The 144,179-nt window shown below is 42.9% G+C and overlaps 3 protein-coding genes across 4 annotated transcripts; 2 read left to right on the top strand and 1 right to left on the bottom strand.

Moving 5' to 3' along the window:
• Positions 1–35,977: 35,977 nt before the first annotated feature.
• Positions 35,978–38,264, bottom strand: tpbg (trophoblast glycoprotein). Its single transcript, XM_014168503.2, has one exon. It carries the CDS (start codon positions 37,744–37,746, stop codon positions 36,610–36,612), a length of 1,137 nt encoding a protein of 378 aa, XP_014023978.2. The 5' UTR covers positions 37,747–38,264; the 3' UTR covers positions 35,978–36,609.
• A 4,631-nt stretch (positions 38,265–42,895) lies between these two features.
• On the top strand, positions 42,896–86,570 carry LOC106583864 (inhibitor of Bruton tyrosine kinase). 2 transcript variants are annotated; one of them, XM_014168485.2, is made up of 26 exons: positions 42,896–43,183; positions 44,356–45,304; positions 46,927–47,023; positions 49,234–49,358; positions 53,340–53,450; positions 54,206–54,376; positions 54,670–54,787; positions 54,928–55,108; positions 59,143–59,266; positions 59,590–59,767; positions 60,084–60,237; positions 60,456–61,091; positions 62,783–62,869; positions 63,070–63,152; positions 63,438–63,475; positions 63,718–63,814; positions 64,130–64,231; positions 64,413–64,530; positions 71,806–71,866; positions 72,162–72,283; positions 72,497–72,609; positions 72,713–72,986; positions 73,064–73,318; positions 73,576–73,770; positions 85,083–85,215; positions 85,510–86,570. In XM_014168485.2, exons 2-26 carry the CDS (start codon positions 44,975–44,977, stop codon positions 85,633–85,635), a joined length of 4,029 nt encoding a protein of 1,342 aa, XP_014023960.1. In that variant the 5' UTR covers positions 42,896–43,183; positions 44,356–44,974; the 3' UTR covers positions 85,636–86,570. The 2 variants fall into 2 exon arrangements, with proteins under 2 accessions (XP_014023960.1, XP_014023967.1); XM_014168492.2 differs by having other exon boundaries at positions 43,034–43,055.
• A 13,500-nt stretch (positions 86,571–100,070) lies between these two features.
• Positions 100,071–106,830, top strand: LOC106583857 (terminal nucleotidyltransferase 5A). The gene is made up of 2 exons (XM_045704727.1): positions 100,071–102,165; positions 102,722–106,830. The coding sequence occupies exons 1-2, from the start codon at positions 101,737–101,739 to the stop codon at positions 103,499–103,501; spliced, it is 1,209 nt and encodes a 402-aa protein (XP_045560683.1). The 5' UTR covers positions 100,071–101,736; the 3' UTR covers positions 103,502–106,830.
• Positions 106,831–144,179: the final 37,349 nt, after the last annotated feature.

Raw genomic sequence — 144,179 nt, 5'->3', positions numbered from 1 at the left:
TGGGGTTGACTGGGTTCCATATTATCGGAATGGAGTTTCCTGCTGCAAACCGCAGTGAGGAGTGGAGTCTAAACTCACTGTCTCACATCAGAACACTATAGGCCATTAGTTTGTGCATGTGTGTGCGCCACCGACGTATGTTCATACGCATATAAGTAAAACGAATCGAATAAAGATGCGTGTATGCATACACATTCTGTATAAGCATATTTGATTGTTTGAGTGCCATTATGATGTAGGTAGAGAGAGCTTAATACTTACGCCAGGGCCAGAACTACTCCTCCTTTGTGACATAATATCTCCAAAATGTCGGTGCCCGCGGTCATGTCCCTGACACATCCCCCTCTCAGCCCTCACTCTGAGTTCATTTGGTGGCTCAGCGTTGATGAGACATTGCCTAAATGTTTGCTTAATGAGAACCACATGGAGGAAACAGTCGTTTAACACAGCAGATGCCAGCTTGACTCCGTCCTCACAACCCCCCCAATCCTCCTTTTTATTCCATCCTCCTGATTTCCCCCCTTTCTCTCCCTCTCACAGCAGACATTTTCTCTCTTCTATCTGTCTTTCGTAATCGATCCCTCTAATTATTGCCGGAGCCAAACCTGCTGTCTTGCCGGGCTGAATGAGCTTGTAGTATAGCACTTTATTTTCAGTCTTCAACGCACTTGAATATTCTCACTGCATGGTCAAACTGAGCTAAACAAGGGGGACTCGAGCTGAATACAAAATGCAGAATGAAAGAGATTTGAATTGAGTGGTCTGCCTGTGGTTGCTCTGATCATCATACATCCTCTCTAATCACAGAGATGTTTACAGAATAGCTCCCAGCATGCAGTGGGGTGTGTCGTGTTCCTCCTTCATGCACTTGGAAGGAACAGTGCCCTGCAGCCATTGTTTTGGAAGATTTCCTCCCCAGATCTTGGCATATTTGTTTTTTGTGATGTGATTAAAATGATTCATCTGAATTCAGCATTGTTCAAGTTGCTCTGGGGAAAGAGAGAAGAAAGAGAGAGACAGAAAGCATAAGAGGGAAGAAAGTACGTTTTAGACCAGTCTAAATTCATTTTCAGTGGCAGAGAGCATGCGCAGCAGATTATTGGTGTAACGTATTCCTGATTCTTAGAGCTATACAGTATCCACAATATACAGTACAAGTCAAAAGTTAGGACACACCTACTCATTCAAGGGTTTTTCTTTATTTTTACTATTTTCTACATTGTAGAACAATAGTGAAGATATCAAAACTATGAAATAACACATATGGAATCATGTAGTAACCAAAAAAGTGTTAAACAAATCAAAATATATTTTAGATTTTAGATTCTTCAAAGTAGCCATGCCTTAATGACAGCTTTGCACACTCTTGGCATTCTATCAACCAGCTTCACCTGGAATGCTTTTCCAACAGTCTTGAAGAAGTTCCCACATATGCTGAGCATTTGTTGGCTGCTTTTCCTTCTCTCTGCGGTCCAATTCATCCCAAACCAAGGCTACTTTGAAGAATCTCAAATATAAAATATTTTTTTATTTGTTTAACACATTTTTGGTTACTACATGATTCCATATGTGTTATTTCATAGTTGTGATGTCTTCACTATTATTCTACAATGTAGAAAATGGTTCTAAAAAACCCTGGAATGAGTAGGTGTGTCAAATTTTAACTGGTACTGTACTTATTATTGTTTAAGCTACAGATGCCAGTTAAGTTGGTGAATGACAGCAGAACAAAGATTAAAACCTATAGGCACAGATACCTAAATACCCGCTCAAGTACCATTAAAACCTCTTAGATGTCTAGTCTCCTATTTGGGGGACTTTGACCGGTTCTGGACTGGTTCCGACTGACATTTTGGTGTACAAAGTGCTCTGTGAACATCGTATGGTCCTGTGTCCTATATTGCAAGATAGCCCCCCCCAAAAAAATATATATTTGTTTGGGGGGAAATAAATGATTTAATGAAAAGGGAGAATCTGGCAGATGCAACAATACTAGTTTCATCTTGCTGTGGATTTAGAGCTCTCAACATGAAAGAAATAGTAAATCATTTCATAGAATGAAATTAAGACCACTTTCTCTTGGTCACAGATAGATGAAACCCTTCATGCTTGACGCTGAAGTTGTAACGAGTCTGGCCACATTTGAATGGTGTCTCTGTGCAGTTCAGTGGACGTTTAGGAGAACATTATCTTCCTGCGGTTATATGAAATACTGCCAATATTGTACTGCCACTAATTTTACAGTTATAAGAAATGTGAAATCTTATAGTTAGTCGTATAAGTTGTATTGTTACCATATTTAGAAAGCATTTCAGTCATTGCAAGCCCTATTTCCCTACTTTTGAACCTTTCTAGGATAGGTGGCACCAAATCGTCCCACCTACATAACAGCCAGTGTAATCCCGTGGCGCGTTATTCAAAAACCTTAGAAATGCAAAAACTTAAATTTTTCAAACATATGACTATTTTACACCATTTTAAAGACAAGACTCTCGTTAATCTAACCACACTGTCCGATTTCAAAAAGGCTTTACAACGAAAGCAAAACATTAGATTATGTCAGCAGAGTACCCAGCAAGAAATAATCAGACACCCATTTTTCAAGCTAGCATATAATGTCACATAAACCCAAACCACAGCTAAATGCAGCACTAACCTTTGATGATCTTCATCAGATGACAACCCTAGGACATTATGTTATACAATACATGCATGTTTTGTTCAATCAAGTTCATATTTATATCAAAAACCAGCTTTTTACATTAGCATGTGACTAGCATGTGACTAGCATTCCCACCGAACACTGCCGGTGAATTTACTAAATTACTCACGATAAACGTTCACAAAAAGCATAACAATTATTTTAAGAATTATAGATACAGAACTCCTCTATGCACTCGATATGTCCGATTTTAAAATAGCTTTTCGGTGAAAGCACATTTTGCAATATTCTCAGTAGATAGCCCGGCATCACAGGGCTAGCTATTTAGACACCCAGCAAGTTTAGCACTCAGAAAAGTCACATTTACTATAAGAAAAATGTTATTACCTTTGCTGTCTTCGTCAGAATGCACTCCCAGGACTTCTACTTCAATAACAAATGTTGGTTTGGTTCAAAATAATCCATAGTTATATCCAAACAGCGGCGTTTTGTTCGTGCGTTCAAGACACTATCCGAAAGGGTAAATAAGGGTGACGAGCATGGCGCAATTCGTGACCAAAAAAATCTAAATATTCCATTACCGTACTTCGAAGCATGTCAACCGCTGTTTAAAATCCATTTTTATGCCATTTTTCTCGTAAAAAAGCGATAATATTCCGACCGGGAATCTGCATTTAGGTAAACAGAGGAAAGAAAATAAAGCATTCGGTCGACTCGGGCACACGCCTAAGCCCACAGTACTCTGAGCGGCCACTTGCCAAACGCGATAATGTGTTTCAGCCAGAGCTTGCCTCGATATCCATCAGCTTTTTCCCGGGCTCTGAGAGCCTATGGGAGCCGTAGGAAGTGTCACGTTATTGCAAAGATCCTAAATCTTCAATAAAAAGAGCCCAGATGAAACACAACTTGTCAGACAGGCCACTTCCTGCATGGAATCTTCTCAGGTTTTGGCCTGCCATATGAGTTCTGTTATACTCACAGACACCATTCAAACAGTTTTAGAAACTTTAGGGTATTTTCTATCCAAAGCCAATAATTATATGCATATTCTAGTTACTGGGCAGGAGTAGTAACCAGATTAAATCGGGTACGTTTTTTATCCAGCCGTGTCAATACTGCCCCCTAGCCCTAACAGGTTAAATAAGAAAATTCATATTTTCATAATATTTGTACTATGTACTTGAGCTTGTGTCCTCGAAAGTGAGTACACCTCAGCAATTTACTATTTTACCAGAAAGGTGAGTTTCAGAAAGATTGATTGTTTATGACCAACTCTTGAAAACAATATACTTTAGGTAGAAATAAAAATGTTGCCCTATCATTCAACTTTTACTTTATTGAGTTTATTTTTACAGGTACAGTGCACATTAATCAACGTTTCAGTAAAAGTGCCTGGTTTTAGCCAGCCGGTTTTAGCCAGCCGGCTAATATTCAACTGCAGTCCCTGGGCAGGTTATTGAATGAGGTTGGCTCATTCATCCCCCTCTTCTCCCCTGTAACTGTTCCCCAAGTCATTGCTGTCTAGGGAGTTTTTCCTAGCCACCGTGCTTCTACATCTGCATTGCTTGCTGTTTGGGGTTTTAGGCTGGGTTTCTGTACAGCACTTTGTGACATCAGCTGATGTAAGAAGGGCTTTATAAATACATTTGATTGATTGATTGATTGATTGACTGTAAATGAGAATGTGTTCTCAGTCAACTTACCTGGTAAATAAGGGTTAAATAAAACATATAAAAAACTCAAGGCTAAGTTGACGTATCGGGTTTAAAAAGAAACCGTTTAACCATCTATTGGTCTATTCACCGTTTATTTTCACATAGTTAAGGGGATTTGTTGGAGAGCACAAGAGATTAATCCTCTCTACAGCTCTGCTCTACTCCAGCGGATTTCAGGAATTTGCTTTTATCAGGACAATTTGGATTTCCATTTTGAAATCACGAGTCGTGAGTACAACAGTCAAACCTTGCAACTGGAGAGCACTTATGTCAGTGTTTGAAACAACAAAATACCTGGGTGTGGTCTGTGGTTAGACATGGGCTGGCATGAGGGAGATAGGCAAGTCCCTACAAACCTAAATTAGCTTTAATCCTTGTCATCTCCTCTGAGCTCATAGACTTTTATTTTGTATTTATTTACTTAACCCTTATTTTACCAGGTAAGTTGACTGACAACACATTCTCATTTACAGCAACGACCTGGGGAATAGTTACAGGGGAGAGGAGGGGGGATGAATGAGCCAATTGGAAGGGGTTAGTAAGTGGAGAGGGGCATAATTGCACAACACGTTGGATTGTAGACGATAGCGGGAGGTCTAGTCAAGTGCCACATAATTGATCTGATATCTACATGTAATACTCAGATTACACAGCACTTTTAAGAATATTGCGTTACATCTGTCGCGACTCGGGAGGCGGTCTGTGGCTGTGTCTCACTGTCTCAGGCCTATTTCATTATTCCCCGTGTCGACTGCCAGTAAGCTTCCCTGGTGAGGCGACTCGTCTCATTTCATAAAGAGAATGGAAAATGACAAGATGGAGATCAGGCAAGCGGAACGACGATGCACTTGACAACAGGGAGCTGCTATTGTAACCAGAGAAATGTAGTATGGGAGTGTTTCCACTAGCACTCAGGTTCCATGGATGGACTCAGGGGTTGTCATGAATGTGCAAGTGTATAATGCATACACACATGCATACACCACACACATAAAGATACACACACACACACACACACACACACGTAAGTGGTGAATGGCATGTTATGTTCCTGTTGTTTCAGACATAGAACACTCCACACCTCTCAGACCCAGGTGGGAACTTGTTGGCACCTAAATAGGGAATAAGATCAGTGTTAATATATTCAACCAGGCTTACAATTATGAGCCATAACACCTTTGAGATAAGTGCATTTGAGTTGAATCAATTCGCACACCATCTGTGTAGGACCAGTGTGTAACACTGTAAAACATCCTAGTGTATCTAAAATAGAATATCACAGAGCCAGATTTCAGTAAGTAGCTTTAACCGGTGTCCAACATCCAGATCAATGGCAGGGACACAGCTTTTGTATTCAGGAGGGACTGCCGCATTGCCTCTTCAAGGTCTGTTGAGTATTTTAATTTGGAAGAAATACATTTTTTTAATATGATTGCCTCCATATGGCCTTGGTAGTGGCTCCGCTGTGCTGTGCTGTGCCGTGCGGTGTGGTAGACCTTCCTCCCTCTGACACTCTAGCCTCCACCGCCATGCCTCTGTGGTGGTGATGTCATTATTCACTGTGACATGCACTGATTTGCATCATATTACCAGAAGTTTAATAAGTTTAATAACCTTTACTGGTTGAATAAACATTGTTTCAACGTAATTTGTCAATGTATTGTGATGTGGAACCAACGTGGAAAACACATTGGATTTGAAAAAAGTAATCAACCAGTACTGTTTTCATCTAATTTCATCCAGTGTTGTAAACATTGAAATTAGGGTAAGCTTCAACTTAAATACATTCACTTAACCTGACTAACAAATTGTTAGATCAATCTAATTTCAACACAATCATTAACTATGTGTATGTTGAAATTGCGTTGACCTAAAATCATTCTATATTGGGTGGTTGAAATTATGTCGAATTTCATATTTGATTAGACATATTTTATTTGACCTTGTTTCAATGTTGATAGTAAAATTGTATGTTTGAATCAATGTCATTGTTTCAACGTCATGCTACTGTCACAACCTGGCTCTTAGATGGTGACAAGCAAGGGAGTCCACACGTTGGCAATTAAGGAGTAACAAAAATAACTAACAAAGTATAAAACTACAAAGGAAAACTAACCTGTGACGTGTGAAAGTAGGCATGTGAGGGGTGTAATGGAGATGCGTGGATGAAGGTAAAATGTGTGTAAGTGTTGAAGGGTGCACCTAATCAAAAAACATAATCACCCAGATCACAAAACAAAAAGTTGCTTGTGGAGAGAGAGAGAGAGCCAGGACTGGGCACCAGGAACTTTTATCTCCTGGTTGATCTCAAACCCAGGTACAAATTGTTACCTTAACAACCCCCTATATTGAAATCATATGAAGCCACAGTCCCGAGATTTCTGACTGAACAGTGACTCCTACTGGTATAAGAGGGGCAATGCACTTCAGTGAGAACAAGTCTATCATCCAGATACCTACCTCGACGTACTCTGCTTAGCTTTATAAACAAATAAATATAAACTGCTATTTCCATGACGGATTGACCAGGTAAATCCAGATGAAAGCCATGATCCCTTATTGATGTCACCTGTTAAATCCACTTCAATCAGTGTAGATGATGGGGAGGAGACAGGTTAAAGAAGGATTTTTAAGCGTTGAAACATGCATTGTGTATGTGTGCCATGCAGAGGGTGAATGGGCAAGACAAAAGATTTAAGTGCCTTTAAACGGTGTATGGTAGCAGGTGCAGTCCAGTTTGCATCCGAACATGCAACATAGAGAAAACCAGCAAGGGGGCCATCATCAGCATTATGCAGACATGCCCTTCGCTGTGAGTATTCCAATGAATGGAACAGTCAGCCACATGTTGGCAAGTATCCGGCCAGTAAACTTCACCTGTCAGTGGCAACAGCTTTCACAGACTCATAATTTGTACAAATACGAAAGGTAACCCACTTCATTACTTTCATACATTTAATAACCCAATTATGAAACATAACTTATGTAATCTGACATTTGCTGCTTATTTTAGTTGCAAAATGGCGCCGATATACATTTTTGTGTGTTATTTCTTATATTATTAGTCCAGAAAGTTTTTTGCGTTATTACATACAGCCGGAAATAACTTTTGGATATCAGAGCGGCATCACTAGCATTCCAACCAGAAATACGACTTTCACTAATTGGATTCTTTGTTCGTAACCCCCAAGGCAATTTAACTTATCCCTAAGGCTGCTCCAAGACGCCACCGGCGAAGAAGAGGTATTCGGAGTAAACTTCTAGTTTGACTCAGGAGGCGTGCACACCATCCACAGCTTTCGAGTATATTACTCACTAATGTTCAGTCCCTGGACAATAAAGTAGATGAGCTCAGGGCGAGAATCTCCTTCCAGAGAGACATCAGGGACTGTAACATAATCTGTTTCAAGGAATCATGGCCTTCTCCGGATATATTGTCCCTGTCCATACAGCCATTGGGTTCTCAGTACATGCAGATAGGAATAAAGAACTCTCTGCGAAAAAGAAAGGTGGAGGTATATGTTTCATGATTAACTACTCATGGTGTATTTGTATTTATTATGGATCCCCATTAGCTGCTGCCAAGGCAGGTACTCTTCCCAGGGTCCAGCAAAAGTACGTCAGTTAGAACATTTTAAAAACATTATAATATATTCACAACAGATTTCACAACACATTAAGTGTGGGCCCTCAGGCCCCTACTCTACTACAACACAAAATCCAAAGGTACGTGTGTGTATAGTGCGAATGTTAATTATACCCAATTGGTAGTTACAGTCCTATCCCATCGCTGCAACTCCCATAATACTCAGGAGAGGCGAAGGTCGAGAGCCGTGCGTCCCCCAAAACATAACCCAGCCAAGCCGCACTGCTTCTTGACAAAACACCCATTTAACCCAGAAGCACCAATGTTTCGGAGGAAACACCGTACATCTGGCAACCGTGTCAGCTTGCATTGCGCCCATCCCATCACAGGAGTTGCTAGTGCACAATGGGACAGGAACATCCTAACCAGCCAAAGCCTCCCATAACCCAGACGATGCTGGGCCAATTGTGCGCCGCCCCATGGGTCTCCTGATCATGGCCAGCTGCAACAGAGCCTGGACTCGAACCAGAATCTCTAGTGGCACAGCTAGCACTTAGACCACTGCACCACTCAGGAGGAACTTGTCTGTGTAAATGTTTGTGTTGCTTCACAGTCCCCGCTGTTCCATAAGGTGTATTTTTATCTGTTTTTTAAATCTAATTTTACTCCTTGCATGTGTTACTTGATGTGGAATAGAGTTTCATGTAGTCACTGCTCTATGTAGTACTGTGCGCCTCCCATAGTCTGTTCTGGACTTGGGGACTGTGAAGAGACCTCTGGTGGCGTGTCTCCACTTTTATGCATGGCTGTCTGAGCTGTGTGCCAGGAGTTCAAACAGACAGCTCGGTGCACTCAACATGTCAATACCTCTCACAAATACAAGTAGTGATGAAGTCAGTCTCTCTTCCACTTTGAGCCAGGAGAGATTGACATGCATATTATTAATGTTAGCTCTGTGTGTACATCTAAGGGCCAGCCAAGCTACCATGTTCTGAGCCAATAGAAATTTTCCTAAGTCCCTCTTTGTCGCACCTGACAACATGACTGAACAGTAGTCCAGGTGCGACAAAACTAGGGCCTGTAGGACCTGTCACGCCCTGACCATAGAGAGCCCTTGGTTCTCTATGGTGTAGTAGGTCAGGGTGTGACTAGGGGGTGTTCTAGTTCAATATTTCTATGTTGGTGTTTTGTATGGCTCCCAATTAGAGGCAGCTGGTAATCGTTGCCTCTAATTGGGGATCATATTTAGGTAGCCATTTTTCCCACCTGTGTTTGTGGGATATTGTTTGTGTTGGTGCTTGTGTCACCACGTAGTGTTGCTTGGTTACTGTTTTGGTTAAAGAAGTTTAACTTTAAATAAATATGTGGAACTCAACAAACGCTGCGCCCTGGTCCGTCTCTTACAACAAACGTGACAGGACCTGCCTTGTTGATAGTGCTGTGAAGAAGGCAGAACAGTGCTTTATTATGGACAGACTTCTCCCCTATCAATATGTTTTGACCATAACAGTTTACAATCTAGGGTTGGTTACTCCAAGCAGTTTAGTCTCCTCAACTTGCTCAATTTCCACATTATTAATTACAAGATTTAGTTGAGGTTTAGTGAATTATTTGTCCTATATCGACATAACCTGAAAGGCCGCTCAGGAACAAGCCACTGCTCCAAAACCGCCATAAAAAAGCCAGACTACCGTTTGCAATTGCACATGGGGACAAAGATAATACTTTTTGGAGAAATGTCCTCTGGTCTGATGAAACCAAAATAGAACTGTTTGGCCATAATGACCATCGTTATGTTTGGAGGAAAAAGGGGAGGGCTTGCAAGCCGAAGAACACCATCCCAACCGTGAAGGACGGGGGTGGCAGCATCATGTTGTGATGTCAGGTGCTTTGCTGCAGGAGGGACTGGTGCACTTCACAAAATAGATGGCATCATGAGGATGGAAAATTATGTAGATATATTGAAGCAACATCTCAAGACATCATTCAGGAAGTTAAAGCTTGGTCGCAAATGGGTCTTCCAAATGGACAATGACCCCAAGCATACTTCCAAAGTTGTGGCAAAATGGCATAAGGACAAAAAAGTCAAGATATTAGAGTGGCCATCACAAAGCCCTGACCTCAATCCTAAAGAAAATTTGTGGGCAGACCTGAAAAAGCGTGTGCGAGCAAGGAAGCCTACAAACCTGACTCAGTTACACCAGCTCTGTCAGGAGGAATTCACCCAATTTATTGTGGGAAGTTTGTGGAAGGCTACCCGAAACGTCTGACCCAAGTTAAACAATTTAAAGGCAATGCTACCAAATACTAATTGAGTGTATGTAAACTTCTGACCCACTGGGAATGTGATGAAAGACATAAAAGCTGAAATAAATTATTCTCTCTACTATTATTCTGACATTTCACATTCTTAAAATAAAGTGGTGATCCTAACTGACCTAAGACAGGGAATGTTTACTAGGATTAAATGTCAGGAATTGTGAAAAACTGAGTTTAAATGTATTTGGCTAAGGTGTATGTAAACTTCTGACTTCAACTATAGACGCTTTGCTCAAAGCCAGTGACATGTCATTAGTAAAGATTGAAAAAAGTAAGGTGTCTAAACAGCTGCCCAGGGGAATTCCTGATTCTACCTGGATTATGTTGGATAGTCTTCCATTAAACAACACCCCCTGTGTTCTGTTAAACAGGTAACTCTTTATCCACAATATAGCAGGGGGTGTAAAGCCATAACACTTTCATTTTTCCAGCAGCAGACTATGATCGATAATGTCAAAAGCCGCACTGAAGTCTAACAAAACAGCCCCCACAATCTTTTTTATCATCAATATCTCTCAGCCAATCATCAGTCATTTGTGTAAGTGCTGTGCTTGTTGAAGGTCCTTCCCTATAAGCGTGCTGAAAGTCTTCTATAATTTTTTTACTGTAAAATAGCATTGTATCTGGTCAAACACATTAACCTCTTGACGTTACCCTAGGATAGGGGGCGCCACTGCGCATTTTGGAAAAAATGTGTGCCCATTTTCAACGGCCTACTAATCAGACTCAGAAGCTAGGATATGCATATAATTAATACTTGTGGATAGAAAACACCCTAAAGTTTCTAAAACTGTTTTAATGGTGTCTGTGAGTATAACAGAACTCATATGGCAGTCAAAATCCCGAGACCGATTGAACCAGGAAGTGGAATTCTGAATTGTGGACTCAAATTCACGTCGTCGCCTATAATTCACACCGTGAGATATCGTTTATTGAGCACTTCCTATTGCTTCCACAAGATGTCGCCAGTCTTTACAAAGTGTTTTGAGCCTTCTACTGTCGAAACTCAGTGAATGACACGCGTTGGAAATTGGTCACAGCGGGAGGGCCATCACCATTATGACGCCGGCGGCCCTGTCTACCCCCACCTTTGGAAACGTTTTGAAACACATTGAAATCGTCCCCCTCGAATCTTATTGGCTCTCTTGTTGAAACAGGCTCTGAAGATTTATGTTATACAACGTTTGACATGTTTGAACGAACCTAAATAAGAAAAAAATGCATTTTGTTGACAGAGTAGCCCCGCGCACGTCGGAACTTTTGGTGCAACAACAAGCTAATGGAACATAAAGGATGAACTTTTTCGACCGAAAATACATCTGTTGTGGACCTGGGATCCCTGGAAGTGCTTTCTGATGAAGACAACTAAAGGTAAGGGATTATTGACAATATTATACAACATTAGATGTGATATGCGATTGTTCCAAGATGGCGCCGAGCTGTATTTACTAGCTCATTTTCTGAGTATCGCATCCCCTTTTATCGCTAAGTGTGATTACCCAGTAAAGTTATTTTTAAATCTGGTATGACAGGTGCTTTCAAGAGATATTCATCTATAAATCTTAGAATGACAATATTACATTTTAAACATGTTTTCGAATAGTAATTCAATAAATTGTAGCACTGTTTCATCGGATGCTTTTGACGGGAAAATAGTTAGTCAACGTCAGACGCCGATGTAAAATGCTGTTTTCATATTTAAATATGAACTTTATTGAACAAAAGAATGCATGCATTGTGTAACATGATGTCCTAGGTGTGTCATCTGATGAAGTTTGTAAAAGGTTAGTGCTGCATTTAGCTGTTTTTTGGTTATTTGTGATGCATGTGGTTGGTCGGAAAATGGCTTTGTTGCTGCTTTTTACGATGGACTCCTCTAACATAATCTAATGATTTGCTTTTCCTGTAAAACCTTTTTGAAATCGGACGACGTGGGTCGATTCAGGAGAGGTGTATCTATAAAACGAAAAATTATTATTATTTTTTTTTCAAATTATGAAATTTTGTTATGTTAATGGCGATATGATTTTTCGCTGGATTTTGATCCCGCTGACGGGATGAGACGCTGTTGGTAACAGGCTGATTGGTCAGCTATTTTATTTAACTAGGCAAGTCAGTTAAGAACAAATTCTTATTTTCAATGATGGCCTAGGAACAGTCGGTTAACTGCCTTGTTCAGGGGCAGAATGATAGATTTTTACCTCGTCAGCTCGGGGATTTGATCTTGCAACCTTTCAGTTATGAGTCCAATGCTCTAAGCACTAGGCTACCTGCCACCAGTAAAGTGGCTAGACTATTCTTAGGTAGGGGAATTACTTTTGCTTCCCTCCAAGCCTGAGGGCACACACTTTCTAGTAAGCTTAAATTGAAGATATGGCATATAGGAGTGGCAATATCATCCATTTTTATCATCAGTCATTTTCCATCCAAGTTGTCAGACCCCGGTGGCTTGTCATTGTTGATAGACAACAATAATTTTTTCACCTCTTCCACACTCACTTTACGGAATTCAAATTACAATGCTTGTCTTTCATAATTTGGTCAGATATACTTGGATTTGTAGTGTCAGCGTTTGTTGCTGGCGTGACATGCCAAAGTTTGCTAATCTTGCAAATGAAAAAATCATTCATGCAGTTGGCAATATCAGTGGGTTTTGTGATGAATGAGCCATCTGATTCAATGAATGATGGAGCAGAGTTTGCCTTTATGCCCAAAATTTCATTTAAGGTGCTCCAAAGCTTTTTACTATCATTCTTTGTCATTTATCTTTGTTTTATAGTGCAGTTTCTTCTTCTTTTTATTCAGTTTAGTCACATGATTTCTCAATATGCAGTACGTTTGCCAATCGGTTGGGCAGTCAGACTTATTTGCCATCGCATCATCCCTCTCAACCATACAATTTTTCAATTCCTCATCAATCCACAGGGATTTAACAGTTTTTACAGTCATTTTTTAATGGGTGCATGCTTATTAGTAACTGGGATAAGCAATTTCTTAAATGTGTCAAGTGCAGCAGCTGGTTGTTTCTCATAACACACCACTGACTAGCAAATATTCTTTACATCAACAACCTAGGAATCACTACAAAACGTATTGTATGACCTCTTATACACTATATTAGGGCCAGCCTTTGAACCTTGGTTTTCCAAGATATGGCTACTATATTGTGATCACTACATTCGATGGATTTGGATAGTGCTTCAAGCTAATTTCTGCAGCATTAGTAAAGATGTGATCAATACATGTGCTGTTTGTAACTACCCTGGTAGGTTGACTGATAACCTGATCCATGTTGCAGGCACTAGTTACAGTTTGAAGCTTTCTCTTGAGTGGGCAGCCTGATGAAAGCCAGTCAATATTTAAATCACCCAGAAAATATACCCCTCTGTTGATATCACATACATTATCAAGCATTTGATTGTGGTAACATACAGGAACTCGAGTCCTTTTGTTCGCCCGACCTAGAATACCTCACAATCAAATGCCGACCGCATTACCTCCCAAGAGAATTCTCATCAGTTATCGTCACAGCTGTGTATATTCCCCCTCAAGCCGATACCACGACGACCCTCAAGAAACTACACTGAACTTTGGGCAAACTGGAAACCGCATATCCTGAGGCCACATTTATTGTACCAGGGGATTTTAACAAAGCAATTCTGAGGAAAACGCTACCAAAGTTCTATCAACACGTTGCCTGTAGTACTCACGCTTCAAAAACTCTCTACCATAGTTACTCTCCCTTCCGGGATGGCTACAAGGCCCTCCCCCGCCCTCCCTTCAGCAAATCAGATCATAACTCCATTCTGCTCTTCCCTTCCTATATTCAGAAACTCAGACAGGAAGTACCCATGCTAAGGCCTATTCAACGCTGGTCTGACCAATTGGAATCCATGCTTCACGATTGTTTTGATCACACAGACTGGGATATGTTCCAGGTTGCCTCTGAGAATAACATTGACGTATACACTGACACGGTGACCGAGTTCATAGGGAAGTGTATCGGGGATGTTGTTAGCACTGTGACGACTACCCAAACCGTGGATAGATGGCAGCATTCACACAAAACTGAAAGCTCGAACCACCGCATTTAACCACGGCAAGGTGACTGGGAATATGGTTGAATACAAACAGTCTAGTTATGCCCTCCATAAGGCAATCAAACAGGCAAAACATCAGTACAGAGTCAAAGTGGAGTCGCGATTTAGCGGCTCAGACAAGACGTATGAGGCTGGGACTCCAGACAATTACGGATTACAAAGGGAAAACCAGCCACATCACGGACACCGAAGTCTTGCTCCCGAAGAAGCTAAACACCTTCTTCGCCCACTTTGAGGATAACACAGTGCCATCGATGCGGGCCGCTCCCAACGACTATGGGCCCTCGTTCTCCATAGCCGACGTAAGGTGTTAACCCTCGCAAAGTTGCAGGCCCAGACGGCCTCCCAAGCCACGTCCTCAGAGCATGCACAGACTAGCTGACTGGAGTGTTTACGGACATATTCAATCTCTCCATATCTCAGTCTGCTGTCCCCACTTGCTTCAAGATGTCCACCATTGTTCCTACAGTGCCTTGCAAAAGTGTTCATCCCCTTTTGGTGTTTTTCCTATTTTGTTGCATTACAACCTGTAATTTAAATTTATTTTTATTTGGATTTCGTGTAATGGACATACACAAAATAGTCCAAATTTGTGAAGTGAAAAAAATAACTTGTTTCAAAAAATAAAAAATTTAATGGGAAAGGGGTGCATGCATGTGTATTCACCCCCTTTGCTATGAGGCCCCTAAATAAGATCTGGTGCAACCAATTACCTTCAGACGTCACATAATTAGTTATGTTGCACACAGGTGGACTTTATTTAAGTGTCACATGATCTCAGTATATATACACCTGTTCTGAAAGGCCCCAGAGTCTGCAACACCACTAAGCAAGGGGCACCACCAAGGAAGCGGCACCATGAAGACCAAGGAGCTCTCCAAACAGGTCAGGGACAAAGTTGTGGAGAAGTACTGATCAGAGTTGGGTTATAAAAAAAGATCAGAAACTTTGAACATCCCACGGAGCACCATTAAATCTGTTATTAGAAAATGGAAATGGCACCACAGCAAACCTGCAAAGAGAGGGCCACCCACCAAAACTCACAGACAAGGCAAAGAGCATTAATCAGAGAGGCAACAAAGAGACCAAGGTTAACCCTGAAGGAAAGTAAAGCTCCACAGAGGAGGTTGGAGTATCTGTCCATAGGACCACTTTAAGCCATACTCTCTGCAGAGCTGGGCTTTACGGAAGAGTGGCCAGAAAAAAAGCCATTGCTTAAGGAAAAAAAGAAGCAAACATGTTTGGTGTTCGTCAAAATGCATGTGGGAGACTCCCCAAACATATGGAAGAAGGTACTCTGGTTAAATGAGACAAAAATGTAGCTTTTTGGCCATCAAGGAAAATGCTATGTCTGGAGAAAACCCAACACCTCTCATCACCCCTACCATCCCATCCCCACAGTGAAGCATGGTGGTGGCAGCATCATGCTGTGGGGATGTTTTTCATCAGCAGGGACTGGGAAACTGGTCAGAATTGAAGGAATGATGGATGTTGCTAAATACAGGGAAATTCTTGAGGGAAACCTGTTTCAGTCTTCCAAAGATTTGAGACTAGGACGGAGATTCACCTTCCAGCAGGACAATGACCCTAAGCATACGGCTAAAGCAACACTCGAGTGGTTAAGGGGAAACATTTAAATGTCTTTGAATGGCCTAGTCAAATCCCAGAATCTATGGTATGACTTAAAGATTGCTGTACACCAGCAGAACCCTTCCAACTTGAAGGAGCTGGAGTAGATTTGCCTTGAAGAATGGGCAAAAATCCCATTGGCTTGATGTGCCAAGCTTATAGAGACATACCCCAAGAGACTTGCAGCTGTAATTGCTGCAAAAGGTGGCTCTACAAAGTATTGACTTTGGGGGAGGTGAATAGTTATGCACGCTCAAATTTTCAATTTTTTTGTGTTATTTCTTGTTTGTTTCACAATAAAACAAAATGGATCTTCAAAGTGGTAGGCATGTTGTGTAAATCAAATGATACAAACCCCCCAAAAATACATTTTAATTCCAGGTTGTAAAGCAACAAAATAGGGAAAATGCCAAGGGAAGTGAATACTTTCGCAAGCCACTGTATACCGAAGAAAGCAAAGGTCACTGAATAAAATTACTATTGCCCCATAGCACTCACTTCTGTCATCATGAAGTGCTTTGAGAGGCTAGTTAAGGATCATATCACCTCCACCTTACCTGACACCCTTGACCCACTGCAATTTGCATACCGCCCCAATAGATCCACGGACAATGCAATCGCCATCACACTGCACTCTGACCTATCCCATCTGGACAAGAGGAATACCTATGTAAGAATGCTGTTCATTGACTACAGCTCAGCCTTCAACCCCATAGATCTCTCCAAGCTCATCGTTAAGCTCGGGGCCAGCACATGGAGACTTGCACGATGATGTGATGAAGTCCAAAGTGACAGATAGGCTTGATACTGATGTCTCTGAATGGAGAGAGACCTGGCACTCAGCATCAAAATTTTACTAGACACAACTTTTAATTGTATTGGTCTAATTGTATTATTGAATTGAATGGTATCAGTTAATATGGGGAGGGAGAAATCCTGTGTATTCTGCGCCAGGATCAGGGAACTCCTGTTGTATACGGGACACCACACAAGAAGGTATGACCACTCTGACATGTTTGCCAAGGTAGCCCCATTACCACAAGACAAAATGCCAATATGCACAGTATCTGATGAAAGGTGCACATTGTTATATTAGCAGAACACTGATTCTACGGTATTATGTAAAGGGTTGTTTATTCTACATGGAACTGTTACTACATTTGAAAGTTATCAAAACACTTAGTTTAGAATATCTACATAAATTCAGCAATTGCATTCTTCTCATATTACTCTGTAGGCTACTGACCTATTCAAAACTTCCTCCAGCATCTTAGCATACATCTGCCTGTAGTTATTCAACTCAACCTGCAGGAGTTTTTTGTTGTTGGGACTGAGTTGGTGGAAACAGCCTCAAGGTTCTGACAGATGGGTGTGTCTTGGTAGTGGCAAGGACACACCCAAGAAACATCCACATCAAACTGCACACCCAAGCCAACTCACATTTGGTTTCTGTCATGAACCCCAGCATTTCTTGAGGAGCACACCAAAAAACGAGGCTAAATCAGCAGGTGCAGTTCTCCTTTAACCCATTTGACCTCTTTTCCACTCCTGTTGTAAATAACCCCTAGCAACCCGTAGCTGATTTTTCCCAGGCTTCAAAGACATTAAATCTGTCACTGCTTATTTGGACATGAAATAAAAAAATTACAGTCGAGGTTCACTTAATCAGTCTTTCTCCCATCTCCTTCTCTCTCTCTCTCTTCCCCTCTCTGTCTTTCTTTCGCTTGCTGCTGTGGCCCTGTATTGAAAGGACACTGGGGAAGGAAGGTGTGTGTGTGTGTGGGAGTGAAATCCCTGAGCGGTTTCCTTCCTCTCCGGCAACTGAGTTAGGAAGGACGCCTGCATGTAGTGACTGGGTGTATTGATACACCATCCAAAGTGTAATTAATAACTTCACCATGCTCAAAGGGATATTCAATGTCTGCTTTTTTTTTTACCCATCTAACAATAGGTGCCCTTCCTTGAGCGTCATTGGAAAAGCTCCCTGGTCTTTGTGGTTGAATTTGTAAGGGACCTTACAGATAATTGTATGCGTGTGGGGTACAGAGATTAGGTAGTCATTCAAAAATCATGTTAAACACTATTATTGCACACAGAGTGAGTCCATGCAACTTATTATGTCACTCAGCTCCCGAGTGGCGCAGTCTAAGGCACTGCATCTCAGTGCTAAAGGCGTCACTAAAGACACCCTGGTTCAAATCCAGGCTGATTTAAAAAAAAGATATATATGTTTTACTTTAGATGATTTAGTAAATATTTTCTTAAACTGTATTGTTTGTTAAGGGCTTGTAAGTAAGCTTTTCACGGTAAGGTCTACACCTGTTGTATTCAGCACGTGACAAACACAATTTGATTCGATTTTTATTGAACGGTATTGAAAACAAGGGTGTCACTAGTTTTGACCCCTACTTTTTGAGAAAATAAATTATTACTTGTTAAACCAAATCTCTTTCTCTGAGCAATTGCATTAGTATAATATAATTTCCCAATTTTGGGGGGGCATACAATACCCACTGGGAAAAAACTGGTTGGAATCAATGTTTTTCGATGTCATTTCTACAACAACAAAAATGTGATGACGTTGAATCAACGTGGAAAACTGATTGGATTTGCAAAAAGTCATTGACGTAAGGGAATTTTGTATTTTCACCCATCTTTGAACCTAAATTCAATGACAGGGTGAGTTTCTTTGGTTGATTTCACGTTAAATTCACGTTATTTGATAAATAAAAACTAGACGTTGAACTGACGTCTGTCCCCAGGGGGTATAGCTAATTATTTGAGTTATTTCTTTTATACAGTCATTTTTGCTCATCTTTATAAAGGGTTGCAATAATTTTGGACCCCACACTTACAGTATGTCTGACAGGAATCACAACAAGTATTTATGAGCTATTACATGGTAGGCCTACGCTAATAAATTGGGCTACACTACCAAGATTTAAAATGTAATGACAGTGGTCAAATTGTTTAGCCTGGCTGGCATGCTCTAAATGACGTTTAAATCAACTCAAGGTAACTTGTCTACTTTTAAAAGTGGTACATGCATGTAACAATAATGTAGCTGATGCTGTTTCTACACAATGTAATAAGGTTTTGTGAGTTGAAAATGTCTTCCCCCTCAGCACTAGCACTAATTCCTGTTCTCTCCCCGCTCAGCTCTCTTCTCTCCTGGCTGGCAGGTGCTCAGTGGTGGCCTGGCAGGCCTGGGTCAGCGAGGCAGGGCTGTCAGATCAAATCTGTCTTCATTTGGGAGGATGCATCTTTAATAAAGCCCAGCATGGCCCAACAGGAGGCTGCTGGCGCAGCCCGCTAATGTGTGACACCATAAATCCCCTTTAGAATGGAAAGAAGCATCCCATGTGGAGGGAAAGGCATATTACAGAGAAGGGCTGGCTGGGGGTGACACCCATCATGGACTAGACCAGACACAACAACACCCAGCTAGAGAGAAGGCCAAAGTCAGAGGAGCTGCTATTGTCAGGGGCATCATGACCATTGAAAATGAGGGGGGAACAAGGCCCCCCTCAGTTTGATCAGAGCCCCTTCAAAGAAATTAGGTGTGTGACACCTCTGGCTGTAGCGACTGAACATAATCAAATCTGTTGTTCAAAGACTGTTGTGTTTTGTTATCGTGTCACACGGCAATATTAATCCTGATTCCACCTAACTCAGTGTGTGTGCCTGCAATTCATGAACATAATTTCCATCTCAGTGGCTGGGGGTGCTTGCCAGGTGCTTGCGAAACAAAAAGAACAGAGCGGTGAATGTACACAGAACAAAAACACAACATGCAACAATTTCAAAGATTTTACTGAGTTACAGTTCATATAAGGAAATCAGTCAATTTAAATAAATTCATTAGGCCCTATTCTATGGATTTCACATGAGTGGGAATACAGATATGCATCTGCTGGTAACATAAACGTTAAAAAGAGGTAGGGGCATGGATCAGAAAACCAGTCAGTTTCTGGTGTGACCACTATTTGCCTCATGCAGCGCGATGCATCTCCTTCGCATAGAGTTGATCAGGCTTTTTGTGGCCTTCAATGGCTATGCAAAGTTGCTGGATATTGGTGGGAACTGGAATACGCTGCTGTACACGTCAATCCAGAGCATCCCAAACATGCTCATGTTTGGTGAGTATGCAGGCCATGGAAAAACTGGGACATTTTCAGTTTCCAGGATTGCGTGCAGATCCTTGTGACATGGGGCCGTGCATTATCATGCTGAAACATGAGGTGATGTTGTCACACTATCTCTGTGCATTCAAATTGCCATCAATAAAATGAAATTGTGTTAGTTGTCCGTAATTTATGCCTGCCCATACCATAACCCCACCGCACGGCATGGTAGAGAAATTAACATTGAATTATCTGGCAACAGCTCTGGTGGACATTTTTGCAGTCAGCATGCCAATTGCACGCTCCCTCAACTTGTGACATCTGTGGCATTATGCTGTGTGACAAAACTGCACATTTTAGAGTGGCCTTTTGTTGTCCCCTGCACAAGGTGCACCTGTGTAATGATCATGCTGTTTAATCAGCTTCGTGATATGCCGCACCTGTCAGGTGGATGGATTATCTTGGCAAAGAAAAAATGCTCACTAACAGGGATGTACCAAATTTGTGGACAAAATGTAAGAAAAAATAAGCTTTTTGTGCATATGGGAAATTTCAGGGATCTTTTATTTCAGCTCATGAAACATGGGACCAACACTTTACATGTTGCGTTTATATTTTTGTTCAGTATAATTAGGGACTCTGACCACCTGATAACCTTCTAGTCATGACTTAAATTTTTTGACACGGAGAGAGCACTGGCATGTGAAATGTGGCTTGACAAACATGAGTGTGAGCAGGGCTGTGTATGTATATATATAAAAAAAATATATATATATAAAAAAAATATATATATAATAAAAAAAAAATATATATATATATAATAAAAATATATATAAAAAAATATATATATAAAATATATATATAAATATATATATATATATAAATAAAACTTACTGGAAGTACAGTATATGTTCTGTTCTGTTGAGGAGGGAGTAGACAAGGGGGATTGTATTAGTAGAAAGTGGAGATGAAGAGAGATGGAAATCAGTAGGGTACATATTGGGAAGGAGGATGGCAACAGGAGAGGCAAAAGAAGAATGTCTCACTGTCACTCTCCCTTCACCTAGTGTATCTGTAACAAGGCTTCTAGTCTGTGACAGGAACAACACCAGTCCTGCTTTGTCTGAACGTGAATTGGATTCTGTCAACAGGCTGGTGTATGGTAATAAAAAACCAGAGACAGCTTTCTCTTTGTGTGATAGACTCCTGCCATTCTGGCCTGGCCTCAACATAAATCAAGCAGGTGTGATGAGGGACTTGTTGGAGCTGTTTGGAGACCTGTTTTAACAAGCACAAAAGGGGCACTGTCTGTGTGATTGAGTCAGAACACTCCCTCTCCTCATCAGTCTCACTTCTCTCCACCCACTGCCCCCGCTCAACTCCTCACATTGTCTCCCACGTAATTACACCTGCTCCTCCAAGTATGCCCAGAGGCGCGTAGCATACCCTTATTATTAAAAATATGCAGAGTGCTGTTCCTCGCAGAAAGTCATTGAGTGGAGTGAGTGAGGGCTGAGATGTCGCCGTGGAAACGTGAGATAATGTAGCGTGGGGTGTGTATTGTGCAGCATGCACCTGTATCTCCTCCCGGGAGAGAAGGACAGAACACTCCCCAGTTGGGAGGAGAAGGTGGGGCTACTGTACGTCCGCTGGCATTCATCCACTGGTGCCTGCGCTAGGCTACTCGCCAGTCTCCACATGCGTGCACGCATGCACACACAGAGCTCTCTGCTATTAAAAAGACCCCATCCCAGCTGATTTTGGCAGGGGTTGGTTTAACAGACCCAAAACCAACAATGGAACAAGTGAAATCCTCATCAAATGAGCTCAGACTACAATATTTTGGGTAACATAACTGAAATGTGTTGACGTAATATTATACCAATTCTGAGACAGTCCAATTCTAAGACAGACCAGTCCAGCCACATTAACAAAATACAGTGCCTTCAGAAAGTATTCACACCCCTTGACTTTTTCCACATTTTGTTGTGACACAAGGTAGGATTAAAATGGATTTAATTGTAATTTTGTCGTCAACGATCTACACAAAATATCCTGTAACATCAATTTGGAAGAAAAATTCAAACATTTGTAAAAAAAAATATGAAAAGTAAAACACATTATATCTTGAAGAGTTGAAGTCGGAAGTTTACATACACCTTAGCCAAATACATTTAAACTCAGTTTTACAATTCCTGACATTTAATCCTAGTAAAAATTCCCAGTTTTAGGTCAGTTAGGATCACCACTTTATTTTAAGAATGTGAAATGTCAGAATAATAGTAGAGAGAATGATTTATTTCAGCTTTTTTTCTTTCATCACATTCCCAGTGGGTCAGAAGTTTACATACCCTCAATTAGTATTTGGTAGCATTGTCTTTAAATTGTTGAACTTCGGTCTAACGTTTCAGGTAGCCTTCCACAAGCTTCCCACAATACGTTGGGTGAATTTTGGCCCATTCCTCCTGACAGAGCTGGTGTAACTGAGTCAGGTTTGTAAGCCTCCTTACTCGCACACGCTTTTTCAGTTCTGCCCACACATTTTCTATAGGACTGAGGTCACGGCTTTGTGATGGCCACTCTAATATCTTGACTTTGTTGTCATTAAGCCATTTTGCCACAATTCATTGTCCATTTGGAAGACCAATTTGTGACCAAGCTTTAACTTCCTGATTGAAGTCTTGAGATGTTGCTTCAATATATCCACATCATTTTCCATCCTCATGAGGTCATCTATTTTTTTAAAGTGCACTAGTCCCTCCTGCAGCAAAGCACACCCACAACATGATGCTGCCACCCCCGTGCTTCACGGTTGGGATGGTGTTCTTCGGCTTGCAAGCCGGTCCCTTTTTCCTCCAAACATGACGTTAAGTCATCATGGCCAGACTGTTCTATTTTTGTTTCATCAGACCAGAGGACATTTCTCCAAAAAGTACAATCTTTGTCCCCCTGTGCAGTTGCAAACCGTAGTCTGGCTTTTTTATGGTGGTTTTGGAGCAGTGGCTTCTTCTTTGCTGAGCGGCCTTTCAGGATATGTCGATATAGGACTGGTTTTACTGTGGATATAGATACTTTTGTACCCGTTTCCTCCAGCATCTTCACAAGGTCCTTTGCTGTTGTTCTGGGATTCATTTGCACTTTTCGCACCAAAGTACGTTCATCTCTAGGAGACAGAATGCGTCTCCTTCCTGAGTGGTATGACGGTTGCGTGGTCCCATGGTGTTTACACTTGCATACTATTGTTTGTACAAATGAACGTGGTGCCTTCACACATTTGGAAATTGCTCCCATGGATGAACCAGACTTGTGGAGGTCTACAATAAATTTTTCTGAGGTCTTGGCTGATTTCTTCTGATTTTCCCATGATGTCAAGCAAAGAGGCACTGCGTTTGAAGGTAGGCCTTGACATACATCCACAGGTACACCTCCAGTTGACTCAAATGATGTAAATTCGTGATGTCAATTAGCCTATCAGAAGCTTCTAAAGCCATGACATCATTTTCTGGAATTTTCCAAGCTGTTTAAAGGCATACTCACCTTAGTGTATGTAAACTTCTGACCCACTGGAATTGTGATAGATTATTTCACTTAGAATTCACTATGTCTGTCAACAATTGTTGGAAAAATTACTTGTGTCATGCAGAAAGTAGAGGTCCTAACCAACTTGCCAAAACTATAGTTTGTTAACAAGAAATTTGTGGAGTGGTTGAAAAACGAGTTTTAATGACTCCAACCTAAGTACGACTAGAATTTATATATAAATGCCTGGATTATTTTAATTTTGGTGAATCTCTTATACAATGGTATAGCAACACCGGGTGTAAATTTCTGAGAATTTCTCAGAAAGTATTGAGCTGTCAAGAGGAGTGAAGCAAGGCTGTCCGTTGTCTCCATATCTATTTATTATGGCCATCAAAATGCTAGCTATTAAAACTGGATCCAACAAGAACATCAAGGGGTTAGAAATCCAGGGATTAAAAACGAAAGTGTCAATATATGCTGATGACTCAAGTTGATCATTGAGATCTAGATCCCTTTTCTAGCAACTCTGGACTAAAACCAAATTATGGTAAGTGTACCATATTACGTGTTGGATCGTTAAAAGACAACGTTTACACTACCTTGAAGTTTACCAATAAAATGGTCTAATGGTGAAGTAGACATACCTGGTATTCATATCTCTAAAAATATAAATCAACTTACCACAACCAATTTCAATAGAAAGTTAGCGAAAATACACAAGATTTTGCCACCACGGAGAGGTAAATACCTGTCTATTTATGGAAAATTACATTGATTAAATCTTTGGTCCTATAACAGTTTACTTAATTCCACTGAAAGCACCAGCTGCTCCGGACGACTGTGTGATCACGCTCTCCGTTGCCGATGTGAGTAAGACCTTTAAACAGGTCAACATTCACAAGGCCGCAGGGCCAGACGGATTAGCAGGACGTGTACTTTGAGTATGAGCTGACCAACTGGCAAGTGTCTTCACTGACATTTTCAACCTGTCCCTGACCGAGTGTCATACCTACATGTTTCAAGCAGACCACCATAGTCCCTGTGCCCAAGAACACCAAGGTAACCTGCCTAAATGACTACCGACCCGTAGCACTCACGTCTGTAGCCATGAAGTGCTTTGAAAGACTGGTCATGGCTGACATCAACACCATTATCCCAGAAACCTTAGACCCGCTCCAATTTGCAGACCGACCCAACAGATCCACAGATGAAGCAAATCGCTATTGCACTCCACAATGCCCTTTCCCACCTGGACAAAAGGAACACTTACGTGAGAATGCCATTCATTGACTACAGCTCAGCATTTTTTTAAAAATCTTTATTTAACTAGGCAAGTCAGTTAAGAACAAATTCTTATTTTCAATGACAGCCTTGAAACAGTGGGTTAACTGCCTGTTCAGGGGCAGAATGACAGATTTGTACCTTGTCAGCTCGGTGATTTGAACTTGCAACCTTTCCGTTACTAGCCCAAAGCTCTAACCACTAGACTACCCTCAAAGCTCATCACTAAGTTAAGGACCATGGGACTAAACCCCTCCCTCTATAACTGGATCCTGGACTTCCTGATGGGCCGCTCCCAGGTGGTAAGGGTAGGTAACAACACATCTGCCATGCTGATCCTCAACACAGGGGCACCTAAGGGGTGTGTGCTCAGTCCCCTCCTGTACTCCCTGTTCACCCATGACTGCATGGCCAAGCATGACTCCAACACCATCATTGTTTTCCGACAACAAAACAGTGGTAGTAGGGCTGATCACCGACAACCACGAGACAGCCTATAGGGAGGAGGTCAGAGACCTGGCAGTGTGGTGCCAGGACAACAACTTCTCCCTCAACGTGATCAAGACAAAGGAGATGATCGTGGACTACAGGAAAAGGAGGGCCACGCACGCTCCCATTCTCATCGACGGGGCTGTAGTGGAGCAGGTTGAGAGCTTCAAGTTCCTTGGTGTCCACATCACCAACCAACTATCATGGTCCAAACACACCAATACTGTCATAAAGAAGGCACAACAATGCATATTCCCCCTCAGGAGACTGAAAAGATTTGGCATGGGTCCTCAGATCCTCAAAAAGTTCTACAGCTGCACCATCGACAGCATCCTGACTGGTTGCGTCACTGCCTGGTATGGAAACTGCTCGGTCTCTGACCTCAAGGCGCTACAGAGGGTAGTGCCTATGGACCAGTACATCCCTGGGGCCAAGCTTCCTGCCATCCTGGACCCCTATACCAGGCGTCAGAGGAAGGCCCTAAAAATTGCCAAAGACAACAGCCACCCTAGTCATAAACTGTTCTCTCTGCTACCACATTTCAAGTGGTACCAGAGCGCCAAGTCTAGGTCCAAAAGGCTTCTTAACAGCTTCTATCCCCAAGCCATAATACTCCTGAAGAGCTATTCAAATGGCTACCCGGACTATTTGTATTGACCCGCTGTATATAGCCTCATTACTTAATAACCTGAAATAAAAAAAATTATATATATATATATATATATATATAAAAATAACAGTAAATACTTTCATAAAACTGCATTGTTGGTTATGGGCTTGTAAGTAAGCATTTCACTGTTGTATTCCGCGCATGTGACAAATATGCGCGGAATATTCGACGACTCGTTTTTTTAAATCATATGAGCAAAAAATATTTCACTTTATTTGGAACACTAAGCCATACAAAATTAAACGTGCCTATTTATGTAATGAATATGAGTTTGGGTGGCTCAAATTATTAAATATTAAAGCATAAAACCTCATTAAAAGCTTCCCTCATATTATATTTAAACACAAACTGGTTCTCTAGTAGATTATTAAGAAAGGCTCATTTGTTCAAAAATTGCCTTTATACAGACTGCAACTTCTCATTTCCGATTAATTGAAAATGGAACTTTGTTCAAAGTATCGCCCTTTCTTAAACAAACCTGGTTACAATTTCAATTTTATCCACCAGAAAATATATTACAACAAATATAATATTTAGGTGAAACGCAAATATACTGATTGATAAAAACATACCCCTTATGGATAATTAATTTTATTATGAATAGGAATGGTGGCGTTATAGGCAGCTATCGAAAATATATGGTAAAGTTTGCTCAATCCAAAGTTACAACCAACCAGGGGCGAAAATCTGATATCAACTTTGGAGGGGACAATTACATGAAATTTTCTCAAGAGCAATTCCTGAGGGGGACACCAAAAGTAGTGCTGTAACACATAGCCTACATTGTAATATGGTAAATGTATATTGAGGAACCAAAGAAATAAGGTGTTTGCCGTACTCCTAACTACCGGTACCCAAAACTACACAACAGCAATACCATTGCCTTTAACAAATCTTAGTTCAGTCACCAGTTTAAGTTGAGAGTGGGGGTAACCATGGCATTTTCCAATTATGTTCCTATTTTACAAGTCAAAAAAATTGAGAACCTTTCATAATGTTGCCAAACAAAGACTCAACAAACTTACCTGAGACTCCGTCTCTGCCAGTCTGTCCCTGCATATCTGTCCCCAACTCTGCTGTCTGTGTGCCATCTGTTGCCTGCTCTGCCTAATGACATCATTGTGAAACATTTCCATTAGAATTTCATTTCTTTCTTATGAACATTTTATCAACTAGTCTGAGATTAGGCTACTAGGGTTCTTACTTTGCGTTTTGGTGAACTGAAAAATACTCTGATGTCCGTCTTTTATTTTTCTGCCATTTTTCTACCTGGCTGGCTGGCTGGCTGGCCACACACACACAGTGTGTAGGTTATTTACAGTAGGAGATGGGCTTCTATCATCTTATATCATTCTATTTGGGCTTCGATCTAAAAGGTAGCTAACAAATGTGAAACGGATTAAAATGACAAGAGTTGACAGCTGTATGAGTTCACCATTTACACAACATATGCTGCAACCTTTTGTAATTTTAATAGTTTGTTTCATATTGGCTGGCTTCCAACAATAGCTGAATTTGCAAAGCAAGCGAGCACCAATTCCGTTTCAGTGGTGTTTGCTATAATCTTTGCTACCCGGGTTAAATAAAATAAATAAAAGTTCCCTTGCGACAATTTAGCTTTTGCAACGAGACCATTAAATATATTTAAGACAATGGTAGAAGAGAGTGTAATTCTGTTCAGTTTGGACTTCAGTTTATCGCTAACCTTATCACAGGGACTTTGAAGCACTAACTTACATCATCTGCATGCTGATCTTGGAATAAATTGACGATAGCAAAGATTCCATCTTTGACGAGGCCACATAAATGGAATAGGTACTAGCTAGCTTAATAGTTAATATTTGCGCGCTAGCTCTGCATATTCAGCTAGTGTGTGTGCGCGATTGACTGGATTAACCTCACGTCAGTTACGTTCATTGAGTGCCTTTCAGACAGTAAACACGACCCCTCTGTTACCTTGCCAACTAAGGAACTGGCAGTGGATCAAACCATTGTGAGGCAAAGGGTGGGGGAGTTGCACTCTTTTGAAACTTAAAAACACGCTATTAAGTGTCTATAATCAGCACAATTGCTTTCATTGCGTATTATTAATATTATTTAAATTACATAGTTATGTTTCAGTGATATATTGGGGGGGACAAATCATATTTTTCCCAGGATGGGGGGGTCGTGTTCCCCCCGTCCCCCCCGGGATTTCCTCCCCTGCAACCAACTGATTGCAGCATTACCGCAGAAATGGAGGCAAGTGGAAGAGGGACAAGGTAGGGAACTTTTTAATCTGCCATATATTAAAAGATAAAAATTGGCTGATAAGGGTCGCCATAAATAGAAAAATATACCAGTTTTATTTGAGGACAAAAATGTTGACAGCTGCGCCAAATAGCTGGGAAGAGATTTTCGATGTACCGATTTCATGGCACTTGGTATATGAACTGATACAAAAAACAATACTTGATTCAACAGTATGAGTTTAAAATTATTATACAAAATTCTTGCCACCAACAGAATGATATATATATATATATATGGCATACAAATCTCAGCTCTGCATATTTTGCTGAGAAGGGACATGTAGCTTCTGGTCACAGGTTCAGGAATGTCAAAAACAATCACAACATTCATTTAAAATTAACCTTACAAATAGCATTGTTGGGTGATTTGGAAAGCCATAGTCAATCAATCATTAATATAATAATAGTTGTCAAGGTTGTCATCTTCAGCTCAAAATTGGTGGATACCATGCGATTACAAAGATTCAAAATTCATGTAAAACATCACAGCATAGTTGAAAAATATATGGCACAAGAGTGGTCTACCGTGATAGGTGGAATGCAGGGCCTGTCCTTGCCGTTCTGCCTCCCTTGGCGAAACCAAAAAAGTAAGCAAAATTATGAAAAGATGTAAAAAAAAAAAATACATATTTTCCAGACGTTGAAGTTCGGTTGAATTTAAGTTCTGAATACAATGTGAAAGGTATTTTCCATCTGTTTTATAATATATTTTACAGGATGTTGAAAAGGCGTCTTTTCCGGACGTTGAAAAATACATATTTTCCAGACATTGAAATCAGGTTCCTTTTCAGTTCTGAATTAAAGTTGAAAATAGGCTACTTATTTTCCATATGTTGAAAATATGATTTTGTAGATGTTGATCTTATCTATTTTATGGATGCTGAAATCAGGCAAATTTGGGGTTCTGAATAAAAGTTGAAAATAACTCATTTATAGAGGTCTATGTTTGGGCCAAAATCACGGCTGATCCAGAAGGACCAAAAACCAATGTCTGTGGATGTGGAAATTAAGTCTGGACTGCACCAAAACAAGCTGTTGGTCCATACTTACTGAGGTGTAACCGACAGATTTCCCTGAAATTCAATTTTATGAATGCCCATCTATGTGGTAAGCCTACAGGATAAAAAAAATAGATTAAAAAAAAAGACAGGACCAAAAAAAGACGTCCAAAAGACGACTGCTCTTGCTTACTGGGGTAGCCTACCATGTTCGCCAGCAATGGAATTTTATGAATGCCCATCCATGTTGTAGGCCCACCGTTTGTAAAACGGGCTGTTGCATTGGCTTTATTAGTCCTGATTCATGTGACTAATCAATTTGTCTATTTATGCTCTGGATATCAGCTACCCAACTTTCAAGCAGTTGTCGTGAGCCTATTTGCAAGGTCTTTACACAGCGGGAAATGCAGGAGTATTTTCTTTTTCGCGATGATCAGCTTGTCAAACATTGATGGATACAAACTCGAAACCACTCCTGGACAACAGTTGTGATTGTCTGTTCCATATTGTCCAGTTTACTTTGACCCGTCCTGTTTTTAAGAAATGTTGTTTAACGTTACAGCACATTTGTTTATTTGATTGAGCGCCATTTAGGTAAGGCTATTTGATCAGAGAAACTTGCATAATGTAAAAAGTGTCCGTCTCATTGCATTGTCATACATTTTATCTCCAGCCTGTAGGCTACAGAAAAGGCCACATAATCTTTCTGCCATATCCTATATCTGCTACATGATTTATGTTAGATTCTTTTTTTACACAATGTTGGTGGAACGCCGCAGCGATGCGTCTCTACAACAGCACCCTGGAGAAGCGCGCTGGGAATGGACAAGCAAAATACTGTAATGACCCGGCTGGGTCATAAAGGAAAAAGAGACGGACTCTAGGTGTGCAGGTCAGAACACAGGTTTATTCCTAAACTGGGCTATTGTTCAGGCCACAGCCCACGCCGCTAAATGCCGAATGTACACAACTATACCAAGTCTAATTAATGTTTACTCCCATAAGAACAGATCAAGGCCCCGAACAGAAAGAGAGAGAAGATGAGACAGTAATCCCTATTTATCATTTCCAAATCCCGCGGGATTACCCATCATACCCCCCCAACCTTTCCCTCTGTCCTGACATATTTAACCCCTGCTAGTAGCCATGAGAACCATAACACACCCACAAACACAGAACACAATACCGGGTCGTTACAATACTTTGCGCCTCTGCCTTTGATAAAGTGAGCACTGCTTGTCAGAGCGGCATCACCTACAAATCCCATATGCAACTGGTTAAGAGAAATTGTTTGGGGCAGGTTTTGTGTGTTTTTGGAGATGCATCTTGGTCAATTTACCTCAGAATATTCCGCCTTTGTCAATCTACCGCCATAGACGGCGTTCTAATCCTTCCTAATGAGCGGGCCGGCCATGGTGGGATGGTCTGAGTAGTTGAGGGGTGGGATTAAGGAGCTCATTATCGGTAATGGTATTACTGAACACGACATACATTGCATACCAGAGTAACATCTAATGTATGCAGTGGCGACAGGTGGGCCCCACATTTGTTTTGAGCCCCACTTTTTATTTGGGGGGGCTTCCTGTTTCGCATGTTATTTTGGCATTAATATGGGTCACATCATTTTGCAAACAATGTAACAAAAAAAATATATACTGCTCCAAAAAATAAAGGGAACACTTAAAAAACACATCCTAGATCTGAATGAAATAAATAATCTTATTAAATACTTTTTTCTTTACATAGTTGAATGTGCTGACAACAAAATCACACAAATAATCAATGGAAATCCAATTTATCAACCCATGGAGGTCTGGATTTGGAGTCACACTCAAAATTAAAGTGGAAAACCACACTACAGGCTGATCCAACTTTGATGTAATGTCCTTAAAACAAGTCAAAATGAGGCTCAGTAGTGTGTGTGGCCTCCACGTGCCTGTATGACCTCCCTACAACGCCTGGGCATGCTCCTGATGAGGTGGCGGATGGTCGCTTGAGGGATCTCCTCCCAGACCTGGACTAAAGCATCCGCCAACTCCTGGACAGTCTGTGGTGCAACGTGGTGTTGGTGGATGGAGCGAGACATGATGTCCCAGACGTGCTCAATTGGATTCAGGTCTGGGGAACGGGCGGGCCAGTCCATAACATCAATGCCTTCCTCTTGCAGGAACTGCTGACACACTCCAGCCACATGAGGTCTAGCATTGTCTTGCATTAGGAGGAACCCAGGGCCAACCGCACCAGCATATGGTCTCACAAGGGGTCTGAGGATCTCATCTCGGTACCTAATGGCAGTCAGGCTACCGCTGGCGAGGACATGGAGGGCTGTGCGGGCCCCCCAAAGAAATGCCACCCCACACCATGACTGACCCACTGCCAAACCGGTCATGCTGGAGGATGTTGCAGGCAGCAGAACGTTCTCCACGGCGTCTCCAGACTGTCACATGTGCTCAGTGTGAACCTGCTTTCATCTGTGAAGAGCACAGGGCGCCAGTGGCAACTTTGCCAATCTTGGTGTTCTCTGGCAAATGCCAAAACGTCCTGCACGGTGTTGGGCTGTAAGCACAACCCCCACCTGTGGACGTCGGGCCCTCATACCACCCTCATGGTGTCTGTTTCTGACCGTTTTGAGCAGACACATGCACATTTGTGGCCTGCTGGAGGTCATTTTGCAGGGCTCTGGCAGTGCTTCTCCTCCTCCTCCTTGCACAAAGGCGGAGGTAGCGGTCCTGCTGCTGGGTTGTTGCCCTCCTACGGCCTCCTCCACGTCTCCTGATGTACTGGCCTGTCTCCTGGTAGCGCCTCCATGCTCTGGACACTACGCTGACAGACACAGCAAACCTTCTTGCCACAGCTCGCATTGATGTGCCATCCTGGATGAGCTGCACTACCTGAGCCACTTGTGTGGGTTGTAGACTCCGTCTCATGCTACCACTAGAGTGAAAGCACCGCCAGCATTCAAAAGTGACCAAAACATCAGCCAGGAAGCATAGGAACTGAGAAGTGGTCTGTGGTTACCACCTGCAGAACCACTCCTTTATTGGGGGTGTCTTGCTAATTGCCTATATTTTCCACCTGTTGTCTATTCCATTTGCACAACAGTATGTGAAATTTGTCAATCAGTGTTGCTTCCTAAGTAGACAGTTTGATTTCACAGAAGTGTGATTGACTTGGAGTTACATTGTGTTGTTTAAGTGTTCCCTTTATTTTTTTGAGCAGTATATATATATCTCCAGCCATTCAAAAGCTTGGGGTAAATTCGAAATGTCCTTGTTTTTGAAAGAAAACAATTTGTCCATTAAAATAACATAAAATTGAATAGAAATACAGTGTAGACATTGTTAATGTTGTAAATGACTATTGTAGCTGGAAACAGCTGATTTAATGGAATATCTACATAATGGGCCTCTGTACACCTATCAGCAACCATCACTCCTGTGTTCCAATGCCACGTTGTGTTAGCTAATCCAAGTTTATCATTTTAAAAGGCTACTTGATCATTAGAAAACACTTTTGCAATTATGTTAGCACAGCTAAAAACTGTTGTTCTGATTAAAGAAGCAATAAAACTGGCCTTCTTAAGCCTCTTAAGGATCCGCTCCTTTTAAAAAAAAATTAGCCTAAAAAGACATACCCAAATCTAACTGCCTGTAGCTCAGGCCCTGAAGCAAGGATAAGCATTTTCTTGGTACCATTTGAAAGGAAACACGTAAATTTGTGGACATGTGAAAGGAAGGTTGAAGAATATAAAACAAATCTGGTAAAAGAAAAAAAAGTTGATTCGTATCTTTTTTTGAACTATCATCTTTGAAATGCAAGAGAAAGGCCATAATGCATTTTCCACCACAGGAGCAATTTTGATTTGGGCCACTAGATGGCAGCAGTGTATGCGCAAAGTTTTAGACTGATCCAATGAACCATTGCATTTCTGTTCAAAATGATGCATCAAGACTGCCCAAATGTGTCTAATTTGTTTATTAATAACTTTTCATGTTCAAAACTGTGCACTCTCCTCAAACACTAGCATGGAATTATTTCACTGTAATAGCTACTGTAAATTGGACAGTGCAGTTATTTTAACAAGAATTTAAGCTTTCTGCCAATATCAGATATGTTGATGTCCTGGGAAATTCTCTTGTTACTAACAACCTCATGCTAATTGCATTAGCTTAACTGTCCCGAAGAAGTTAGACCAGCTGAGTATCTGGAGCATCAGCATGTGGGTTCGATTACAGGCTCAAAATGGCCAGAAACAAAGACCTTTCTTCTGAAACTCATCAGTCTATTCTTGTTCTGAGAAATGATGGCTATTCCATGCGAGAAATTGCCAAGAAACTGAAGATCTCGTACAACACCGTGTACTACTCCCTTCACAGAACAGCGCAAACTGGCTCTAACCAGAATAGAAAGAGCGGGACGCCCCGGTGCACAACTGAGCAAGAGAACAAGTACATTAGAGTGTCTAGTTTGAGAAACAGACACCTCACAAGTCCTCAACTGGCAGCTTCATTAAATAATACCAGCAAAACACCAGTCTCAATGTCGACAGTGAAGAGGCGACTCTGGGATACTGGCCTTCTAGGCAGAGTTGCAAAGAAAAAGCAATATCTCAGACTGGCCAATAAAAAGGCCAGCATCCCGGAGTCGCCTCTTTACTGTTGACGTTGAGTGGCGTTTTGCGGGTACTATTTAATGAAGCTGCTAGTTTTCAGCTGTGCTAATAATTGCAAAAGGATTTTCTAACAATCAATTAGCCTTTTAAAGTGATAAACTTGGATTAGCTAACATAACGTGCCATTGGAACACAGGAGTGATGGTTTTGCTGATAATGGGCCTCTGTACACCTATGTAGATATTCCATTTTTTTTTTATTATCTGCCGTTTCCAGCTACAATAGTCATTTACAACATTAACAATGTCTACACTGTATTTCTGAACAATTTGATGTTATTTTAATGGACACAAAAAAAAAAGTGTTTTTCTTTCAAAACAATAATTTCTAAGTGACGCCAAACTTTTGAACAGTAGTGTGTGTCTCTCTCTCTCTCAATGGTGGTTGGCTGGAAACTAATTAAGATGACAAAACAATGAATTCCTGAAATGGATAGCCTAGCCTCTACTCCTGATGGCATTGTTTGCTTTTAAATAAGCCAATAAGGTTTGGGAAGATTGATTGCAGACATAAGAAATACGTGATAGGCCTACATATTTTAAATTTACCTCCATAAGTCAATCCGGGGTTAAAATGAATCTACTGTGTAATGGTTATAATGTATTATCCTTGTTGGACCCTGCAAACAGACTGTCTTTGTATTGAGAGTGAGGGACAAAGAAACATGGTTAAACACTGCATTCATTTGGACCATCTCTATGATCACAAACCCAGGAAATAAAATAAAAACTGCTTACACAAGAGCCACTTTAACATTCAAACACATTGCCCGAAAAGCACACATCACCAGTGACTGAATGAGGGAGGTCTGGGCATTGTTATGGTACGAGGATATGTATAGTTGCTCGGGGCTATGCAAAGGTACTATTTAGTTGTGCACAGAGACTTAGTGTGTTTCTGTTTGTTAGCTCACACTACCTCCCGGGTGGTCTTCAATGTGCATGGTGAGGTAATGGCCAGGTGTTTTACTCACACGTTCACCAACTCTGCAGTTACTTTATAATCCAAATTATGAACAGTTTTCCTGTAAAATAATGTTCCACATTTGATATTTACTCATACATACTTGACACAAGATAGAAACAGAGCACAGCATTTAGTTAGCAGGAAAGTAAACAGTGCTTGAAAAACAAGATACTTTAACACCACACACCTAAAACACTGCAGATTAAAGCAGAATATGAACTAATTTCCATACCATACTGCCTGTAGAGTGCCCTCCTGGTAAGAACCGTGGGTACTGTGTACCTTCATTAGCATTTGTCAAGAAAGACAACCCTTAACTTTTCCCCTTTGGGCTCACAACGTTGGAATGCTTTGAATGACTGCCATTCCTGTAAATGGTGTAGTTGAACCAAAGAGGATTCGGATAGAAATCCACTGACCATTGGCTATACCTCAAAATAATATTTTTTGGATGGTTCTGGGCTATGCAATCACTTGACTATCGAGCCAGTGATTTCTATCTGAATCCTAGTAGGGATTTAATTGGACAGGAACATTCCGTCACGTCTAGCTTCCCAAATAGAATGGAAGTTACTTAACTTTAATTGGAAAGTATTTCAAATCAATTCATCTTCAAGGTAATTCTGCCACCTTTAAAAGATCCAGTTAGCCTTTTCTCACCTCTTAAGAGTAAAATTTGGACAGTCAACAACGGCTGCTGCCTGTAATGTCTCATCTGCACAAGCTGACAGAGAACTTCTTAATGTATAAAAGGTGACATGTAAAGTCTTGCCTGTGTGGTATGGTTGGTGCTGGCTGTGGCAGGATAACCTCTGTCTGCATGCATGTGTTTGAACCTGCAATGAGTGAATGTGCGCGTCTCCATTTCGTGACCGTGACTCTCTCTGGTGCCCAAATACCTCCACATTCCTCAGTCTCTGGAGTTTAAAGGACCTCAGTCGAGAAAGGAAAACAGCAATGCAAGACATTTTATTCAGCTGTACATCATGAAAAATGTTGATCATGTCCACCTAACAAGTGCAATACTAGTGAGAGAAATAGCAAGTGCTTTAATAATTATATTAAAAAGGAATAAATACAACTAAACAAGCATAGCAACACTGTGCAGTGGGAGGAAAGTAGAAACACAAGTGTTTAAAATATAACCAGCAAAAAGGATATAGATATGTATATATAGCCTAGTTACTATCAGTCAAAATAAGTCTGTTTAGTTGGAGTTCTACATACCATCCTATTTTGAAGGGAAAATGTTATATTACATATTACAGAGAGCCCTCTCACAAAGCCCATCTGAGTCATGATTCTCAGTCCATGGAACGTTGATCTACATGAAAAGGTGTAAAAACAAATAATCAGACACTGCATTGCAGGGGCCATGGGCATGCGTGGTGGCAGAGTGTGGGTTGTCATGACTGAGGCTAGTAAGAGTCATGACTGGTGTAGAAGTCTGGACAGTACTATGGGGGGGGGGGGGTTGCAGGCAGGCTGGAGCCCCCGGAACTACAGAGATGCTCATGCATATCTTGCTCTTGACAAGTCACAATGCCTCAGTCACTGTGGGGCCCTGGATCACATAGCGGTCCTCTTAAATGTCTGAGTTGAGACTGAGGTTGGCCAACCTGGGGTCCGAGCTGATCTCATACCTGTAATGGTAGCCCTCCATGTGGTCCCTGCACGCGTCCCGAATATTGTATATCCACCGCTTTATCCCCTTCCTGTTGAGGTAGAGGACCAGCAGAAATATCACTCCGATCAAGGCCAGCACCATGCCCAGGAAGACATACGAGGTCTCCAGCACACTTTTCATTTCACCTGAAAAGGTACACTCCAACTCCAAGTCTTCTATCTGGAGCAACGGTAACTGCCGCAGTACCTCAGGGTCAGAACAGGTCATATTCTGCTTGTCTGTGACCTGCTCGGAGCTCTTCAGCCAGCGAACAAGGTCCTCGATATTGCAGTCACAGAGCCAAGGGTTCCCTGCCAGATGCACCTGAAGCCCAGGCTTGAGGCTTAAGTCCATCAGTGTAGCGTTGGGTAGTTCCCTCAGGGCATTGTCCCTCAAGTCTAGCTCACGGAGCGGAGGAACACTCAGCGTTCCGTTCCGGATGAAAATGAGAGAGTTGTTTTGTAGGTTGAGGATGGTGAGGTTGGAGAGGTGGGAGAACATGCCCTCAGGGAGGACAACCAGGTCATTGTTAGACAGGTCTAAGCGGGTAAGTTGAAGGGCTCCGCCACTCCGTAGCAGGCTGAAGAACTCATCCATGGAAGTATGGTTGTAAAAAGCTCTGCTGAGGTTAAGATCCAGCAGTTTGTTGTAATCAGGGAAGGCTTGAGCACTAAAATTCAGAATCCTGTTGTTACTCAAGTCTAGCAGCCTGAGATTTGGCAAGTTGTTGAATACATTGTGCCCCAGCAGCTCCACCTGGTTTCCCGTGAAATACAAGTCTGTTAACTGCTCAAGAGGCACAGGGAAAGACCCAGCTGTGAGATGGGAAATGTTGTTCCCAGTAATAAACAGGGTTTTAGTGTTTGCTGGCAATGATTGCGGAACCATGAATAAGCCCTGGTTCACACATTTTACCGTGGGCGTGAAACAGACGCATTTGTCAGGACAGGCTGAATTTGAAACAAGGACAGCAAAGAAAAACCACAAACGAAGCAGAGTCTTATTTTCCAGGGATTCTTCAAGTTTACAACATAACAATGAGCTCACAAAACGCATTTTTTCACCCGTGGTTCCAATGAATCTGACTGATGAAACAAACCACAGCGCTTATTACGTGCACAAATGTTTTTCCCCCTGAGTCAATCCACGTTCTAGTTCCTGTCCTCCACGTGGAAAAGGCTACTTTTCAACCTTTTTCCCCGAAGGAAATAGCTCCACTTCCGATTTAAACTGGGAGGCAACGACTACATTCATTAGCTAAACAGCATCCTCGCAATACATTTTACGCAGAGAAAAGTTTTTGTTGCCAATCAGTCTCTCACCATGATCCTCGTGTTTAGTGGGGCTTTCAAATCCGGTTGCAGTTCGTTTTGATCGCACCGTTCTCACTAAAATATATTCGCACACGCTCGAGTCAGCCTTTGAAGTGAAGTGCGTAAACAGCCATTAGATTTCGAGGAGTCCCAATAATGCCCAGAACACACGATACAACAAAAGTATCTGGAGCACACTTGGTCCAACGATGCTTCCCTCGAACCAACTGAATACACTCTTCTCCAAGTGGAGTATGCGAAAATTAGTCGGCGGCGGCACAAACCACTGCAAGGGCTATACCATGTTCAATTACAACGGGTGAGCAAGGAAACTTCTGTAAATGAATGTTGTCGTTCAACAAATGAAATATTTGTTATATATCCTTGTTATTGCTCACATTTATTATTTCCTTTATTTATGTAAATGTGTATACAATCACAATATGTGCAGTCTCTATTGGGCATTTCACTGTGGTCAAGAAAATGATATGGGTGTGAGCCAAATCAACTGCCGCTTCATAGCTGAAGTAGTTTAGTCTAATCTAATGAAAGGTTTTCGATCCAAAATCAAATACATCATCAACTATACTCAATTATTAGGAGAACTGTAAACAAGTATTGCATATTATTTAACATTGTAGATATCAGGGCCACTCAGCATTAGCGGTTCTGGGGTGGGGGCAGTGCCCCTGTGACAACAATTTGGACCCCCTTGTGGCCCCCCAAAATGTGGAGTATGAAATAATTTTTACATAACAAATTTTTGCTATCGTTCTTTTTTTTACATCCGTTATTAGACAGTGGCAACGATGATGATTATGAACATGGTATTTTGCCTGCTAATGCCTGCAATGCAGTGAAGAAAACGATATGACAACAATCACTTCTAATGTAACTGGCACCTCTAACAGTACAACTGGCCCCAGCTTGCCCCCCCCAGTAGAAATGGTTTAGAACCGCCACTGCCACTCAGCCAATGTGCTGGAGAGCTAAGGGAATGCAATTTTAAACCTCAGAAAACAAGAACCCATTAGTCTCAGATTTTATGATTCAATTGAAAGATTATTATCAAATGAAAATCCATCACTTTTGTTGTGTAATGCACTTCCTCACTTAATGTACGCTATTATGTGCTTTTAGAGGGTAATGACAATCAAAAGATAATGTGGGTGGTTTAATGTACTATAGCCTACTGGGCTGCAATGTTTTGAATAGCCAGCAGTAACATGTAAGCATAGCCATGGGAAGTAGGGGTGCTGATGGTGCTGCAGATAAAAATATATATATATATAATAATTAATAAAATATGACAATATTTTTTGTCCCACAAAACGAGTGTACTAGATCCCCCTCACTCGACAGCACCCCCAACCCAAAACATCTTCCCGCGGCCGTTCAGTACATGTGTTAATTTAGACAGTTATCATTAATTTAGATGAGTTAACAGCCGATATATAATCCTAATTGATTGATGAGGAGCACATTGTCCCCTGGGTCCAGGGCATAACACTGATGAAGTTGGGTTGGACAGAAACCAAGCACTGCTGTTAGTGTGAAGAAGGCTGTGTGTGTGTGTGTTTGAGAGAGACAGTACATAGGTATACACAGTAAATGTCATGCTCTTATACATGTAGTTACATTTACGTCATTTAGCAGATACTAAATCCAGAGCGACTTACTGGAGCAATTAGGGTTTAGTGCCTTGATCAATCATGGGCACATCAACAGTTTTTCCACCTAGTCAGCTAAGGGATTCAAACCAGTGACCTCTTGGTTACTGGCCCAACGCTCTTAAACGTTAGGCTACCTGCACTGTAATTACTCTTGTAATAACATTCTATTAAAATGTTAATTGATAATAACCTATTAACATAATTTTTAGTAATCCATTGTAATGGTTTTGTAATTACATAAGAGAAACTTATCCCCTTTTAAAATAGCGAAACTGCTGGTCACCAGATCTTCCGGTTCCAAGTCAGAACTTAATCTGGTCCAAATAAAGGAGAGCAGCATAAAAATAGTTTATTTCCAAAACGGTTAGATATCCACCAATTTTTCACATTTGTGTTTTTTTCATCAGAAATAAATGCTTATGGGTACCTTTATGTGTGTGTCAAATTTTACTGTTATCAGATTTTTACTTCATAGATTTTAGATGTTTATTAAAATGTTTTTTTTTTTTTTTGCAAAATGCTCTATATATCCCATTGTTTAGCTGGAATAGAATGTTTGTATGCTGTATATTTAACATATAAATTCTATCCATAATAAATGTAGCCTCATGCTATAGCGTTTAGTTGGTCTCGTCCCAAATAGCACCCTATTCGCTGTATTGTACACTACATGTGACCAGAGCCCAGATCTCATATGACTGTTAAATATAGGCCATTTTTTTCATATTTAAGTCACAAATACATGTGTGCAGGTCTTTATTAAAAACGTAATTATGTGTCACATTTAACTATGTAAAACTTTGCGGTGCAACTTTTTTTCTGAGAGTGAGGCAGATCGACACTACATGTATGTGGACACCTGCTCGTCGAACATCTCATTCCAAAATCATCTGCATTAATATGGAGTTGGTGCTCCGTTTGCTGTTATAACAGCCTCCACTCTTCTGGGAAGGATTTCCACTAGATGTTGGAACATTGCTGCGGGTACTTCCTTCCATTCAGCCACAAGAGCATTAGTGAGGTCGGGCACTGAAGTTAGGCGATTAGGCCTGGCTCGCAGTCGGCATTCCAATTCATCCCAAAGGTGTTTGATGGGGTTCAGGTCAGGGCTCTGTGCAGGCCAGTCAAGTTATTCCACACCAATCTCGACTGACCATTTCTGTATGGACCTCGCTTTGTGCACGGGGGCATTGTCATGCTAAAACAGGAAAGGGCCTTTCGCAAACTGTTGCCACAAAGATAGAAGCACAGAATCGTCTAGAATATCATTGTATGCTGTAGCATTTAGATTTCCCTTCACTGGAATTAAGGGGCATAGCCCGAACCTTGAAAAACACCCCCAGACGATTATTCCTCCTCCACCAAACATTCGGGCAGGTAGCGTTTTCTTAGCATCATCCAAACCCAGATTCGTCCGTTGGACTGCCAGGTGGTGAAGCGTGATTTATCACCCCAGAGAACACATTTCCACTGCTCCAGAGTCCAATTGCGGCAAGCTTTACAACACTCCAGCGGACGTGGGGCATTGCACATGGTGATGTTAGGCTTGTGTGCGGATGCTCGGCCATGTAAACCCATTTCATGAATCTCTTGATGAACAGTTCTTGTGCTGACGTTGCTTTCAGAGGCAGTTTGGAACTTGGTAGTGAGTGTCGCGACCGACATGCTACATGCTTCAGTACTTGTCGGTCCCGTGCTGTGAGCTTGTGTGTCCTACCACTTCGCGGCTGAACCGTTGTTGCTCCTAGAAGTTTCCACTTCACAATAACAGCACTTACAGTTGACCGGGGCAGCTCTAGCAGGGCAGAAACTTGAGGAACTGACTTGTTGGAAAGCTGGCATCCTATGACGGTGCCACATTCAAAGTCACTGATCTCTTCAGTAAGGCCATTCCACTGCCAATGTTTGTCTATAGAGATTGCATGGCTGTGTGCTCGATTTTATACACCTGTCAGCAACGGGTATGGCTGAAATAGCCAAATCCACTAATTTGAAGAGTTGTCCACATACTTTTGGGCATGTATTGTATCTCGTTTTGCAACAAAATGTGATTGTTTGTCTCTATGAAATAAAACCATCTAGTGATAGATTCCAAACAAATACATGTCTGTCCTTTAAAAAAAAAAAGTTTATTTATTTAACCAGGCAAGTCAGTTAAGAACAAATTATTATTTACAATGACTGCCTACCGGGGAACAGTGGGTTAACTGCCTTGTTCAGGGACAGAAGGACAGATTTTTTATCACGTCAGCTCAGGGATTCAAACCAGCAACCTTTTGGTTATTGGCCCAACACTCTAACCACTAGGCTACCTGTCACCCCTTTTAGCAACCCACCCCATGCCATGATTAGATTCTGAAAAAACACACCAATCTCCTTCCTACGTTCTTTAAACTTAAAAAGCCTATTTACCAACAATTCTGAAAATTCATATATAGCGTTTTGCATTGAAACTCTTCTTAACTACACAGGCATAGGTACTGAAGAATAACCTTTCTGGCTGCACTCTTTCCTCATTAGTGGTGGTTTCTAATGACTGGCCTCCTGATCTTAGTCAGTAGCAGAACTGTTTTCCTGGGATTATGCAGGATAATGCTGCTATTGTAGCAAAAAAAGTAAATGTGTGACTAGAGAAGGAAAGATTCATCAATATGTAATCATGTGTCAAGCCCTGGTGTGAACCCAACGTATAACCCTAGCTCTACCCTTGACCCCTTACCTATTCTTATCTGGAGCCCACGTGACCAACATTTGAAACTAAGAGATGTGGAGGAGAAATAATTTTTCCTTTTCAGGAACCTTCATGCATTTATTAATTAAAGTCATTATTTATTATTTTCAAGTTGTAAACCCCCCAGGACCAGATATACCAGTGATGAGGAAAAAAACATATTGTGTTGATTAAACAATAAATACATTAATGTAATTAGTCTACCCCCATCTCATAACTCAGAATAGATGTCACTTTTCGTTTATTAAAGGACAGCCTATTTCTCCAAGCAGTGACGTCAATCATCGAGAGGAATTATTTTGACAGTGTGCCAATCATCTGTGACAGGGGGCGCTATCAAGGACCTACATATGTGTCTAGAAGATATGCGTTCTCCCGTGACTGCTGCACATATCGTTGTTCATATTTTTAATGCAGACATTCAGTACATGTGCGAGTTTACAATTGAAAGTGCTCAATCAACTCCACATTGACAAATGCAACCAGACCTCTGAGGTTTTGATCAGACTTTCGTATGGTAATTTCAATGCCGATTACGATGACACGGTCCAATTGAAAACGTGATTGCAAGATCTCTCAACCAATCAGAAGTCTCCGTGTTACCCAGCCTCACTCCTTTTTTGGATCCTTACATAACTGCGGAATAAGGTTTGTTTTTCCCAAATATCCAGGTTTAATTAGAGCTTTCAGCCATGTATATTTTTGAAACGATGACACGGTGGGTGTGTACCATTGGAGCAAGCTTCATCACCACTCTCGTCTTCATCTAGCGGCAGGTGAGAAAACGAAATGTGATCGTGGTAATCTATTTTCACTGCAACTCGCTAGCATTGCTAATTTAACTGAGTTTAGCGATGATGTGTCAGTAACATCATTCAGATCTCGATGGTCACATCAGGGTAACAAGCCAACAATACGTATATAACAAGTTTAATTTAGATTCAAGTATTTGAGATTGTCCAATGTGTTAATGGTTTGTAGCTAATTTACAGTTGGCCAAGTTCAAATGCTTGCTAGCTGTCAATGTAGTAGGTAACTAGCCAGGATTTAGAGAAGGAACGCTTCATTCGCTCGTAGGAAACTGTTAAATCATGGTGTAAAACTTTGGTGTACATGCAAATAACTAGTTGCAATACCACTGGATTACATTGTAGCTAGCAGCCCAGTGAGTAAAAAAAATGTAGGCCAAATGTCTGGTGCTAGTCTCCTAAGAGACTTAACGTTAATAACTAGCTAACATAGTTGTCCTAAGTAGCAAGTATGCTAGATGGAAGCAGCAACGACTGTATCCGCTACTGACTTAGCTACGTAGTTAATCAACATATGTTAGCTATGTTAACTACACCGTGGACATTTGATGCACACCATACATCTGACAGGTATTTTGCAGACCAATGCATCTTTATTTAAATACCTTTTTATTATATCTAAAAACATGTTTTTCAATTTCACAACTCCAAGCTGTGCATGTTGTGAAAACAGTCAGTTTCAAACTGTTTCATGTTCCTATTTTGATACCCTTATTTGTTTATTTTCGTGTTACTAAAACTTGTGTGCAGTGTTTTTGGCCTGGAGTCAATATGGTTAGCAGGGCTACTATTATAGGCATAGTAGGGTCAAGTCAATCGATCCTTGCTGGCTGTCCCTGGCTATCTGGGGTGCTGAACTGCACTCTGACCTCTGATGACCTTTCAACATAGATTAAACGGTTAAAACCTAGCAAGCCATGTAGCATAGTACAGTTAAAGAGCAAAATTGGTACGTTGGATTTTCCAGAGCATGCATTTGTTCTTGGCACTTTGAATAGGCCTGTTCTGTGGAGTTGTGGACAGACATTTAGTGCATGCCAGGTTTATGTTGTGTAGCTATGAATCCAGTTGTTTTCTCTGCCTTGCATGTACTTCCAGTGTTTTACAACTAATGACTAAGTCCACCCTTTATTCCCCAGGTTCCCAATACAATTATGGCGTTTTGAGAAGGGTTTTGTGTTTTTTTGGGGGAAAGGGGGTCTTTCCCCTCAATTTGGATGGACTATTTGAAGGGACTTTCTGGAGGGTTGTTGAACCTGCCTTTTGTAAAATATTGTATATATATTTTTTGAAGTTGGAAAAGGAGAGATTATTTTTTGTAATATATTTGTATCTTGTTTTATATAAGTGTAGAATTTATATAATCGTTTATTTATTGAATTCCTGATGCCATTGTTTGTTTCAAACACATTTGGTTGTGTTGAGCTTTGGGTCTACATGGTGGACTAAGATGACCTAAAACAAGGCCATGGGGTTGCTAGGGTGCGGTGGAATCTCAACACAAGCACAATTCTAGCACCCCAAAACAATCTCCCACCTTTTTCTATTTTCTTCAGCGAGCAGCTACTTACAAAACATTATAATTTCAAAGTCACATTGACTTGACCTAAAGCATTATTTTAGGGTTTGTTGTACAGAAGGGTTGCTGTTTCAGTGTTTGTTTTAGAGTTGGGAGTGGGGGGAGCAGGGTCTCCGTGACTGGGTAAGTTTGCTGCTTTAGAGCGGGGAGTTTACTGCAAGGTTTAGAAGTCTCTCAGGATGAGCGTGGTGATGGCAACCCCGGACTGCACGCCAAAATGCCGCTCCATGCGGCATGCAGATGAAGTGGTGGCGGCTCTGACGCGGGGTTCAGAGGGGCGACTGCGGGCCTTCCTCAACGCCCACTGCCACAATGCGGCCACACTGAGGGACGCCTTCGGTCGCACGGCCCTGCACCTGGCCGCCTCACTGGGCAAGAGGGCCCTGCTGGAGTGGCTGCTGGAGAGCAAGAGCGCTGACCTCATGGTGAAGGACAAGGAGTCTGGCTGGACCGCCCTGCACCGCAGCATCTTCTACGGACACATCCACTGCCTCATGTCACTCATTAAGGTGAGTCTCCCTCTGTTTCAGGGATTCAGAACTAATGTTTAGATGACTGGGCCTCCTTTGGCCGCTACATACAGTGGCAAGAAAAAGTATGTGAACCCTTGGATTTTATAACTGGTTGACCCACCTTTGCCAGCAATAACCTCAACCAAATGTTTTCTGTAGTTGCGGATCAGACCTGCACAATGGTCAGGAGGATTTTTGGACAATTCCTCTTCACAAAACTGTTTCAGTTCAGAAATCTTCTTGGGATGTCTGGTGTGAACCGCTCTCTTGAGGTCATGTCACAGCATCTCAATCAGGTTGAGGTCAGTATTTTGTAGTTGATTTTGTTAGTTTTGTGTCGTTGTCCTGTTGCATCACCCAATTCTATTGAGCTGCAATTGGCAGATAGATGGCCTTGCATTCATTCTCCTGCAAAATGTCTTGATCAACTTGGGAATACATTTTTCCGTTAACGATAGCAAGCTGTCCAGGCCCTGAGGCAGCAAAGCAGCTCCAAATCATGATGCTCCCTCCACTATACTTTACAGTTGGGAAATTGTTCTGATATTGGTGTGCTGTGCTTTTTTTCTTCTCCACACCGTGTTGTGTTCCTTCCAAACAACTCAACTTTTTAGTTTCATTTGGCCATAGAATATTTTGCCAGTAGTGCTGTGGAACATCCAGGTGCTTTTTTGCAAACGTCAGATGTGCAGCAATTATTTTTTTTTTGGACAACAGTGGCTTCTTCCGTGGTGTCCTCCCATGAACACCATTCTTGTTTAGTGTTTTATGTATCGTGGACTCATCAACAGAGATGTTATTATGTTCCAGAGATTTATGTAAGTCTTTAGCTTACACTCTAGGATTCTTCTTAACCTCATTGGGCCTTCTGCGCTGTGCTCTTGAAGTCATCTTTGCAGGATGGCCACTCCTAGTGAGAGTAGCAACAGTGCTGAACTTTCTCCATTTATAGACAATTTGTCTAACCGTGGACGGATGAACATCAAGCCTTTGAGATACTTTTGTAACCCTTTCCAGCTTTATGCAAGTCAATTATTCTTAATCTTAGGTCTTCTGAGATCTCTTTTGTTCGAGGCATGGTTCACATCAGGCAATGCCTCTTGTAAATCGCAAACTCAAATTTTGTCTGTTTTTTTACAGGGCAGGGCAGCTCTAACCAACAGCTCTAATCTCGTCTCATTGATTGTGCTCCAGGTTAGCAGACTCCTGGCTCCAATTAGCTTTTGGAGAAGTCATTAGCCTAGGATTTCACATACTCTTTCCAACCTACCCTGTGAATGTTTAAATTATGTATTCAATATAGACAAGACGTACAATAATGTGTGTTATTAGTTTTAGCACATTGTGTTTGCATATTGTTGTGACTTCGATGAAGATCATATCAAAGTTTAGGACCCATTTATGCAGAAATCCAGGTAATTCCAAAGGGCTCACATACTTTTTCTTGCCACTTTAAATGATTGCTATGTGGAGGAAGACATTTCTATGGCTTCCATTGGCAGTACTTTTGTTCTTTAGCTACTCTATTCTTAACCGCTACATCACTTGCCTACAGCTAAATGTAGTTATAGGGATATAATATACTGGCTCTAGTCTAGAATGGTGCTTCTGTGTTGCAGCATGGTGGCATTCTCTCCACCCAGGATAAGGAAGGCCTCTCTGTCTTGGACTTAAGCATGAAGGACAGACCAGCACACGTGGTGTTTACAAAGACGGGTGAGGATCGCTTACAGTTTCATATCCATCTCTCATTTAGACAATGCATGATTAAAAAGTGAAAAGGCGGATGTTTCTTTAAAGCACATGGTCAAGACGGCTGTCAATCGTTGTTGTCTACCTGTAGAAAATAGTTTGAAGTCTTGGCTAGGGATGCACGATATATCGGTGAACATATCGGAATCGGATGATATTAGCTAAAAATGCCAACATCGGTATCGGCCGATGTCTAGTTTAACGGCGGTGTTAAAAACTGATGTCAAAGGTACCGTGCATACCTATATAACGTAGGTACATGACATAATATTGGCAAGTAAAATTTTGCGCTACACGTGCAACACAGAGTTCCTAACCTAGCCCACACAATGTCTGTTTGGATCGAGCAGTCATTTTGAAAGAGCAAGAACATTTCAGCTAGACAACTCAAAGGCGAAATTTATTAAAGCCAAGATAATGGAATTCATTACCCTTGACAATCCACCGTTCTATGTCGTGGGTGATGTGGCTTTCGCTGACTGGTCGAGCATCCGTACACACTACCAAGTTCGCTATTTTTCAGATGTTGCCCTACCGGAGTTACACAGTAATAGCGTCACTGCTATTAGCTTCATGACATACATACTATGGAACGCCGTTTGGGTCATTGCGTGTCAGAAAAGATACAGTAGCACTGTCAAAGCTGTACAAACAAGCAAACACAGGCCACGAACGATGTGTTTACAATACCGTGTTGGTAATAAAGCACCATTTGTTCGACCGCAACTTCTGGGGTATCTAGCTTTAGCTTGGTACCAAGCTAGCACCAATACATCCAGCCTGAAAACAATGACCAGTAGAACCTGCAGTCATTTTCATTATTCTTAGCAATGATTTAGGAGTCCTTGTGAGTAATATTAGCTAGCCAGCTACTTAACCCTGTTGCCCAAAGCTAACGTTATAAGCAGCCAGCTAGCTTCATCTGGATAGTGAGGTTCGACCGGACCGGGTTATGTGTTGTGAAGCTAGCCACAATAAAGATTAGACACAATAGTGGAATTTGCAGTCTGCCTTCAAAATAAGTGTCATTGACAGTGATGCGAATTTAATACAAATAGAATTATGCCATACTTTTATTTTGAAGGCTAACCGCAAAGTCCACTATTGTGGCGATTCCTTATTGTGGCTAGCTTCACATAGATGGGTCAGACGACCATTAATTAAATAAGTCTTATAAATTAGGGTTATTTTAGATGACACCTAGCTATATAGTTAGCTAGCTAACTATAGCTACTGAAACAGATGTCGTTATATGACGTATCTTTTTTGACACGCAAAGAACCAAATGGCATTCTATAGAAATCCTGGTGGAGAATGAAACGACTGAACAAATGAACAATGAAATGGCACAGCAAGTAAGTGAAAGAAATAGGTTTTGATTATATTTTACTGGTAATGGGGACATGCGTAAATGCCAACAAATTAACTTTTTGGTCAGTGTGGTGTGTGTAACCTTTATTTAACTAGGCAAGTCAGTTAAGAACAAATTCTTATTTACGATGAGGGCCCGGACGACGCTGGGCCAATTGTACTCAACCCTATGGGACTCCCAATCACGGCCAGATGTGATACAGCCTGGATTTGAACCAGGGACTGTAGTGAAGCCTCTTGCACTGAGATGCAGTGCCTTAGACTGCTGCTTCCGTATGTGTGTTAAACATTCTAGTACAGTTAAATAATTAAAAGGCCGCTTAAATTTTAAATATCGGGTTTTGTTGGCAAGGAAAATATCGATATCGGCCAAAAATGTCATATCGGTGCATCACTACTTGTTATCCCCCAAAGTGGATAGTACCTTTGACTGCATGCACAGTGCATTCAGAGCCATTCAGTGACTAGCCACACTACAAACATAATTCTATCAGTTTCCCGTACGGCTGGGCGATATGGCCAAAATATCATATTACGGTATTTGAAAATAATTTGGATGGGATGACTGTATTTGACGGTATTTTTTTTTATTCGTTTTTATAATAGAAGTTCTACATTTGCTATATGACTGCAAGACCGTCAAATCTAAGTGATTAAAAAAAATAAAATAAAAAATGTATGGGTCTTTCTCCTTTCTGATTTTGTTTTATACTGTTCAATTCAACAAAAAATGTAATATTGGTGCATCACTAGACTTGGCTGTGACAGACATTGTTTTGTAACTTTTGTTTTCTCGCTCTCAGACCCCACTGAGGTTTATACCTGGGGGAACAACACCAATTTCAGTCTGGGGCACGGGAACCAAGAGAGCAGGCATCACCCGGAGATTGTGGATCTGTTTGCCCGTACCAGGGTTTACGTCAAACAGGTAAACAAACTGACTACTATAGAGATCCAATAACTACTCTTTAATTAGAGACTTGGCCTCAATATATGGCTCACCAGGGGGATCCATCACAACGATGCTTATGTAAACACGGTTGTCCTGTCTGAGTCTCCTGGATAACAGGCATGTCACCCGAGTCTCCCCCCCCGGGATATTCCCTCACAACAGGCTGCTCTCCCGGGAACAATGGGCATGGGTAGAAACTAGAAAACAAAGGTGTTCGTATAAGTTGGAATTGTTCTTATTGGGTGGTTGTGTATGGTATAAGGGGTAAAATCACAGCAATGGTAACTGGCTATTATGTAGCTCTCTCTTAACGATGCTAAAATCACATCAGGAGATGACTTTTGAAGTCTGTTTCCCAAGCTTTTTTGTGTAGTTACCTTTAATTCAAGTGCACATGCACCTAGCACTGTTTTAGTTTGCAGTGTGTTTCTGTAGCATGGAGTTGGAGTTAGCAAAACAAATGCCCACTGGATTGATGCAAATAATCATGAAATCATTCTACCAGGTGGGCATGGGCTACTTTTAAGTTAACATTTTAATTGAGTATGTTTTTGCGAAAGCTTTTACATCTACCACGAGACCGTTATCAGTAGCATCTATATATATATATATATATATACACATACTGCTCAAAAAAATAAAGGGAACACTTAAACAACACAATGTAATCCCAAGTCAATCACACTTCTGTGAAATCAAACTGTCCACTTAGGAAGCAACACTGATTGACAATAAATTTCACATGCTGTTGTGCAAATGGAATAGACAACAGGTGGAAATTATAGGCAATTAGCAAGACACCCCCAATAAAGGAGTGGTTCTGCAGGTGGGGACCACAGACCACTTCTCAGTTCCTATGCTTCCTGGCTGATGTTTTGGTCACTTTTGAATGCTGGCGGTGCTTTCACTCTAGTGGTAGCATGAGACGGAGTCTACAACCCACACAAGTGGCTCAGGTAGTGCAGCTCATCCAGGATGGCACATCAATGCGAGCTGTGGCAAGAAGGTTTGCTGTGTCTGTCAGCGTAGTGTCCAGAGCATGGAGGCGCTACCAGGAGACAGGCCAGTACATCAGGAGACGTGGAGGAGGCCGTAGGAGGGCAACAACCCAGCAGCAGGACCGCTACCTCCGCCTTTGTGCAAGGAGGAGCAGGAGGAGCACTGCCAGAGCCCTGCAAAATGACCTCCAGCAGGCCACAAATGTGCATGTGTCTGCTCAAAACGGTCAGAAACAGACTCCATGAGGGTGGTAAGAGGGCCCGACGTCCACAGGTGGGGGTTGTGCTTACAGCCCAACACCGTGCAGGACGTTTGGCATTTGCCAGAGAACACCAAGATTGGCAAATTCGCCACTGGCGCCCTGTGCTCTTCACAGATGAAAGCAGGTTCACACTGAGCACATGTGACAGACGTGACAGTCTGGAGACGCCGTGGAGAACGTTCTGCTGCCTGCAACATCCTCCAGCATGACCGGTTTGGCGGTGGGTCAGTCATGGTGTGGGGTGGCATTTCTTTGGGGGGCCGCACAGCCCTCCATGTGCTCGCCAGAGGTGGCCTGACTGCCATTAGGTACCGAGATGAGATCCTCAGACCCCTTGTGAGACCATATGCTGGTGCGGTTGGCCCTGGGTTCCTACTAATGCAAGACAATGCTAGACCTCATGTGGCTGGAGTGTGTCAGCAGTTCCTGCAAGTTCCTGCAGTTCCTGCACATTCAACTATGTAAAGAAAAAAGTATTTAATAAGATTATTTCATTCATTCAGATCTAGGATGTGTTATTTTAGTGTTCCCTTTCTTTTTTTGAGCAGTGTATTTATTTTTTCCTATTCCTTATTTATTTTTTTATTTTTTTGGTGTGGTGGCAACAATGGAGGCAATGCGCCGCTGCTAAATAAATACTGGGGAAACACTGACTGACATCATTGTCCTCCTATCACTATGGATTTGGGGGTTTTAGAAATTGAAATATCAATGGTCATCTCCTTTTGAGTGAGAGGGTGAATGAATGAGAGGAGTAGGACAGGTGCACTGGGCTTGGGTTCTGTGTCTGTCTTTGTCTAGCCCAGCCCTGCATGGTTAAACCCACGTTGGCCTTATGTGTGGTCCCCTCTACAGTGTCCCTGATGGCCATGTGGAGGCTCACCTGTGTTACTGTCAGTCTCTTTCTTTAGTACAGAGCACGGTTCCCCAACTTGTGGCCCGTTGTTTTATTTGACCCCCAAGTTTTTGGAGGAAAAAAAATACATGTATTTTCATTGTTGGACATAAGACTGTTAAAAAAATAAAGCAGGAAATTGGCTCCAAGTGATTTTCATTTAAGAAATCTGTTCCAAGTATTCCCATGCATAATAGAGAGATGTGATCGTATACAAATTTAAGCAAGGTTTGTAATGATTATGTTTTAGTCAAATATTATCTCTGTTTGGGCTTCTTGCGGTCAATTTGCAGTCCACAAATGATTTGTAATTAGGTTCCGGCCCCTGAACATCCGCTCAAAAACAAATCGGGCTGCCGCATAATCTAGTTGACGATCCCTGGTGTTAAGTTCTAATTATCAGCGTAAGAACTCGACGGACACTATGAAAGCTGAATCCAAGTTTATTCTTCCCAAAGGATTGAACAGCTGAACATACAAAAACATGTTTATGATAGTGGTGGTATATGTACCCCAATTTGGGGTGGAGTCTCCTCCTCCTCTCCAAACACTACATCTCTGTTGCTAGACAGGAAATTAAGTGCAATAAACTGTTCCTTCTCCCTTAACGTGACCTCGACCTCCTTCATCACTAATCCATGGCTCTCTCCCCATATCAGTGCTGCCACGTGATCGTTTCCCCTGCACTCGGCACATTCCAAGCTTAACTGCACCCATCATATATCTTCCTCCTACAGATAACCATTAACTTCTGGTGTAGACCCTCTAAACCTAAACACTCAATATTTCAATATCATACCTGATAATTAACCTTATCCCAAGTTTAGGAGTTAGAACCCAGAATCCATCACTGGTATAGAGGATGCTGAGAGGTATGAGGAAGAAACCTTGTGAGATAACTTTGTTTTTTAGGTGATGTTGTAGAGATCTGAGGTTATGTTGTGAAGATGTAGACCCTAACTATGGTTAGAACTGTTTTCCAGCGGTTATTTAGACTCTGACAGGAAGGACCTTTTCACAGGGAGCTATGCCAGGGATTGCAATCCTATGACATCATCAGCTCTAGTGCTCTGCTACAGCTCATGATGTCATAGGGTGGCATGCATTCCTAGTTAAGTACAGATTTTGACTAAAGTCTTTGGGTTAGATGCATTATAGATATATCAGATGTAATGTTGAAAGGTAATGACCCAACTTTTGAGTTTCTCTTTTAAATTTCATTGTCTTATGGCAGGTTGCTGTTTAGTGTCTACATTTTATACACATTTACATGACCTGTGCATTTTGATGACCTTTGCTCATTGGGGAGCAGATCCCATTTCAAGACCTCTCAGCGACCTACTGGTACCCCCCACATGGAGGCAGAGCCTTTGTCCTCAGTGCAACCTGCCCACAGTCCAACAGGTGCTAGGGGTTAAATATTTATCCCAGTATGACATGCTTTAATTAAATGAGCCACGGCTGTGGGTATGTGTGTGGGGCTGTCTCGTTATCAATGTGATACATCGGGGAAACATCCCTTTCGCCCTATTGAGTGCTGGAGGGGAGCAATGCATTAGTAATGATGTTTACTTTTCCACTTGTGCCCTGGCCTATAGTACCACCACTATTTGACTATTACTACGAGAGGGCTTAGTTTGGCCACGGAAATGGAAAGACACACACAATCAACAATCAATCAAACGTGCTGCTGTCTTTTTCTTTGAGTTCTTGTGAAGAGAATTTGACAACGGAGTAAAATTGTCTCACTGAATAGACCTACGTTATTGATTACCAAGAAATGTGTTTCCTTTCCTCTCAGGTGGTGCTGTGTAAGTTCCACTCGGTGTTCCTGTCTCAGAAGGGGCAGGTGTATACATGTGGACACGGGCAGGGAGGTCGGCTGGGACACGGGGACGAACAGACATATCTGGTGAGAATACTATACTGTATCTGACCTATCAAATTTTTTTGGTCACATACACGTGTGTAGCTGATGTTATTGCGGGTGTAGCGTAATGCTTGACCTATGACCTACTCCGACTGTTTGTGGCCTGTATTATAATAATTAAGTTGGCGCTTACGTTTGTCTTTTTTCACATGTACAAGTGTATATTCTACCCATGTGTGAACTGGAAATTCTTTTTTTTTAATTTTTAAAATTTTTAATTTTTTTGTTGCATATCCCACTCCCCCTGAGACACCCTTCAAGAAGGGGTCATGACCAGGGATCAGCCATTATTGACAGTGACCCAGGAGCAATTAGGGTTAAGTGCCTTTCTCAAGGGTACATTGACAGTTTTCTTTCACCCAGTTGGCTCTGTGATTCGAACCAGCAACCTTTTAGTTACTGGACCAGCGTTCTTAACTGCTAGGCTACCTGCTGTATGGCTGTTTAACTCTGTTCACCTGCTTCTAGCTTGATTAGCTGTAACCACTCCACCCTGAGTGTACCTGGGATTTATTTGCACACCTGTGCTAAACCGGGTTGAAATATTTTTTTGACATGTGTTTGAGCTTATCTGGCACAATGGAACCAGTGGAATTGTTCCAAAAGTGTGAACTTCAATATTGCCCCATTTTTGAAGGCACTCCAGGGCAGGCTCAAGCAAACGTTCAAAGTAGTTGATATATTAAAAAAATACTATTCAAAGTGAAGTAGGGCTGTGGATTTTTATCATCTGTCAGGTTCCTCGAATGGTGGAGGGGCTCCTGTCCCATCACTGCTCCCAGGTGGCTGCAGCCAAGGACCACACGGTGGTGCTGACCGAGGAGGGCTATGTCTACACCTTCGGCCTCAACACCTTCCACCAGCTGGGACTGGCTCCCCCGCCCGCCTCCAGCCACCTGCCCAAACAGGTAAGACACCTGGCCAGGCATGGTGCCCACATAGAGACGACATAGCTAGGCGGGGAGTTGTCCCTAACCACGTGACCGGAGTAGGACAAGCTAAGAAAAAACTCCCGGGGCCTCATTTATCTATGTGTGTGTGTGTGTGTGTGTGTGTGTGTGTGTTTTTATAACAATTGCATAAACAAATCCAATGCATCCTAAGACAAACATGTACACAGAGCAGACACTTTAATCTGCGCTATGCTGAGTTAATGTGGATTGGTTGTTGACTGACATTGGTCTTGTCCAATGGGATGCAGGTATTCTCCAAGACCCTTAAAGGCAGGACTGTGATTGGTGTAGCAGCGGGGAGATTTCACACAGTGCTGTGGACCAGGGAGGCTGTCTACACAGTGGGACTGAACGGAGGGCAGCTGGGTAAGTCATGATGACTGGCACACCATAGCATAACATTGGTTTCCAATGACTTTAAAGTTAAGCCAAGGCAACTAATGATATGCTTTATCATTCCCCTACCATGACTGTATACATGGGGATGGTTGACTTTTGACCTCTAGGCTACCTGTTGGACCCCAACGGGGAGAGGTGTGTGACCGCGCCTCGCCAGGTGTCTGCCCTCTACCACAAGGACGTCACCATCGCCATGGCAGTGGCAAGTAATGGAGCAACGTTGGTGGTGACAGAGAAGGGAGATGTCTACCTGCTGGCTGACTATCAGTGCAAGAAGTTGGCATCCAGGTGACTATACTGATAGTGGAGAAGTGACTACCAGGGTCAATTCCATTTCATCTCAGGAAGTCAACTGCAATTCCAATTTCTCATTGAGGACAATTGGAATATACATTTCAGTTTACTTCCTGAATTGACCGAATTCCAAATAACATTTTCTTTGAGAGAGAGGGAGATGACATTAACCTAAGGTTGATCGAATTAGCATAATACAAAAATCCCCATAAAAATAATTCCGTTTAAGATGGAGATATCTGTTTTGCATTGGATGTGTCTCAATCCACCGCATCTGCCTATTTAACACTTCCGCATTTGGGGTGAAAGGTGACAGAGCTAGAGAGATGTTTGTCAGACCATGAGACATCCCTAAAATCGGTCTGGAGCATCCGACCGGTTTGGCCTACAAACTATTATGACCACTCTATGGAAAGATGACTCTCACGAATACGATGGTGTTTACTCTGCGACCCACACAAGCGTCGTCTGAAGTTGGTACAGCCGAACTCCCAATTTCTCTCTGTAGCGGCAGAACAGTTTGGGCTACATACATATGACCCCTCTGTATAAAGGGGAGACTCATGAACACGTACATGTTGGTTGTTTTGCTCTCATTTATGGATGTACACTACATGACCAAAAGTGCGTGGACACTGTTAACTCGAAATGACACAACGACAAGGTTCCAGTTTAACAAAGTTTACTATACCGTATGAACACACTACAAGGTAGCCATTCCACTCTAGGCTAGGTCCATCAACGACAAGACTTCCTGCGCAGGTGCACTCTTGACTGAGTGATGGCCCCGTAAATAACAGGAAATGTAGGGATACTTAAAACATGAACTTAACAGACACATGCTCGTCGAACATCTCATTCCAAAATCATTGGTCCCATCTTTGCTGCTTTAACAGCCTCCACTCTTCTGGGAAGGATTTCCACTAGATGTTGGAACATTGCTGCAGGGACTTGCTTCCATTCAGCCACAAGCATTAGTGTAGTCGGGCACTGATGTTGGGCGATTAGGCCTGGCTTGCATTTGGCGTTCCAATTCATCCCAGAGGTGTCCAATGGGGTTGAGGTCAGGGCTCTCTGCAGGCAAGTCAAGTTCTTCCACACTGATCTCGACAAACCATCTCTGTATGGACCTCATTTTGTGCATGGAGTCATTGTCATGCTGAAGCAGGAATGGGCCTTTGGCAAACTCTTGCCACAAAGATGGAAGCACAGAATCGTCTTGACTGTCATAGAGTTAAGATTTCCCTTCACTGGAACTAAGGGACCTAGACCGAACCATGAAAAACAGCCCCAGACCATTATTCCTCCTCCACTAAACTTTACAGTTGGCACTATGCATTGGGGCAGGTAGCTTTCTCCTGGTGTCCGTCAGACTGCCAGATGGTGAAGTGTGATTCATCACTCCAAAGAACGCGTTTCCTCTGCTCCAGAGTCCAATGGCGGCGAGCTTTACACCACTCCAGCCTATGCTCGGCATTGCGCATGGTGGTCTTAGGCTTGTGTGCGGATGCTTGGACATGGAAACCCGTTTCATGAAACTCCCAATGAAGTTCTTGTGCTGACGTTGCTTCCAGAGGCAGTTTGGAACTCTGTAGTGTTGCAACCGAGGACTGACTATTTTTACACGCTACGAGCTTCAGCACTCGGCGGTCCCGTTCTGTGAGCTTGTGTGTCCTACCACTTTGCGGCTGAACCATTGTTGCTCCTAGACGTTTCCACTTCACAATAACAAGGCTTGCAGTTGACCGGGGTAGGGCTAGCAGTGCAGAAATTTGACAACTGATTTATTGGCATCCTATGACGGTGGCACGTTGATAATCAATGAGCATTTCTGTAAGGCCATTCTACTGACAATGTTTGTCAATGAAGATTGCATATCTGTGTGCTCAATTTTGTACACCTGTCAGCAACGGGTGGGTCTGAAATGGCAGAGTCCACTAATTTGAATGTGTGTCCATATACTTTAGTGTGTGTATGTATAGTGCCATCGGAAGTATTCAAACCCCTTGACTTTTTCCACATTTTGTTACGTTACAGCCTTATTCTAAAATGGATGTAACTTTTTTTTTCTCTGCAATCTACAGACTACCCCATAATGTGAAAACAAGTTTTTATACATTTTAGCAAATTTATGAAAAACATATGTAAATAAAGTAAGTATTCAGACCCTTTGCTGAGACTCAAAATTCAGCTCAGGTGCATCCTTTTCATTGATTCTCCTTGATGTTTCTGCTACTTGATTGGAGTCCACCTGTGGCAAATTCAATTTATTGGACAGGAAAGGCGCACACCTGTCTAAATTAGGTCCCACAGTTGACAGTGCATGTCAGAGCAAAAACCAAGCCATGAGGTTGAAGGAATTGTCCGTAGAGCTCAGAGAGAGGATTGTGTCGAGGCACAGATCTGGGGAAGGACACCAAAACATTTCTGCAGTGTTGAAGGTCCCCAAGAACACAGTGGCCTCTATCATTCTTAAATGGAAGAAGTTTGGAACCAGCAAGACTCTAACTAGAGCTGGCTGCCTGGCCAAAGTGGTCAGGGAGGTGACCAAGAACCTGATGACAGAGCTCCAGAGTTCCTCTGTGGAGATGGGAGAACCTTCCAGAAGGACAACCATCTCTGCAGCACTCCACCAACCGGGCCTTTATGGTAGAGTGGCCAGATGGAATCCACTCCTCAGTAAAAGACCCATGACAGCCCACTTGGAGTTTGCCAAAAGGCACCTAAAGGACTCTTAGACCATGAGAAACAAGATTCTCGGGTCTGATGACACCAAGATTGAACTCTTTGGCCTGAATGCCAAGCTTCACGTCTGGAGGAAACCTGGTACCACCCGTACGGTGAAGCATGGTGGCAGCATCATGATGTGTGGATGTTTTTCAGCGGCAGGGACTGGGAGACTAGTCAGGATCGAGGTAAAGATGACCGGAGCAAAGTACAGAGATCCTTGATGAAAACCTGCTCCTGAGCGTTCAGGACCTCATACTGGGGTGAAGGTTTACCTTTCAACAGGACAACAACCCTAAGCTCACAACTAAGACAACGCAGGAGTGGCTTCAGGACACGTGTCAGTCGTAGAGTGGCCCGGACTTGAACCCGATCGAACATCTCTGGAGAGACCTGAAAATAGCTGTGCAGCAACGCTCCCCATCCAACCTGATAGAGCTTGAGAGGAATGGGAGAAACTCACCAAATAAAGGTGTGCCAGACTCGGCTGTAATCGCTGCCAAAGGTGTGTCAACAAAGTACTGAGAAAAGAGTCTGAATAGTTATGTAATTGTGATATTTCAGGTTTTGTAATGCATTTGCATAAATGTCTAAACCTGTCTTTGCTTTGTCATTATTGAGGGGAAAAACGATTTAATACATTTTAGAATAAGGCTGTAACGTGGAAAAAGTAAAAGGGGTCTGTTGTATAGCACACTATTACTTATACAACTAATATCAGGGCATGAGACGGCAGTAGAAATTAACGTGGGCATTGTTAAATGCTTTTCACAGGAAGAACATTCCAAGCATTTCAACGTAGGTAAACAGGTTAAGTAGGTTACAGGTGCCTAAAGGGACAAAACTAGAATATCAATACACAACAGGGTGTGAATACTTTCCGAATGCACTGTATATGGAGACTGTTAAGTGACACAGAATTCTCGTTAAAAAAAGATCAGGAAACATTCTTAAATCTCTCAGATATAGCATAGGCATTTCAGAAGAAAGTTCCTTTAGTTCTCTTTCCCCCCGCCCTTATCTGTTTTATGTACTGAATCTGTTATTCAATGTGTTTTGTATGGGCTAATAGCAAAACATTATTTATCAAATTAATTTTGTATATATTGTTTTATACTTCAAGGGGTCTTTTAAAATCAATTAGTAAAATGATCCTTGGTATGACCTTGAGACAACAATTCCATATAGCTTAGTAGTTACCCCCTCCTGGCTTAAACAGGGCTTAGACAATAATGGGTTAACAGGAGAGGGAGAGAGATGTGATCATTTATTTTTGTCTTCCCATGCCCGATGTCTCTCAGACAACTGAACATCCGGAAAGTCCTTGTGAGCGGAGGCAGCCTGGACCATCGTGTGGACCCCCAGGTCCTGAATGAGGGAGGGGGAGAAAAGGTGGCCATCCTGGCCCTGGATGAAGCTGGGAGGGTAAGGAACAGCTGGGTCCAATACATAGAAAAATATCAAAAACTTAGTGGTGACAAGCTACGGTCATTTTGTTAGTGGATTCTTCATGTTGAAACAATTCACTCCATATGATCACCCCTCAAGCTGATGTATTTGAGTCATTGATTATCTTATTCCATTCTTTATCACTTTGTTTTTTCTGTTTGGATGATGATGTGCGTTGATCTGTATGGTCTTTTATGGTTATTCTATGTATTTGTTGTCACCACACACTGACAATGCCTTTCTAATTGTCCCTCTGGATTATTAAAGTTGTATTGAATTGATTTCTCCCTCTTCATCAGGTGTTCTGCTGGCGTTCAGTGGGCGGTTCGGTGAGACAATGCAGGTGGGCATACGGGCGCCAGGTGTTCATGTCAGACATCGCCCTGAGCAGGAACAACATGATGTTTGTCACACAGGAAGGGGAGGGCTTCAGCGGACAGTGGCACGGAGAGTACAGGAAGAGCGTGGAGAAGAAAGGTGAGTTGAGAAAAGAGTTTACTCTCATAGCTCAGCGACGACATAATGATACTTCTGAGTACTACCTCGTATTCTTTCACTTTCCTCTTTTGCATGTATGGTGGATAATAAAGTTATGGAAAAATAGTCAACAAGACTTAGGTTCAAAAGTACTCTTTTGCACCCTGAATGTAAGTAATGTTTACTAGTTCTCTGTTCTTCATGATGTGTATCATCCAACATAAATCAGAAGTTGTTTGTATTTGAGTCATTGGGAATTAAGTTAGAATCACTGCATTGTCATTTGACTAAAGCGTTTCTCCCTTGTGTGCTTTAGATGGGAGTGTGGAGGTGTGTGGTTACCCAGAGGGTGGAACTGTGTACGAGCGAATCCGCTTGGAGAAGCTCCCCTACGTCCACCGTGCGGTCAGCATCACCATGGACTCCAAGGGACGCAACTTTGGAGTGCTGCAGTCTGACCCTAAAACCAGGTACTGTTCCTCTGTGTTGTCACACCTTTTAAAACATTTGAACTACGTTGTCTTTATTAGGCCACACCGTAACAAAACGTTTTGAAATGGACAATAAGTGTTTGGGGAAGTTCAAATGGGACATCCCTGTTTAACTACATTTTGGAGCATTTTGTGCCTAGTGAACATGACCCTGATTCGTGAACAAAATGTCTGATCTCTGTCCTTCCCCCGCCCAGCCTGTATGAGATTCCCAGCGTATCTCCCTCCTCCTTCTCCCAACACTTCCGGAGCCTGCTGGAGGAAGCGGACGAGACGGATAGCATCCACGACTTGACCCTGCAGGCTGGAGACCGCACCTTCCCCGCCCACAAGTACCTTCTCTCCATGAGGTCGGAGTTCTTCAGGAAGCAGCTGGTGCCTGACGGGGAGGAGGGAGACGGGGAGGTGAGGAGGAGTGAGGATGCGGTGGGCTGTGACCTGCTGGTGGTGGAGATGGTGAGCCCTGAGATGCTGGAGCATGTCCTGAAGTTCATCTACACCGATTTCTGTGATCTGCTGGTGCAGGGCCACCGGCCTCGAGTCTTCGGCCAGAACCAGAATCAACAGGGCCCAGGCCCGGAGCAGCTGATCAGCAGCCTGCAGGACCTGGGCTTCCATGAGGGCAACCTGGGGGACCGCTTGGCCCTGGAAGTGTACCGCTCGCTGACCCCATCGGCCCGAGGGGATGGAGACAAGCCCAAAAGCAAGGGCACAAAGCCTGGGAAAAAAAGCAAGGGAGGCAAGGCTGGAGCTGGAGAGGGAGGAAGAGTCAACCCGGTCAAGACCTTACAGGGCGTGGCCAAGAAGCTCGGCATGGGCAGTCTGTCAGCACGGTGCGTACTGAGTTGGTTATGATTGTTGTCCACCACGATGAAATCTGGTAGTGGACTGTGGGTCTGTCCGTTAGTATGTTCGTCACACACGGTATCTCAGACCGCAGTGGCCCGATTTTGACAACTTGGGTGAATGATGTGTCTTGCCATAGAGATTCGGCATTTACAAATTATACTGATTGGCCAGATGGTGGCGCTATAACATGTGATTGAAGATGCTAACTTTGAAAGGTCATGCACCTCAGCCCGTTTGACCTGAAGTCATGAAATTTGGTACATAGGTCCCTCTCCCAGCAAGGAACACATTTGCTTTATTTTTGAATTTTGTGGAAAAACACAACGCTGTTCTTCTGGCACCGAATGACTGATCTGACAACGTGATATGTGGCATCTATGGAAAAAGGACTCTCGATGCAATATTTTTAAACTAGTACCTGAAACAACATGACCAATAAACATTCACGTGGGTGAGGTTTGGCACATAAATGCATATAAATCAGTCAAGGATATTTGTATTTTAACAAAATGTTGTACACATTTTGCAAACACTGTCAAGACTCATCATGTGCAAGAACATTTATATCGACCACACGGTGGCGCCATTACAGTGACATGTTATATCTCTTGATCTGTTTGACTCGGGGTGATGAAATTTGGCACATATGCTCAGGGAGAATGAGTCTAGCTAACCCATGTGATATCTCGGTCAACACTGGCCGATTTTGACGAAATTTGGGTGAATGATGCGCCTTGCCAGAGATCCGGCACTTACAAAATTACACATTATTAATCAACTGTACGCATGTAAGTCACGTGATATCTCAGACACCACTTGCCCGATTTTGACATTTGTGGAGGACGACATGTTTACTGTTTTTTTGTCTTTCTTTTAACCCCTAATCCTTTGGGTGGTTAACATATAGAATCGTTTTTAAGATGGTCATTTAGCTATCTGATTTTGAATTTTAGGACCCCTGTAGGTATAACATTTTTAATATTTGATGGAACATTGAATTTGGGTTTCTACTATTAGCCTTAAACGCATTGAATAACATGTTCATACATGGCAAAACAGAATGTCCAACAATGTATCAAATGGAAGTATGGTTTGAGCTGTCTGAAGGTTTCATGTGTAACCCTTGTCCCATAAAATCCTATTCATGTAAATTCTTTTTTTTTTTTACCGGGTTACCTTGAGACGAGTCTTGTGAAGCTTGTGGGCATCATAGAGTAACACGTTCGTTAGTCTCAGAATTTTGATGGTGAGGTCATATTAGTTTGTAGCTCAAACCGTTCGGACTTGACAGAAGTGTTTGGATTTGAGACATGAGACTAGTCCTGTGAAGCTTGTGGGTGTTGTAGAGCAAAACCTGGAACACCTTTTGTGTTCAAGTAGTTTCTAGCCACAACCGTTTGGACACTGCAGACGTTTTGTGAGAGAACCGATTTTCGGCATGTCTCCTGGTCTGACAAACACCGCTGTAGCTTTGCCACCTTCCATCGCACATGCCAAAGGCCATCGCCGGATGCGTTGGATTTGAGACACAGCCCATGCAAAAAAAGTCTAACTCTGTTGGATTTTGAAGGAAATGTTGTATTATGTTAATTGATTTTCGCATTGGCATTGACCTTTGGGGGGTTATTAACATGTTATAACCCGTAGTGTATTTTGTTAAATACATTCATTACAGTTTGGATGGCGTGAAGTATGAAAATGGGACTATCAATGTAGTGCATAAGATGACGGCCGACAAGCCACGATATAACCAGAAAAAGTGGTGAGTAATTGCCTTGTGGCAGATTAACTGAGACAATGTTGTGTTCATAGAAAGATAATTACCAGAATGGACATTCCTATTCAAGTCAATGTTCTGTGATTCTATTCAATTGTTGTGTGTCCTTGTCAGAAAACCACGGTAGTTTTAATATCAGAGAGGAGATATTGTTCCGTCTAAGTTGTATCTTTGTCTCCCCCAAGCTCCTACCTCTGTGACGTCACTCTGAGATCTGAAGATGGCAAGGAGTTTCCCTGTCACAAGTGTGTGCTGTGTGCCAGACTTGGTGAGCTACTATGTGTCAACAGTTTGTTGCGTTTCTTGGAGTGTGACGGGTGAACTGTGTGTTTGGGTTATTCAAGGTTGTAGACATCTGACACTAGATTGGCCAGTCATTTGTTAAAGCTGTGGGGCCAGTTTTCTGTACATAGATTAAGCCTATCCCTGGACTAAAAGCATGCTCAATGGAGAATCTCAATTGAAAATGATTTTTAATTAAGGACTAAGATTTTTGAAAATGGAAATTTCTTAGTGGCAGTTCTATTGTAAACATGTCATGTATGTGTTTCAGAGTACTTCCACAGTATGCTGGGGAATCCCTGGATAGAGGTATGTTATTTTTTTGTCTTTGATGTTATTTCATGTTTATCAATCTGTGTTTTTACAATTGATAAAATGTCTCTTTTAGTTGCTGGCAATTGGAGGTCTTGCTCATTGTACACTAAAGCTTCATTTTAATATTGCCAGAAGTAACCGTTGGCTCTGAAAACATTGTCTCAAGTTGTGCTTGAGTAAGTGTGCCGCTACTTGTGATCAGTGATAGTTATGTAGTTGTTGTCTGCCCCCCACAGGCCACTTCTTGTAGTGCCCTAGAGATGCCCACCAGCTCAGAGATACTGCAGGTCATCCTAGAATATGTCTACACTGACGAGTCTCCCACTATCAAAGGTACAGGACACACCAGATCAATCATATACAACCTGTACACACACACACATACTCAGTGAAAAATGCTTTGGAACTATGGATGGAAATTAGCTTTCTTGCTAACTTGGGTACATACACATTGACTCTGAAATGTTGCTAAATGTGCACTGTCCCTGTCAAATAAGTAAATTAAATAAATATTGAGTTAAAAGTAGGTATCATGTGGCTACCCATTATAATATTTATGAACCTCATCATGTTGACTTTGATCTTGATGCACAAGGTAGTTGATAGCTACATGGTGGAATCTAAAAGTATTTCTCTATCCTCTTCCAGAGTCTCTAAATGTGGAGTTTGTCTGCAACGTGTTGGTGGTGGCCGATCAGCTTCTCATCACCCGACTCAAGGAGATGTGTGAAGTGGCCATTACTGAGAACCGTAAGTCCTCTCATCTTCCCTCTGTCCTCTTAGCCCTCTCTGCTCTCCTCCCATGCCTCTGTCCTCCTCTCTTTCTCTCATGCCTGTCAACATGATGTCAAACAGCTTTGTCTTGAAAATCACTCGTGTGAGAGCACTGACCTGTTTGTTTAAAAAAAATGGCTTCCTCTTGTCTCCTCAGTGACACTGAAGAATGCTGCAGAGCTGCTTCAGTTTTCTGCCATGTACAACGCTGAGCAGCTCAAACTATCCTGCATCCAGTTCATCGTGCACAACATGGCTGCCCTGCTCGAGTCCAAGTGAGTGTGTGCACAAAGTACATTTGGAAAGTATTCAGACCACTTTACTTTTTCCTAATTTTATGCTAGAGCCTTATTTTTTAAATTAATAAGGGCACTTAGCTTTTTTTTTTTATTTTATCTTCACACAATACCCCACACTATTACGGACTACAAAGGGAAACCCAGACGTGAGCTACCCAGTGACGCGAGCCTACCAGACGAGCTAAATGCCTTTTCTGTTCGATTCGAGGTAAGCAACACTAAAGCATGCACGAGAGCACCAGCTGTTCTGGATGACTGTGTGATAACGCTCTCGGTAGCCGACGCGAACAAAACCTTTAAACAGGTCAACATTCACAAAGCTGCTGGGCCAGACGGATTACCAGGACTTGTACTGAAAGCATGCACGGACTACCTGGCAAGTGTCTTCACTGACATTTTCAACCTCTCCCTGACCGAGTGTGTAATACCTACATGTTTCAAGCAGACCACCATAGTCCCTGTGCCCAAGGAAGCGAAGGTAACCTGCCGAAATGATTACCGCCCCGTGGCACTCAAGTCGGTAGCCATGCTTTGAAAGGCTGGTCATGGCTCACATCAACAACATCCACCCTAGACCCACTCCAATTCGCATACCGCCCCAACAGATCCACACATGGCGCAATCTCAATCGCACTGCACACCGCCCTTTCTCACCAGGACAAAAGGAACACCTATGTGAAAACGCTGTTCATCGACTACAGCTCAGAGTTAAACACCATAGTGCCCACGAAGCTCATCACTAAGCTAAGGACTCTGGGACTAAACACCTCCCTCTGCAACAGGATCCTGGACTTCCTGATGGGCCGCCCCCAGGTGGTAAGAGTAGGCAACAACACGTCTGCAACGCTGATCCTTAACACTGGGGCCCCTCAGGGGTGTGTACTTAGTCCCCTCCTGTATTCCCTGTTCACCCACGACTGCGTGGCCAAACACGACTCCAATACCATCATTGAGTTTGCTGACGACACAACAGTGGTAGGCCTGATCACCGACAACGATGAGACTGCCTATAGGGAGGTGGTCAGAGAACTGGCAGTGTGGTGCCAGGACAACAACCTCTCCCTCAACGTGAGCAAGACAAAGGAGTTGATCGTGGACTACAGGAAAAGGCGGGCCGAACAGGCCCCCATTTAACATCGACAGGGCTGTAGTGGAGCGGGTCGAGAGTTTCAAGTTCCTTGGTGTCCACATCACCAATGAACTATCATGGTCCAAACATACCAAGACAGTTGTGAAGAGGGCACGTCAAAACCTTTTCCCCCTCAGGAGACTGAAAAGGTTTGGCATGGGCCCCCAGACCCTCAAAAGGTTCTACAACTTCACCATTGAGAGCATCCTGACTGGTTGCATCACTGCCTGGCATGGCAACTGCTCGGTATCTGACCGTAAGGCCTACTGAGGGTAGTGCGAACGTCCCAGTACATCACTGGGGCCAAGCTTCCTGCTGTCCAGGACCTATATAATAGGCGGTGTCAGAGGAAAGCCTATAAAATTGTCTGAGACTCCAGTCACCCAAGTTATAGACTGTTTTCTCTGCTACCGCACGGCAAGTGGTACCGGAGCACCAAGTGTAGGACCAAAAGTCTCCTCAATAGCTTCTGTCCCCAAGCCATTTGGCTGCTGAACAATTCATAAAAATGACCACCGGACAATTTACATTGACACCCCCCCCCCCCGTACACTGCTGCTATTCGCTGTTTGTTTGTTACCTATGCATAGTCACTTTGCCCCCACCTACATGTACAGATTACCTCAACTAGCCTGGACCCCTGCACACTGACTCGGTACCGGTGCCCCCTGTATATAGCCTCGTTATTCTTATTGTTTTTATTATTACTTTTTATCTTAGCCTACTTGAAAAATATTTTCTTCTTGAACTGCACTGTTTGTTGGTTAAGGGCTTGTAAGTAAGCATTTCACGGTAAAATCTAGACTTGTATTCGGCGCATGTGGCAAATAAAGTTTCCTTTGATTTTTTTTTTTATGCAAATTTATTACAAATAAAAAAACTGAAATCACATTTACATAATTATTCAGACCCTTTACTCAGTACTTTGTTGAAGCACCTTTGGAAGTGATTACAGCCTCGAGTCTTCTTGGGTATGACGCTACAACCTTGGCACATTTGTATTTGGGGAGTTTCTTCCATCTGTCTCTGCAGATCCTTTCAAGCTCCGTCAGGTTGGATGGGGAGTGTCGCTGCACAGCTATTTTCAAATCAAATAATTTTATTGGTCACATACACATGGTTACTAGATGTTGCGAGTGTAGCGAAATGCTTGTGCTTCTAGTTCCGACAGTGTAGCAATATCTAACAAGTAATCTAACAATTCCACAACTACCTAATACACACATCTAAGTAAAGGAATGGAATAAGAATATATGGATGAGCAATGACAGAGCGGGATAGGCAAGATGCAATAGATGGTATAAAATACTGTACATATGAGATGAGTAATGTAAGATATGTAAACATCATTAATAAAGTGACAAGTGATCCATTTGTTAGTGGCCAATGATTTCAAGACCATGTAGGTAGCAGCCTCTGTTAGTGATGGCTGTTTAACAATCTGATGGTCTTGAGAAATAAGCTTTTTTTTTTTCAGTCTCTCGGTCCCAGCTTTGATGCACCTGTACTGACCTCACCTTCTGGATGGTAGCGGGGTGAACAGGCAATGGCTCAGGTGGTTGTTCTTGATGGTCTTTTTGACCTCCCTGTGACATCGGGTGCTGTCGGTGTCCCGGAGGGCAGGTAGTTTGCCCACGTTGATGTGTTGTGCAGACCGCACCACCCTCTGGGGAGCCCTGCGGTTGTGAGTGGTGCAGTTGCCGTACCAGGCGGTGATACAGCCCGACAGGATGCTTTCAATTGTGCATCTGTAAAAGTTTGTCAGGGTTTTAGGTGCCTAGCCAAATTTCTTCAGCCTCCTGAGGTTGAAGAGGTGATGTTGCGCCTTCTTCACCACACTGTGTGTGTGGGTGGACCATTTCAGTTTGTCTGTGATGTGTACGCTGAGGAACTTAAACTTTCCACCTTCTCCGCTGCCGTCCCTTCGATGTGGATAGGGGGGTGCTCCCTCTGCTGTTTCCTGAAGTCCACGATCATCTCCTTTGTTTTGTTGACGTTGAGTGAGAGGTTGTTTTCCTGACACCACACTCCGAGTGACCTCACCTCCTCCGTGTCGGGTGTCTCGTCTTTGTTGGTAATCAAGCCCACTACTGTTGTCTTCAAACTTGATGATCGAGTTGGAGTCGTGCATGCGCACACGGTCGTGGGTGAACAGGGAGTACAGGAGGGGGATGAGGACGCACTGTTGTGGGGCCCCAGTGTAGAGGATCAGCGAAGTGGAGATGTTGTTTCCTACCTTCACCACCTAGGGGCAGCCCGTCAGGAAGTCTAGGACACTATTGCACAGGGTGAGGTTGAGCCTCAAGCATAATGATGAGTTTGGAGGGTACTATGGTGTTGAATGCTGAGCTGTAGTAAATGAACAGCATTCTTAACTAGGTATTCCTCTTGTCCAAATGGGATAGGGCAGTGTGATGGCGATTGCATCGTCTGTGGACCTATTGGGGCGGTATACAAATTGCGGTGGGTCTAGGTTGACTGGTAAAGTGGAGGTGATATGATCCTTGACTAGTCTCTCAAATCACTTCAGGTCTCTCCAGAGATGTTCGATCAGGTTCTGGTTGGGCTACTCGAGGACATTCAGAGACTTGTCCTGAAGCCACTCCTGCATTGTCTGAGAACCTGCTCCAGAGCGCTCAGGACTTCATCAAGGATCTCGCTCTACTTTGCTCCATTTATATTTCCCTTGATCCTAACTGGTCTCCCAGTTCCTGCTGCTGAAAAACATCCCCACAGTATTCAGGCCATAGAGTTCAATCTTGGTTTCATCAGACCAGAGGATCTTGTTTCTCATGGTCTGAGTCCTTTTTGTGCCTTTTGGCGAACTCCAAGCAGGGTGTCTTGTGCCTTTTTTTATTGTGGGGTTGCCACTCTACCATAAAGGTCTGATTGGTGGAGTGCTGCAGAGAGAGTTGTACTTCTGGAAGGTTCTCCAATCTCCACAGTAGAACTCTGGAGGTCTGTCAGAGTGACCATTGGGTTCTTGGTCACCTGCCTGACCAAGGCTCTTCTCCCCTGATTGCTCAGTTTGGCTGGGCGGTCAGCTCTAGGAAGAGTCTTGGTGGTTCCAAACTTCTTCCATTTAAGAATGATGGAGGCCACTGTGTTCTTGGAGACCTTCAATGCTGCAGGAATGTTTTTGTATCTGTCCCCAGGTCTGTGCCTCAATACAATCTTGTCTTGAGCTCTACTGACAATTCCTTCGACCTCATGGCTTGGTTTTTGCTCTGACATGCACTGTCAACTGTGGGACCTTAAATAGACAGATGGGTGCCTTTTCTAAATCATGTCCAATCAATTGAATTTTGTTTATCAAAATGTGTTTTTTTTTCTCATTCTTTGTGGATCTGTGTAATCTGAGGGAAATATGTCTCTCTAATATGGTCATACATTTGGCAGGAGGTTAGGAATTGCAGCTCAGTTTCCATGTTGTTTTGTGGGAAGTGTGCACATAGCCTGTCTTCTCTTGAGAGCCAGGTCTGCCTACGGTGGCCTTTGTCAATAACTATGCTCAGTGAGTATGTAAATAGTCAAAGCGTTCCTTAAGTTTGGGTCAGTCAGTGGTCAGGTATTCTGCCACTGTGTACTCTCTGTTTAGGGCCAAATAGCATTCTTGTTTGCTCTGTGTCAAGTATCTTTTTTTGTTTTCTCAATTGTTTGGGTCTCATTGTTGCTGTCCTGGGGCTCTGAGGTTTGTGTTTGTGAACAGAGGACCAGCTTGCTTAGGGGACTCTTTTTCAGGTTCGTCTCTTTGTAGATGATGGCCTTGTTTTGGAAGGTTCTGGAATCGCTTCCTTTTAGGTGGTGGTTGAATTTAACGTCTCTCTACTGGATTTTGATAATTAGCGGGTATCGGCCTAAATCTGCTCTGCATGCGTTATTTGGTGTTTTACATTGTACACAGAGGTCATTTTTGAATAACTGATTCAAGTATTTTTGCCAGATCCTAATTGGTATGTTGAATTTTATGTTCCTTTTGATGGCATAGAAGGCCCTTCTTGCCTTGTTTCTCAGATCGTTCACAGATTTGTGGAAGTTAACTGTAGCGCTGATGTTTAGGCTGAGGTATGTATAGTTTTTATTGTTTGCTCTAGGGCAACGGTGTCTAGATGGAATTTGTATTTGTGGTCCTGGCAACTGGACCTTTTTTGGAACACCATTATTTTTGTCATACTGAGATTTACTGTCAGGGCCCAGGTCTGACAGAAACTGTGCAGAAGATCTTGGTGCTGCTGTAGGCCCTCCTTGGTTGGGGACAGAAGCACCAGATCATCAACAAACAATACACATTTCACTTCAGATTCTAGTGAGTTTAGGCCAGGTGGTGCAGACTGTTCTAGTGCCCTCGCAAATTAGTTGATTATGTATGTACAGTTGAAGTCGGAAGTTTACATACACTTAGGTTGGAGTCATTAAAACTTGTTTTTTCAACCACTCCACAAATTTCTTGTTAACAAACTATAGTTTTGGCAAGTTGGTTAGGACATCCACTTTGTGCATGACACAAGTAATTTTTCCAACAATTGTTTACAGACAGATTATTTCACTTATAATTAATTATATCATAATTCCAGTGGGTCAGAAGTTCACATACACTAAGTTGACTGTGCCTTTAAACAGCTTGGGAAAATCCAGGAAATTATGTCATGGCTTTAGAAGCTTTTGATAGGCTAATTGACGTCAATTGGAGGTGTACCTGTGGATGTATTTCAAGGCCTACCTTCAAACTCGGTGCCTCTTTGCTTGACATCATGGGAAAATCAAAGAAATCAGCCAAGACCTCAGAAAATAAATTGTAGACCTCGACAAGTCTGGTTCATCGTTGGGAGCAATTTCCAAACACCTGAAGGTACCACGTTCATCAGTACAAACAATAGTACGCAAGTATAAACATACCGCTCAGGAAGGAGACTCGTTCTGTCTCCTAGAGATGAACGTACTTTGGTGCGAAAAGTGCAAATCAATCACAGAACAACAGCAAAGGACCTTGTGAAGATGCTGGAGGAAACAGGTACAAAAGTATCTATATCCACAGTAAAACGAGTCCTATATCGAAAAATGACTTGTCATGCACAAAGTAGATGTCCTAACCGACTTGCCAAAACTATAGTTTGTTAACAAGAAATTTGTAGAGTGGTTGAAAAACAATTTTTAATGACTCCAAACTAAGTGTATGTAAACCTCTGACTTCAAGTGTGTGTTTTGAAGAGGGTGGGGCTTAAGCTGCATCCCTGTCTCACCCCATGGCTCTGCGGATAGAAATGTGTTTTTTTTGCCTATTTTAATCCACGCTTGTTTGTGTACATGGATTTCGTAATGTATATATTTTTTTTTCTCCCAACACCACTTCCCATCAATTTGTATTGCAGACCCTTTATGTCAAATTGAGTCAAATTGTTTTTGTAATTTAAAAAAAAAAAATTTTTTACTTATCAAAGCATGAGAACACTTTGCTTTTGTTTTGTCAATTAGGGTGTGCTGGGTGAATACTTGGTCTGTCCTATGGTAATTTGTTAAAATGCCAATTTGACATGTGCTCAGTACATTTTTTTTGACTGAGGAAATGTACAAGTCTGCTGTTAATGATAATGCAGAGGATTTTCCCAAGGTTGCTGTTGATGCATATCCCATGGTAGTTACTGGGATCAAATTTGTCTCCACTTTTGTGGATTGGGGGGGATCAGTCCTTGCTTCCAAATATTAGGGAAGATGCCAGAGCTAAGGATGTTAGAGTTTAAGTATAGCCAATTGGAATTTGTGGTCTTTATGTTTTTATCATTTCATTGAGGATACCATCAACACCACAGGCCTTTTTTAGGGTGGAGGGTTTATTTTGTCCTGTAGTTCATTCAATGTAATTGGAGAATCCAGTGGGTTCTGGTAGTCTTTTAATAGTTGATTCTAAGATTTGTATTTGATCATGTATATGTTTTTGCTGGTTGTTCTTCATTATAGGGCCATAGAGATTGGAGAAGTGGTTTACCCATACATCTCCATTTTGGATAGAGAACTCGTTTGTTTAGCGTTTTCTAATTTTCCCAGATGAGGCTATACTATGGATTCTTCTTCGAGAGTCTCCCTCTCTGTTTTATATATCCGTATCTCTCTCTGTATCTCTTCAGAGCGCTGGATATCCTGAGTGATGACCTGCTGGTGGAGCTCTCTGCCTCCTACAGGAGGATGGTGAGTCATTTCCCCTTTGTGCCGTGACCGTACCTGCATCAACTGTATAGTGAGATACCTGGCATATGTTCATTAGGGGAACTCAACAGAAAACGAAAATAGGGTTTGTTATTGGACGGTTTCTCAGATAGTCCCTCCCTGTTTCACTCGTTTTCTTCCATTTGTTTCCTACTCAACATTACTGTGGTTTCCTGAACTGAACATGACTGTTGGTTCTGATCTGAAAACGACTTTTGGTTCTGACTAACTGACCTGTTACCATCCTTTATTTTTTTTACCATCCTGTTCCTGTCAGATTCCGGCCATGCAGAAGCGACTGATCACGCCTTACCCAGACGCCCCGGACCTCACTGTGTACGAGGACGTGGACTCTTCATTCTCCTCTAAAGCTGACGCTGAACTAGACTTCTCCTGCAGGTACTATACCATCTATCAAACTACTGTACAACACTGTGGCTGCATCTCATTCCAGAAGTTGCTCCGTCGTTCACTCCCTGTTATGAATGAGATCGGACTGAATTGGTGCTGAAAGTAGGTTCCGATGTTTTGGATTGAAATGCATCCAGCCAGTAACTTCCCTGACATTTGAACTGTGGCCGAATTTGTTTCTCTTCCTCATCCTCCTCTCAGGGAGACTCTGTTGAAAAAGGCTAAGTTGAAGGCCAAGAAAAAACCTAGGCGACGCTCCGACAGCTCAGGGGGTTACACCCTTTCTGACATCATCCAGAGCCCACCTGCTGCAGGTAGAACACACACACACGCACTCTTTATCACGGCACGCAATAATTATTTGCTTTAGTTGGAGTTGGGCTGATATGGATTATGATACACTATGTCTCTTCTCAGTCCTTTCTCCCAGCCTGGTCAAGTCAGGAAAGATCAACTCCATGGAGTCTCTGCAGGAGCTGATGACATCTGACTCTGAGGGCAGCTACAAGGTTCTGGGCAGCCCCCGAGAACTCAAGAGTCCCGTGTTCCACGACAGACCCGAGGAGGGGAGGGCTGAAGGAGGTCCCAGGTTGAAGACTCCCCCCAACACCCCCGCCACCATGCGGAACGGCCTCCCCGCCGAACCCCCAAAGATTTCTGTTCCAGAGCACATCCCCAAGGTCACAGCCAGGTGAGCCAGGTCACTGTGGACCAGGTCAGAGTTCAGGGGTGGAACTGTATGTGACTTTGTCGTTTCTCTCTCTCCAGTCCTGCTCTGTCACTTCCTGTCTTGGACCTCAGGGCCATCATGGATATGGAAGCCAGCTCAAAGACACAAAGTCTCAGAGCCACTCCCAAAAGTCCTGTCAGTGTTGGCAGCAGTAGCAAGCAGTCCCCTCTCCCAGCCAAGCTCTCCCAGAAGCAGAGGAAGATGATCGCCATGGCAACCAAGGAGGGCAGTGCTGAGTGTGCCCTATCCAAATCGCCACCAGTCATTATTCCCTCAAAGAATGAGAAAGCATGGTAAGCCCCCCTCCATAAGGAACACTCCTGATATCAGAGCCAGCACAGAAGGTGGTGGGTTGGTGAGACAATCCCTATGTAATAGAGTATGTCCTCTCCTGCTCTCTCATTTGTGTTGAATGTTGTTTCATGTACAAATACAGAATCTGCCTATTCCGTCAGCTGTTAGTGAAAGTAGTACTTTTTAATGCACTGAAGTAGCACTTTTGATTCATCAAATGTTGTTGAGTGTGGTTCCACCTCCCTCCTCTCCTCAGGGCCACTCCGGTCCAGACACCCCCTTCGTCTCGAGCATTCCGGGACCTCCTGGTGGAGGAGGAGAGCCGGGTCAGGAACGGGAGGCCAGGGTCCCTGGGAAGGCCAGTTGCTCAGGGGCCTCTGGTCTCTGCTGCCAGGAGGGTCAACTTCAAATGTACTGCTCAGCCCCCCAGCGAGCCAGAGAGACCCGCCGGGTAAGACTGTGCACACACAGACATGCACACATACACAGTCGGTCATATTTTATGTTAATTGTCACCAACATGCATACAGAGGTGTGTGTATGTATATAGATATATGTATATAGAGATAGGTGCATGTATGTGTATATAAATGTGTATATGTATGTATATGTATATATATATATATAGCTCAAAAAAAATAAAGGGAACACTTAAACAACACATCCTAGCTCTGAATGAAAGAAATAATCTTATTAAATACTTTTTTCTTTACATAGTTGAATGTGCTGACAACAAAATCACACAAAAATAATCAATGGAAATCCAATTTATCAACCCATGGAGGTCTGGATTTGGAGTCACACTCAAAATTAAAGTGGAAAACCACACTACAGGCTGATCCAACTTTGATGTAATGTCCTTAAAACAAGTCAAAATGAGGCTCAGTAGTGTGTGTGGCCTCCGTGCCTGTATGACCTCCCTACAACGCCTGGGCATGCTCCTGATGAGGTGGCGGATGGTCTCCTGAGGGATCTCCTCCCAGACCTGGACTAAAGCATCTGCCAACTCCTGGACAGTCTGTGGTGCAACGTGGCGTTGGTGACTGGAGCGCGACATGATGTCCCAGACGTGCTCAATTGGATTCAGGTCTGGAGAACGGGCAGGCCAGTCCATAGCATCAATGCCTTCCTCTTGCAGGAACTGCTGACACACTCCAGCCACATGAGGTCTAGCCTTGTCTTGCATTAGGAGGAACCCAGGGCCAACCGCACCAGCATATGGTCTCACAAGGGGTCTGAGGATCTCATCTCGGTACCTAATGACAGTCAGGCTACCGCTGGTGAGCACATGGAGGGCTGTGCGGCCCCCCAAAGAAATGCCACCCCACACCATGACTGACCCACCGCCAAACCGGTCATGCTGGAGGATGTTGCAGGCAGCAGAATGTTCTCCACGGCGTCTCCAGACTCTGTCACGTGCTCAGTGTGAACCTGCTTTCATCTGTGAAGAGCACAGGGCGCCAGTGGCGAATTTGCCAATCTTGGTGTTCTCTGGCAAATGCCAAAAGTCCTGCACGGTGTTGGGCTGTAAGCACAACCCCCACCTGTGGACGTCGGACCCTCATACCACCCTCGTGGAGTATGTTTCTGACCGTTTGAGCAGACACATGCACATTTGTGGCCTGCTGGAGGTCATTTTGCAGGGCTCTGGCAGTGCTCCTCCTGCTCCTCCTTGCACAAAGGCGGAGGTAGCGGTCCTGCTGCTGGGTTGTTGCCTTCCTACGGCCTCCTCCACGTCTCCTGATGTACTGGCCTGTCTCCTGGTAGCGCCTCCATGCTCTGGACACTACGCTGACAGACACAGCAAACCTTCTTGCCACAGCTCGCATTGATGTGCCATCCTGGATGAGCTGCACTACCTGAGCCACTTGTGTGGGTTGTAGACACCGTCTCATGCTACCACTAGAGTGAAAGCACCGCCAGCATTCAAAAGTGACCAAAACATCAGCCAGGAAGCATAGGAACTGAGAAGTGGTCTGTGGTCACCCCCTGCAGAACCACTCCTTTATTGGGGGTGTCTTGCTTATTGCCTATAATTTCCACCTGTTGTCTATTCCATTTGCACAACAGCATGTGAAATGAATTGTCAATCAGTGTTGCTTCCTAAGTGGACAGTTTGATTTCACAGAAGTGTGATTGACTTGGAGTTACATTGTGTTGTTTAAGTGTTCCCTTTATTTTTTTGAGCAGTATACATACATACATACATACATACATACATACATACATACATACATACATACATACATACTATAGAGGAGTACAGTAGCATGTATGGCCAAGGGATGAATGCCCTTATGGCTGAATCAATGAACTATCACTCTACCCTAAAGTACCAGTGTTGTCCACTAGATGTCTCTAGTGTGTCACCATGCTCACGCAGATTCCTGTTTCTATCAAAGACAGGAATGCTAACAGCTCTACTAGCATCAATGTCATTTGGTTACCTTGGTGATGCACAAATTCGATGTAGTAAGAAGATAGGTAAGCTTGTATCTATGGTTATTGTGCCATAATTAGGCCTATGTTTATTGCTGATGGTTAACCATACAGGAATTAGTTCAATCTGTGTGTGAGGTATCTCTTTAGAATTAACATAGTCACTAAGAAAGTGGCAAGTGACTGGCAGAGTTTCTCTATGGTGATTCCCAGTTATTCCAAAGGGAAGCAGACGAAAGAAAGAATAATGATTTGGAGGACTGTTTTTATACAGAGAATTAAGTTGATTATGTTAAGCTTTACTCTCCAAATGAAATACTCTGGAGTGTGGTTTCCCGGACACAGATTAAGCCAAATCCTGTAATAAAAAATGTTTCAGTGGAGATTCTCTATTGTCCTTGATCTTTAGTCCAGGACTAGGCTAGTCTGGGAAATCAGCCCTGAGAATCTGGTTTGCTTGAGCAGGTGCGTCAGAAATGTTCAAATATCATTGGAAGGTAAGAAGCTCCTGCACACTGGGCTTGTGATGTATCACCTTTATTGATGTCTAAAGCTCTGACGAGATTGAAACAACAATAAGCATAGCCTTCTCTACACACACTCTCGTGAAACTCCTGCCAACATTGGTGCAAAGTGATCTATGCAGATGCACAAAAAATGCTGAACTCGTCATTGTTTTAGCGAGAGGAAAATATCGCCCGAACTCCCTTCGCTAAGCCCTGCCTGGAATTTTGGGCAACCAGTCGCAGCGCTCCAATGGATAGCAACTGTCATTGAGTCTGACACCTCAAACTCATGAACACATGAAGCCAGTGGGGAAAAACTGAGATTTTTTTTTTTTTTAAATGTTTTGAATGGCTAAATAATTTAACAGTGCACCAGGGGTACTTGCCACTGTTTCCTAATATGCAGAGGGTCTTGGAGTATTTTGCTAATACGAAATTATACTTTGTTAGCTCAACTGGTTAGCTACTGGCTCTCTCTCATTGAGCACCTAACTTTGCTAACGCTGCCTAGCTTGCTAACTACGTAATATAACTTTCTCAAAGTTGGCTATATTAGGAATATAATTGATCTGCTGTCGACATCAGAAAAATATTTGAGAGCACTTATTAGTAGGGATGCGCGATATATCGGTGAACATATCTAAAAATGCCAACATCGGTATCGGCTGGTGTCTAGTTTAACGCTCCAATGTGCAAAACTGATGTCAAAGCTGACGTGCATACCCACATGACGTAATGACGCCATGTAAAATGTTGCGTTATACGTGCAACACAGCATTCCTAACCTAGCCCACAATGTCTGCTGTGTGGATTGAGCGGTCATTTGAAAGGGAAACAACATTTCAGTGAGACAACTCAAAAGGTGAAATCCATAAAGCCAAGATTATGAAATTCATTGCCCTTGACAATCAACCGTTCTATGTCGTGGGTGATGGGGCTTTCGCCGACTGGTCGTGCACCGGTACACACTACCAAGTTTGCTATTTTTCAGATGTTGCCCTACCGGAGTTACACAGTAATAGCGTCACTGCTATTAGCTTCACGACATGCATACTATGGAATGCCGTTTGGGTCTTTGCGTGTCCAAAAAGATACAGTAGCACTGTCAAAGCTGTACAAAAAAGTCTGCAAACACTGCCCAAGAATGTTGTGCTTAAAATACCGCATTGGTAATAAAGCATCATTTGTTCGACCGCAACTTCTGGGGTAGCTAGCTTTAACTTGGTACCTAGCTAGCACCAATACAACCAGCCTGAAAACAAGGACCAGTAGAACCTGCAGTCATTTTCATTATTCTTTAGCAATGATTTAGAAATCCTTGTAAGCATTAGCTAGCTTGTTGTTCGCCTATTGAAATTGAACTTCAGTTCATGAAAATAAATAGCTAGTCAGCAACTTAGCTTTGGGCAACAGGGTTAACGTTATAAGCAGCCAGCTAGCTTCATCTGGCTAGTGAGGCTTGACCGCACCGGGTTATGTGTTGTGAAGCTAGCCACAATAAGGATTAGGCAAAATAGTGGAATTTGCGGTTTGCCTTCAAAATAAAAATATATAATTGACAGTAATGCAAATGAATACAAATAGTAATTGCAAAGTCCACTATTGTGGTTAATCCTTATTGTGGCTAGCTTCACATAGATGGATCTGCACCATTAATCAAATAAGATAAATTAGGGTTATTTTAGATGACACCTCTCTATATAGTTAGCTAGCTAACTATAGCTGCTGAAACTGTCATTTTGCTATGTTTTTGGGAAAGAACATTGTTTGCATCCATGAGCTAGCTAGCTTTTTTTTTATGACCAGCACTGTAGGTGCGCGAGACAACTTTACCAGCATCATAGCATACGTATTGATGAATCGTTGTGAAATATGAAATAAGAGTGATTGCGTAATAACTACTTAAAAAATGTATGAATCCGTGAAATTATTGTGACGTGCAGTCATATTCTGATTGGTCAAGAAGCATATTTGACGCGTCAAATAGTGTTAAATAGTATATTTTTTGACACGCAAAGACCCAAACGGCGTTCCATAGAAGTACTGGTTGAGAATGAAACGACTGAACAACGAAACAGCACAGCAAGTAAGTGAAAGAAATAGGTTTTGATTATGTTTTACTGGTAATGGGGACACACACAAATGCCAACAAAATAACTTTTTGATCAGTGTGATGTGTGTAACCGTTATTTAACTAGGCATGTCAGTTAAGAACAAATTCTTCTTTACAATGGCGGCCTACCCCGGCCGAACCCGGATGACGCTGGGCCAATTGTGTGCCGCCCTATGAGACTCCCAATCACGGCCGGATGTGATACAGGCTGGATTCGAACCAGGACTGTAGTGACGCCTCTTGCATTAAGATGCAGTGCCTGACACTGTTGCGTCTGTGTGTGTTACCTATTTAACTGTAGTAGAATGCCTAAAAGGCCGCTAAAATGTTAATTATCGGTATCAGGTTTTTTGTAAAGGAAAGTATCGGCCAAAAATGTCATCGGTGCATCACTACTTATTATCCCCCAAAGTGGATAGTACCTTTGACTGCATGCACAGTGCATTCAGAGCCATTCAGTGACGAGCCACACTACAAACATAATTTATCAGTTTCCCGTACGGCTGGGCGATATGGCCAAAATATCATATTACGGTATTTGAAAATAATTGGGATGGTATGACTGTATTTGACTTTTTTTTTTTTTTTTGTTTTTTTTATAATAGAAGTTCTACATTTGCTATATGACTGCAAGACCATCAAATCTAAGTGATTTTAATGAGTCTTTCTCCTTTCTGATTTGTTTTATACTGTTCAATTCAACCAAAAATAATTTATGACCCAATTATGATCAATTTCTAAATTTCCTGCACTCATTTCAGATCATTTCCACACTTGTAGGCATTATTTTTAACCAAATGTTGCAAATGCAATTTGACTTGTGATTTGGAGCAAAACACTTAGGTGAACTGTTGGTATCATTGAAATATAGTTAGAATATTGTGGTGGGCACTTTGAATACAGTGTTTGACATGACAACAAGTATAAAATGCCAAGGAGGTGTTATTGTGACAGGGTAGGAACCAAAATTGTTAAGGGTTGCCTAGGGGACTCAATAATCTTTGGCTACATTGAATGTTTTCTCTTAGTAGTTAACATATTCATGCTTTGCGTATTCCTCTCCTGATTTAGAAGATACTGTTACACAAACATGCTGATTTAGGTCTACACCGTCACTGGTATGTGTGTATAAAAACTCAGACAAAAAAGAAACGTCCCTTTTTCAGGACCCTGTCTTTCAAAGATAATTCGTAAAAATCCAAATAACTTCACAGATCTTCATGGTAAAGAGTTTGAACACTGTTTCCCATGCTTGTTCAATGAACCATAAACAATTCCTGCACCTGTGGAACGGTCATTAAGACACTAACAGCTTACAGATGGTAGGCAATTAAGGTCACAGTTATGAAAACTTAGGACACTAAAGAGGCCTTTCTACTGACTCTGAAAAACACCAAAAGAAAGATGCCCAGGGTCCCTGCTCATCTGCGTGAACGTGCCTTAGGCATGCTGCAAGGAGGCATTGAGGACTGCGGATGTGGCCAGGGCAATAAATTGTGATCTCCGTACTGTGAGACGCCTAAGACAGCGCTACAGAGAGACAGGACGGACAGCTGATCGTCCTCGCAGTGGCAGACCACATGTAACAACACCTGCACAGGATCAGTACATCTGAACATCACACCTGCGGGACACATACAGGACGGCAACAACAACTGCCCGAGTTACACCAGGAACGCACAATCCCTCCATCAGTGCTCAGACTGTCCGCAATAAGCTGAGAGAGGCTGGGCTTATAGGCCTGTTGTAAGGCAGGTCCTCACCAGACATCACCGGCGACAACGTCACCTATGGGCACAAACCCACTGTCGCTGGACCAGACAGGACTGGCAAAAAGTGCTTTTCACTGACAAGTTGCAGTTTTGTCTCACCAGGGTTGATGGTCGGATTAGAGTTTATCGTTGAAAGAATGAGCGTTACACTGAGGCCTGTACTCTGGAGCAGGGTGGAGGGTCCGTCATGGTCTGGGGCGGTGTGTCACAGCATCATCGGACTGAGCTTGTCATTGCAGGCAATCGCAACACTGTGCGTTACAGGGAAGACATCCTCCTCCCTCATGTGGTACCCTTCCTGTAGGCTCATCCTGACATGACCCTCCAGCATGACAATGCCACCAGCCATTCTGCTCGTTCTGTGCTTGATTTCCTGCAAGACAGGAATGTCAGTCTTCTGCCATGGCCAGCGAAGAGCCCGGATCTCAATCCCATTGAGCACCTCTGGGACCTGTTGGATCGGAGGGTGAGGGGCTAGGGCCATTCCCCCACAGAAATGTCCGGGAACTTGCAGGTGCCTTGGTGGAAGAGTGGGGTAACATCTCACAGCAAGAACTGGCAAATCTGGTGCTGTCCATGATGAGATACACTGCAGTACTTAATGCAGCTGGTGGCCACACCAGATACTGATTTTTGATTTTGACCCCCCTTTTGTTCAGGGACACATTATTCAATTTCTGTTAGTCACATGTCTGTGGAACTTGTTCAGTTTGTCTCAGTTGTTGAATCTTGTGTAAATATTTGTATGAACATATGTTAAGTTTGCTGAAAATAAACGCAGTTGATAGTGAGGATGTTTAATTTTTTTGGTATGTATGTAGCTAATTAAGTTTGCTCTGACTACATTTATCAGTTAGCTAGTGATTAGCATTAGCGGCTAACAAGATTTAGACCCAACTTGCAAAGAAAATACAAACTAGCTGTTTGCAGGTGTGAGAAACATAAACTAATAGTGTAGTTATAGAATGCTAGTGGAATTTATATTAAGATTCGAAGTGAAAACCACATCCTTGTCAACATTGTTGCATGTGCTGCATGCAGACTGAACGCAAGTGTCTCGTGGTTGAGGATTAACACATGAGCTCCTTGAGTGACGTGCGGGGCTAGGTCTGTGTGGGTAGCAGCATGAAGAGAGAGCGGCAACAGGATGACTCAAGCAGCGACGTAAACTATAAAAATGCATGTTACACACGGCGTATCACATTTTAAATACCAAACTTTCAAATAACGTTATAGAATGCAATGTAAAAATCCAAACCGGTCCGGGCATCAATACCGGTATTTGGTCAAATACAGTATACCACCCAGCCCTATGTTCCTGTGAAGCAATTGTAATGACAATCCACCACAACATACCCAAGAGTTTCCTGATTAGTTAGGGGTAGTCTGTTTAATTTCATTGTGTATTAAAGGCACATTTTAAGGTCATTGTGAGGGGATTTCGCCAGTGGTTGGAAGGGGAATTTGGCTTCCTGGATTAATGTTGTCTGAGGTTCCAACAGTAACCAAGTGGGGTGGGGCTTAGTGAAGGGTCAATGTACTGAAAGGGAAGCTGCTGCCTGAAGCAGGATGTGACTCACTGCTCGGGCTGTGGAGCCAACAGGCTGATGGTCACAATGACCTTTTCACTTCCCATTCAACAAGACTGAAACGGCAGTTAGAAGAACAGTCTAGTGAACTTCGCCCCGGGTTGGAACAGATCCTATGATCTGCCCCCCCCCCCAATCCTAACCTTAACTATTAACGGGGAAAATGCCAAACTGACCGAAGATCAGCATCTAGGGGCAACTTCACCCTGCACCGTGAACTACACCACTAAGACACCAGCTGGATTGGTAGAGCTTTAAATGCCAAAAGAGCTGAGTATTTGCCTGGTCCCAGATCTGTTTGTGCTAAGATAAAAATAACCACAGGAGTTGTCAAGACAGCACAAACTGAGACCAGGGAAACTGAATACTGTGTGCTCCTGATTTGAAAGGACAGTAAACGATACGATTTCAGCGTAATAGATTTTAGGGTGTTTTTGACATAAAAACGTTTGGAAGAGATTGTGCATGTGCTGTATCCTATAACGTTGACATCTAAATGAACACATAATATGGACGGAGGTGTTTGAGAAATGCTTGTGAAACCATTGTGTGGATGTTTTTACTTAACCTTTGGTAGCAATGTTTTAAATTGTGACATCTCTCAAATCGTATCAGGCCAAAAAATTACAGGAAGTGTGTGTGCGCTTGTGTGACCCAAGGGTGTCAAACTCGGGATAGAAGAGGAAGTAAGCCAAATTCAAGAGCTTCTGCAAAAACAGAGTCATTCGCAGCCTCTGTCTTCCAGTCGTAGATCTTTTATCACTGCCCAGAGCCAAGATGGATTAAAGACCACAGACTAGAAACGCTCTCTTTCCGGTCTGTGACGTCCGCTCCCACTCTGTGCAGTCTCTAATGGCACCCTATTCCCTATGTAGTGCACTACATTTGGGCTCCCGAGTGGCGCAGCATCTCTGTGCAAGAGGTGTCACTTACAGTCCCTGGTTCGAATACAGGCTGTGTCACATCCGGCCGTGATTGGGAGTCCCATAGGGTGACCCAGCATTGTCCGGGTTTGGCCGTAATTGTAAATAAGAATTTGTTCTTAACTGACTTGCTTAGTTTTATAAAGGGTAAATGTAAAAAATATATATATATATACACACACACACACACACACACACAGTTGAAGTCGGAAGTTTACATACACCTTAGCCAAATACATTTAAAATTCCTTGTCTTAGATCAGTTAGGATCAGCACTTTATTTTAAGAATGTGAAATGTCATAATAATAGAGAATAATTTATTTCAGTTTATTTCTTTCATCACATTCCCAGTGGGTCAGAAGTTTACATGCACTCAATTAGTATTTGGTAGCATTGCCTTTACATTGATTAACTTGGGTCAAACGTTTTGGGTAGGCTTCCACAAGCTTCCCACAATAAGTTGGATGAATTTTGGCCCATTCCTCCTGACAGAGCTGGTGTAACTGAGTAAGGTTTGTAGGCGTCCTTGCTCGCACATGCTTTTAGACACATTTTCTATTGGATTGAGGTCAGGGCTTTGATGTCCACTCCAATACCTTCTTTGTTCTTAAGCCATTTTGCCTCAACTTTGGAAGTATGCTTGGGGTCATTGGAAGACCCATTTGCGACCAAGCTTTAACTTCCTGACTGATATCTTGAGATGTTGATTCAATATATCCACAATTTTCCTGCCTCATGATGCCATCTAATTTGTGAAGTGCACCAGTTCCTCCTGCAGCAAAGCCCCCCACAACATGATGCTGCCACCCCCGTGCTTCACGTTTTGGTTGGTGTTCTTCGGCTTGCAAGCCTCCGCCTTTTCCTCAACATAACGATGGTCATTATGGCCAAACAGTTCTATTTTTGTTTCATCAGACCAGAGGACATTTCTTCAGAAAGTACGATCTTTGTCCCCATGTGCAGTTGCAAACCGTAGTCTGGACTTTTTATGGCAGATTTGGAGCTTCTTCTTTTGGCTTCTTCTTCTTTGCTGAGCGGCCTTTCAGACTATGTCGATATAGGACTTGTTTTACTCTGGATATAGATACTTTTGTACCTGTTTCCTCCAGCATCTTCACAAGGTCCTTTGCTGTTGTTCTGGGATTGGTTTGCACTTTTCGCACCAAAGTACGTTCATCTCTAGGAGACAGAACGCGTCTCCTTCATGAGCGTTATGATGACTGCGTGGTCCCATGGTGTTTATACTTGTGTACTATTGTTTGTACAGAGGAACATGGTACCTTCAGGCGTTTTGAAATTGCTCCCAAGGATGAACCAGACATGTGGAGGTCTACAATCTCTTTTCTGGAGGTCTTGGCTGATTTTTCTTTTGATTTTCCCATGATGTCAAGCAAAGAGGCACTGAGTTTGAACGTAGGCCTTGAAATCCATCCACAGGTACACATCCAATTACTCAAATGATGTCAATTAGTCTATCAGAAGCTTCTAAAGCCATGACATCATTTTCTGGAATTTTCCAAGCTTTTTAAAGGCACAGTCAACTTCGTGTATGTAAACTTCTGACCCACTAGAATTGTGATATAGTGAATTATAAGTGATATAATCTGTCTGTAAACAATTGTTGGAAAAATTAATTGTATCATGCACAAAGTGGATGTCCTAACTAACTTGACAAAACTATAGTTTGTTAACAAGAAATTTGTGGAGTGGATGAAAAACGAGTTTTAATGACTCCAACCTAAGTGCATGTAAACTTCCGACTTCAACTGTATGTTTGACCAGAGCCCACACCCAAAAGTAGTTCACTATGTAGAGAATATGGTGTGATTTGGGATGTAACCTAGTAGTGGGCCCTGAATATGAATCAGCCAGTGAGTCCGTGGTTTAGTGTTGGCTTCTGATCCTAATCAGCATTGATTAAAGGTGACTTCCATGTCACAAGTGATCACTCGGAACAGGAAGTAGGATCCAGGTTCTAGTCTACTCCTCATGCTTATGGATGAGCACGGAGGGAGGGAGAGTTCAGGGCTGGGGAACGTGTAATATCCATATTTGTAGTGTTTTTTTCATAAGTAGTGTGTAAGTCAATGTTTTCTCTATTGCCTTACAGGGACCATTAGCGTTTTCTTTCACGCACACACACACCCACTGTTTGTTGTAATTCACCCAACCCTTGTCCTCTTGGGTAGCCTGTGGTCATCCTTTGTTACCTCTGTACATAGAATATATCCAGTTCAGATCTGTCGGGGTCTGTCTCAGATCAGTGTCAGAATTATTACAGGATCTACCTAACACATGTCACCTTGTCCCAACCTTGAAAAAACCCTGAACAACCACAAGGGGGGAAAAAAGGAACAATTGTTTGAGGGGGAGAATGTTCAACCTGTCACAAACTCAATGTCATTTTCTTTACTGACCAGCCCCTGGGTGCTGGGAGTGGCGGGCAGCCCCCCTACGGCCTCCACGGTAACCTTTGCTTCTATCGTGGAGGAGGAGAAACAGCAGGAGGCTGCGCTGATCCGCAGCCGAGAGAAACCTCTGGCACTCATTCAGGTAACGCTTGTGTGTGTGTGCAGAAATTTGTAGCAATGTTTACTATGCACATTGCTTTTCCTTTCACTGTGAGCTTGTCTGTTCGAACTCACGTACTCAACAAAATGATTCAGTACCTTGATAAATGTCTCTAAGAGGAAATCTGAAGGACTTAGTGTAGATCAGCTGTTGATATTCAACCCCCCCCCCCCATCACCTCTGTCTAGCTCATGTCTGTTGGACAGCTGCCTTGACTTGGCTGTGGCTTTAAAACACTCCAACTGTGTTTGTCTCCCGTCCCTCTCCTCCTCGCAGATTGAGGAGGCAGCGATCCAAGAGCTTTTGTATCACTACGGCACCCGCAACAACCCCGACGAGATGATTGTGGTGGAGAGGTCTGTCCAGGGGCCCATCGCCATCCCCTTCTGGAACAAACACTGAGACGTCTCACCCACGTGCGTTGTGAGACGTCACATACTCATATCCTTATCCACCCGATGACCATATGTATCTCCTGTCAGTCAGTGTTAAGATATACCTCAGGCCTAGTTGTGCCAGTAGGCTGGGTCTGACGCAGGTCTGTTATGCCCAACTCCAGTGTTCCTTAGTTTTTGTCACAGCTCTTTTTTTCTTGTCGACCTGTCCCTGAGCAAGGAACAGTGGATGAGAAAATAATATTTTTTGCACCTTGCCATCAAAACATGAGTAAAGATATTCTTCCAAAAAGTTTAGTTGCCAAAGACAAAGTATGTAAGGAAATGGAGTAGTCCAAACTACAAATTGGGTCCAGAACTACATTAACAAAGCAGGATTGGTCGGTTTCAGCACGCACACTATTTAGGTGAATAAGCTGTGCCATTTAGGAAAAGTACTATAGCACAAGTTCCTCTGAGAAGAACTAAGCCAAAAGCCAGGGCCTGGAGTTCAGAGGCCAGCCTGATCTGGTTGCTACCTAGTTCTACTTTATGAGTTGGGAAATGAGTTGTGTTCTGGATATATTGTGTGATGCAGGGTAGTTGAATCATGAAAGAAGGTGGTAGGGAGTGACGGTGTCATGCAGCCTGCCATTTTCTAATGTGAGCTAATTGTGTATGAGTATTCGCTGGTTTCCCTTTATCAGAGTTTCGGGCAAGCTGTCGGGTTTGTGCCTTGCTTCCACCCTGACTATCCTCTGTGTACACACGCGCACACTAATAATTTCACTACTTTCTGGCTGGCTGTATTTGAGTTGTTTTACTTTATTTTGTGTTCTGGAGCTGATGTGTTGGCTTGGTACCCCAGACCATGTAAACCCAGTCTTATTCCATGCAGCGCCCTTCGTTTTGAGACTTTGGATGTGAGAAAATGGCATGCAATAAAACTCACCTGTGCAATGACCATGTTTCCTGGTTCTATCACTCTTATTGTGGAATTGGTCTTATAATGATTTGTGCAATATTACAATATATTGTGTTATGCGAATGTCCAATGCTCATGATAGTCTGTCTAGTGTTGCTACAAGAACGGAGGCAATCGCCCTCAAACTCCCTGACAGATTCAGTGAGAGCTACATTAATCTCAATGGAAACAGTGCCTCTCTCCACTCAAACATCTGTGCTCTGCATAAATAAACAATTAGACACCTACCTGTGATGACCCTGCCATGAAAAGAGAGGAAGGGTGGTGATTTAATGGGTCCTAATAGTTCTAAGTCGATACAGTATGACATCAGGAGTCCGCCAGAGACTGAGACCTGAGTTCCTTGTGATTATTCCATTAAGCTCAATTAGTCAGAATGAAGATGATGCGTTACACAGAAAGGCTCTCAGAAAAATACTTGCCTCCATGTCATGTCGAAATGGTCCAGCTAGGTCACTGAAAATGTTTACCTCAAATGTGAAGTAAGTGTATACCTCATTAGACGTTTACCTCCTGCTAATGAGCGTGACATACTCCAGAGATGCCCACCACATCAGAATTTAACTATATGAATGTGGATATCTCCGGAAATGCTCCTTGTTCATAGAATGTAACAGCTGAATTTCCATCTAAGGGGGAAACATTTTCAATTTTTTTATATAACTTTTAAAAATGAGTCAATTTACTTGAGTTCCAACTTTGAGCATGTTCATTAGTGTCATCCCTGAGCGTTTCATATCTGTGAAGCTTGAGTAAAATGCCTCTCAAAGCACTAAGCTAATCTCTCTTGCGCTCTCCCACCGCTGGCCAGAGCCAAGATAGTGACATCTACCCCCACTGTGTTCTGTCTATAAAGGATGCATCCCAGATGGCACCCTATTCTCTAAGTAGTGCACTACTTTTGACCAGGGCTCTGGTCAAAATGTAGTTTACTATTTAGGGAACAGGATGTGATTTGGGACGTAGCCTAGTAGTGGGCCCTGAATTTGAATCAGCCAGTGAGTCTGTGACAGGGTGTAGTTTTAAAAAACAGCCTGTAATTGAACCAGGGTCTGTAGTGACTCTTCTAGCACTGAGATGCAGTGCCTAAGACCGCTGCTATTGGTAACTTGTGACATGGACGTCTTCTCTTATCACTCAGAACAGGGAGTAGGTTCCAGATCCTGGGCTACTCATGCTTATGGATGAGCACAGAGGGGAGGAGGGGGAGAGTTTTCTCTATTGCCGTACAGGAACCATCAGCGTTTCATCTTGAAGTTCGAGCCTTGAGTGTTTCTACATCTCTTCCCCCAATCTCCCTAATTTCTTTCACAGACCACACAGTGCATGCCAGTTATAATTCACCTACCTTGTCCTCTTGGGTAGCCTTTGGTCATCCTTGGTTACCACTCTCACACAGCCTATATCTAGCTCAGACCTCGCTCTCTCTTGGTCTCACAGTCCTCTGTTCCTTACAGTTTCCCCTTACCCAGAACAGCCACTGACTAAGCCAAATCCATCTAGTAATTTCCTTACAACCAGAGGGTCGGTGGTCAACAGTAGGTGGTTTGAGTAAAATAAATCTCTGTTTCCCCTCTTTGGGAGTCACTTCATTTTAGGTGGTTATAGAATTGAACTGCTTTTTTCTGAATTTTGATAGTGGGCATCGTCCTAATTCTGCTCTGCACACATTATTTGGGGTTTTATGTTTTACACAGAGGATGTTTTTTTGCAGAATTCTGCATGCAGGCTCAATTTGGTGTTTGTCCTATTTTTTTTTTTGTGATTTCTCGGTTGGTGAGTGGACCCCAGACCTCACAACCATAAAGGGCAATGGGTTCTATAATTGATTTAAAGTATATTTAGCCAGATCCTTATTGGGATGTTGAATTGTATGTTCCTTTTGATGGCATAGAAGGCCCGTCTTGCTTTGTTGAAGTTACTTGTGATTCTGATGTTTAGGTCGAGGTTGATGGTTCTTTGTGCACTCTAAGGCAACAGTGTCTAGATGGAATTTGTAGTTCTGACAACTGGACCTTTTTTTGCAACACCATTATTTTTGTCTTACTGAGGTTTACTGTCAAGGCCCAGGTTTAGCAGTCTGTGCATAAGATATAGGTGCTGCTGTAGGCCCTCCTTGGTTGGGGACAGAAATACCAGATCATCTGCAAACAGACATTTTGACTTCAGATTCTAGTATGGTGAGGCCAGGTGGTGCAGACTGTTCTAGTGCCCTCGCCAATTTGTTGATATATATGTTGAAGAGGGTGGTGCTCAAGCTGCATCCCTGTTACAGCCCCGAGGAATGAAATCTGTGTTTTTGCCAGTTTTAACTGGACGTCTTGTTTGTGTACAATGATTTTATAATATATGGTTTTCCTCGAACACCGCTTTCCATCAATTTATATAGCAGACCCTCATGCCAAATTGAGTTAAAAGCTTTTTTGAAATCAACAAAGCGTGAGAAGACAGCTTTTGTTTTGGTTTATTTGTTTGTCAATTAGGGTGTGTGGTGTGAATACGTGGCCTGTCGTACTGTAATGTGTTAAAAAGCCAATTTGACATTTTGCTCAGGACATTGTTTTCCCTGAGGAAATGTAGGAGTCTGCTGTTAATGATAATGCAGATCTTTTTTTCCCGGGGTTGCTATTGAAGCATATCCCACGGTAGTTATTGAGGGATAATTTGTCTCCATTTATGTGGATTGTGGTATCAGTCCTTGCTTCCAAATGTTGGGGATGATGCCAGAGCTGAGGATAGAATCTGTGCTCTGTTTATTTTATAATTTCATTTAGGATACCATCAAGACTACATGCCTTTTTGGGTTGGGTTTGTATTTTGTCCTGTAGTTCATTCAATGGAATTGGACAATCTAGTGGGTTCTGGTAGTTTTTAATAGCTGATTCTAAAATGTGTAATTGATTGTTTTTGCTGCTTGTTAGTTAGGGCCACAGATTGGATAAGTGGTTTATCCATACATCTCCATTTTGGATTGATGGCTCTTCATGTTTAGTGTTTTTCCAATTTTCACAGAAGTGGTTAGTTTATATGGAATCTTCAATTACTTCCGACATACTGTTCCTTTTTCTTAGTGTATTTCACTATTGTTTTAGTGTTTCACCACGGTGAAGGAATATGTTTTTCTGGGTCTCTGTTTTTGGTTGGAAAGGTTTCTCCGTTTCTTTCTGCTTTTGCATTCTTCATCAACCCATTTGTCATTCATTTTCTTAGATTATCTGCTTGAATTTAACATTTGATAGGGAGGCTGAAAGGTCAAATATGCTGTTTAGGCTTTCTACTGCTAGGTTTACACCTTCACTATTGCAGTGAAACATTTTTGTCCAGGAAGTTGTCTAAAAGGGGTTGAATTTGTTGGTCAATTGTTTTTTTTTGTTGGTAGGTTTCTACACTACTTTCCTTCCATCTATAGCCTATTTTAATAGTATGCAGTTTGTTTGGCTTTGAGGCCTCATCACTGAATAATTCTCTGTTAAAGTAGACTGATTTTGCTGTGATCTGATAGGGGTGTCAGTGGACTGACTGTGAATGCTCTGAGAGACTCTGGGTTGAGGTCTGTGATAAAATAGTCTACAGTACTGCTGCCAAGGGATGAACGGTTGGTACTATCTATACTTGTTCAATAAGAAACACTAGTTTTGTTTTCTGATGCACCAGGTTCTGCTACGTTGTGCTCTCATAAATACGACCCTGATGAGCGTGACAGCCAGACGTTCTGGGAGCGAAGTCCTTCTGTGGAGGGACAGACAGCATTTCTGTCCGTTTCTGCTCCATCCTGCAGATGGGAAACTCATAGTACCGTTGGTCACCCTCCAGGCCAACCAGAGAGGAGATACCGTACCTCAGGATTAATATAGTTATGGAAAAAAAGGGAACATGCTTATACGCTCCACGGAATACCATCTCCTTCCATCCCACGTTCCCAGTCTGTGATATGGCACTCCGATCCAACCCGGGGCTGGAACATACCAGGCCAAGGCCTAGCTACATCTGGGTCGTATTCATTAGTGCCACTGTAGCAACATTTTCTTTTCAACGAAAACGAGCATTTCTTATTGGACAAGTTCAGGTAGTCCCTACCTGTTTCTGTCCATTTTCTTTTGTGGTGCCTAGTGAATACGACCTTGGTCTTCCACCAGGATGAACATTTTCACACGCCCCCACCTTTCACTTACTCAGTTGAATGAGACCTTAATCATCGTCCCTCCGTTTTAGAGCAGAATTTGAGGCTTGGTAACAAGGGTGAGTCAGTCTTTGGCTTCATCTTATTATTCATTTCAGCCCCACCTCGTTGTGAGACTGGGATCCTCATTTTGGAAATGAAAGGGTGTTGAGAATGGACATGAGCGTAAGGTGATGAGTAGAATAGGAGGTATACAGCCTTGTCTCACATCACAATTGATCAACTGTATTTCACAAGTGTTCACACCTACAGCAAGCAACTACAGAAAGCCAGGCTTCTGGGTTCAGAGTGAGAGGATATCATTTCTGGCCACACCAGACTCAAAAGCAGCAGGTCAATAAAGAGGATGTTCTCATAGAACTCAACACAGAACATCCTATAATTCACTAGTAAGTCACCTAAGTTGGCTGTGCGACTGGACTGAGATAGTCTGTACTTTTGTCTCTGTCCCGAATTAGGCTGGCCTTTGACTCTGTTGGCCCTCTATAGGTTGTACGCTTACATCACTGTTGAGACTGACAGTGTCTAACAAGAATACAATTCTGTTTTACCACTGACTCTGTGACATGTCACTTTCACTCTCCAGAGAGTGTCTGACAGTCCGAGACTGTCCAAGAGCATCATAAGTTGTGACTCGTGTTAGAGTTATTAATACCCTGCAGTCCTCACCTGTCCATTGGCTAAAGTCCCTTCCAGCAGTTTATAGTCTCTCTTCATAGCCGCAGAGTGTGGTTAGATCCCCGGCCAGAAGTCCCAATCCCACTTAGCGGTCATGGAGCCAGTTAAGCATTGATTACTTGACTGCTCCACAAACGTCAGCTCAGCTGGCTGCTTCAGACCATGAAGGTCTGTTCCCAAGACAAGCTTGCACTGAATGTGCCGTCCTGCCAACTTGGCTGCTGTCTGGTGACGTCTTTGATGCTCAATGAGGTTGGTGATTTATGATGGGCTAAAGCCACGTGCTACCTGGACCGCACCTAACATCCAGTCCTCCTGGCAACTTGGCTGGACAACCAGGCTGCAGAAAATATACCTTTTTTAGTTTCTGTTGCTAGGCAGTGGACAAACCAAGGGTTGACATGACATTCTTTGGTCAGTTGTAGGTTTGTTGTATCCAGTCTTCGCCCACTACCTTTTGTGAGAAGCAAAACTCCTATCACTTCCTATCCACAACATTATTGAATTAACAGCTCAATTAAAATTAGTTTAGAGATTAGAAAACCCCTGAAATACACCGTGGTGGGCGTACACGAGTGCCACAGTTTGGAGGCTTTGTTAGATTGGCCTAGCTGGGCCAGAGGTCCAGGTGTTAGGGCAGAGGTCTAGTGATGGTTGATGGCGTACAGTTGGACTGGAGAAAGTAAGCCAGCCAAGCCAACAACACAATACAGGGAGGGTGAACCCACGCAGCGCAGCACACCGGTCAGATCAAAGAGGGTCTGCTACACCCATCGCTAAAATGCTTTAGCAGCTAGAGGTGTGCTTCCCTTCTCCGGTGTCACTGGACACCCTAGCTGTCAGATCACAAACAGCCCATAATTAGGCCTATGAGACCTCCACTAGGACAGAGATGGGCCTCTCTATGTACCCCGGAAACACGACCCCTATTGTTACCCCCAGCATGGCCCTGACAAAAGAAACCCAGATCAGTCTCACCATGCAGCTACACACACGTGAATGTGCACACACGTACAGTTGAAGTCGGAAGTTTACATACACTTAGGTTGGAGTCATTAAAACTCGTTTTTCATCCCCTCCACAAATTTCTTGTTAACAAACTATAGTTTTGGCAAGTCGGTTAAGACATCTACTTTGTGCATGACACAAGTAATTTTTCCAACAATTGTTTACAGACAGATTATTTCACATATAATTCACTGTATTACAATTCCAGTAGGTCAGAAGTTTACATACACTAAGTTGACTGTGCCTTTAAACAGCTTGGAAAATTCAAGAAAATTGTCATGGCTTTAGAAGCTTCTCAGAGGCTAATTGACATCATTTGAGTCAATTGGAGGTGTACATGTGGATGTATTTCAAGGCCTTCCTCCAAACTCAGTGCCTCTTTGCTTGACATCATGGGAAAGTCAAAAGAAATCAGCCAAGACCTCCAGAAAAGAAATTGTAGACCTCCACAAGTCTGGTTCATCCTTGGGAGCAATTTCAAAATGCCTGAAGGTACCATGTTCATCTGTACAAACAATAGTACGCAAGTATAAACACCATGGGACCACACAGCCGTCATACCGCTCAGGAAGGAGACTCATTCTGTCTCCTAGAGATGAACGTACTTTGGTACGAAAAGTGCAAATCAATCCCAGAACAACAGCAAAGGACCTTGTGAAGATGCTGGAGGAAACGGGTACAGAATTATCTATATCCATAGTAAAACGAGTCCTATATTGACATATCCTGAAAGGCCGCTCAGCAAGGAAGAAGCTACTGCTCCAAAACTGCCATAAAAAGACAGACTACGGTTTGGAAATGCACATGGGGACAAAGATCATACTTTTTGGAGAAATGTCCTCTGGTCTGATGAAACAAAAATAGAACTGTTTGGCCGTAATGACCATTGTTATGTTTGGAGAAAAAAGGGGGAGGCTTGCAAGCTGAAGAACACCATCCCAACCGTGAAGCACGGAGGTGGCCACATCTTGTTGTGGGGGTGCTTTGCTGCAGGAGGGACTGGTGCACTTCACAAATTAGATGGCATCATGAGGTAGGAAAATTATGTGGATATATTGAAGCAACATCTCAAGACATCAGTCAGGAAGTTAAAGCTTGGTCGCAAATGGGTCTTCCAAATGGACAATGACCCCAAGCCCACTTCCGAAGTTGTGGCAAAATGGCTTAAGGACAACAAAGTCAAGGTATTGGAGTGGCCATAACAAAGCCCTGACCTCAATCCCATAGCAAATTTGTGGACAGAACTGAAAAAGCGTGTGCGAGCAAGGAGGCCTACAAACCTAACCTACTAATTGAGTGTATGTAAACCTCTGACCCAATTGGAATGTGATGAAAGAAAATAAAGCTGAAATAAATAATTCTCTACTATCATTCTGACATTTTCACATTCTTAAAATAAAGTGCTGATCCTAACTGACCTAAGACAGAGAATTTTTACTAGGATTCAATGTCAGGAATTGTGAAAAACTCAGTTTAAATGTATTTGGCTATGTAAACTTCCGACTTCAATTGTAGACGAATGCATGCACACTCACGCACAGTTGCATGCACGCCCGAGAAGGGTGAAGTAGGAAACATCCATATTAAAGCAGCTGCTGCTTTATTAGTTGCCACGACCCTATCTCGCTAGGAGTCAAAAGACATTGACTGAGAAAAGCTGGAAATCCCATTCCGTCCGGGAGCTTCTGATCCGCGCCCAAAACTAACTGTACCGTCAGCGCCGGGAATATCGCTCCGACAGGACAAATTAATGCGACCCACCTGGAAATCCAGTTATTTTAGACAGGGGGAAGGGGGGCGATTGAGACGAAGGCTGAAAGAGGTAGATGGAGGAGTTGGAGAAGATTTCAACAGTATTTGAGAGGTGGACACAGATGACTTAAACCCTGCAGAAGTGCAGGTATAATGCTTTAGGAATTGTTATGAGCGTTCATAATAGCTCATTATAAGATGTATAATACAATTATGTGGGAAATATTTATTTGACTCAAAATGCTTGGTATTTCATCAGGATTATTATGAGAAGACGTTATTAATTAAGGACTCATGCATGCGTATGACATGTCTTACGCTGCGTTATAACCACCTCATTATACCTGCAGGCTTTAAGTAAAGTGCTCCAAAACAAACCTTAAACTCTTTATCCCCACAAAATGCACTGACCATACAACTTCTAAGATAATGTACTTCGCAACTTTGAAAAATGCGTCTTGCATCACCATCAGTGGTACATGCAGATAACGTGCGAAGGTTCCGGTCCTGGTCTCACTACTGTAGCTCTACACAAAAATATATAATCTAAGGTAGTTCATGTTATTCACTTCTCAAACTTCAGCTGCCAAGAGGAAACAGATTAGCCTAGATGTTTGTCATTGGTTTCCACACAACTTCACAGCCAAAGAGAGGAGATAAAAATGCATGCTGCTGAAAGGAGTGGTCTAGATTACGAAATTACTTTTTTGCTCATTTGCCTGCGCTAATCAATTGCTTAGAAATGTAGGACGATAGAATAACGTGACATTATGGGAAGGGGGTAAAGACCACAGATATAGTGAAGGAAAGGGTTAAAGGTTTGAAAAAAGAGAGCAAAGGAGATGGAGCACTTCAAATCCTCCGCATAAATCCTCTGAAAGTCATGCACCGCATGAAATAAAACATTTCCGTCTATATGACCTATTCCAAATATCTTAGTTTGGCATCTGTAGAACGTTTCAGAGCGATTGTGGCAACGTATGTGTATTTACATTTACATTTTAGTCATTTAGCAGACGCTCTTATCCAGAGCGACTTACGTAGTGAATGCATACATTTCATACATTTATTTTCCCCGTACTGGTCCCCCGTGGGAATCGAACCCACAACCCTGGCGTTGCAAACACCATGCTCTACCAACCAATACTGTTTTCAATTCAACTTTTGCTTTCAAAAACATGTAAAAATGAACTATAGCCATTGAATTCTACCATGCAAACATACAGTGTGTTATTTAAGCAACAAGGCCCGTGGGGGTGTGGTATATGGCCAATATACCATGGCTAAGGGCTGTTCTTATGCGCGACGCAACACGGAGTGCTTGGATACAGCCCTTAGCCTAGGTATGTTGGCCATATACTACAAACCCCAAAGGTACCTTATTGCTATTATAAACTGGTTACAAAAGTAATTAGAACAGTCAAAATAAATGTTTTGTCATACCCGTGGTATATGGTCTCATATACCACGGCTTTCAGACAATCAGCATTCAGGGCTCGACCATAAAGGGAAATAATGCACACTCTAGAATGTCCTTCAAGCCAATCAGAAAGGAGTATTCAACAATGTTATGGTATAATGAGACCCGATAAGATTTCTGTTGTTTGCAAGCTCCACCTCAATTGAAATAACACAATTTAAAGTTTTAACATGTAGTACCAATACATAATATAATATTGGAACATCATTAGGAAAATCTGATTTCTAATAGTAATGTTTTGATTTGACAGAAACAGGCAAGTCACCCACAGGAAGGCCTCTCAGCCAGCTACACTGAAGGAGGTCAAAGTATAAGGAGGAAATCAAGTTGAACGGGTGTGAAAAGAAAGAAATCCCATCATACACTTGGAATCACACAGGTTCTCCCTCTACAGCAAATTACTCGTCAGAAGATAATGGTTTGATTATCAAGCACAACCAATAGTTTTGCATTTGCTATAGGCCTAAATCCCCACTCCCATCTAATCAGTGCCTTGGTACTCATTCACTCGTGTTAGAGCATAATAACCGGTGCTTCCATCCCCTCCTGTTAAAGTGAGGTCAGATGAGAGAGGTCAGACCGGCTCGTTTGCTCTTAATGAGATAGAAATTCTCATCATGCCGCTAGAGGACCCTGGACCTCCATGGCCCTCTGGGTAATGCACATACTGACACCACATCCCATGCATCTCATACAGCACATTAAAATAGGTCTAACTAGAAAACACACGAGTGCGCTCTCCCCGGAACCGCATCGCCAAAATTTGAGGGCTGCTCCTCTATCCAACTCATTAGCGTAATGTGTTCATGTGTCATTCCTCTCCATATGATCTGAGGAATTAGCTAGCTAGCTAGCAGTCCTGCTCGACTAAAGGGACTCTCGCTCACAATTAAAAACATGTTTAGTTAGCTGTTGTATTTTGTTTTCAAAACATGTTTCAAATGTCAACGACCTTCATTAGTTGGATGTGGATGATGCAGACGAGTGAAGAATAGTGACTAAGACATTAGATTCAAACTCCCCGACCGTCTCTAACTCTAAAGATGAGCTCAAAGGGGAGATGATGTGGCAGTCTGAGGGGATGCGACACTTCACAGTGCATCAATCCAATGGTTCTTGTCAGCTGGTTGGCACAGTGAAAACCCCGGCTTCTCTTCTTAATTTATTGGACCGAACCGTCCTGATAGTTTTTTTTTATGGACCCTGGAGGCAGGCGTTCTGTAACTGTAAAAGAATGGTTTTACGAGGGAGAGGGCCAACAGTCACAGTTGAGAAATAAGATATTTTCAGACGTTGGGTCCCTACCGTGTTGCATTGAAATGAAGTCTTTTCAACAGTGGCGTGTATTCATTTTGTACTTGTACGCACACACACAGAAATCCGTACCATGGACAGCCACATCATATTTAGTTTACGTTGAATGGACTAAATAGTTTTTGGAATCTTTTAATTGTCACTGTACTAGACTAAGCAGAGGCGATTTGATGATGTTGAAATTGTGCTGGAATAGTGGAGGCAGCTCCTGTTTTCTTTGAGACTTGCGGTAACTCTCCGTGGTTCTAAATCAATAGTTGTTTAGTGATCCGAAAATGTCAGAAACATTAACTTGCTTGACCATGCTGTAGCTCATGTAACTGTTTGTTACATGCAATATGGTTTGTGGACAGATGTTGCTCTCCGGTTTTGTGACGAAACAAACGTGTGGTTGAATTTATTCTGCTGCTTTGTCTTCTTATTTTCTCGGCCTTTAGGCCTTTATATCACGGTGGCAAGGCATATGAACTAACATGTTATAGAGCAAACAACACAATTATCACAACACATAAGTTGTAATATGGCATTTTCCCCCAGGCTTGGCTTCCCCAGTGATTTTACCCACACACCGCTACTGCTTTTCAAAGCACTCACTGATTATGGCATCTCTGAAGATAAAGTCATCTGTAATAATAGAAAATTCAGGATTGTCCATGCAACTAGGATGTTTCCAGTCACCGAAGCATAATGTGACAATTTTTGCATATCCCTTTTTTCCCCACTATGCAGCCCCTGTCAACCATTGTAGAGGAATATACACCTACTGTCTCTATGGCAACCACTCTGATTTGGCTGGAGTGGAGATGGCTGGTGCACAGAGCTCTTGAATGAAGGCCTACCCATACCTCCACACCTGGGAAATAGATTGAGTCCTCACATACATTTCCAGATGTGAGTTATTGTTTGAGAGACATGTGATCTCTCATTGGACCGTCCACCAATCAAAAGCTGGCTATCCCAGTATAAGCCAGTAGTGTGAATGAGATGCATGATTCGAATAATCTGCATATGGAAGTATGGCTGTGAATGTATCTGATCTAAGTCTCTATAATGCATCAAATCAAAAACATTTGTATTGGTCACACATGTTTAGCAGATGTTATTGCAGGTGTAGCGAAATGCTTGTGTTTCTAGCTCCAACAGTGAAGTAATAGCTAACAATTCACAACAATACACACAGATCTAAAAGTAAAAGGATGGAATTAAGAAATGTGGAACTATTAGCACGAGCAATGTCAGAGTCAGGAGAATAAATATATAATGTGCTGGGATGTATAGACATTATGGACAGTATGTGGATAGAATATTTAGTATATCTGTAGAATGTGTAGGAGAGAATAGTATATGTACAGCAATAGTTAAATAGGATAGCATTTGACTAGAACAATACACACATCTAAAGTAAAGGAATGGGATTAAGAATACATAAATATTTGGACGAGCAATGTCGGAGCGGGTGTGATTGTAAATGATCAGTGATCTATGTGAATGCGATTGCCTCTGACCCCCTGTTGTGATGAGTGTGACTGTGCAGGTAGGCTCTGGGATCTCTGCTCTGCTGTGGGCTAAGAGCAAATGGAATAATCTGAGTTTAAAGAGCTGGGTGGCTGCACAGCCATATAGATGCCCTGACGGCTGCCCCACCCCAAACGGCCATGACATGGCACAGCAAGTGTGCTTGGCTTTGGCAGGTTTCTCTCTGATGTTTGATGGAGATGAGCGTCTGTTCTCTGTTTATCTGATGCTAGCTGTCATGCTGTGCTGCACTGTGCCATGGAAGTTCAGTCTGACACTGACAGAGTTGTGTCAGCTGTTTCGCTCACACTTCAGCAGAGAGCATTAAGCCCAGGGGGTATGATGATGGGGGGGGGAAGGGATTCAAGACAACAGAGACTGCTAATGTCCACAACACACATTCACAACACTAGTTAGCCCAGGCCAGGTGGTATATTGGCCAAGAAGAGAGAAATACCATGGTTGCATACAGGGACTAAACTCATATTGTCAGATATTTCAGGGCTGGTCACATCCCGTTCACATTCATAAGACCACTGAGCTAGTCAGGCCTTCCAGAGTCGCTAGGCTAAAGTCCCCTCCACATTGGTAAGACCCCTCCCACATTAAAAAATAATAGAATACTATAGTAAACTGTAGTATACTGTAGAATACTATACTACACACTGTAGTATCCCTTAATCATGTGTAGTACTTACAATAGAATGTTGTAGTATACTTTAGAATACTATAGTAAATACTACAGTATTATCTGCAAAAAAGGACTGTAGTAAATACTACAGTAATGTCCACAAAAACACTACACTTTTTAACTATAGTAAATACTACAGTATTTAATTTGTGTATACCCTGCCCATTCTCCACTCCCACATTGCAATTTGTGCCACACATTAGTGTGAAACCTACATGCCAAGTATAGACCACATATTGTGTTCCCTACATTGTCATAGAAAAGAGCAGAAGCTCTGAAATATCCGTTCAGACCCCAGACCTACCTACCTAACTACAGGTTATGGAAAATGTGCTCTTTCAGTATTTCTCCAGTAGGTTTCCTGAAAGAAGTGGAGGCTTTCTCCATGTCAAAGATAATAAAACAAAAACACTATAGTAAATTCTACAGTGACGTCTGCAAAAACACTACAGTAAATCCTACAGTATACTATAGTCTGTAAAAAAAAATATGTCATTAATTACAATAGTATATACTACAGTTTTATTTTACTACAGTATTGATACTATACTTAACTGTAAATACTACAGTAAATACGACAGTATTCACTGTAGTGTTTTTGCAGACGCAAACCACTACAGTGAATACTACAGTAAAGTCCATAAAACACTACAGTGAATTGTACCATTTTCCTGTCAAAATGTATCGAGTACTTTTGGGTGTCAGGGAAAATGTATGGAGTAAAAAGTACATTATTTTCTTTAGGAACGTAGTGATGTAAAAGGGAATGTTGGCAAAAATATAAATAATAATGTACAGATACCTAAAAAAAAACTACTTAAGTAGAATTTTTAAGTATTTTTACTTAAGTACTTTACACCACTGCTCACAATATGTTGTTGCTGGATATTTTTCAAATGACTCAGATTTGGTTGGGATTGTACTCCAACTTTTTCCTCTTTCCCATAGAGGGCGGTATGGCAATGTCAACGCAAAGTAGGCTTTTGCTCCACAATTTCTGTATGGTCTATGAAATCCTGCAAGTCAAAATAACAACTCTTATAGCGAAAACCTTACATCTCCTATAAATTTCAACTTAAAATAATGCGATTTCAACTCAAAGGAGGACACATTAGGTTATTATATGTTCAATTAACTGTTCTTGCATTTCATAAGACTATACAAAACTGTAATTTTATTTGTGTATATAAAACATCTATCAATATGGTCACGGCTGTAGTAACATAGCAAGCGTAGAAAGACGCCTGTGCGGTGTCCCTCAAGTTAGGTTAAATTCTGTATACCTGCAAAACGGCATCATCCGAAGTAAGAAGTCCGATTTGCTATTGGTGAGCACAGATTTCGCTGTAACTTTATTTTTTATGTTTATGGCACCTGGTATTTCCAGGTGGTCTCCGGTCCCAGTACTAACCAGGCCGATGGTATTGCCACAATAGTATATATTTTTTTCTCCCCGAATTAGGTCCCTTGGCTCATCTCTGCAACTACTCAATGGGATCGGGAGAAGTGAAGGTCGAGTCATGTGTCCTCCGGAAACATGACCCTCCTGGCCGCCTACTTCTCTGCTCAACACTGCTACCTTAAACCGGATGTTAGCCGCACCAATGTGTCGGAGGAGCCAAGGAAAGCCCCACCTGCCAAACCCTCCCCTACCCCGGACGGCGCTGGGCCAATTGTTCGCAGTTCTATGGGGGCCACGGCCAGTTGCGACAAAACCTGGGATCAAATCCCAGGCTGTTGATGTCACTCTAATTTATCTTCGTTCAAATGATAAGGGGGTTGTACATATCATGTGACATTCCTAAAACTGTACCTGCCTTTCAGCGAGAAGCAACGCCCACAAGCCAAGCACAATGGATAGGTAACGGTTAACTTTGATCGAAAACAAAAGTAGCCAAACTAAACCACATCCTTTGCACGTGACAAGTTACATGGAAGGCTTTAAGAATTTATTGGAGACGAACAGTGAACCAAATATTTAGAAGTTGCGCGTCACAATCCACGGGGATTCCACAGAGGGCTGATCACTGCAGAACTGCGTATTCATGCAAATTCAAAAAATCATAGGCGTGCCTTAGGCGATGGAGTCACAGCCCGAACACAGAACTCCTGGTATACCAACGAGCACCAAAGACGGTGGTGCGCACAGCTCGGATACACTGAGTGACAACCGATGAGGAAACGTTTCACGCTCTTTAAAGAAAGGAAAAAAGGCAGAAGTGAATATCTTTGAGAGAAGATCTTATTTACTGTCCTCCCTCATTTCACGACAAAAGACGCGCGAGTCAACCGGAGTACGCAGCTGTCATTTCTTTACTGCGCATTGAGTAGCCTAGCCTATTTCGATTTGATTTATGTTTCAGTATAATATAGAGGAGATACTGCACTCTGACTGAAGATACCGATGTGGATGAAGTTGACATTGCCCCTCTATAGCCTACTGTCACTGCGCGTAAAATCCACATTTGGATTCCGACCTGTCGCTAAAGAAACTTTATAGTCAATTGCCGTTTCATTTTCTCCACAATGTCTGAAGAAGATAATAGCTGCACGGGTGTTAGTACTATAACTGAGGTTGAAAGCAGCAATATCAGCGTTCTCGGCTGGGAACAAGTGCAGCGCCTTGATGCTATCCTGACGGAGACCATTCCCATCCACGGCCGGGGAAACTTCCCCACTTTGGAGATGAAACCCCGACAAATAGTGAAAGTGGTGCGTAGTCGAATGGAGGAGAGGAATATCCACGTCCGGGACGTGCGGCTAAACGGGTCTGCTGCAAGCCACGTTCTTCATGAGGATAGCGGACTGGGCTACAAGGACCTTGACCTGATCTTTTGCGCGGATATGAAAGGGGAAAGTGATTTTCAGATTGTGAAGGATATCGTTTTGGACTGTCTCCTGGACTTCTTACCTGACGGGGTGAATAAGCAGAAAATATCACCATTGACATTAAAGGTAGGCTACACTTTCCATGCAACATTTATTGAAATAAATCAAATAGCTATTTAGAAATGAATTTCATTTATGAATATGGCTAATTGGGCTTTTACGCACCTTTTGGCCTTTTGCACATCATTGTGCATGAGATTTCAAAATGCAATAAGACAAGTTGACTGATTAGTATAATTTTATTCAGTTAAGAGGATTGCAGTAAACCCATTTAAAGCAGATCCAGTCTCCTCGGCCACCTAAGTTCAATAGATAGGGCAGTCAATGTTTGTCCCTTATTGTAGGCAACAGAAAGATGCAAAGAAAATATGGGCCCAATGTAATCACATGAATACGTCTTTATATGGAGCTATGCAAGATTGCCTGTTCCTGATTTAGTGCATGTATCGGCTTAATTTGATTTAGATCAGGAGTAGGTGCCTTTATACAGTATTTTTAAAATCCATTGACAGGTATTTATTTTAACTGAACAAAGTGCCTTTATAAAGTATGTAAACAGTATTTCTATCCATTGACAACTGGAGCTAAAGACTTCTTTTCCCCGTGTGTTTCTGTCTGACAGGAAGCATATGTGCAGAAGATGGTGAAGGTGTACAATGATTCAGACCGCTGGAGCCTCATTTCCCTCTCCAACAACAGAGGCAAGAACGTGGAGCTCAAGTTCGTAGACTCTCTGAGGCGGCAGTTTGAGTTCAGCGTGGACTCCTTCCAGATCAAGCTGGACTCCCTGCTGCTATTCTATGAATGCTCTGAGAACCCCATGGCCGAGACCTTCCACCCCACCATCATGGGTGAGAGTGTGTTTGGGGACTTTGGTGCTGCCCTCGACCACCTACGCCAGAAGGTGATCTGCACCCGCAACCCAGAGGAGATCCGGGGCGGCGGCCTGCTCAAGTACTGTCACCTGCTGGTAAGGGGCTTTCACGCCGACTCCGAGACGGAGATGAAGTCCCTGCAGCGTTACATGTGCTCACGGTTCTTCATCGACTTCTCAGATATCAGCGAGCAGCAGCGCAAGCTGGAGTCCTACCTGCAAAACCACTTTGTGGGCCTGGAGGACCGCAAGTACGACTACTTGATGACCCTGCATGGGGTGGTCAACGAGAGTACGGTGTGCCTGATGGGACATGAGAGGCGGCAGACACTGGGGCTGATCGCCATGCTGGCGGTGCGCATGCTGGCTGAGCAGAACGTCATCCCAAACGTGGCTAACGTCACCTGCTACTACCAGCCAGCCGCCTACGTGGCAGACGGTAACTTCAGTAACTACTACATAGCCCAGGTACAGCCCATGTTCCACTGCCAGCGGCATGCCTACTCCACCTGGCTACCCTGCAACTGAGACAGCACAGGGAAAGGAAGGAGTGAGAGAGAGAGAGGGAGGGAGAGTCTGATTCATTCATCACTGTAAAGTGTTTTTCAGATGAATGAATGAGAGAAAAGGTATCCCCATGACCCACCATCCTGTATTGAATTTAAATGTGTTATGTTCTGTTAGAGCGTGATGGGGGAAAGAAAATAACAGCTGGGTCTCAGCTCCTGTGAGGTCAGTCTTAAACCAATGGCAGGACAGTTTACTGTGAAAATGCCACCCTGTCTGACACACAACCCAAGCTTGGGAAGTATGGGATGGGGTTTTGCCCAATACAATAGATAGGGCAGTCAATACAATAACTGTCAATGATGGACAAGAATGAAAGCCACAACAATACTTTCATTGACACTGATCTGGATTGACTGACTCTGTTGCGAACTGAAAAGGCTGTGGAATTGAGCGATAGACAGAACATAATGTGTGGCTGCATCTGTGTTCTGTGGTGTCCAGCTGCCTCCTTGGCCGTGAAGAGGATGCAGGCCCCTTTGCTCTCTCAGGGGTGTGTGGCTTGCACCCTGACGCGCGCCGGGCAATGTCCCTGCAACACAGGGGTTACTAGAGCACCATAAAACGTTCTTTATTTCTGGTGAGGTGAGATGTCATCGCGAGCTTTGAATGACAGAAACTACACCTTAACTAGTAATGATTGATATGAACATGATGATGTGTTTACAAACCAAAGATTTTTCATTTATTGTTTTTAATACCCAAGTTTGGTGGGGGAAGAAAACAAATGTATAATGCTATCTATATTTGTATATGTGAACGTGTTTTTAAGTGCCTAACACCAATCAGTAGTATAGACAGAGGAATAATGAGCAGCGGGCCATATCGTTTTGTGAATAAATCCAGTCTGGTTTTCATCAGGCACACAAGACAATAGCACCCCAGAGGCTTGTGAATGTAACCGTGAAATCCTGATTCAAATCCTGATACAGTCCGTGTTGATGTCATATTTTTTGGAAGACAACAACATATCCCCTTGCAGTCATAGAGTATTAGTCGATTGGGGAGAGATGGGGTTTTGCTGTACTTTGTACAAAGTAGTGTGACAGGTTGATACAAGACCTTGCGTTAGCGTTTGCTGATATTTTAAACATTCCAGCTCCAATTATTAATAACAGTACCTCCTCATAGGTGCGTTGAAGCCACAGAGACGAGAGCATTGTTTGCTGTTACTCTCCCATAGTCATTTTCAGACAAACAAGAAGAATATTAGCTTGTGCCGTGGTGCATGTACTGAGATGGTTTAATATTGTTTTGTTGTTCATGTCGACAGCTTTGGTGAGCTTTTCAGATATCAGCGTTAAAGAAAGGCAACATCCTGTAGTTTTCAGTTTCATATGGATCACTGTATATTCAGTTTCACATGGTTTAAACTTTACTGTATTTTGTATTGGGGTGCTTCTCTTATAACTCACCTTTTGTAGCAAGTTCACAGCAGGCTGAGGGAATGAAAAACCTGTGTCGGAAGAAATAGATACAGAAGGAAAGAGAGACCGAACGGATCAAAAGGCAAACAGACAGTCTGCGTGTTCCTGTGCTGCCTTCTAGTATGATATTTGCTGAGACACCTGTGATGATGGGACATTATTTGCTGTAACATCCTAGCAGGGAACTACGCAGCTGCCAAAGAGGTTGAATTTATCTGGGCTGTGTCTGTAGTGTATGCGCTCGCTTTGGGTGGGCTCAAACCTACCAGCAAATGTTGTGCCAAATGTTTATCTGCCGCTTGCCCAATGTTGAATGAGTGTTGGGCCTTTTGTCGATGGAGAGAGAGGTTGAGGATGTGTTGTTTTTATATAGAAGTACAGATATTGAGCTGTGTGGGGGGGGGGAAGAAAGAAACATGAGGGACAGAGGAAAATGTGAGAGGCAGGAAGCTGGGCTGGGGAGATAGGTGCAGCTGGTGAAGGGGTTTGTCTTGCTTTCACCACAGACAGACATACAGACAGACATACAGTGGTAATACCTCTTTCTCCCATCTTAAGATGACCTAAGCAGAGAGAATAGGCAGGAGAGAGAGGGGTTCTGGTACACACAACACAACTTTAGGGAGGTAGCCTATTAAGCCTAGCTTTACCTCTTATGTCAGGGCCTCTTCTCTAGGGGACTAAACCGATATCCTCGCATGCCTTATGAGCTTTGATAACATTTCCTGGGTTGGTGCACTGCCATGGTATTACTGTAAATTACCTGTTAATTGAGGCTAAGTTAGGCAGTGGTTGCATGATCTAACTGCTATGCTGTAAGGTCCAAGCCCATGGGGAAATACTGTCTCATGCTAATTCAGTTTCTCTAATGCCATTTCTCAACATCTGAAATATGTTCCTCAACTGATAGGAATAGATTTTTGACATAAAGATGAACACGAATGCTGATTCATCACCAGTATTGTGGGTCTTGGGGTGAGAGACAGTGTTATTAAAAATTGCAACATCGGTGTGCACTATACAAATCTAAAGTGTGTATCTTTAGAGAAGAATAAACAGTGTGTTCACTTTGGGTGGGATTCCTGGCTTCCCACTTCTGTACAAATGGGTCATGTCACAACTCTTTAGGACATCTTAAGGAAACTACTCTCTTTGTCTCCACTGCTGAGATCCTACTCTTGTCCTCTCTCCTCTCCCCTCACTCCCATAATGTGCAAGCAGTAATGCAGCTCCCTTAGGGAGCGAGTGAATGGACATCTAATGGAGTTCTACAGGCACTCCAAAGGGGATGTGAATCGACTTAGGTGACCACTGTGTGACTGTAACCTAGGTGGTCAAGAGAACAGAGAGAAATGCACTCTACTCAAATAATTTCTGTAGACTCCTTTTTCTCTATTTTGATATTTCACACATTCTGGTCTAACATATTTGTTCTTTTTGACTGTGTACATTTTGATGATATCGTCTGGATCGTGCAGGAAGTGTGTATTCTCATCTCTTCTCACTCTGTGAAATTGGCTCAGAACAGTTAAGCCAGCACCAGTCTACCATGTCGTTGGCAAGCAACACACAGGCTACTATGTGTTGCTGCGTTGTCTTGTATGCATTGTTTAAATTTTTCACCTCCTATTCATGCAGTCTTTTTCAATCAAACCACCAAAAATAGAAAAAGAGCCTGCCTCATGTATTTTTTTAATGATTGTTATTTTTTATAACTGTATCAGACCATGTTGCAGCGCTTTGGAGTCTGTGATCAGTTTGCAAACTATCATTTCTCAGCTTACATTTTTCTCTCCAGATCTTGTTAATGTCTGTTTCGAAGATAAAGGATGTTTTCATCATTAAAAAAAAATGAAAACCCCATTTTCATGTCTGTTTCTTGTTTGTAACAATGTTTGCAGGTTCTGTGACTGAATTGTGTTGACGGCGATGCTCAACTGTCTGCTCTATCTAGATTCTGATTGTTCCTGTCTAGCGTTAGGCTATTTCCCTAAACCACCCCCCCCAACGCTCAATGTCCAGGCTTGGCCTCAATGGTCTGCCCATTAAGGCAACTGACTTCAGGCTTCTTTTTCATGAGAGGGCATCTCTTTTAACTGACGCTAGCCATTCAGCAGCTTTTAGAAGGCTGGGTTCCCTGCTTACAGAGGACAATCCTGGCCAGATCCTGCCAGACCAGACCCAATGGGCACCGGCCAGAGATAACTACTCCACCGCTGCCATAAATAGCTGGTGGTGAGTGGGAGGGATTTGCGTCCACCCAAAAAGAGACTTTAACGCTTTTGTGTTGTGAATATCTTTGCCTGCTCATCAAATTCTCTTTCGGAATTACTCCGTGCCTCCCATCCACACCACTTTAAATGTTGACTGACTGATCAGGCAAGGGCAGGGTAGCAGTGAATGGACCAGTTCCATGGATTGAAATGGAGCTCTAAAGCAACTTAGCTCTAGTATGGGTCACATGTCTCATTGTGTTCCACATGGAGAGAGACAGACAGAGTAAGATGAGCAAGTAAAGTACAGTGTAAGGAAGTAAGCTATATTTAGGAGCCATGATAAGGATATTATCCCTTTCACTGAAAATTAAATGGGTGACTGCTCTATGCTTGTAGACACACTTCACTTTTCCAAACCCATCAGAAGACGAGATACGAGAACGTTTGGACCATCTGATCACATGTACCTTCAGCTTCACCAAGATCTCCAATATCTCCTCAGTGCAGCTGGCTTCAAACACCAGAAAACGTATATTAGTGATGCCTACACAGCACATTCTCCAGTGTTGAATCAACACTGAGCATGCTTTTATTTTGAAAATGTTTAATTTTATTTGAACTTTATTTAACTAGGCAAGTCTGAGCATGTTAAGTGTAACATTTTCAGTGTTTATACAGCACCACACTTCCAGTGTTAAATTAACACTTTCCTTAGTGTAACGCCTTATTTGCATATTTCCCAGTGTGCCTTGCCTTTCGAGTGAAATGTAGAGTTTCTACCCATGACTGTATTTGTTAGTGACAGAGACATGGTTGTTACATTCATTCATTTTCAGCCCTGTGGCCTTCACCAAGTGATGTTCTAAGTGAATATGTTATCATTAAAATTACATTATTTAAGGCAATACATACTTAAGTCCTTATTTTGAGGGCCTAGTTTTACCCTTATGCTGTACACTAGCCTGAAACATATGGTTTACAGGTCACTTCAGGCCTGCAAGTCACACTATGCTGGCTTGCAAAGTGATGTGCAATTCCTATTGGAATCCAGCCTGAGTGGGGATATTCAACATTTGTAATTTGTATTTACCCGCAAGCTGTATTCAGAATGACTGCCAGGGTTGGGAAAACAGAGATATGAGACTACCTAAAGCATCTAAACTAGAACAACCATTACATTAACCGGGGAAATACGTCCAAGTAACAGATTGGATTGGTTTATAAAAATCTGTGATATTTATATTTGAGTAGCATAAGAATAATTAATCAGTCAATGCACATGCAAAAACAAAGAAAATAAAAAATGCCATAGAGCATGCTGGGAAATATGACAATGATGGCTGTGTTTTTTTGTTGTTGTTAATCTCTGATTATTACACCAACACTGGGGTTATTTAACAGTGTTAATTTAACTATTTACAGAGGTAATGTAATTTCTGAATCAACACTAGAAATGTTACACTGAAAAATCCACACTACTTAACACTGGTTTGTTGGTATTTGCTGTGTACTTAATGGCCTGTCTTTGCTTGAAAGGGATGAGACTAGACAAAACAAAATATGATATATAGCAGACAGTGTGCTTGGGGGAGATCCAAGGTCCACCGCCATGTGACTCTCCAAAAGACTGCAGTAGTGAAAACATTGGCAATAGTTAGGAGGCTCATATCATTTTTCAGTTAATTGATTACATGTTGTGGGAGGTTGTTGGATGACTGAAAAACTGATCTATCTTCTGTCCTTAAATTCCCTGATGCAGAGCTCCTAAAAAATTATTTAATGGCTTTTCCACCCGGGGAGTGGCCGGATACTCCATTGGATTTTCTCTCTCTCTCTCTCTCTCTCTCTCTCTTTCTTTTTGAGATTAAGGCTTTTATGGAATAAGCCAAGGACTGTTGGAGCGAGACTCGCCGTTGCCGACCCACCATGCAGGGACAGGAGCCAATGTTGCTCCTCCGAATTCATTAATGGCTTTTCCACCCGGGGATTGGAGAGTGGCCGGCTACTTCATAGGATTTTCTCTCTCTCTCTCTCTCTCTCTCTCTCTCTCTCTCTCTCTCTCTCTCTCTCTCTCTCTCTCTCTCTCTCTCTCTATCCTGCTCGCTCTCACTCGCTCTTCCTCTCATTTTTCCAGATTAAGATTGTTATGGAATAAGCCAAGGACTGTTGGATCGAGACTTGGCGTGGCCAACCCACCATGCAGGGACGGGAGCCAATGTTGTGATTTACGACGTGGCCTAGTCATTTCAATAAGGCGGCAATTTTCTCACTTGGAAAAGTATGGAACACTAAACAGACTGGATACGGCCACGATTCCTCACTTGGAGAGGCAATTGTAAACAAATTCCAGGGGGGTGAGTTGTAAAACATTTAGGGAGCGCTACACAGCTATGGTGAATACAGCCGTGTAGAGAGAGAGAGGTCAGAGTCACCGAAGGGTCACAGACAGCCAGTCTTAGACTACTACTGTTTTTAAAATCTATGAGGACAGATCTGGGGCCAAATGTATCAAGCATTTCAGAATAGGAGTTCTGTTCCAGTTATCTAATTCGCTGTCATCTTAAAGGACAGTCAGGCAGGCGTCCAGGCTTTTGTTGAGGGAGGTGTGTCGACGATCAATGACGAAAGGTAACAGGAGAGCTCACAGCCTTATTTGTGTTGCTGTGTGCTTTTCTGAGAACCTGCACTCCACTCAGTGCCAGTACTCCTCTTATTTCATACATGCCTCTAGTCTAGTGTGTTGAGGATAGTGTGTTATCTTTTATTATAGATAATAGAAAAACAGAGAGAGAGAGAGACGAAGAGAGAGAGGTCGGAGGAGCAGGAGTATCAAAGGGAAGACGAGTGGAGAGACAGACGGGGGGAATAAAGCGAGTCAGAGCAACTGAGAGGAGAGAGTGGGGTGATACAGGGAGAGCAGGAGAATCTGTGAGGACAAAATGGGAGGGGGAGAGAGATTCAGAGAGAATGAAAGGGAAGAGAAAGAGTTGGAGACACTGAAGGAGCAAGAGAGGGAGAGACTGAGAGGGAGAGGTGTAGAGTAGTGACATGCAGTCAGGGTAGGCGGTGCTTACCCTGTGACAATCTAATACAAAAATATATTACAAAAAGCCCCCCAAAAAATTATGATATAAAAAAAATCTATCAAATGTTGTTATCTGATATCTTTTCTCAATGATTCTGGTGGTTTTTAAGATATTTTTTATTGTTGCTAAAACTGTACCAGGGTGTTGATGCACACAGCCATTCCTGACTCCAGTCACTGTTAATGGACAGGGTCATCATAGGCGTCACTGCTTTGCCTAGTTTGAAGTAGCTTCATTCGTTGCATTGACAATTTCAAATTTTGCGCATGTGTATTGTCTAAACATTGTGTGTGTAAACCTGGGGTAATATATTACATTTTATTGTCACAAAGACCAGATAGGTGCAGTGAAATGTGTTTTTTTACAGGGTTAGCACACATGGAGCAAATTAGGGTTATGTGCTTTGCTCAAGGGCACATTGACAGATTTTTCAACTTGTTGGCTTGGGTGTTCAAACCAACAACCTTTCAATTACTGGCCCAAAGCTCTAACCACTAGGCTACCTGCCGCCCTAAACTCTGCACATTTGGGCGTGTCTACATAATATGGCACTCGCATCGCTTGAACTGAATGTAGCTGGCAAAAACAACCTTTAGAGGGTTCGAAGAGTGGAACGTCAACTATGATGGGTTAAGACCAGACAGAGGCAGAATACAGGAGCTCTATAAGACGTGACTTTATTCATGAGTACTCATGAGTATACAGTGAGTACTGGACTGTCCACTTGTCTGAAACATCATTACCAAATAACACATTTTACCTGGACTTTTACACATCTTGGACTTTTGCTTATTGGACGTAATGGGAATGGGTCTTCTCCCACCCCTCAATGCGGGCCTGAGCCTTGGCTTCTACAAGATGGATGCGACTAACTAGAACGATTCTACATGCTTGGCTGCACGGGTGCGCACCAGTGTCGGTGGGATTCTGCTCTCTGATGGTGTGGATGCCCTAATTGATGGAGAAGCCTAACTGTGTTCTGTGTGGGGGGATAACTGTTCTACCAGCTAATGTTGTTGTCTGTGTGACTTTTTGTGTCCGTGTGAAAATGAAACCGATGGAGGTTTTGGGGATGCGCCTCCCACACGACCGTGTACATGGGGTTCTGCTGTGACTTCTAAAATTTTGTCAACGAGAGGTTCACCTTGAAGGACAGACAAATAAAGATTTCATTTACAGGTCGGCCTAAATGCAGTTTATTTAGCAGTTTGCAGGTTAAGCTACTTTTGAATGAACATGAGAATAAACCAAATGTGTGTGTGTTTGCGCGTGCTGTGCGCAGTGCATTGGAATAATTGTAAATCCATTGTGAAAAGCTATGGAGTTTGCGTTGCAAACTATTGGGATGAAATTTGTCCATATTATTGGTATTTTAGTGCCACCTATCAGTTGTAACTGTGGATGCTACATCAGTCTATGGCTGAGCACTGTGTCATTTTGTCAGATAATGTATAATATGCCGCAATCAGAGAGTATCGCTTGTGTGTCTTGGCTACATTGGTATTTACATTTGGTGAAAATTGGTTGTCAATTTTGGTTAATAGCCTATGTCACTCTGGTTGTTGGAGCTATCTGTTGCATGGTGAACTTCATCAAGGTTTATTTGTGAGTAGGGTTGCACATTTTGGGGAATATTCAGAGGTGGAACAATTTCTGTGGGAATATATGGGAATTAATGGAAATATATGCAAATTAATATTAATACCATTTAAATGTGATGTTTTTTGCATTGGATATAAATTATTTACCATATCATATGGACACAGAAACATAAACCTTTTACCTTACCATACGTAGACATAATTGCAAATGATTAAATCCTTCCAATAGAAAGAAAAACTATTTAGTTACGATTTGAACTTCAATTAAATGAGTTGACTCTTCACATGGGATGATTTCACTGAACAATAAAAGAAAGGGAACATTGAATGATCTATCGCATCTCCCCCCCAAAAATGTTTTCAACATCTGTAATATGATAGTCTAGAAACTAAAGCTTTGGTTGTCTTCCTCTCAGCCTTTCATGTCTTCTCCCTGGACCTTCTCAATGTCCACCTCTTGAACATAAGACTCTGAGGCCTCATCTCTACTGTTACTTTCCAACCTTGTTGAGGATGGCTCGTTGTCAGGCTCAAAAGCCTCAAATTTGCCCGAATGGACACCAATTTTTCAACCCTTGTATTGGTCAGCCTGTTGCGTGCTTTGGTGTGTGTGTTCCCAAACAAGGACCAGTTGCGCTCTGAGGCGGCTGATATTGGTGGGATTTGGAGGATGAGGCAACAGGGGAAAGAGCCTCAGATCCACAAAGTCCCTTCCACCAGGTGGCTGATGAGATATGTTGGCACGACTGCCATATTGCATCTCCATCCCAAAGCCCTTGCTTGGATGTGTACTTCGCCAGACTGCCAAGAACCTTGCCCTCCTCCAGGCCAAGGTGGCAAGACCCGGTAGTGATGACACCATAGGCCTTGTTGATCTCTGCACCAGACAGGATGCTCTTGCCTGCATGGGAGTGTATGGGATTCAGGCAGAAGTCTTCATGCTTTTTGATGTATTTCAGAACTGTAGTTTCCTCTGCTTGAGCAACAGTGAAGTGGGCAGGGCAGTACGGATTTCTTCTCTTACATCAGACAGGACAGCATTGTCTCCCTCAATCCGTGCAGTGTTGTGCTCTTATTCTTCTCACTTTGCTTGGTGAGGTAGATTGCTGCTATAACTTGATACTTAACCATTTCATTGGCTCTCTTGTAGAGTGTATCCATTGTTTTCAGTGCCATGATGTCCTTGAGGAGCAGATTCAATGCATGTGCAGCACAGCCAATGGGTGTGATGTGAGGGTAGGACTCCTCCACTTTAGACCAAGCAGCCTTCATGTTCGCAGCATTGTCTGTCACCAGTGCAAATACCTTATGTGGTCCAAGGTCATTGATGACTGCCTTCAGCTCATCTGCAATGTAGAGACCGATTTGTCTGTTGTCCCTTGTGTCTGTGTTCTTGTAGAATACTGGTTGAGGGGTGGAGATGATGAGTTAATTATTCCTTGCCCACAAACATTCAACCACCCATCAGAGATTATTGCAATACAGTCTGCTTTCTCTATGACTTGCTTGACCTTCACTTGAACTCTGTTGAACTCTGCATCCCGCAAATGAGTAGATAAAGCATGTCTGGTTGGAGGGGTGTATGCTGGGCGAAGAACATTCAGAAATCTCTTCCAATACACATTGCTTGTGAGCTTTAGAGGTGAACCAGTTGCATACACAGCTCGAGCAAGACATTCATCAGTGTTTCTCTGACTATGTTCCTCCATTGAGTCAAAACAACTTCTGATTCCAGGAGGAGCTGTTGCTATCAATAAGGTGTCTGATTCATCATTTTAACCTCGAAAAGAAGTACAGGGACTTTTGTCAGAGGTTGCTTGTTATGAGCGCTGAGGGAACTTTATGCACTTGGCCAGATGATTCTGCATCTTTGTTGCATTCTTCACATATGATTTGGTGCAGTATTTGAAACTGTACACAGCTTTTCCTTCTACATTATCTGCAGTGAAATGTCTCCACACACCAGTGGCATTTTCCTGTAAAGATTAGAAAAAAATGAGTAAAAAAAACAACAAATACAATTCCATGTACAGATAAATAGTTAAGCAGTTAGATTAAACAACTCCTTTGTAAGATAAATGATTTAAAATTAAACATGTATGGAAACAGGTGAACTAACACTCCTCAGTTAACAGGCTCAAGCAAGCTAAAACCCACATGGTAGCAAAAACGAACTAGCAGAACAATTTAGAAATGATTTAAACACACTTTGCTGTAGGCTACTATTTACTAGTTAACAAAAAATCATGTATGTCATATAAAATATATTCACCCCACCCAGTATTGTAAACAAAACATACCAGAAAGCATGTAGTCCTTGCCTCAGACTGTGTTGTAGTGTGGGCTCAATAGCATCTCATTAGTGAGCAAGAATCAGCTGTACATGTGATGGAAGAATGCATGCAGAGGTTTGCTATTCCATTGAATTGGGGATAGTTTTACCAAAATATGCCATAAAACCTAGAATTGCCTTATGTGAATCCCACAAAAAAGGTTCAATGTTATAATATAAGCTAACTTTTCTGATGAATTTAAGCTAAATTCCTCAAATTCCAGGGCTTAACTTCCCATGGAAAGTTTCCGGAAATTTACCGTAATGTTTCCGACCCTTTGCAACCCTATTTGTGAGTAAATCTGGTTTTGATAATAGGCAGTGCCAACCCAGCCACTGCCCTCACCACACATCACTGGCGCAGAGAGAGACAGACACAGACAGACAGACAGACAGACAGACAGACAGACAGACAGACAGACAGACAGACAGAGACAGACAGGGATGGTGAGATTGAGAGGGGGAGAGCAAGAGAAACTGGTGGAGGGGATGGCAGGGGTAAGAGAGAGAATGGGAAGGGGGGAGAGAAAGGGAAGGTGATCCTCTTGTCTGGGGGATTAGACTCATTGAGGTTAGCAGGTCTGTCTTTAGTCAGACCCTGTAGCCTGCAGCATAGATAATCATATCACACTCTCAGCACCTGAGGTAGAAATAGGGGGAGAGAGAAAGTTCTGAAAAGCAGAAATAACCATGCTGACAGGTAGATAGATGTATACAAGGATAGATGAAGAGAGGGAGAAAGTGATGAGGGAAACACACATCCATGCACACACATAAACACACATTGGCATGACACACTGTGTGCAGTGTTGATTTGGACATAGCACTGTTTACTATGGGTGTGCGGCTTGGAGAGACTTGTCAACACTAGTTAACCCATACATCACTAAAAAAAGAAATGCTACTCTTTATCCAAGTGTTACCTAGCGAACACAAAACACACTGACACGTATTTAAACATATTGAAACTGAAACACAACACCCACGCATGGGTGGTAAACCTGTCAGCTAGTAGGGCTCGGCTCTGGCCTTACCTTTTAAACACACTCGTAAATGTAATGTTATGTCTGTAACTACTGTTACCTGAAGGAGCAAAACGAGGTACAACATACTATGGGGGAGTCTCACTCTCGCGACTTTGGTTGAAGGACCTAAAATTACACCTGACAGGGCTAATGAAATCCACACACCCTGGAAGTCCCTCGTTCCACAAGTGATAAGCTAGAGCACTGGTTCTCCATCCTGGTCCTGGGGACCCAAAGGCCTGCACATTTTGGTTTTTGCTGTAGTACTACACAGCTGATTCAAATGATCAACTCATCAAAAGGCTTTGATGATTTGAATCAGGTGTGTAGTGCTAGGGCAAAAACAAAAATGCGCACCACTTTGGGTCCTCAGGACCAGGGTTGAGAACCACTGAGCTAGAGGCTCGGATTCATTCCTATTATTTAATACCTCTCTTTAACGAGCCCAGGAATGGGCAGTGAGGGGCCAAACAGGCGTTGTACCCCGTTTGTCTCCTTCAGGGAACAGTAATTATAGTCAACTTTGGTACGACATAATATGGGGAAATAGAATCCCACCCCAAGCTGACCCCAAAGGATACTAAATGAAACCTGACCCCAAATGCCTCAGTCTTTGTATTGTGCACACGGCGTGCTGCCTAGTAACTTTCCCCTGTCCCAGCCATAAACAGACTGTGGGTTACACTGGGAACAGTGACATCCATGCAATAAAACCTCACGAAAGTGTGTGGTGATGCCCAACTCGCCGCAGCACAAATATCTCATACAGTCAACCCTTTAAACAACACCCAAGAAGCTGCCAGACCCCTTGTGGAATGGGTGCATACACCACTAAGTAATTCTTGCTCCTTGCCGCTATACGCCAGGGCCCGGTTTCCCAAATGCATCTGAAGGCTAAGTTCATTGTTAGAACCATAGGATCCTTAAAATGCTTTTGTGAAACCGGGCCCGGGGAGATCCAGTGGGACAAAAAGCTGGTCACATAACTGGATATCCCGCGTAAAGCAGAGGGCGTGTAACCTCTGTTACTCTTCAGAAGCAAAAGGAGGAGAATAGGGAAATAGCTCAAAAGCTAAGGACCTGTAGGGCATTTGGACTCAACGTCCCCTTAGAGTCGCCTGTGGGAGAACTGAGTTCAGGAAGGGTGTACGGATAACGCGTGGAACTCCCCAACATGTTTAGCTGAGGCCAAAGCTATGAACAAGGAGTAGAATGGTGCCAGAGTGGATAGCTGACGTTTTATGTGCTCCTAACCAACTGTGCTATTTTGTACGTTTTTCGCGTTGTTTGTAACTTATTTTTAAACTTATTTTATACATAATGTTGCTGCTACCGTCTCTTATGACCAAAAATAACTTATGGCATCAGAACAGCGATTACCCACCTCGAACTGGAAGAAGGATTTTTCTTTAACTAGTCTGACGCAAAGGATATACTCCTTTCTCCGGAACAGGCCCAAATCCCCGTCATTTGCGTAAAGAAAAGATGGAGATAAAGGGGGCGGAGGTTGGGCTGCCTTCTGAGAATTCGTAGGCGAGTGTGTAAACTCCCATTGCTAACCGTTGTACTAAACAATGTGCAATCATTGGAAAATAAAATAGATGACCTACGATCAAGATTACACTTCAAACGGGACATTTAAAAACTGTAATATCTTATGTTTCACTGAGTCGTGGCTGAGTGACGACATGGATAATATAGAGCTGGCGGGATTTTCCATGCACCGGTAGGACAGAGAAGCTACGTCTGGTAAAAACGAGGGGCGAGGGTGTGTGTCAGTTTGTCAATAACAGCTGGCGCACAATGTCTAATATTAAAGAAGTCTTGAGATATTGCTCGCCTGAGGTAGAGTACTTTATAATAAGCTGTAGACCACACTATCTACCAAGAGAGTTCTCATCTATATTATTCGTAGCCATCACAACCGATGCTGGCACTAAGACTGCACTCAATCAGCTGTATAAGGCCATAAGCAAACAAGAAAATGCTCATCCAGAAGCTGCACTTCTAGTGGCCAGGGACTTTAATGCAGGCAAAATTAAATCTGTTTTACCTCCTTTCTACCAGCATGTCACATGTGCCACCAGAGGAAAAAAAACTCTAGACTACCTTTACTCCACACACAGAGATGCATACAAAGCTCTCCGCCGCACTCCATTTGGCAAATCTGACCATAAATCTATCCTCCTGATTCCTGCTTACAAGCAAAAACTGAAGCAGGAAGTATCAGTGACTCGCTCAATACGGAAGTGGTCAGATGACGCGGATGCTACCATACAGGACTGTTTTGCTAACACAGACTGGAATATGTTCAGGGATTCATCAAATGGCATTGAGGAGTATACCAGAGGTGTGACCAAGTCATTATTTTACAAGTCACAAGTAAGTCTCAAGTCTTAGCACTGAAGTCCCAAGTCCAGTCTCAAGTCAAGACCGTCAAGTATCAAGTCAAGTCTCAAGTCCTAAACTTTGAGTTTTGAGTCCTAAACAAGTCATAATGTGCTCTTCACCAAATGTAATACCATTTCATATTTTTAACAAGAGTAATAGTATATTACAATTACGCAAATCATGAATGTTTATAAACATATCTATATATTTATTACTTTCCAAATAAACATTACATTTCCATGGAAATACATGGGTAGTCATGAGAAAGACACACCCCCCCAACAGTGATCAACTATCGAGGATTGCTATGGGGCGCAATCGGGCGATGTAGGCTTGTACACAATCGCCCAACCTTACACACACACACACACACTCTGTGTGGTTACAGTAGGCTAACATATGTCAATGGTTTTAGGAACAGCAGTAACATCAGGCAGGATTTAGGCTACCAATTGCCTAGCCAGTTGTAGCTCAATCTTGGGTGCAATGATCACGTTCCCGCACTGACTGACTGTGTGGAGGCTCATTGATTTAACGTTACGTTAGCCTACATGATACACCAGTAAAGTAATAAAATATATAGCTGTCGGCTATATTAGGCATGACTTACCGTTCTTTGTGCAGTTTCAAATGTCGAACAAAGTTGGAAATTGTTGCGCCTCTGTCTGTAATTTTCTTCCCGTATGTTTTGCAAGTTGCAATCGATTTTTTGTTGATGCAGCGTCGTCTTTATATCCGAAAATAATTATTTGGGGTATCATCTTTCCAAGGTAAGTCGTGGTAAGTCGCTCCATCTGAATTCACCTGCCGACGTTCCTCTGCACTGCCACGCACAACTTTTTCTCAGGTCAAGTCACGAGTCATTGGTGTTAAAGTCAAAGTCGAGTTGCAAGTCATCATATTTGTGACTCGAGTTGACTTGATGACGTTACAAAAATGTGGGGGGGCGTACAATGAATTGTAGCCTCTTGCGCTAGATAAATTACATATTTACCTTATTTATTTTATATTAATGGTTAACAATGAATATTTCATTGATAGTAAGATATTTCTGTCCTACTGTGTTTTTATGGTCTCCACTCTAGTTCCCTGTAGCTAATCTGAGCGTATGGTCACTAGAGATGGCTTGAGCTGACTGCATTACATAGACAAGAATGTGTTTTACTAGAGATGGCTTAGGAGTAGAACAATCCGTCATTGTCTCAAAATCATCCTTGCATCTGTGAAACTAAGCAAGGGTGGGGTTACGACAACAACCCCATGCAGATAACGACCGGATGAACCCAGAGTGGCTTATGATGCTCCTTGGTCTGTACGGGAGGGGTGGAACCAGCCATGTCTAAGCATTCTTAGTGTCAGCTATATAAAGAACTCTGCATTTTTGTACAGGTTCTCGGCCCAACAAGACTGGGTTGACCAGTCTCATTATTTCAATTATTAAATCGATATTGAATAAAGATGATTGTTTGAAGAATGACAAAGTCTCTCTCACTTGATTAGAATTTTCCACAACACTCTTCCTGCTCTTTTTGGCCTAGAACCAGGCCTGCTTGACCTCCAGGGCCAGTGCACCTGCCCCATCCCCTCCAGATCCATGAAGGGGGAACACCTATGCTGCACCAGTTTAACTTGACGAAATCCTGAAACAGGGGCAGATGATGCTTGACCATGGCTGCCACAGGGGGCAGGTACTTCTTACCGAACTTGGATTACTTCTGCCGTGGGGGGGGTAAGACGGCAACTTCACCTCCAAACGTGTAGTTCTATGAATGACGCGTTGGATACAAGCGTTTCCCCCTCTACTCCCGTAGCATGAGGAGGTGACTGTCCTGGAACTAAGTGCTTTTCATCACTAAAGAAACACCCTGAGCCATCCAGAGACACCAAGTCGTCATCCGAACCTGGGCCCTGTATGTCACCTTGGGAGACCGAACCAGCCAGCTCACCATAGCCTTGCTGGGAGGCTAGTTCCAGCTGTTCCAACCACATCCCCAAGTCCCTCTTCACTTCCCGCACCTCCATGTCCTGGCATCCAGGAAAGTAAAGTCCCCATCGGTAACTCCAAGCTTCCTCAAGAATGCTGCACATCTTTCCATGGAGTTTGCATGCAGCATGTGTCAATGCGCACATGGACTGGTTCAAACGAGGGCCGCCTGGGCATGCTCCAAGTCGAGACAAACTACATATAAATCACCTGTGGAAGGCAGGGCTTCCAGCAAGACGCAGATTTCAACCGAAGTCGCAAGAGTGTGACTCCCCCATAGTGTGTTGTACCGAAGTTGACTGACTGAAAGGGAACTCTCAAAGTATAGGTTGTTCCTTAGAAATGAAATATCAGTTATTAGAAAGTGTGTGTGTGAGTCACTGAGTGTGTGTTGATGTCGGACTTGTCTTATTCACTTATTGTGTTATTGTATTCTTATTCTTGAAATCTATATCTGGATGCTCAGTGAAGTATGGCAGCCAACATGTTGTCAGCATCATTCTCTAGGACGCTATGAGAGGCTATGATTACTGCTGTGGATATTGGCTTAAGCTCAAAAGGGAACGAGGTAGACTAATGCTGCCAGGGTCAGTGACCCAAAGTCCTCAGGTAAGTCTTCTGTTAGGAGCTTGTCTCTGCGTGAGTGTGTGTACAGTACGTTTATGTTTGTGTGTGTACATCCATGAATGTGTCCATGTTCACATCCTCTTGACCCAACAGCACCTTTACTGTGTCCAACTACAGTACTAGCAATGATTGGCAGTCCAGGACTTGTGCAGCGATGACTCACTTGTACCCATGATAATTGCACTCATTGAAAAGACAGGAATGAAAAGGGAATGGCTGGCTCACTCCATCCTCTCTCCTTCAGTCATGATTTGGTCTTGAGCAGTGGTGTAAAGTACTTAAGTAAAAATACTTTAAAGTTCTACTGAAATCATTTTTCAGGTTATCTGTACTTTACTGTAGAATTTATGTTTTTGACAACTTTTACTGTTACTTCACTACATTCCAAAAGAAAATGATGTACTTTTTAATGCATACATTTTCCCTGACACCCAAAAGTACTTGTTACATTTTGAATGCTTAGCAGGACAGGAAAATGGTCCAATACACACACTTATCAAGAGAACATCCCTGGTTATCCCTACTGCCTCCGTCTGGAGTGTGCCCCTGGCTATCCGTAAATTAAAAAAACATGACAATTGTAACATCTGGTTTGCTTAATATACGGTATTTGAAATGATCTATACTCTTACTTTTGATGCATTAGTATATTGTAGCAATTACATTTACTTTTGACATTTAAGTATATTTAAAACCAAATACTTTTACTCAAGTAATATTTTACTAGGTGACTATCACTTTTACTTGTAATTTTCTATTAAGGTATCTTTGCTTTTACTCAAATATGAAAAATGGGTACTTTTAAGGATATTATGTTGTTATCAGGAAACTGATTAACATTTTGGTTTGGTTTCCATGTAGTGGCGGGAATAATGCCTGCAGATTTCAAGAAGCTGGTGGAAAGGATGGGTCAACTCTTATTAGTGTGTTCTCTAGTTTTGGCTGACCAAATATCATGATAATAAAATATGTGGATATCCTTTTGTTCGTTTCAACCCAAACTGAAATAAATCTCACATGTTAAAAATGTTGTAGCTTATCCATTCAGATTGTCATATTGATAATACCATAAGGACGGCAACGTTCAATGTTATTATGTTCAACTTTCAATGTTAGCATGACTATTACTGTACCTGATATGGTAATTGAATAGCAGATTCAAATCTTGCATTGACTTTACAGAACACTAGAATAGTCAAAGAGCCTGTGTGAGGTAGGTTTAATCCGTCTCACCCAGGTACTGGAGTGGGTTTCTGTGACCTCATTCTAATAAGATGTACTTTATTGACTTAGCTTTATGGTTATTGATGCCTATCGTTTTGCCAAAGCATCACAGTGTGATGCTTATAAACTAATACCAGGCTGAATAAGATTGCTTCTCCCAAGAGGAACTGAGTATTACAGTACCCAACCCACCCAACAAGCCCTCACAGTCTCACATCAGAAATAGAAATTCATCCATGTTTCTCAAACATCACATTTCATAGTTGTTCCAAACGTCAAATTTCGGCATTAACTCCGATTTTTTTAAGGTTAGGGTTACGTTTAGGCATTACCTCCAACATCTTAAGGTTAGGCATTAAGGGTTAACGTTTCGGATAAGTTTAAAACAAAAATATAAAAAACGACTTTCTATTGCTGGATTCAAACGTGCAACCAGAGGCAGATGTTTTGAAGTGATTAAGGTTAAGTTTAGGCATTAACTCCAATTTTCAAGGTTAGAGTTAAGTTTAGGCATTCAATCAAAATGGTTAAAGTAAGGTTTAAGGTTTGGGATAGGTTTAAAACAAAAATGTGTTTCTATCGCTGGATTCAAACATGGAACATTTGGCAGAAGAGTCAGATGTTTACACCCATCCACCATCCACTTTTTCCAAATGTTGTGTTACAGCCTGAATTTAAAATTCATTAAATTTAGACTTTTTTGTCACTGACCTACACACAACACCACATAATGTCAATATGTTTCTAATTAATTACAAATGAAAAGCTGAAATGTCTTGAATCAATATTCAACTCCTTTGTTATTGTGAGTCTAAATACTTTCAGGAGTAAAAATGTGTTTAACAAATCACATAATAAGCTGTATGGACTCACTCTGTGTGCAATAATAGTGTTTAACATGATTTGTTAATTCCACTTTGGATGGTATATCAATACACCCAGTTACTACAAAGATACAGACGTCCTTCCTAACGTAGTCGCCGGAGAGAAAGAAACCACTCAGGGATTTCACCATTAGGCCAATGGTGACTTTAGCCTCTCTTGGGTAGGGGGCAGTATTTTGACATCCGGATGAAAAGCGTGCCCAAAGTAAACAGCCTGTTACTCAGGCCCAGAAGCTAGGATATGCATATAACACTCTACAGTTTCTAAAACTGTTAAAATAATGTCTGTGAGTATAACAGAACTGATTTGGCAGGCCATAGGATTTTAGGATAGGATTTTAGGATAGGATTTTCCAATGGTTTTCTATGGGATACCCTTATTATTAGGAACCTGGTTGCAGTTCCTATGGCTTCCACTAGATGTCAACAGTCTTTAGAAATTGTTCTATGTTTTTCCTTTGAGAAATGAAGAAGTAGTCCTATTCATTCAAGTGTCACTCAAGGTGGACTCTACTGTTTTGGTGCGTGTGAACAGGAGCGCTCTCCACGTTGTTTTTATCCGGTATTAGAAACAATTTATTCTGTCTTAAATTTTATCGATTATTTACGTTTTAGGGTACCTGAGGTTGGATTAGGAACGTTGTTTGAAGTGTTTGGACCAAGTTTACAGGTAACTTACTAGATACTTTGTAGGCATGTTGGGCGAGTTGAAACCAGTGTATTTCTGAATCAAATGCACCAAATAAATGGACATTTTTGGGACATAAAGAAGGACATTATCGAACAAAAGGACCATTTGTGATGTTTCTGGGACATTTTGGAGTGCCAACAGAAGAAGATCTTCAAAGGTAAGGCATTAATTATATCGCTATTTCTGACTTTTGTGTCGCACCTGCCTGGTTGAAAAATTATTTTCATATGTTTGTATGCGGGGCGCAGTCCTCAGATAATCGCATGGTTTGCTTTCGCCGTAAAGCCTTTTTGAAATCTGACACAGCGGCTGGATTAACAAGAAGTTAAGCTTTATTTTGATGTATAACACATATATTTTCAAGAATGTTAAATATTTGAATTTAGTATTTTTGAATTTTGCGCTCTGCAATTACACCGGATGTTGCCCAGGTGGGATGCTATCGTCCCACCTGCCCATAAGAAGTTAAAACAGTTAGAGTTTAATGGCTGTCATAGGAGAAAACTTAGGATGGATCAACAACATTACTGAGTACCAGTCTCCATATTTTCAAGCATAGTGGTGGCTGCATCATGTTATCGGTATATTTGTAATTGTTAAGGACTGGGGAGTTTTTCAGGATAAAAAAAGAAACAGAATGGAGTTAAGCACAGGGAAATCCTAGAGGAAAACCTGTTTTTAGTTTGCTTTCCAACAGACACTGGGAGCTGAATTCACCTTTCAGCAGGACAATAACCTAAAACACAAGGCCAAAACAACACTGGAGTTGCCTACCAAGAAGACAGTGACTGTTCCTGAGTGGCCGAGTTACAGTTTTGACTTAAATCTCCTTACAAATCTATGGCAAGACCTGAAAATGGTTATTTAGCAATTATCAACAACCAGAATAATGGGCAAATGTATAAATAAATAATGTTGCACAATCCAGGTGTGAAAAGCTCTTAAGCGTCTTATCCAGAAAGACTCACAGCTATAATCGCTGCCAAATGTGCTTCTGCGAAGTATTGACTCAGGGGTGTGAATACTTATGTACATGAGATATTTCTGTATTTAATTTTCAATACACAACATATTTTCACTTTGTCATTATATGGTATTGTGTGTAGATGGGTGAGAAAAAAAGGTGTAGTACATTTTGAATTCAGGCTGTAGCGCAAGAAAATGTTTAATAAGTCATGGAGTATGTTCCATTGGACATATCATTTTAAATGCTTCCGTTGAACTAAAACCAATTGCCTCTGCAAAGCTTTTTTCACACTAACCACAATGTAATTCACTTGCCCTACGATAACATGGGTCTGTTTCTTATCTCGATAATAGAGTTGGAGATTTCAAGCTGTCTGGAATGGAGACCATTATCAAATCTCTTATTAACTGGTCTCGAAATAGCGCTATTTTTATGGCAGCAATAAACTATTTGACAGGACTGAATCCCATCCAAGCAATTGGAAGTGTGTTTCAGCCTGGCCCATATAACAAACATAACCTTCCTGGATAAACAGAAATATTCTTTGCTCTGGGACAAATTAAAACATTTTGGGCTGGCTCATCAGCTGTTGAATGAGGAAGAGTGGATGGGTGGGGTAATAGGATCCAGATGGTATTGCTGATATAAAAGGCAGGTAAGTTTAGATGAGACTAGGCCATTAAAACAAGCAGCAGCAGCTACCCTTTTCAATAGGAGCAGCCAATCATAGACTTGACCAGACCCATTCATAAAATGATTGGAGGACAAGCCTCAAGCAAAGTCTATAATTTCCTTAAAAGTAAATTTGATTACAGTGGAATTAAATGTGATGAGAGCCAAACCACACGAGAGAGGCCTGGAGTCCCCACCAGCAGAGATTGGTTTTCCATATAAAACCACAATAGAGCCATACAGGTCGAGCATTGATTTGATAACTGTTATTTCCTAAATCTGAGTGGGATACATGGGATACATGGGCTACATGTGATAAACAAACGTACAGTCAATAACACAATAGAAAAATCTGTATACAGTGTGTGCAAATGAAGTAAAGAGGTAAGGCAATAAATAGGCCAATACTGGCGAAGTAATTACAATTGAGCAATTTACACTGGAGTGATATATGTGCAGATGAGGATGTGCAAGTAGAAATACTGGTGTGCAAAACAGCAGAAAAACAAATATGGGGATGAGATGAGGGGATGAAATGTGTGCAGACAGGCAGGAACACACGCACACGTGCATGACACACATGTACGCACGCACACACATACAACCACAAACGGATATATGGTATCTCTACAGCTCTGAGACTTGTATGTGCTGTGAGGTGGTTGAGTGGATGAGGTGGGAAGCCCCAGTGCTGCTGGTAACAGCCATGTGTGAGCCACATTGAGATGGCCTTGTGCAGTTCACACTGACTGGGCTATAGCGTGGGGCAGGTTCACAGGGGTCAGCCTGCGGAAGTTCTCTGATTACTTTGCAAAGCCACACGGCTGACAGGGTGAGACTCACAGATCTCTCAGAGCTCTGTTTAGGAGAAAAGAGAAAATAGATTTTGGAGTCTGGAATTTTTCCAGAAGAGAAACCTGTCGGCACTAAACACCTACCTGCGTATGTAACAATGGAGTTACAGTATATGACACAATACGCACAGCAAACGTAGGACATTGTTAGGATCTAAAATGTGGTGGATTTTTTTTGTGTGTGTGTATGTGTGTACACACAGTATGTGTCTGTATGAATTCTATGCTATTTCTGGGCAGCTTCCTGGTCCACAGCATCCTCAGAAAAACACTTGTCTGGTTGCAGGACAGTAATTAATTGTCTCACAGCTGTTTTTTATTTCTCCTGGGGTGTAATTCCACACACACAGCACAAGCTCAAATAAAAAACACAAACTTCAGGGCAGGACGAGCCCAGAACTGACACATCGGGCAGGCAGCGCAGAACACACAGCGCACCACTGGTCTAAACTCATCTCTAGTTAGAGTCCATTGAGTGTATTATGATTGATGTTTGAGTAAGTGTATTACATTGTATTTGAGAGCATATGCATTAAATACTTGCTACCACACATTGTGACATACTGATTCTGAATTTTCTTGTGTGTGGACACAATCATCTTTGTCATGTCTTTCACACACATACATATGCACAGCCAGGTCTCTTGATCATTCAGCGCATCATCCATTTTACAATCGTTTTCCTTTTCATTTCCTGAGGCGATGACCCAAAGCCCCAGACTGAGTCTTGTAAATGGACAAGCATGTTTTAGGGGTTTGGACTTTGGACAGGGAACATCTAAGGCATTTGATGGCAGGATGTTTAGTAACCGGTCTAGCTCCCCAAGGAGGCCAGGAGGGTGATCGTGTCCAGATGGTTTAACTCGTGGAAATAGAATTTTCCGCCAGTCCACTGGAATGGCGCAGCGGTCTAAGGCACCCCATCGCAGTGCAAGAGGTGTCACTGCAGTTCCTGGTTCAAATCCAGGCTGTGTCACATCCGGCTGTGATTGGGAGTCAGCTGTAGGGCGGCGCACAATTGGCCCAGCGTCGTCCGGGTTTGGCCAGGGTAGGCTGTCACTGTAAATAAGAATTTGTTCTTAACTGACTTGCCTAGTTAAATAAAGGTTAAATATATATATATATTTTTAAATCACAGACCCATTAACTTGAATGGGAATTCCCGTTCTAGTAATTATATTTCTGTGATGAAGCTAAGGAAGTCTTAAATGGGAATTCCGAAGCACAACATAACATGACATTTGTAGTCCCCTCAGCCTGTGTTCCATTGTACAGAACTGAGTTATCCAGATATTTAGCCGTGATCCTCATTTACACCTATTCACTGCCTGGTCAGTTATTGAGCCCTGTTCTAAGTCTGACTCACACACCCATCAAGGTAATGTACTCTATGCTTACAGTCTCAATGAGATCATTCTTTGTTTCTAAGATTACATTACTGTATGTAGGTTAAGTAGGTTATGTTGCTATGTCAATGTTCAGGTGTATATCAAATCAAATCACATTTTATTGGTCACATACACATGGTTAGCAGATGTTAATGTGAGTGTAGCGAAATGCTTGTGCTTCTAGTTCAGACAGTGCAGTAATATCTAACAAGTAATCTAACAATTCCCCAACAACTACTTAATACACACAAATCTAAAGGGGTGAATGAGAATATGTACATATAAATATATGGATGAGCGATGGCCGAGTGGCATAGGCAAGGTGCAATAGATGTTATAAAATGCAGTACATACATATATGAGTGATGTAAGATACATAAACTATTACATTGGCATTATTGAAAGTGGCATTGTTTAAAGTGACTAGTGATCAATTTATTAAAGTGGCCAGTGATTGGGTCTCAATGTAGGCAGCAGCCTCTCTGACTTAGTGATTGCTGTTTAGCAGTCTGATGGCCTTGAGATAGAAGCTGTTTTTCAGTCTCTCGGTCCCAGCTTTGACGCACCTGTACTGACCTCGCCTTCTGGATGGTAGCAGTGTAAACAGGCAGTGACTCGGGTGGTTGTAGTCCTTGATGATCTTTTTGGCCGTCCTGTGACATCGGGTGCTGTAGGTGTCATGGAGGGCAGGTAGTTTGCCCCCGGTGATGCGTTGTGCAGACTGCACCATCCTCTGGAGAGCCTTGCGGTTGAGGGTGGTGCAGTTGCCGTACCAGGCTTTGATACAGCCCGACAGGATACTCTCGATTGGTCATCTGTAAAAGTTTGTCAGGGTTTTGGGTGACAAACCAAATTTCTTCAGCCTCCTGAGGTTGAAGAGGCGATGTTGCGCCTTCTTCACCACACTGTCTGTGTGGGTGGACCATTTCAGTTTGTCTGTGATGCGTACGCCGAGGAACTTAAATGTTTCACCTTCTCCGCTACTGTCCCTTCGATGTGGATAGGGCGGTGCTCCCTCTGCTATTTCCTGAAGTCCACGATCATCTCCTTTGTTTTGTTGACGTTGAGTGAGAGGTTGTTTTCCTGACACCACACTCCAAGTGCCCTCACCTCCTCCCTGTAGGCTGTCTCGTCGTTGTTGGTAATCAAGCCCACTACTGTTGTGTCGTCTGCAAACTTGATGATTGAGTTGGAGGCGTGCATGGCCATGCAGTCATGGGTGAACAGGGAATGCAGGAAGGGGTTGATCACACACCCTTGTGGGTTCCCAGTGTTAAGGGTCAGCGAAGTGGAGATGTTGTTTCCTACCTTCACCACCTGGGGGCGGCCCATCAGAAAGTCCAGGACCCAGGGCCTCCAGCTTGATGATGAGCTTGGAGGGTACTATGGTGTTGAATACTGAGCTGTAGTCAATGAACAGCATTCTTACAGAGGTATTCCTCCTGTATACTGTAAGTCTGTAAGTATGCGTTTAGGCAAAGTAAGTGGAGTTAGGCTAGCCTGTCAGCCACAGTAATGTATATTTAAAACAGCTCAGAAGAAGAAATTTGAGGCAATACAAGTGGCAGCAAGATTTCAGTTCGGCAGAAGCGTCGTTTTGAAATGTTTTATTGGCACACAGTAGTCATTGTGGACATACCTATCTCCTCCAGTGCTCATTAAAGTTAAAATTACAACAGTTAAAACCTTATAAACCCCTCTATCGGAGCGTAACATTGAAAGCGCGACTCTCTTCGCATTCATTTCAGCCACCATGTCGATGTCTCTCTGCGTCAGTGAGGAAAGCTTTAGATACAGAACCGCAGAGCCACAGCTATACTTAGCTGGGCTCAGATGATAGTTATTATCAGGTTATCATCATCATCGTCATCATCATTCCTGGTTCTGTGCAGGTGGAATCCCCCCCCACACACACCTGTAGACTGAGCTGTAAGTACAACTGTGCAGTTGACAGATGCCTCCATAGACATGAATGAGTAGCTCTCTCTGAAATGACAACCAACTTGAAGCAAAGATTGCAATTACGTCACCTTTCCTCCCTGTTTTGTAATACATTTTGCACACCTCGGCATACCATCACGTTTGGAAGGCACATGAGTCCCGTGCAACACCGTTACAATAGTACCTTTGCCATTTTTCCCTAATAAACAATTGAAATCCAGTGTTTTATACTGAATATACAATATACAGTTGACTGACAAAATAAAGGAAATCAGGGATAGAAAGAATTCAAAAAGCAGGTGCTTCCACACAGGTGTATAATTAACATCCAATCATACTAAGGGTCAAATATAAAAATGGTGGGCAGGCCCAGTTGCCCATTACTTTGACTACCATGCCTAGAACAAGAGATCTCAGTGACTTTAAAAGAGGTTTGATTGTTGGGGTATGTTTGGCAGGTGCTTCAGGGATGAAGACTGCTCAACTTGTTGATGTTTCACAATATGCTATGGCCATCTCAGTCACCACATTTCATGGGAGATTCTGGAGCGGCGTCTGAGACAGCGTTTTACACCAACAAAACACTTAAATGATGGAATTTCTTGTGGAAGAATGGTGTCACATCCCTCTAATAGAGATCCAGACACAGAAAAAAATCTATGCCAAGGTGCATTTAAGCTGTTCTGGCAGCTAGTGGTGGCCCAACGCCTTATTAAGACACTATGCTGGTCTTTCCTTTATTTTGTCAGTTACCTGTATATTTACATTCATTATTTTAGACTTAGGAGGACATTGAGTTATTGTATTTCATGTGTTAGGACACAGCAGTGTTGGCCTATGCCTGTAAACGTCGGAGGGAGGGAGGGAGGGAGGGAGGGAGGGGAGGGAGGGAGGGAGGGAGGGAGGGAGGGAGGGAGGGAGGGAGAGAGAGAGAGAGAGAAAGCTGAGGGAGCTGGGAGAGAGATCGAGAGACGGAGAGAGAGACAGAGCGGGAGGAAAAAGGTAGAGCGAACCAACATCGTCAAAATCACATCCAGCAGGCTGTGGTTACCATGCCAAGAGCTAAACAGGCGTTTCATCGGCTTCTGGGGCTTAGATTTATATTCTGGTGCTTTGACTCTCAGGGCCATAAATCTGGGGGGTGTTAGTTAGCCTGGCTGGCCTGAAGAAGGGAGACAGGAGGCAGACAGATAGGACAGCAGACCCAGGGCCTGTCCATGTCTCACACCAGACCTGGTAAACACTCACCACAGCTTTGGCTGCACTCCTACCGATAGATAACCACCCTGGTGTGAGAACAGGCATCGGCAGGATGACTCATACCATACTGATAACACCTCAAGCCCTCAGAAACATCCAACTAACACAATAGGTTTGCTGAGTTGCAACTCTTTTGGATTGTATATCTGCGAATGTACAGACAGCTCAGGCCCCTTTATATGTTGTCTACAATTGTCCACAATTGTCCACACTTAGCAGAGCCACAAAGGCTTGATGGTTCTCTGGCAGTGGAGCTTCCTCAGCTGAAACAATAATGGAAGTCAAGACCACGCCTTCTCTCCACGCCACACAGTGTCAATATTCTGTCAGTCTCAGAAAGTTTTTTTTCCCTTCTCATTCTCCTCCTCCTCTCCCTCTATTGTGTGAATCCCCATGTGTTTGGGAAAATTAATTCTGCTTTTTATTAGACATGGCCAATATGACCCTGGCAGTGTCATACTCTATCTCAGCCAAGCACTATCGGGCGCCTGCCAACTAGGATAAAACCGTCACTCCCAATTAGCCAATCAAAACAGGATGTTGGATCCCTATCAAGTACCAAAAAAGTATTGTACTGTGTTCAACAAAACACTACGGTTGAGCATGTGGGCGTCTCAAAGTGTTTTTCTCTCGGTAACTCAAAACATGGATATGTTTTTAACACGGAGGATTGTGTGGTTTTAGAGAATAGTCAACAGTTTATCCCCTCTCAGACAACGGGGGTAATACTGACCGACACTGTTCTGAAAGCAAACGGAAAAGCTCTGCATCTCTCCATTTCAATTGTATTTCTCTCTTTCTCCCCGTCTCACCAACAGAGATGATGGTTTAATTTACATAAATTGTGACTCTAGTGACACTGACTGCAGATGAGTGTCCATTCAGCAGTGAGTGGGAGCTTCCCTTTTCATTACAACCACAAATTGGGACACAGACACACTAGCCAAACAATCCCTGTGATGACAGTATTCTACTCATCCTTCAGTATAGTACTACTCTGAATATTATGTATTCATGTACAGATGTATGATCTTAATTTGACACGTTTTGTCTCAGGAGTAAAATAATCCTGCAGCAGGAGGATTTGATTTATAAAAAATACAAAAATAAAGATAATTTATAACTGGAAATGAGTTTTGCTAGGCTAGAGTAGACTATAGTTTAGGTGTAGCCTATGGCTGCATTTCAGATACACTTGTATGTCGTAGTGGTAGTGTGCGCGTTTAGTGCTTTTTGAGGCCGTTTCGGTTTCGGTTTCCATTATTAAAAAGTATTTTGGTCTGTATTTATTTATTTATTTTACTTTAAATGCATTTTAAATAATGACATGAAATGATTTTAGAGCTTTTTAATGGTAATTCCAAATCCAAAAATAGTGAACAGTTAATTAATTTCCAAATTCTATTGTCTCTGTCAGGCCCACGTTGGGTAGACAATAGAAAAATAGGACATTTCTATGAATTAAAATTTTCAGTTGTGTATATTACTTAGTGTCACACCCTGATCTATTTCACCTGTCTTTGTGCTTGTCTCCACCCCCCACAAGGTGTCTCCAATCTCCCCTCATTATCCCCTGTGTATTTATACCTGTGTCCTCTGTCTGTTGCCAGTTCGTTTTGTTTGTCAACCCTACGATCATTTTCCCCCTTGTGCCTGTCTTTTCTATAGTTCCTGTTTTCTAGTTTTCCCGGGTTTGACCATTCTACCTGCCCTGACCCTGAGCCTGCCTGCCGTCCTGTACCTTGCTCCACCACATTGGATTATTAACCTCGGCCTGCCCTGACCCTAAGACTGCCTGCCATTCTGTACCTTTTGGACTCGGATCTGGATTACTGACCTCTGCCTGCCCTTGACCTGTCGTTTTTCCTGCCCCCTGTTCTAGTAATACACTTTTGTTACTTCGACACCATCTGCATCTGGGTCTTCCCTAAAACATGACAGTACAAACTGGCCATGACCGACCCAGCAGACTCAGATCAGCTCCACCATGCTGTCTCCCTGCAAGGAACCACCATTGGACGACACGAGGAGTTACTGCAATGTCTTATGGAGGGACTACATACCCTGGCAGAATGCCATGACCAGGCATTCGAGACTTTGCTAGAGCAATTCCGCTGATTCCCCACTGGGCACCGGGTCACATCCGTAATCTCCCAATTTACCCCAGTATCCTGAGAACCCCACTTACCTCCTCCGGAGCGCTACGCTAGAGGTTTCTCTCCCTGTGCTCCCTCATTTTTGAGCTGCAGCCTTCTTAATTCCTCTCGGACCGCTCGAGGATAGTGTACATCATAACACTGGTGTCCGGGAGGGCACCCGCCTGGGCTACGGCGGTGTGGAAGCAACAGTCCACCGTCTGCCTCAGTCTAGAGGAGTTTGTGGTGGAAGTTCGGAAGGTGTTTGATTCTCCATTGTCCGGGAGAGAGGCTGCTTGTAAGCTGCTACGTCAAGTCTCCCATAGTGTGGCAGACTACGCGGTGGATTTTCGCATGTTGGCGGCTGAGTGTGCCTGGAACCCGGAAGCATCGTTCGACATGTTCCTTCACGGATTATCAGAGGTGGTCAAAGATGAGCTTTTATGACCAGCTATGCTTTGACCATTCATAGCTTTGACCATTCGGATCGATGGGCGGCATCAAGAACGTAGGAGGGAGAGATCTGTGCCCTGTAGCCCTCATTCGCCCTTGATTCCCACCTTCCCCTTGAAGAATCCCGGAGACCGCCGAAGTCTACATGTCCGAGTGAACCCGACGTCACCCGAGTTCTCTCGGGAATCACAGAGGTCTGCCGACTCGCCTCCTTCGGAGTCCAGGCACCTGGGCAGGGCTAGATTGACTCCGGCTGAGCACTTACGCAGACTCCACATCCAGAGCTTGTCTATATTGTGGAGCTTAGGGACATTTCGTAGCTACCTGCCCATTTTCCTCTCCCCTTACTTGCACCTCTTTCCATGCCATCCTGCTGTGGGGGAACCAGTTAAAATCTCTCCGGGTACTCTCTGGGAGAGAGTACCGGGAATTTTCTGGATGCTACCCTGGCGTCCGAGCTGGGCATCCCCACTCAGCCCCTCTCCATTCCCATGGATGTTAGCGCGCTGGATGTGCGCTCTATAGCCTGGGTCACTCACAATACCACTCCCATCAACCTACGAGTGTCAGGGAACCCCAGCGAGGAAATCCAATTTATGCTGATTAAGTCTCCTCAGGTTCCCGTGGTATTGGGATTCTCTTGGCTCCAGTGACACAATCCCATCATAGACTGGACTGCTGGTGCCATTATGGGCTGGAGCCCATTCTGCCATGCCCATTGTCTGAAGTCAGCACAGCCTGCCCTGAGACATCTTCCTGTGGGCTCGGAAGTTGCCCCGGACCTCTCTGCCATTCCCGCGGAGTACCAGGACATCTGGGAGGTGTTCAGTAAGGCCCGGGCCAATTCACTTCTGCCGCAATGACCCTATGACTGCGGGATTGACCTTCTCCCATGCACCACTCCACCCCGGGGACAACTGTACTCTCTGTCGGGCCTGGAGACCAAGGCTCTGGAGACCTACATTGAGGACTCACTAGCTGCAGGGTTCATCCGTCCTTCTGCCTCCCCGCCGCTGGCACAGGGTCTTTGTAGAAAAGAAGGACAAAACCCTGCACCCGTGCATCAACTACCGAGGCCTCAACGACATCACGGTGAAGAACCCCTACCAGCTACCACTCATTGCCTCAGCCTTCGAGCCGCTTCAGGGGGCCACCGTGTTTTCCAAGCTGGACCTATGGAACGCCTACCACCTGGTGCGGGTATGGGAAGGGGACGAGTGGAAGACTGTCTTCAACACGGCCAGTGGTCACTACGAGTATCTGGTCATGCCATTTGGCCCTACCAACGCCCCAGCTGTGTTCCAGGCTCTGGTTAAAGATGTTCCCCGCAACATTTTGAACCGGTTCGTCTTCATCTACCTCGACGACATCCTCTTCTTCTCTGACTCCGCCCAAGAAGATGTGCTCCACTTCTGACAGGTTCTCCAATGCCTCCTGGAGAACCCGCTTTTTGTGAAAGCGGAAAGTGCGACTTCCATCGCTCCACCATCCCCCTTCCTGGGTTACATCATTGCTGCAGGGAGGGTACAGATGGATCCCAAGAAGGTGAGAGCAGTGGTGGATTGGCCCCAGCCTATGTCCAGGGTGCAGCTGCAATGTTTCCTGGGATTCGGCAACTTTTATCACACTTTTATCCACTTTTATCCAGGGTTACAGCACTCTGGCTTCCCCCCTGTCTGCACTCACCTCTCCCAAGGTTCCGTTCAAGTGGTCCCCAGCTGCTGACCAGGCGTTCCGGGATCTCAAACACCGTTTCACCCACAGCTCCCATCTTGGTTCATCCTTACCCATCCCACCAGTTCATGGTGGAGGCCGATGCTTTGGATGTCGGAGTGGGGGCTGTCCTGTCCCAGGGTTCTGCCCTGGACCTCAAGTTACATCCCTGCGCCTTCTTTTCCCATCGCCTCAACGCCACAGAGAGGAACTACGATGTGGGGAATCGTGAGCGTCTTGCGGTGAAGATGGTGTTGGAGGAGAGGAGGCACTGGCTGGAGGGGGCGGAACATCCGCTCATTGTGTGGACCGACCACAAGAACCTGGAATATCTCCGCACCACCAAACATCTCAATTCCAGGCAAGCTAGGTGGGCCATAATCTTCACCCGGTTTAACTTCTCCCTCTCCTACCAACCAGGATCCAAGTGCATCAAGCCGGATGCGCTGTCATGCCACTATAGCCCCATGGTTACACCCTCGAACCCCGAGACCATCCTTCCAAACTCGTGTCTGACGACGGAACTCAGCTGGGGAATAGGGAAGCAGGTCCGTGAGGCGCAGCGTTCACAGCCGAACCCCGAGGGGGGGGGGGTCCCAGATAACTGGATGCTTGTGCCTGATGCTGTCCACTCCTCGGTCCTGGAGTTGGCCCACTCCTCCAGGCTTGCCTGCCACCTGGCCTACCATGGTCCCGGACGTCTCCGCGTTCGTCGCCGCTTGCATGCTCTGTGCGCAGAACAAGACTCCTCGGCAAGCTCTGGCTGGTCTTCTTCAACCACTGCCTGTCCCTCACCGTCCCTGGTCTCACTTATCCCTGGACTTCGTCATGGGTCTTCCCCCATCTGATGGCAACACCGCCATCCTGACAGTAGTGGACTGGTTTTCCAAAGCCGCCCAATTCATTCCTCTCCCCAAGCTACCCTTTGCCAAAGAGATGGCCCAACTCATATGTGCAGCACGTCTTCCAAGTCCATGGACTCCCGGTGCACATGGTCTCCGACCGGGATCCTCAGTTATGGATTATGGAAAGCGTTCTGCATGCTCATTGGGTCGTCAGCCAGCCTGTCCTCCGGGTTCCATCCCCAGTCCAACGGCCAGTCGGAGCAAGCTAACCAAGACTTGGGAACGGCTCTTCACTGCCTGGTCTCCGCCAACCCCACCACCTGGAGCCAGCAACTAGTGTGTTTGTTGAATACGCCCGCAACACCCTTCCTTGCTCTGCCACGGGTCTCTCGCCCGTTGAGTGTTCCCTGGGCTATCAGCCCACACTCTTCTCTGAGGAAGAGGTCAACATACCTTCAGCCCAGATGTTTGTCCGCCGCTGTCGTCGTACGTGGAAGAGAGCCCGGTCGGCCCATCTCAAAACCACCTCCAGGTATCGACGTCAAGCGGACCGCCACCGGACCCCGGCTCCCTGGTATCGTCTCGGGCAGAAGGTATGGCTGTCCACCCGGTATCTGCCCCTCCGGGTGGAGTCCCGCAAACTTTCCCCCCAGTTAATCGTCCCTTACCCCATCTCCAAGGTCATTAGTCCCTCTGCTGTTCGTCTTCTGTTGCATTGTACCCTCCCTATACATCCCACTTTTCATGTGTCTATAAATCAAACCCATGTCTCACAGCCCTTTGTCTCCTGTGTCCAGTGTGCAAAGCTGGCATCAAGGCAGAGGGTGGCTACTTTGAAGAATCTCAAATATAAAATATATTTAGATTTGTTTAACACTTTTTGGTTACTACATGATTCCATATGTGTTATTTCATAGTTTTGACGTATTCACTATTATTTTACAATGTAGAAAATAGTACAAATAAAGAAAAACCCTGGAATGAGTGTGTCCAAACTTTTGACTGGTACTGTATGTATACTGTCTATATATGGTTAATCGTTCATATCTATCTTGTGGTATTTAAGCTATATACAATAACAGTTGTTGATGTTTATGGCTGCAGCTCAGATACATTTTAATGTTGCGGTAGTAAGACCTACAGTAGTAGGACATTTATTCTGTCTGGTGCTTTAGCACTTGAATGAGCGAGAGTGAAAGAAAACTGTGGGTTTTCAGCGAATGTATGTAAATCACAAGGCTCATTTGAATTTCCTGATTCAGCAATTCTCAGCAACAACAGAGAGATCAAATTAAGATACCTCACTTATGTTGTAGTGAAAGACCCATCTAATGATTTATAGCGTAAGCTATCCTTAGCTTTCAGGAATAAAAAACATCAGAAACATAAGAGAGAACATGAGGACAGAAAATACTTTCTTCATATCCACGATTCATGAAATGATGAGCTGTCACAATGATCATGTGATGACATGACAGATAAATAGGCCTGGGAAAATTTTTATGGGAACGCTATAAACTACAAACTATCTGATTGATCTTGAAATCCCTGATTGAGATCAGCGTACAGAGAGACTTTGGGGTTATGGTGTTTGATCACTAATGTGATCACAATCTGAAAGGGAACCTTTTATTAGCCCCATCACACATTGATACACCTACCTGATGGTAGCGACTGGCACAAGTATTACTTCCACCCGATTATTACCCTGATTTGTGCCAATGTGTTCACGCTTTAGTCACTCACTGACTACCACTGAGAGAGAAGGAGGGAGGGTAGAGAGGACAGAGAGAGAGAGAGCGAGCAAGAGGGAGAGTGAGGAGGAAAGGAAAGGAGAGGAGCAGGCTAAGAATTGTGGGATAAAACACAGCTATTGAGAGGTCATCCAATGAGGTTAGACAAATAGGTCTACTACTGCTGTAGACAGACAGGCAGCTCTGAGATGGACCAGAGGGAGGGATGACTCAGGAGAGAACGGTCAGACAGTCATGGTCAAGGCCTTGGAACAAGACTATCTCAATCCCCTGGAGGGACAACTCAAACACATTCACGCACACACACACACACACACACACACACACACACACACACACACACACACACACACACACACACACACACACACACACACACACACACACACACACACACACACACACACACACACACACACACACAAATGTATTTACAAAGCCCTTTTTACATCAACAGATGTCACAAAGTGCTTATACAGAAACCCAGCCTAAAACCCCAAACATCAAGCAATGCAGATGTAGAAGCACAGTGGCTAGGAAAAACTCCCCAGAAAGGCAGAAACCTAGGAAGAAACCTAGAGAGGAACCAGGCTCTGAGGGGTAGCCAGTCCTCTTCTGGCTGTGCCGAGATTATAAGAGTACATGGCCATTAAGGCCAGATCGTTCTTCAAGATGTTCGAACATTCATAGATGACCAGCATGGTCAAAAATTAATCACAGTGGTTTTAGAAGGTGCAACAGGTCAGCACCTCAGGAGTAAATGTCAGTTGGCTTTTTAGCCGAGCATTCAGAGGTCGAGACAGCATTTGCAGTAGAGAGGGAGGGAGAAAGAGAGCGCGAGAGAGAAAGATGGAGAAGGAGAGAGAGTGTGTCGAAAACAGCAGGCTCAAGACAAGGTAGCATGTCCGGTGAACAGATCAGGGTTCCATAGCCACAGGCAGAACAGTTAAAACTGGAGCAGCAGCACGACAAGGTGTACTGGGGACGGGGACAGCCAGTATTCATCAGGCCAGGTAGTCCTGAGGCATGGTCCTAGGGCTCAGGTCCTCCGGGAAGGAAGTGAGAGATGGGAGAATTAGAGGGATCATACTTAAGTTCACACAGGACACCAGATAGATAGGAGAAGTTCACCAGATAGGACAGACTGACCCTAGCCCCCCCAGCACAGACTATCGCAGCATAGATACTGGAGGCTGAGACAGGGCGGACGGGGGGGACGGGGGGGACGGGGGTTGGGGGACACTGTGGCCCTGTCCGACGATACCCTCGGACAGGAACAACCAGGCAGGATATAACCCCACCCACTTTGCCAAAGCACAGTCCCCACACCACTAGAGGGATATCAACAGACCACCAACTTACTACCTCGAGACAAAGCTGAGTATAGCCCACAAAGTTCTCCTCCACCACCCGAGCCCGAGGGGGCGAAAAACCGGACAAGAAGATCAGAACCTACTCAAGTCGAGTATAGCGAGAGAAGAAAAGGATGGCACGACTTGACGCACCCCTTTATCGAAGAGCTCTAGTAAGTCAGTGACTCATCCCCCGGAATAGCGTCAAAGGCAGAAAATCCCAGTGGAAAGAGGGCAGCCGGCCAGGCAGAGACAGCAAGGGCGGTTCGTCACTCCAGTGCCTTGCCATTCTCCTTCGCACCCCTGGGCCAGACAACACTCAATCATAGGACCTGCTGAAGAGATGAGTCTTCACTAAAGACTTAAAGGTCAAGACCAAATTTACCACTCTCACATGGATAATCAGACCATTCCATAAAAATTGAGCTCTATAGGAGAAAGCTCTTCCTCCAGCTGTTTGCTTAGAAATTCCTAGGGACAATGAGGATGCCTGCGTCTTGTGACCGTAGGGTATGTGTAGGTATTTACGGCAGGACCAAATTGGAGAGATAGGTAGGAGTCCATGTAATGCTTTTGTAGCAGTAAAACCTTGAAATTAGGCCTTAACAGGAAGCCAGTGTAGAGATGCGAGCACTAAAGTAATATGATAAATATTTTTGGTTCTAGTCAAGACTCTAGCAGCCGTATTTAGCAATAACTGAAGTTTATTTAGTGCTTTATCACCCAGGTAGCCGGAGAGTACAGCATTGCAGTAGTCTAATCTAGAAGTGACAAAGCATGGATTAGCATTTCTGCCACATTTTTTGGACAAAATGTTTCTGATTTTTGCAATTTTACGAAGATGGATAAAATCTACCCTTGAAATATTCTTGATATGTTTGTCAAAATAGAGATCTGGGTCCAGAGTAACACAGAGCTCCTTCACAGTTTTATTTGAGATGACTGTACAACCATCAAGTCTATTGTCAGATCAAACAGCAGATATCTTTGTTTCTTGGTACCTAGAACTAGCATCTCTGTTTTGTCTGAGTTTAAAAGTAAAACATTGGTCGCCATCCACTTCCTTATGTCTGAAACACAGGCTTCCAGGGTAGGCAATTTTTGGGCTTCCCCATATTTAATCTAACGGTACAGCTGTGTGTCGTCCGCATATCAGTGAAAGTTGACTTTGTGTTTCCCGAATGACATCACCAAGAGGTAGAATATATAGTAAAAACAATAGTGGTCCTAAAACGGAACCTTGAGGAACACCGAAACTTAACATTGATTTGTATGAGGACAAATCATCCACACAGACGAAATGATATCTTTCCGACAGATTAGATCTAAACCAGACAAGAACTTGTCCTTGTAAACCAATTAGGGTTTCAAATCTCTCCAAAAGAATGTGGTGATTGATGGTGTCAAAAGCGGCATTAAGGTCTAGGAGCATGAGAACAGATGCAGAGCCATGGTCTGATGCCATTAACCTCTTGACGGTCGCCTAGGATAGGGGGCGCTACAGCGATTTTTGAAAAAAATGTGTGCCCATTTTAAACGGTCTCCTACTCAAACTCAGAAGCTAGGATATGCATATAATTAATACTTGTGGATAGAAAACACCCTAAAGTTTCTAAAACTGTTTGAATGGTGTCTGTGAGTATAACAGAACTCATATGGCAGTCAAAACCCCGAGACAGATCGTAACAGGATGTGGAATTCTGAATTGCGGACTCAACTTCATCACTTTGCCTATAAATCACACCGTGAGCTATGGTTCATTGAGCACTTCCTATTGCTTCCACTAGATGTCCCCAGTCTTTACAAAGTGGTTTGAGCCTTCTACTGTGAAAACTGACAGAATGAGAGTCTGTGGAACGAGGTCACATGGGGAGGGCCATCACCATTATGACGCCGGCGCCCCTGGCTACCCTCCCCTTTCGAAACGTTTTGAAAGACAATGCAATCGTCCCCCTTGAATGTTATTGGAGCTCTGGTTGAAAAAGGCCCTAAAGATTTATGTTATGCAACGTTTGACATGCTTGAACGAACTTAACCTGTTGGGGGTAGGGGGCAGTATTGACACGGCCGGATAAAAAACGTACCCGATTTAATCTGGTTACTACTCCTGCCCAGTAACTAGAATATGCATATAATTATTGGCTTTGGATAGAAAACACCCTAAAGTTTCTAAAACTGTTTGAATGGTGTCTGTGAGTATAACAGAACTCATATGGCAGGCAAAAACCTGAGAGGATTCTATATGGGAAGTGGCCTGTCTGACAAGTTGTTGTTCATCTTGGCTCTTTTTATTGAAGACTGAGGATGTTTGCTATAACGTGACACTTCCTACGGCTCCCATAGGCTCTCAGAGCCCGGGAAAAAGCTGAATGATATCGAGGCAGCCTCTGGCTGAAACACATTATCGCTTTTGGCAAGTGGCCGATCAGAGTACTATGGGCTTAGGCGCGTGCACGAGTCGACCCCATGCTTTATTTTCTTTCGTCTGTTTACCTAAATGCAGATTCCCGGTAGGAATATTATCGCTTTTTTACGAGAAAAATGGCATAAAAATTGATTTTAAACAGCGGTTGACATGCTTCGAAGTACGGTAATGGAATATTTAGAAAAAAAAATTGTCACGAAATGCGTCGTGCTCGTCACCCTTCTTTACCATTAGGATAGTGTCTTGAACGCACGAACAAAACGCCGCTATTTGGATATAACTATGGATTATTTGGGACCAAACCAACATTTGTTATTGAAGTAGAAGTCCTGGGAGTGCATTCTGACGAAGAACAGCAAAGGTAATAACATTTTTCTTATAGTAAATCTGACTTTGGTGAGTGCTAAACTTGCTGGGTGTCTAAATAGCTAGCCCTGTGATGACGGGCTATCTACTGAGAATATTGCAAAATGTGCTTTCACCGAAAAGCTATTTTAAAATCGGACATAGCGAGTGCATAGAGCAGTTCTGTATCTAAAATTCTTAAAATAATTGTTATGTTTTTTGTGAATGTTTATCGTGAGTAATTTAGTAAATTCACCGGAAGTTTGCAGGTGGTATGCTAGTTCTGAACGTCACATGCTAATGTAAAAAGCTGGTTTTTGATATAAATATGAACTTGATTGAACAAAACATGCATGTATTGTATAACATAATGTCCTAGGGGTGTCATCTGATGAAGATCATCAAAGGTTAGTGCTGCATTTTGCTGTGGTTTGGATTTATGTGACATTATATGCTAGCTTGAAAAATGGGTGTCTGATTATTTCTGGCTGGGTACTCTGCTGACATAATCTAATGTTTTGCTTTCATTGTAAAGCCTTTTTGAAATCGGACAGTGTGGCTAGATAAAGGAGAGTCTTGTCTTTAAAATGGTGTAAAATAGTCATATGTTTGAAAAATGGACGTTTTTGTATTTTTGAGGAATTTGTAATTCGCGCCACGCCCATCATTGGCTATTGGAGCAGGTGTTCCGCTAGCGGAACGTCTAGATGTAAGAGGTTAAAAGGCAATTTACCACCTCCATGAGTGCTGTCTCAGCACAATGATGGGGTCTAAAACCAAACTGGAGCGATTTGTATACTTTATTTGTCTTCAGGAAGGCAGTGAGATGCTGTGCAACATATTTTTCATTTTTTTTGTAGACGAACGGGAGATTCGATATAGACCGATAGTGTTTTTAATTTTCTGGGGCAAGGTTTGGCTTTTTCAGGAGAGGATTTATTACTGCCGTTGTTAGGGAGTTTGGTACACATCCAGAGGATAGGGAACGGTTAGGAGGTTATAGGAGGGCCAAGCACAGGAAGGAGCTCTTTCAGTAGTTTAGTTGGAATAAGGTCCAGTAGACAGCTGGAAGGTTTAGAAGCCATGACTATCTTTGTGAAGGTGTCGAGAGATGCAGGATTGAAAAACTTGAGTGTCTTCATTGATCCTAGGTCCTTGCAGTTCTGTGCAGTCTCAGGACAACGGAGTTTTGTAGAAATACGCAGATTTAAATAGGGGTCCGTAATTTGCTGCTGAAGTCAAGGCCATCCTCACTTGGGGAATGCTGATTTTGAGTTAGCTTTGCGACAGTATCAAAAATAAAAATGTAACATTTTTTTATGGTCTGATTGTGGAGCTAGAGGAGTTAGAGCACTGTCTATGTTGAGGCACCCACACACACACCTAGCATAGAGCATCCTTTAAACATACAATCACCACACACAGAACACACAACAACTCTTAAACTCTTCAACAATATACTGCTTTGTGCTTGCCTTGCATACATCATGTGTCTGTGTGAATATATGAAGCTTGCATGGGCCTGCCATGAAAACCTCCAAAAGTGCTCATGTGTCACTGTAATTTAACCCTGTTAGAGTTAGTGCTATAGGTTGAACCGTCCTGAAAGACATACAGGGATAGTAGTGTCAATTGGTTGAGGAAGGGCACAGTTAGAGGTTAAAAGGACCATACTTAAACACTCTAGCAACAAACCCCGAGGTGATGAAGCCCAGCTGTCTCTGTTTCAAGGAGATTGAAGAGAGAAAGATGGAAGGAGGAGGAGAGGAGACTTTTCTTCCACAAAACTATAAATGAGGGAGCTATGTGGCGTGTAGAGACATGGGGAGCAGTGAAGCCACGTGAAACAACCCATTTATGAATGGAACAGTTGGATTTACCATGCAGATGAGCTTGTTCACTTTATTTCCACCAAAACATGTCTCTTTCACTTAGCTTCATGACACATGAAGTATGTATGGTGTGTTGTATTGCTACATTATTAGAAATTACATTAACGAGCTTTTATATTTTAGTAGAACCAAGCCCACAATTTTCTCACAGAACGCAAGTATTGCTTTTTCAGGAAATTAAACAAACTTGAAAGTAAAATAAAATAAAGTTGAATGAAATAAAACAAACTACTCCGTATGCTGCACTTTTAGTTTTATTTGCCACAGCCCCACAGAAACACTACACAGCCAGAGCAGAGAAACAAATACAGTGCATTCGGAAAGTATTCAGACCCCATCACTTTTTCCACATCTTGTTACGTTACAGCCTCATTCTAAAACGGATTCAATTAATGTTTTTCCTCATCAATCTACACACAATACACCATAATGACAAAGCAAAACAGGTATAGACATGTTGAACACACACAAAAACACACACACACACACACACACACACACACACACACACACACACACACACACACACACACACACACACACACACACAGTTGAAGTCGGAAGGAGGGTCTGGTGCACTTCACAAAATAGATGGAAAATTATGTGGATATATTGAAGCAACATCTCAAAACATCAGTCAGGAAGTTAAAGCTTTTTCACAAATGGGTCTACCAAATGGACAATGACCCCAAGCACACTTCCAAATTTCTGGCAAAATGGCTTAAGGACAACAAAGTACACCATAATGACAAAGCAAAACAGGTATAGACATTTTGAACACACACACACACACACACACACACACACACACACACACACACACACACACACACACACACACACACACACACACACACACACACACACACACACACACACGCATACAGTTGAAGTCGGAAGTTTACATACAATTAGGTTGGCGTCACTAAAACTAATTTTTCAACCACTCCACAAATTTCTTGTTAACAAACTATAGTTTTGGCAAGTCGGTTAGGACATCTACTTTGTGCACAACACAAGTAATTTTCCAACAATTGTTTACAGACAGGTTATTTCACATATAATTCACTGTATCACAATTCCAGTAGGTCAGTAGTTTACATACAGTAAGTTGACTGGGCCTTTAAACAGCATGGAATTTTCCAGAAAACGAAG

The sequence above is a fragment of the Salmo salar genome, chromosome ssa02 (assembly GCF_905237065.1).
Source record: "Salmo salar chromosome ssa02, Ssal_v3.1, whole genome shotgun sequence".
In the NCBI taxonomy this organism is placed as follows: domain Eukaryota; kingdom Metazoa; phylum Chordata; class Actinopteri; order Salmoniformes; family Salmonidae; genus Salmo; species Salmo salar.
The sequence above is the reverse complement of the archived record's forward strand: the minus strand, read 5'-3'. Positions and strand labels throughout refer to the sequence as shown.

Coding starts and splice junctions, on each gene's coding strand:
- tpbg (XM_014168503.2), bottom strand. CDS start 37,746: ATGCGTTTTGTGAGCTCATTGTTATGTTGTAAACTTGAAGAATCCCTG.
- LOC106583864 (XM_014168485.2), top strand. CDS start 44,975: ATGAGCGTGGTGATGGCAACCCCGGACTGCACGCCAAAATGCCGCTCC. Junction 63,153..63,437: donor TGTGCTGTGTGCCAGACTTG/GTGAGCTACTAT, acceptor TATGTGTTTCAG/AGTACTTCCACAGTATGCTG. Junction 64,531..71,805: donor GCTGCCCTGCTCGAGTCCAA/GTGAGTGTGTGC, acceptor GTATCTCTTCAG/AGCGCTGGATATCCTGAGTG.
- LOC106583857 (XM_045704727.1), top strand. CDS start 101,737: ATGTCTGAAGAAGATAATAGCTGCACGGGTGTTAGTACTATAACTGAG. Junction 102,166..102,721: donor TATCACCATTGACATTAAAG/GTAGGCTACACT, acceptor TCTGTCTGACAG/GAAGCATATGTGCAGAAGAT.